Source organism: Schistocerca cancellata, chromosome 12 (assembly GCF_023864275.1).
Source record: "Schistocerca cancellata isolate TAMUIC-IGC-003103 chromosome 12, iqSchCanc2.1, whole genome shotgun sequence".
Taxonomy (NCBI): domain Eukaryota; kingdom Metazoa; phylum Arthropoda; class Insecta; order Orthoptera; family Acrididae; genus Schistocerca; species Schistocerca cancellata.
In genome coordinates, this window is record NC_064637.1 from 108,819,597 (window position 1) to 108,963,775 (window position 144,179).

The 144,179-nt window shown below is 43.7% G+C and overlaps 1 pseudogene; it reads left to right on the plus strand.

Annotated features, from left to right (window-relative positions):
• Positions 1–39,225: 39,225 nt before the first annotated feature.
• On the plus strand, positions 39,226–102,746 carry LOC126109496 (uncharacterized; annotated as a pseudogene).
• Positions 102,747–144,179: the final 41,433 nt, after the last annotated feature.

Below are 144,179 nucleotides of genomic sequence, written 5' to 3' on the forward strand. Positions count from 1 at the left end.
CATGTCTCCCACCCATTCTGATCTAGAACTCCTTGTACAGCTCGTCTTGGTATTCGACATTGGCTTCCGTCTCCGCTGTGCACACCTTGACAAAATATTTATTAACGTAATGGGTATACCAAGCTCTCTCAGGATGTTGTACATACTGACCCTAAGAATACTGTCACAACCCTGTCAGAAGTCCACGAACGTTACCAGAAACAGATTGTTGAGGCCCCCAAGCACTTTCCCCAGATCTGTCACGTTGTGAAATTTCGATTGATGGTAGATAATCCTTCCTGGAAGCCTGCCTGGTAATATCCTACAACATATTTTGCAAATGGCATGAGTTACTCAAGTATTATTAAATATAAAACTTTATAAGGCACACTTCAGAGAGAAATGCATCTGTACTTCGTACAACCTCTTACTGTTCTTTTGATGCAGTGGGATGATGGTGGCTGATTTCCGCCCCTCTGGGATTTCCGCCCCTCTGGGATTTCCGCCCCTCTGGGATTTCCGCCCCTCTGGGATTTCCGCCCCTCTGGGATTTCCGCCCCTCTGGGATTTCCGCCCCTCTGGGATTTCCGCCCCTCTGGGATTTCCGCCCCTCTGGGATTTCCGCCCCTCTGGGATTTCCGCCCCTCTGGGATTTCCGCCCCTCTGGGATTTCCGCCCCTCTGGGATTTCCGCCCCTCTGGGATTTCCGCCCCTCTGGGATTTCCGCCCCTCTGGGATTTCCGCCCCTCTGGGATTTCCGCCCCTCTGGGATTTCCGCCCCTCTGGGATTTCCGCCCCTCTGGGATTTCCGCCCCTCTGGGATTTCCGCCCCTCTGGGATTTCCGCCCCTCTGGGATTTCCGCCCCTCTGGGATTTCCGCCCCTCTGGGATTTCCGCCCCTCTGGGATTTCCGCCCCTCTGGGATTTCCGCCCCTCTGGGATTTCCGCCCCTCTGGGATTTCCGCCCCTCTGGGATTTCCGCCCCTCTGGGATTTCCGCCCCTCTGGGATTTCCGCCCCTCTGGGATTTCCGCCCCTCTGGGATTTCCGCCCCTCTGGGATTTCCGCCCCTCTGGGATTTCCGCCCCTCTGGGATTTCCGCCCCTCTGGGATTTCCGCCCCTCTGGGATTTCCGCCCCTCTGGGATTTCCGCCCCTCTGGGATTTCCGCCCCTCTGGGATTTCCGCCCCTCTGGGATTTCCGCCCCTCTGGGATTTCCGCCCCTCTGGGATTTCCGCCCCTCTGGGATTTCCGCCCCTCTGGGATTTCCGCCCCTCTGGGATTTCCGCCCCTCTGGGATTTCCGCCCCTCTGGGATTTCCGCCCCTCTGGGATTTCCGCCCCTCTGGGATTTCCGCCCCTCTGGGATTTCCGCCCCTCTGGGATTTCCGCCCCTCTGGGATTTCCGCCCCTCTGGGATTTCCGCCCCTCTGGGATTTCCGCCCCTCTGGGATTTCCGCCCCTCTGGGATTTCCGCCCCTCTGGGATTTCCGCCCCTCTGGGATTTCCGCCCCTCTGGGATTTCCGCCCCTCTGGGATTTCCGCCCCTCTGGGATTTCCGCCCCTCTGGGATTTCCGCCCCTCTGGGATTTCCGCCCCTCTGGGATTTCCGCCCCTCTGGGATTTCCGCCCCTCTGGGATTTCCGCCCCTCTGGGATTTCCGCCCCTCTGGGATTTCCGCCCCTCTGGGATTTCCGCCCCTCTGGGATTTCCGCCCCTCTGGGATTTCCGCCCCTCTGGGATTTCCGCCCCTCTGGGATTTCCGCCCCTCTGGGATTTCCGCCCCTCTGGGATTTCCGCCCCTCTGGGATTTCCGCCCCTCTGGGATTTCCGCCCCTCTGGGATTTCCGCCCCTCTGGGATTTCCGCCCCTCTGGGATTTCCGCCCCTCTGGGATTTCCGCCCCTCTGGGATTTCCGCCCCTCTGGGATTTCCGCCCCTCTGGGATTTCCGCCCCTCTGGGATTTCTTCTATGACACTGTATAGCTCTTTCTGAAGAGTTCCTTCTCCTGCCTTCAACATCTCTGCCAGTTCTGTATCTTCATCCTGGTGGCTTATTATCCTTCTGTTTCCTCATTACTCTTTCTACATGTTCAGTGACCTGTTTTCGGTTTCTCCTTCAACCTTTGTATTATTCTCATGTGGAAAGGCACTCACTGTATCTTCTGCATTTAATAACTCGCCGAAATATGCTCTCCACAAGTTCAGAATTTTTTTCTTCTATGTTACCACATTCCCATTCTTATTAGTGATAACTGAAGTTTCCTTTCTCTGACCATTCCTCTCATGTTTCAACATATTGAATATTTTCCTGCTGTCTGTTACTGTATTTGTCTTTCGGATTTAATGAGTCATATTGTTCATGAACTTTCTTTTTCTGTTCTCAGAATCCTATTCGTTTCTCTTCGTAAGGTTTTGAGTGCTTCCTGTTGTCCCACACATTCTGTCCAGGATGTGCACCTCTCTTCCTGGCCTTCACACTTTGTTCACATCTCTCATTGATCCAATTCTTCTTAGTTAGCGTTTTTGTCTCCTAGAGTTTCTTCACCTGCTTTAGTTACAGAGGTCCTTTTTTCTTCCCATCGCTTGTTAATAATTATTTCATCAGCGTTGTCTGATTTCCTGTGCAACTGCCTAAAAACAAGATGCCACAGTTAAGAATTGCAAAACGTTTTAATCTCCATTCCTATGTTGTTACTCACACTGCTAGTGTGCTCGCACTTCACATGTGGTAAACTTCCCATTAAACATTTCTTGTAGGATCAGTGTCGTACGAATTTGGCCATCAACAGTGCCATTTATTACAGTATCCACTAAAACTGTTCAGAACTTCGGTTTTTTCAAGCGGTTACATGAGATGAATAAACAGCAGCAGGCAGTAACATAAAGAAAACCCTCTACGGCTTCTGCACCATTTCTGATACAAAACAAATACGTGACATGGACTAAAAGCACGCTACGCAACGGAATAAAAGTATTACTCTGGCCATATTTTGAACTTCGATACAAAGATAGCTACGACCTTCGTCTGTAATGTCGCTGGTAATTCATCACTTCAGACGGACATAAAGTACTTGAATAGTAGAAAATCCTGCGGCTCTGTTGGAATTGATGTCATTTAATCTGGCTACCAGTTCACTGAGTATCTAGTCATACTCAGGCCCCAAGAGTAACTTGCCATTCACAACACATGAGCGGTTGTGAATGGCAGTTCACGCTTGAGGCCTGAAGACGACTCCATTTGGTGTCAAAATTGATAGCAAGAATAAACGACACGGATTCTAATTCAGCTGCTCGTTCTTAATCGTTACTGTAGTTCACCTGTAGTGGTGCTCGGCGAACTTCAATGGCAAGGTGTCGATACATGAACAAAGGCCAGGGGTCAGCAGTTTTTGATGTCACAGTGGCACCAAATTTCACCCCCGTTTCCAACGTCACACATTCATTATGAACTAATTTACACCTGAGTGCACATTTTCTTTTTTAAAAGTGACATAAAAAGTAAAATACTATAATATGAACTGAAAAGGGCACTAATACTCCTTCGCTACATTATATGGACAAAAGTAATGAACAAAAACATATTAATAATTCAATTTTATAGCAGCACAAAATGAATTTCACACCTATAATAAAGCGTAAATTCCATTAGCATAGATTATACTCATTGTCCGTATAGGAAAAATGCTCTGATTGGACTTTTTTCTTTTTAAGATAGCGGTTGCACATGGGTAGCTAATGCTTGAACCATCTCTCGTCTTAGAGAAATTATTTTCCAAATAACTAACTTTTTATAAAGGGGGAAAAGATCAATAAAATGAAATGCAAGACCTTCTTACAAGCTGTTAAAATGACAATATTTTTCTTTATCATGAACTGTATTCTCTCTAGTCTGGAGAAAGGTAATATTAGAAATGAACTTTTGGAATATTAATAGGTTTCTCAGGGTCAAAAAAATTATTAGGGGAAAGGTCGTTATTACGACAAGTTCTAGGCAAGTTTCTTAACTCAGCACAAAAACTAATAAAACAAAAATATTCGTATACCATGAAACAGATCAACAAGATACATCAGAACACCTGATGAAGTGGTCAACAAAATACATGACTGTGTGGTGGAAAACAGAGAATCTGGGACAGGGATGTCATATCGCGAAGTCGGTGTGTGATTTACGAGCACCGTGTATGTGATCCTACACAAGCAGCACAACCGATGCTATGGGTGATTCAGATGACAGCTTACCAGATCTACGTTAATGTGCCTCCAGGGCAGACTTTCAAGTTTCTTGTGGCACTTTGCAGCGCGCACGCGCGCGCACACGCGCGCGCACACGCGCGCACGCACACTCTACCTATTTGTATGGTCTGTTACTTTTCTGAGCTTTCTCATTCTTTTCCATAAAGTTCCCTAGACTGAACATAGTGCAGCATAAGATTTCAGGCATCTGCACTGCAATCTGTGAAGATCATTTCACAGCTGGAATTTAGCATCAGCCAGCTCTAATTCAGTGTGTTAACAAAACACTACAGATGTGATGAAGCGTTAACAATACAACATAAAAGTATGTGCTTATGTTACAAATTATTCCATATCTTCCAATTTTCCCTTTTTAAATTGTTTTTCTTCAGATGCACGAATGCAACATGGTAACAGAGTAGATACAGTACTATCAAAAAATTAATGAATTTCACTTCAGTCAGTGGTCGCCTTAACTCCCATATTTCTATTGTGCCACAGATAGACAAGAAATGTCCAATGCTCTTTCCCAGATACTAACAGTTCCTTCAAAGTAAGATATATAAACTTAGACATACTTACCACTGTCACTTGACATATGGCCTAGCTTACACAAGGCCCCACTTTTAGTTCGACTTAAATTTTGTTTCGGTCTCGATTTTATTTTTGTTATTGGGAATGTTCTTCCATTTTCACTGCATTGAAATCACAAAAAATATATACTTATTTATGTTCACTATATTACAGACAAATTACATGCACTAAAAGAAGATATTGAAAGAAAATTTAGGTATAAAATACCTCAGGAACTACGTAGTTACAAAACTGAAAAATTAACAGGCCAAAATATGTTATGGTTGACACCACAGTAAAATGTAGCTATTTGTCTAACCGTTTCTATATATATATATATATATATATATATATATATATATATATATATAATCTCTATGGTGATTGTTAATTAAAAGTTAGTCTTTCTCTCTTTTTCTGTACTGTTGTTTGAAAATTGTGTAATCTTCTCTGCTGCATGGTTGCAAACACCTGACAGGCCACATTCCTTAGCATCTCGCCTCCAGCCACACCTGTACAACGTGTGGCCACAGAGAAGACGTCAGATGATGATAACAATACGAGAATTGTTGGGAATGACGATAGCGCTCGTCGTCCATGATTTTAATGGTTCACATGAAATTTTTAACATCTAATAGGCAGTGCTATTTAGGTTACAGTATGGAAAGGTTGTCTGCCCAGGTGTCCTAACATCAGCTGTCAGTAGATCTGTCTCATCGACTCACCCGGCCTTGTACATTTGAACCTGCCTAACAGGGGACATGCATATGGATGTCTCGAGCCCTGTGTGTACACTTCAACACGGTGAAAAAGCTGGAAGCTTTCAAACAGCTACGAAACAAACTCGCATCACTGAAACGATACTACTAATGACACTGAATTTCGGGTCCACTGAGGCCTCGAGATTTCGCGAATTCCGATGTTAACAGCTCCATCTTGACCAAATAACCAAACGTGTCGGAAGACTACACGATCCAATGCCAAACAATTTATGGCATTTTTCGGTAAATAATCATATTAAAAAAGGAGTACCTAAAGCTGTTAAACATAGGGTAGTTCTATCTGATAGGGTTTTACTTACATTTGTTGCCATATGTTGGTGATTCGGCATCTGGTGCTGCTTTTCCATTTGCAACTGAACTGCAATTAAGGTTCCTCTTGGTAATGCCACTTGTCATCCCTGTTGTAAAAGCCAACTACTGGTTCATCATCTTCACCTGTGTGGATCAGATACTTAAATACTCACAAGAATTCAGTTATATGAATATTAAGCTTACGTCAGGAGCGTTTACAAAATTATTGTGAATGTAGTAAAATAATGAAATGATACAGGTTATTGCTGTATGTACCTTCGTTGTCTCCTAACTCCAAGTTATCTTCCACGGCGAGATTGTGAACAACACAGCACGCTCGGATGAAGTGCGCCATCTCTTTCACACTCCTCAATTTCAAGTGTTAAAATTGTCTAAAACGCTGCTTCAACAGGCCAAAGCAGTGTTCTATGACACACCTGTTACTTTTGAGTCATATTGAAGTCACATTGCACTATGGACAAACGCTCTGTATTTCTGAATGGTGTTAATAAATTTCTGGTGCATGGATAGACACTGTCACCCAAAAGATGAGTCTCCCAACTATTCTTCGAGCGTTTGGTAGTGTGGGCATCTTCTGAACAGTCATGCACAGAGCCTGGATAGGCGAAGAATAAGTCCCTAATCCGCCGGTATGATCTTAAACTATTTGCAGTTGAATGGAAAAATAATTCTTCCTATTCATATACGACTGGGCATCTTTCTGAGGACTATCAGTTCTAATGTGTGTACCGTCGATTGCCCCAATCGCACCAGGCAATTCATTTCCCCGGAAATGAGCCTCAAACTTTACTCTTTCTTCGGTGGACGTCCACTTTATAACTTCCCCTCCTAAATCATTGATGAAGTTAGTAACTATCAGAATATCACACAGCAGAGAAGAAATACAGATACTGAACCTACCTGCGACTTCCCTGAAACCTGTAGCTTCGTGGCCAGCAAACCACAAAAATATCAAGATGTGCTGCAGTGGGAGCAGTTTTCCATTTCCCCCTGCCTGATAATGAAAGATTCAGAAATTCAAGGTCCTATAAGGCCATCTGCCACGTGACGCCACACCCGAAAATGTTCTGCAAATTCCCTGTCACTGTAGTGTGGCACCACATTCTCTACATTGTTTTCGATCCTTCGTCTCTATTGCGGTTGGAACATTTCCAGCTCCTCATCGCTCCACACAAAATCTGATTCAGATTCCCTGGACATCTGGAATAAATAACATTAATAAATTTCAAGTTTCAACCACATGCAATTCCTTCGCACTCGGCCTAGTAAAGGTGACTTCATACGAGAGTAAATAAAATGCTTACCTTGCAATTCACGACGATGGTCCGTAAACAGCAAGAGAGCAGACCTCCTGCCACATCATCTTCGAAAAGAATGAAGAGTAAACACACACGTTAAGTCTGCCCCCACTCCAACTTACACAGCTCTGCGGATGCGCGAATCTGGCTGCTTGGCTGCGCCAGAAACATTATTTCAAGGTAGCGTCTGGCAGCCGGTTGCTACTGCTCATACAGCAGGCAGCCCCACTCAAAGTAGCCAGAAAGCGGCAGAAAACACTGCTCATACGCGCTTGAGCCTGCTGTTAACTGCTCAAACGAACCTGAAGGCAGCAGGGAGGGGAGACGGGATGAGGTTAAAGGACGGCAGTGTGGCAGTACTGAGTGCGTGAATCTGAGATCGGGTAGCATTCATTTCATGGTAGGTGAGGAGAGCTCTGTCAACGTGAATTAGGCATACGTCACGAGTTTCACGAGTAGTTCTATCGACTGTTGTGTGGATTCTGTATACATTGACTGTTGCGTGTCTTGAATCTGCACTGTTCTTTGTTCTTAGTTGATTTACAAGATGAAGGGAAAATTAAATGGAACGTGATGGTTGTGGTGTGCGTACTGTAAGACCTTCGGTACACACACCATCAGATTATTTGACTTGTCGCTCTAACAAAGTAGGGGAGTGTCAGCAATATGTCTCGTGGTCTTATCGTGGCGTGTTTATCTTCTGCCTTTAGGTCAGACGATAGAAATGCCACTTGCACGCTTAGAGTAGCAGATGGACGGTGACCTACTTCAAACAGAACTTGATTAATTTTCACACACATTTATTAAAACAACAAGCATAAACATTACGTGACTTGATTCTGGATGCTATTTACAATGGACAATCTGAAGTTCCTTTGGTCTTGGTGCGTTAATCTTATTCTCAGATATCTCCGATACTTGACAGTGTGTGTTCATTTATCTTCATGGCTATGTACAGGAATATGGTAATCTTATTAGGCGCAGACTGAAACTTGACTTCAGACTAATGCGGACTGACCTCTCGGAGGTCTGTACACTCATTATAATACCTCACGCATTCAGGTGTGACTGTGCGAGTGTGATCCGCGAGGAGGAAAGGTTCTACGTTAGCAGCAATCTCATTGGCTGCGTTACATATTAATACGCGGATCGGCAGAAGCATAATTTGGTCCGTCTCTAAGGCGGAACAATCTCGTAGTGAGGATACGGACGAGTGCTGCGCCTGCGCTGTTGTGCTTAGCGGGGCGCGCTCTAGTGGGAAAGTTGCGTACGCGCTGACTACACGGAACTATGTACACAACAGTGGTTTAATACTTCCAGCAATATTCGGAATTACTTCAAACTTCGGTTTCTCAGTTTAACGTTTCTGCCCACATGAATTATATAAAATTCATTGGCTTTTATAAAGATAGGAAAAACTTTAATTTCTCCCTATTTCACGTTTTTTATCCATGATTTATGAACGATTAATCGGACTAAAAAATGCCTAGGCATAGTTATAGTTATGATTCCTTCATTCAGATATTCATCATGTTCCTGAAACACACAATACCATCCGAAATTGTTGGGATTACAGCTTAATAATTAATTCAACTGGGATGAGCGTAACAGATAACTCCTGTTACTTCGTTTGTACACTCGTATTTACATTTAACTTTGACGTTATCGGTACAACTGCAAACATCGATATACGCACCCATGTAGTCGATTTAGGTTATTTACGTCACGATGACGTAGTGTTACGTCACTATGACGTCGGGTTCTCCTCACCTAGAGCGACAATACATGGAGAGACAGTGAGATGTAAAGGTACGGGAAAATATGTAATGAAAGAAAATACCGTAACAGGAAACAACCACAAAAATGATTGTGAAGTAGAGCAATAATGTAAAAGCACGATGAAGAAAACAGTATATCAAGGATTGTGTTGCTAATGAATAAAGAAGTATATTTACAGGAACTTGATCACTGGAATCAGACGTATGAGAGTAGTGAAGTAAGGGTGAAATAATGACAATACTGGACTTTGAAGAACAAAACAATTAAAAGAGAAATCATAACTAGCACTAAAATTATACCTAATTAAAAGAATGACAATAGCAGGAAAGTACAATGAAATAACATAGTTATTCACAAAATAGAGGTACAAAAATAAAAAAATGAGCTATGGGCAGCAGAGTTTACAAATTCCTAGGTGCTAAAGCACAGACTTTGGAGTTAATTTGCATTACGAACTTTCCCCCACATGTGGTCTTCACCATTACTCTGCCATCGTCTGTCCATACATTTTTCAGTCCAGAACTCGAGATCGCGTTGTTCAGAATCTCAGTTCTTGAGAGGTGAGATCTTCACGTATAGTTAGACCTGACTTTTAGAATTTCTTCTTCGCTCTGAAGGTTTCGGACCTTCTCCTGTATGGCACGAACCTGATACTGATAGGTCTAGCTTTCGTAGATCCTGGCTTCATATAGCCCGCTCTGTGGCTTCTGTCCGTCATTTAATGTCACCTCTAGGCCAAGTTTCTCACTAGCAATATTGATCACTATATCAGTGTTCACACCGCTGAATAGTGTCAGGTTATTCAGTCTCTGGTATTGTTCGACTTGGCCTGATTTCTCGATCAGCTTCCTTTCGAGCGATCGTGCCCTTCCTTTAAAGAATTGCTCACGGCTTACATCTCAGTCAGTGGGATTAATACTGCACTTCAGGTGAGCCAATTTGGAGGAATTCCTAGCTATTGATTTTATTTGTTATAATCTGTCACAAACATGCTTGCAACTAGCTTTAATCTTTTGATTTGGGATTGTCTTCGTCACTTAATACAGTGGGCCTAGTATCCAGACGATATCCTAGATTGCTAATAAATTAATGAAAGCTAAATATGTTTCCATTACCTTCATGAAGTTTGCTTGAGTATGTGATGAGGGCCCGAACTTGGCACGCACAGTTTTGTGTGAGTGAGAAAGCCAGCTTGCACTACATTCGCAAAATCTTGATTAGCAATTAGCGTTCCAGAAGCGTACAGAAAGGGACGATAAACTTACTTTGAGAACGTTGCTGCAGCGTGCCTGTAACAGTCGGTAGAGCATTTCAACACTGAAGGCAAAGGTCCTGAGTTGCCTGTTCAGTACACGCCTTTCATCTGACAGGAAGATGAAAATATTTGACTTCCTCACATGTCTTGTCAGCAGGGAATACATTCTTTCGATAACCTCAGGGTATATGCTTCTTTGGTGTTACGGAAACTGCACCAACGATGCTGTTGGAGTTATTGACAGAGGAAGTGAGTTAAGGCATACGAGATTTTACATGAAATCAGTCCAATTAGCTGTTTGTAGGTTCCTTTTGGACAGATGAATTCACACTACCAATGCAATAGTTCCACCGATTTCTAGTGCAGCAGGTAGTATTGAATATGACGGAAATGACACAATTTTTAGTTGTGATAAAACGATGGTTTTCGTCAGCAGTGACAAAAAGGAAGTTTGTGTCGTTCTCTAGATCCAAGCTGCTTAATTGAAGGTAGCGCAGTCTTCAGCATTGAATACAGAGTAGATGTTTCCTACTGGCTACTTCACGAAAGCTGCATAGCTGGCACCAATTAATTGATAACATCATTGCATGTGGTGGCGGTTGCTACGAAGACAGTATGGTGTCAGTATGTTTGAAGAGCATGTCAGCCGAGGAAAGAGATTGTAGATACTATTTAGGGTTAGTTGCCCAGTTTTGGTGGTGTAGAGAGTTAGTTAGCAGGTAAGCATTTCTATTCTAATCGTGTTGACTACTCGGTAGGCACGGTTACGTCGCACAAACAATATCGTATCACAGTATTTTCTCCTCGAGAGCTTGGGCGATCTGTTACCTGTGCGACTTCGCTGCATAAAGAGACATTTTCTTCGGAACAGAATGTTCTGGCGAAGTTCTCTAATGCTCTCGATGTTCATGTGACATAAACACCTGCTCCCTTTTTCCTAGGTATGTGCCCCTGTAAAATGAGCTCTTGATGTACTGGTGAGTCATTGTTTCTCTGTTTCATGAGGTCTTCGCATACCTTAAGGAGACCTACAGCTATTGTCTGGCGGGCAGGTGTGTTGCTTTTCTGACACCACGGGGAGGGGGAGGGGTAACACGTACAGATGTGAAGCTACATGTACCCCTGAAACAGCTGTCAATTGTGAAACTCACAAGCTTCATCTTACCTTAGGCAAGGTGTCCTTTCACATGCTGCTCAACACAGCAGAATGAGTGGTGAGACAATGGTGCACCTTACTTTTGGAGTAATATTCCACAACCTTTTGAGCTCAGTGGGAACGAGGTTACAAAGTTACAGAGCAGCGTACTCAGCAGTCACAGTTACGTAACCTGTCATTCATTTGGTGGTACACGTGTGAAATGCCGAGTTATTTGTTTTGCTATCAAAGACTCTATTGTCTGTGAAAAACTAAGATAAATGTACTGAGAACCACTTGCAAATCGTTTAGGCAGCTGGGAATACTTGAAACAAGAGGTTCTCGTGCTTAGTTTCCACAATGGTCCACTCACTTTACTAAGCAGTGAAGTCTGGGGAAGAAAACGTGTGGTCGACAAGATCGTGCTGTATGATGTCATAGTGTGTACAGGAACAAATAAGCTACTTTAGCTACCTTACTGTCTCCAACGTGAGAAAGCATTCCCAGTGTAGTTAGCAGTTCATGCAAATGCCCAGGAACGTGGTCCTACCAACTCACTCGCATGCTGCCTGTTGACTGTCATTGTTAACCTGGCTTTCTGTGACTTGTTCAAAACTGCATAACACTTAACGTGTATAGGTGTGGCCATAAAGGAGCATGCTAAGCAGTATCTGGAGCGAGGGCTTTGTGTCAAAACGAAGAGAACACCTCACAACGTTTATAAAAACTAAAAACTAAACACTAAATACGCTTCAAAATTTGTACGTCAAAAGAGACGAATTACGAACATGAAATTAAGAGAATTCATAATACATTTGACTGACACAAATCCTTAAAATTTTGGAAGTTCTTGCAACACTGAGGCAAAACCTGTTCTTTAAATCACAATATAGTCGTGTAACAGAAGTCAATGAATAAGAGACATTCAGTTCAGTAAACAATAAAGAACGAAGTAAAATATTAACACAGTTCACACAACTTGGAGTCAAGGCAATATTGAAGGATATGATACATCAAATCCAATAACAAATCTTTGAAACACAAGAAAAAACAAGGTTTAACAGAACGCTACGTAGCTCACTCTGACGAAACATTTTCCAACACAACTTGCTCCCATCCACTATGGGGCTCAATATTGCTAACAGCCGTTAAGCTCCAGTCGGTGCCCACTGACGTCAAATCATTTCAGACGCAGACATTTACTGGACCTCAAATGCCCATCCAAGCACAACATACATCACACACATTTCTTTACACAAGATAAAAAAAAAAACATAATTAGTTCTTGAAAACCAACATTGTTGAAGTCAAAATTAGACACGATTGTCTTAATGGGATTTCCGCGATCGGTTATTAAATAAAAAAAATAGCGATCGAAGACTGAAATGCCATATTTTTATTTTCAATGAGTGGTTTCAGGCGAGCGGCCCATCTCCAGATCTGTTAGACACAGTTAAAAATATAATTTACAAGAGAGATACAGTTAGTGATAGAAATATTTTAGTTTACAAAAAGAAATTTTGGAACGTATTAAATGCCAACGTACCATAACTTGTCAGTGCAGAACTATTGGTTCGCTGTCATAACTAAAGTAAATTTCAATCTGTTAGAACCTTATATCGCAGTACTACAGAAACCTGATTGGTAACAGTAAAACGTGCCCTCTACATATAAGAATTGTGCATATGTTATTATTTCACCGTACATATTAATGGCGAATATACTTTTTAATAAAAAAATTTCTAATGTAATATCATACGAATAATTTTCTTTGAGTGGACCATCAATCGAAATAATTTACACTAATTTAAAATTTCTTTACAAAGAAACTTAAAGATATAATTAAGATAGACATTCTTTAGAAAATGTGGGTTTCCTCTTTGTTTTGATTGGTGGTGGAGAGGATTTCCCTACGTCAGAAAGTATACAACGCCACGCAAAGTCCTCTTCCGCCGCGCCCAATTCACCTCGCCGCCAGTACGCTGAGGGCCGTTCCGCTGCAGCTTGTTCTTACTGGAGCGTGCTGTTGCATTCAAAAGTAAGCTTCAAACAGGTCTTAAAAATCTCATAACTCCTGTGCATAAAGTCACTTTGAAACATACGCTCAAAGAAAAACCCCAGACCTACTACTTCATGAGCAATCTCTTCGAGCACGTTGAGATAGACTTTTTGGAGCTTCATGTAGCACCTCCATTTGTTCATTTATATTATTCACTTCATGTTTACTATCTTCTACATGTGCTCCAAATGCTGTCCGATTGCTATGACTGCAATGTTCCTTGTATCGAATTTCAAAATAACATATGCACAATTCTTATAGTTAAAGGGCACTTTTTACTGTTAACAATCAGGTTTCTGTAAAACTGCGATATAAGGTTCTAACAGATTGAAATTTACTTTAGTTATGACAGCGAACTGATAGTTCTGCACTGACGAGTTACTCTGTAACTGCAATATATGGTATGTCGGCATTCAATACGTTCCAAAAATTTCTTTTTGTAAACTAAAATGTTTCTATCACCAACTGTATCTCTCTTGTAAATTATATTTTTAACTTTGTCTAAGAGATCTGAATATGGGCAGCTACCCTGAAACCGGTCATTGAAAATAAAAAAATAGCTATCAAAGACCAAAATGCCATTTTTATTCTTGAAATCGATAGCCACCGCAAGAACAGTCACACGATAACTGCTGTGACAGCATTAATGAGGATATCGTCACTTTAAAATTCACTCCTTCTATTAATCACACATCGCCACCAGTTAACCACCTTCCGCTACGACCTGTAGGTAAACTTACAATACTACACCTCATTGCATCAAACCCATCAGAGGTCAGCAGCAACGCTTCGGTAATCTCCCATTCAATGTGGCTACCGTGTACTTCGAACAGAGGTTGTGACTAATGTCCTCCGTCCGTGTGTTACTGAAGTAGTAAAAGGGTTTCAGACTGCCAATACTTCCCAGACACAATGCCATATTCCGTATCTGATCAACAAGATGTGAAGCGTGGTGTGAAACTCTAGGAGGATATTGCGACATGAGAAAAGTCGTCAGACTTAAACTGTGAGTACGTTGACACTGTCGCGACCATCGAAAGCGAGTTCACACAAGGAATAATCTGCCTCTTCTACGAGGGCAGTTCAATAAGTAATGCAACGCTTTTTTTTCTCGGCCAATTTTGGTTGAAAAAACCGGAATTTTCTTGTGGAATATTTTCAAACATTCCCGATTCGTCTCGTATAGTTTCATTGACTTCCGACAGGTGGCAGCGCTGTACGGAGCTGTTAAAATGGCGTCTGTAACGGATGTGCGTTGCAAACAACGGGCAGTGATCAGGTTTCTTTTGGTGGAAAACCAGGGCATCTCAGATATTCATAGGCGCTTGCAGAATGTCTACGGTGATCTGGCAGTGGACAAAAGCACGGTGAGTCGTTGAGCAAAGCGTGTGTCATCATCGCCGCAAGGTCAAGCAAGACTGTCTGATCTCCCGCGTGCGGGCCGGCCGTACACAGCTGTGACTCCTGCAATGGCGGAGCGTGCGAACACAATCGTTCGAGATGATCGACGGATCACCATCAAACAACTCAGTGCTCAACTTGACATCTCTGTTGGTAGTGCTGTCACAATTGTTCACCAGTTAGGATATTCAAAGGTTTGTTCCCGCTGGGTCCCTCGTTGTCTAACCAAACACCATAAAGAGCAAAGGAGAACCATCTGTGCGGAATTGCTTGCTTGTCATGTGGCTGAGGGTGACAATTTCTTGTCAAAGATTGTTACAGGCGATGAAACATGGGTTCATCACTTCGAACCTGAAACAAAACGGCAATCAATGGAGTTGGCTCCAACATCGACAAGTGGAATGGTACCGTGCAGGCATACAGGCCCTCATTTCAAGGTGGCGTAAGGCCGTAGCATTGAATGGAGATTACGTTGAAAAATAGTGTTGTGTAGCTAAAAGATTGGGGAATAACCTGGTGTATTTCAATGCTGAATAAAAAACCCCTGTTTCAGAAAAAAATGTGTTGCATTACTTATTGAACTGCCCTCGTACTACTCCAGTCTCGAGCCACCAAAATGCAAGATGGCTTTAAACGAGACGGACGTATAGAAATGTATAGGGATATGCAAACTGGTGTAAAGAACTAACCCTTCGTCAGCCACAAATAACTCCATATTAGTCCGTAGGGAAGTCCAATAAGCTTCAGTAATCTCGGCCTAAATCCACAGTTGTAACAAGTCTTGCTATGCAAGTGAGGACATCATTTTGGGTAAGTACTGGCATGTCAGCAGCATCAAGCCAGTGCCATTCACCTGTCAATTACTTCACATGGCCCAGCTCTGCTCATATACTACAGACACCACTGTCTCGCCAGAATGGACCCGCCCACTTCGCTCCACACTGCTCTCCTTTGATTCCCATGGCGCCAACAGTGCAGGTGGAGGAGGCTACAATTCGCAGATATCACTCGTCGTCCTGACAGATCTATTGCAATGCTAGTGTCCTGTGCAGACATAGTAAATTTGCACTGTACACCATTCACAAGTGCAGGCAGATCATTAATATAAATCAGACGAGGATTGACACAGGACAGAAAGCATTTTTTCCCTAAACACTCATCCACTGATGATGCTACTAAGACTAATCAAATTCATGATATGGAGTACCAGTTCTATCTTGCCAATCTGACAGCTTGCTGGGGCAAAAGAAATGTAATTATTTAAAACGCAGTAAATAATCGCTACACTGATTTACTCGGTAAGTGGTAAGATCTTGCATCGAAGGTTCAACAAAGCAAAAAATTTGACTGGGTGTGTGTGCATGTCTTCCGGCAGTGCAGATCAGGATGCACATAGACTTCATTTATCTAGTGATTCATAATCAGGGCACTTACCTGCTTCCAACAAACACGACGACAAACCTTTCCTACATGCTTGATGGCAGACATCTAAAACATCATTCGCAAAGTATCAGAAGTTAAAAGAAACTGCAGTGTATAAAACAGCTTCAAATTATTGGAAGTTCAGTCAACAGAAACAATGAGTAGAAACCCGCCAGCAAGTGTTTTTTCTCCTAGTTTGAATGTTATGGAGGAAGGCCAATTACAGTGTTCCCTCTAGCTCCAATAAATGTTGCCTTATGAAAACTGTATTATCAGTGTGAGAATTTAGCACACTTTCTCTTTGAATTCCATCATTTGCATTTGAAATAAAAGACTTAGAACAACAAATGTATTGCATTCCTGCTTTGTGTTCTTTAGTCTTTTCATTATCCATGTTCTTTACTGCATACTGTTGATACATTAAGAACATACAAATAATCGTAATATGAAACGATGTCGTATTTTTAATACGCTATAGTCAAGTACATGAAATGATATTAATAATCGTAATGTCTACAGTGTTAATTGAACTGTGTGTGCAGCTACACAAGAATGTATTGTTACTCTTGCACTTTTGAACCTATGTAACAACGCTTATATTACAAATTCGTGGTATTTATGTTACAGATTTTCGTGTAAATTTATTCTTGTCCACACTTAAGTGATTCAGATAAAAATAGTTTACTTAGCAGTGAATAGTTTCTTTTGGTATTTCTATACATTCACTATTAATATGACCTGTAATACTGGTTGCCTGTTAACACTCTCTGTACCAGGCCTATTTTATGCACCCGTCCCTAGAAACCGGGCAATTTTACCAATATTAAAAAAATTACTGCATCAAATCTACTGTTTGGATTGTGGCAAATTTGGTACCATCTTGAAGCTGCACATTTCTACTTTAATTCTGAGTGAAAGAAACTACTTTACAATGCACAGCTTTAAGGTACAGTTATAGAAATCACTTAGATGTTTTAAGAATTTAGAAAAAGTCATACGAATAAGGGAATACAATTGTGATTTATTTTTAACCAAAATTGTGGCACTACATTACATGTTTCTGATAGTATACAGTATTACATATAAATTTCACACAGAATCATATTGTTTTTTAGTGTGGAAAATTTTAAAGCAAGGTTCCAGGCAGAGTGCAACGCCACACTGTTCACATTCGTATCGTGTCTCTTTGCGAGAAGCCTTGCCACTCTGTTTCTTGCTCCTGGAACTGCACACGTGACACACACGAGCAGCATACTTCTTAGTAGTTGCAGGTATGTGCTGCAAAAAATGTCTCTTTGTTAGCCGACCTACAGTTCCTTCATTTCTTGGAATGAATTCAAGTGTGTCGTCTTCAACAAGCTGAACTGCAAGCACTGTTATAAAGTCTGTTATTGTAATTTTCTTCCTGTGCACTGCATTGTACAGCCAAAATGCATTTGATACTCCCATAAGCAGCAAATGGAAATATAATTTTCGCCACCATTTCACAGTTCTGTGCTGGAACGGATTGTACTGCAGGCGTTGGTCTCCAATATCCACTCCAATTTTATTGAGGTTGTAATCAAGTACCTGAAGTGGTTTCAATACTACAGACCCATTTCTCTTAGTATGCGTACCAAATGTTGCTTGATGCCTTGTAGACAATGTATACACATCTCTCTTATCTTTCCACTTCATTGCCAATACATTATCTTTACGCCGAAAAGACATTTCGCCCTTTTTCAGCTTAGCAGATACTAAATCTTTAGGCAATCCTTTCCTGGATTTGTTCACAGTACCAACAGCTCCAGTGCCTTTCTCTGCCAGTTGCTGAAATAGCTCTGGACTGGAATAAAATCGATCTAAATACACAGTGTGGCCTTTGTTCAGCAAGCTGCTGTCAGACAACAATCGCAAAATAACCGCAGACGAAGAATTGTCAACAATATGCTTACCAGCATAAACTTCAAAATTTACAACATAGCCACTACTGGCTTCAGCAACAGCATATACTTTCAGTCCATACTTATGAGGCTTATTTTGCATGTAAACACGGAAACTCACACGACCTCGAAATGGGCAAATTCCTTCATCAATTGTCACTTTTTCTGAGGGACGATATGCCTGGATACATCGCTCCTTCAAATTATTATAATATGGCAAAACTTTGTAAAGTGGATGAAATCCATCTTCGCCTGGTTTTTTCTGATTTGAATTGTCAACAAGATGCAAGCATGACAGTATCTGAGTGAAACGCAAACGGCTCATGACATGGGGACAAAAGTTACAACTAAGAACAGGATTAGTGCTCCAATGGTCCGCAATTTTGGGCTTTTTCGAAACACACATGTGGAAAATAATACCCAAGAAACGCCTCATCTCACTTATAGTCACTGGCTTCCACGAACTCAAAACTGAATGGGGCTTCAGATTATTTCCTCTTCTTTTCTTCTGTATTGTCTGTGATGCATACAAATTTGTCTGTCTCTTGAGTTCATTTACGTCACTGTCAGTAAGGAACACTTTACTGCAATCCAGTACAGAACTCGACTCATCAATATCCACTAGTATCTGCCTGGGTGTCGTGTTGACAGGCAGAGGTCGGTAGGTGTCAACTGCAGTCCACTCACTGTCTTTCGGATACGGCACAGCTGCTGGATTTGAAGCAACACCTTCAACATCATTCTCGTCTTCATCTGAAGACAAACTGTCATCAATCTCGTCTTCTAAAAAGAATATCACATTATGTGTAACTACATACATCGTTTACACATGTTCAACAGATATGTGCGTACTGCACAATTACGTGGAAAATTCGGAAATACGTACCTTCAAACACACCATTGCATTCAGAATCGTCTGAATCACTCTCTACATTATCCAGAGTGTCGCTATGATTGATCAAATCCGCAATTTCTGCGTCTGATAAACCGCGCCGAAACATGATGACAAACAACTGAATGATATACAGACTGAGAACGCAAAGATAAGTTTTAACATGAATTACAGCGCTGCCGTGACATCTATGGACGCATTTTGTTAATAAACATCTGAAAAACGTATAGCGCTGGCCAAACCCGTAGAAATAACGTTGCAGTGTTTTGAATGAAATTAAATGTAGCGGCCCGTAAATTTTACGGGCTTGGTGATTTTCGCGCGATCCCAGGCCCGTAAATTTTACGGGCTTGGCGCTTAGAGTGTTAAAATTCACCTTCCGCCCCCCCCCCTGTCTTCATTACATATTACAAATATGAATGGTGTATTGTTAAGTCTTAAAGCCCTTCCTGTTATTTTGCTGTGTTGTCTGGCAATGTGATGTGATCATACATAAACTTATGGAGGACTAGTTGCTTGATATGAATGGTTTATTGACACATACATTGTTGTCTCGTCATATTATTATACTTCATAAATAATATACATAGTAATACATGTATGTTCCTTGATACATGATATCGAACTTCAGTACGTTAGTGATTAAGCTGCTTATGACATTGCAGTTTCGTGCCTTTTACGTAAGTTCGGGTTTATACACTGTCCATTTTATTACGTTGGTATGGCATACATGCATCAACAGTATGAGCACTCTCTACATGTCACTTGGGTGGTTTTTTAATGAAAAATGAGTTTGTTGAATGCAGCTGTGTTAGTTACATGTTAAATTCCTACAAATGTGTGACAGTGTTTTTACATTATGTATTATGTACATTCATGCTCTTTGTTTGCATGATGTTCAATCTGTTACCTTTAACACTTCTCATGTGTCACCTGTGTACCTCACAGCCAATGTTCTGCTTAAGAATTGGAAAATTACACTCACTGTTTCATACGTTTTGATTACGAAAATCGCTCTTCGTGTATGACGAAACGTGTGAATTGTGATGTGATCGTAATTTTCTTGGAAATAGTCGATTTAGTAGTCTTTCAAGATCTCCTGTTTCGATGTTTCTTTCGAGATTGTTCTGTTTTAACGTTTATAAAAACGGTAAACGCCAAAAACCAGTTGTAATACAAAAGTAACTCGGTACTCTCACCTGTCTGAGAAAGGAATTCTTAGTTTAAGAAGCCATGGTTTTCTCAGTTAAATTTTTTGTCATTACTGTCTATATGACTTAAATACGCACTCACACAATATGTATTCAACAGTTAGTGTAAAATTCGATAAATCTTCATGTTATTTTACTTTCTGATAACTTGAATTACTACTGTACATGATCAGTTTCAAAAGTGATTATTGAAATTGGAATTTTTCTGGATAAGGAAACATGTCAAAGCACAAATTCCATTTGCACTATCAGTCATTTGAATTTGCTAACTTTGAAAAGAAACATCATTATTTCTCATTACCATATCTGAAGATCTTGGATGAGTGTTGGTTCTTCCAAGCACTGTAAAACATTACTTGTGATTGGTACAAACATTTGCAATTAAATACAGTTCTGTTAGATGACAGTGTCGTATTTTGTAATTCTAGTATACATGTAACGAAACTTGCAGAGTAATGCACTACACGAAATCATAGATCAATGATGTAGATGTTTATTATCCTTCATGTAAAATACAGCTGGTATGTACGTTGCATGTTCCATAATTTGAAAATATTCACGTTACTCCTCAGTCGTGTAAAATTTTTGCCAGTTAGATGTAAGACATCCTTTTTTTCCTGCATATTATACCTTCGGCTATAGTTTCTTACATCAGTTGACTATAATATTGCCCTTGGTGTATCTTTGGCAAGAGTTAGAACCGCTAACTAGAACTTAACAATGTATGTTGATGGTGCTAGTAGATTAGTTGTGGTTTACATGTAATACAACGTGATTATGAAGTGAAAAGAGAGAATCATAATATTTTGTCTGCATATTATGTATATATGGCTTCAAATGTGGATTGATAAATTGTGTGCCACATCTTGTGCGACGTTGAGCATATCGTTAATAGCCTATATGTCTAATAATGGCTGATAGTGCAAATTGAAATAGCATTGTCATAATATTTTTGAGTGCTCTAAACAGTACAGAAGTTACCTACTACCCTGATGGGAGGGGGATATAAATTTGTCAAAGAATAGAAGTGTACAGACAGCACTGCACATCCTTCACAGTTCTGCCCGTCTATCTGAACTCTGTAACATTGACTCCAACAACAGCCTGCCAGTCTTCAGTAATGAGGGCACCCTACTTCCGGATAACGGCAGCAGTAATGAATTCCAAACTTTGCATCATAAGCCGAGGGCTACCAGTCTCCCCACCCTGCTCGTGCTACACCTCCACTATCCTGCAGATTTCTGTTGACACATAAACTGTGACAAATTTCCACACCCTACACTCCTCCTGCCATCAGGAAAAGCACTACACCACATTATCTTTTCAGCTTGAGCGAGTGTGATGGATCGTAAACAAATGCATGTGCTTCCTTTTATTCCAGTCACATATGCTGTGCTCATTTTCTGTTTTTTAAATAAAACACATTGTGGAAAAACTGATACAAAAAATATCTCATGCAGATTGAGTCCCCCAAAAAAACTATCTGACCACATATAAACAAGAGTACCGCACAGTGGTTTCTGTCTGTAGCTGAAGGCTAACTACAGGAATTTATTGTACAGCCTTCAACAAATATTTGACAAATCGAGAAACCATTTCACAAGGGCACGGGAGATAGGCGTAAGACATCTGCAGCACCAAGCAGGCACAACCTACTGCTACTGGGAGACTAGCTACTGTCGACCTTGTGATGTGGCACATACCACCTGTTAGGGTAGTATCAGACTAGTTGGTATAGAGGTAATGCATAAGGCGTGTTGACAGAAATGCAAAAAAGAATGTCACACAGAAACTGTATCTCATGCCTAACTGGCATACCAGAAATGACAACTGCTCAAAGAGGTGTCAGACATGGCAGTCATTTGTACCTGTGGTTTCCAGTATTTATGATAAGAAAGGATAAAGGTAGTGAAATAAGCAGGCAGTCAAGGGAGAGTGCCAATTCGGAATGAACAACTACAAGCGTTGAAAATATTAACATTACAATGATATTGAAATAGTATTTCTTTCGTTCATTCAACTTGGGGGCATGAATAACAGCAGCCATGCCCTTCCAAAAATGAGTTCAAAAGCGGAATGCCACGGTTCAACCTACGCTAAAATGACGGTATTCAATCATCGCTAGAGTTCCAAAAGGAGGATTATAACAGTGTGACTAGTGTTGCTCGAGGATAAATGCAGGGAATACCCCACGGCCCGGCAGACTAACTCACCTGGCGGATGAAGTGGATTACTCCCTGCACACATTGGTTGTCAGGCCAGGGCTCACCCACATGGCAGCCCAAACCTGTCTGGCTTCTTAAACTAGTAATTCCATTCTCATAGTTTTGTCAGTTAAATTTTTGTTGATCTCATTACTGTCCATGTGAGACTTAAATACAGTCTCACAATAAGTATTAAACATTTAGTGTAAAATTCGATAGTTTTTCAAGTTACTTTACTTTCTGATGACTTGAATTACTAGTATAAATGTGCAGTTTTCAAAGTAATTATTGAAATTGAAATTTCTGTGATTTGAGATGGTTTCCTTATCCAGAAATACTCTACAGAATATTTGTATTCCACAAATTTATCTTAATTTACATTTGTACTATGTCATTTACGTTTGTTAACTTTGAAAAGAAACACCAGTATTTTGCATACCATTTCTGAAGATACTAAATTAGTGTTGGTTCTTCTAAGCATTGTAAAACGTTTTTTGTAAATGTTTCTACCGATCACAAGTTAATACAGTTCTGTTAGATGACAGTGTCGTATTTTGTACTTCTAGTATACATGTAACCATACTTAGTGTCACTCACAACACAAAATTGTAGATCATTGACATAGATGAGGATCGTTACCCTTCATCTAAAATACAGCCAGTGTGTACGTTGCATGTTCCATAATACGAAAATATTTAAAATGTTACTCCTCAGTGGTGTGAAATTTTTGTCCAGCTAGATGTAAGACATTTCTTACCTGTATATTATACCTTAAAATACAGGTTCTTCCATCACAAGTTCACTTCTATGTTGTCTTAGATGTATCTTTGGCAGACGTCAGAACCGCTAACTAGAACCTGACGATGTATCTTGATGCTGCTAGTAGATAAGTTGTGATTTACATATAATGCAATGTGGTTATGAAGTAACAAGACAATCTTCATCATAAAATTATATTGTCTACAGATATTCACATACTTCAGTGCACCTCAGTTGGTATTTGGTGCAAAGCATGCTATTATGTATATACAGCTTCATATGTGGATTGATAAATTGTGTGCCACGTCTTGTGAGACGTGGAGCATATCGGTAACATATTTTTAATAATGGCCAATAGTGCAAATTGAAATAGCATTGTCATATTTTTTAGTACTCCAAACAGTACAAAAGTTACATGCTACTCTGGTGTTGGTATGCTCTTCATATTGCTTGATAAAAGCATGGTAGTCTAAAATGGCCAATAGCACACTTAGTCAATGATAAATGTATAGCCTACAACATTGTTTACTTGTATGGAGTATTTTAAGATTGTTGAATCATATGTAACAAGTGACAATTAAACTGAATAAGCGATAGATAAAAAAATTTAGCCCAGATGAACCAATCGCAGTGGAGGGTGTGTTAACGAGATTGTAAATGTCATTATTTATACTTTTCTGTTTTGAGAAAACATCACTTCCTCTGTAATATGGAAACACATCGGAACTTTGGAATAAAGTTAACTGTTCTATACCCTATGTATTACAAAGTTCATATATTCTGCCTTGTTTGCATGTTTAGAACAAAGTTGACGTTTTGGAGCTGATGTTTCTCCATCAGTTGAAATATTATGTACGAAGACATATTGTCATCGTGGCAGCCCATCCATGTTTCGATAACAACTGACGTAAGAGTCTTAGTGCTATATGATGGTTTTGTATACTTACACATTCTCTAAAGTAGACATTTGGTATTCAAAGATTGTAAAATGTCAACGGAACGATTGTAATTTGGTTCTGAGGAATATTATCACTTGTATTATGACGAGATCAAACATCATGCATAATTATTTCAACTACTATTAAAATGAGGAAAATACTTCAAGTAGTTCCAATTTTTAGCTAACAATAGCCTTTGTGTAGCAGGTGTTTATACACAACTTCCAATGTCTAATTGAATGATACATGTAACAAGTGTCTGTTAATGTCTCCATGTTGTAAACATTACAGTTATTGAATAACAATGTTGTTTCTGTTAAAATAATTTGTTATGCACGGACAGAAAACGCTGTTACTACACTAAAAAACCCATGTAAGCAAGCTGTAAGTGATACTTGTAGTCTCACTCAATACAAGACTGTTTCTTCTCTCTGTGTCATAGACGAGCTTTCAAAAGATAAACACACGTATGACTGCTCTGAAGCTACTTCCGCTTACTTGCACACTTCTGTGTTTGTTTCCTATCGGCCTCTCTTGGCCAACTCTTGATTTCTTCGACCCCGACGGTATTAGGTTGCGAGGCCCGAGGGTGTCGTTAATTTCCTTTCTCTAACCTTACAGACCATGTGGGAGGAGGGCCTCCATAGATGTGGCGAAGCTAGCCTTCCTAGGGGTGCAAAACGGAAGACAAAATGTGGTCCTCCAATCTGTGGGTTATATGACAAGGCTGCTAATTTACCTGTGCAAGAATCTTGGTCTTCTGCTGAAACTTGTGAATACCAAGATATGAAGGCTGACGAAGAGATGGTGACAACAGATGAGGCAATAATAAATGTGTAGACAGCAGTGTTCCTCCGACATTCACCCACGACTACTCTCACTTGGGAACAATGCGACCTGCAGTTGGGACGTCCTCTGCAACAAAAGTGATTTAGGTGAGAAACGGAAAGAACATAAAATGGTAACTGTTGTTGCTCTTGGAAGTATCATCACCAGAAGACGTAACAGCGAATAACGGAAAATTGTAACTGCATGTTGGAGCCATTACTACAGAGAGAATCCTGGAGAGAAGCACAGCACATTCGCACTGCTCTGAGACACGTGGACAAATGAGATGGAGGTGGGTATTCAACAATCCCTGTGACGTTACGCACTGGGTTGGATCTTCCTGAGGGACAGAATGAAAGTAATGCGGTTGGCACCAAATGTGAAGAGAAGATTGAAGTGAAAGTGACGAAACACTGGGGGACTGTTGCCGAAATCGAGGCACCAGTGTACTTTGTTCCAAAACACACTTTGACAACTCCAGTTCACTGCCTCTCAGAAGATGCAGTGTCTCGGTCATCCCAGACCACACGGACATCTGCACTAATGGTCGTCATTTGTATTTTGGTGATGACTACGAGGAGAAATAGGACTGTTACTGAAGATGGTTCGGCACCTTCGTTAATAGAAAGACATGATGTCCAGTCAGCTCGACAAAAGGCCTAAAATATCTCCATCTGCTGTGTTCCATTGTGAAGGTACACAAGTTGCCTGTAGGCCAACATCGTTCCACAAAAGTGTTGAAACTGTGACAAATAAGCTCTACCTGCCAACCAGCCAGGACACTACTTCCTGTCGTGTACTTGATTCACCTTTGCTGAATTGTCCAGCATAAGAGCCAAGAAACAAAGGTACGAAGAGTAACTGAGGACTGCCTGTGACTGCATGCTGGGGATTCCCTGATACGCTTCTGCATAAGTCAATCGTAACACATCGTTGCCCCAAAGAATATTCCGCTGGATGCAGTCTTCAAGAGTTGTTTAGTGGTACTTCAGAAAGGTAAAAAAATTAGTGAAATCAATGTGAAGTAGAAATTAGAAAATAAATGAAAAACTTAGTTTAGTTTAGAAGAGTTACACACTGGCAAACAGCGGGCAGAGCAGAAGAGGCAATGACTGAAGTCAGCACGTTGAGGAGAAGCCATCGCCCTCCCCACATACGCTGAAGCTGTCAGTTCAGCCGTCAGGGCATCGCCCGACCGGCTCACGTGTTTCTCAATTGTCACATGTGATCAAACGCCCTCGCCTACTTTCCACGAGCCAATGACCGACGTTAAGAAGATGCTTCGAGAACCTTTTCAACGTGACAGAAGAGGCAATGACAGCGAGGTCGTTCACCTCCAGTGTACGAAGTAAACAAATACGCGAGGCGCAGGGGGCCCGACAGTAGTTTCCGGTTCCAGTACAGTTCAGTCGTTCCTGAAGACTGTCATGCAGAAAGAGACTACATCGTACACAGAAGCACCAAGTCCGCCACTGTAATGGAATAGAAAGCAGCATCCTCGCCGCCAGAAGCTAGAAGGTATTTGAAGACAGATGTTTACGTACCTGGGTGACACGTGAGGACGGGAAGGAGACGGCCTCACATCAGCAGTCACCTGTGAGCTGCTGGTGATCTGACAGCCGAAGACTGGCAAGCTGGAGTCCGTTGTTCGAGTCCGGGACACTGGCCTTGCCCCGCCACGCCACTCTGCTGGCCGACGCACAACACTGATACAAGCGGCCGCATAGAGAAACACTGGGACGCCACATCAAAGGTATCACCATCTGGTTCACAACTTCATTCTCAATAATGAAACGGGCCACCTCATGATGCGCGTCTCCAGTCAACTGGGCGAAACAGCGACACGAGATACACGCCGCCGCTCACGCAGCAGAAGGCTTTGCAAACGACACAGCTGCCACTCTCCCAGCCGAAACAATCCAGTAAGGAAACCATTGTAAAAGTCTTTCAATAAGTTACCTTGCATAAAAATGCTGTTCCATTCTACCTCATACCTGAGCCAAGGAAGAACTCTCCCTGCCAACATGTTGTTAAAAGAGAAAAAGTAATTTATTTAGTGTTCTTCACCCTGACATAATGCTCTATAATCAAATGACCGTTTCAGTAATGCTCATCCTGACAACTGACTACCATCAAGAGGTTACCCAGTTACACAGTGGACGACTATTTCTATGTGGCTTGGAAGCGGGCAGCGTAGAACGAATACAGAGTGGGATGCCAGCCTTAGTGAGAGTCCTATCCCGATGTTTCCAGGACGAACCAGCGATATAAGGAAGAACTAGGTGTTCTATAAAAAGTTCAAAGAACAGTGTTAGCTCTATGGGCGGCCGTCCCTAAATTGTCTTGACTCTGGATTTATATCAGAATATTGCTAGAGGGAGACAGGATAACCAGAAGAGTGCAGTGTGTAGTGTGGCACAAGAAACCACCACCTGCCTTCCAGTGTGTGTAGACCCCCCACTTGAACTACATTAATTCTGGAGAGTCTTCGTTAATGATACGACGTAGCAAGGAATGAAGAAACGTAAATTCTGTGTCTCAATCACTTACATTCATCTGTCGTCACTGTTATATCAGCCAAAGTTGCCACTGGTGTAATGTACTGCTATGACATCAGTTGTGACCAGGACGACGACACAAAATCTCAAGGGCAAAAGCAGTACTACTGGGAAAAATAACTATGGGTTTGGTTCCACTTCATACATTCTTCACAAGCTATGTATGTATGTGCCTTTCCTGCAATTATGCTATTTCGTTTTTGCTCATTGATTGTATTTAACTATAGAATATTGTGTATGTTAATGTTACCTCAGCATTGGTCTCTGCCTCTGTTCTGCAACAATATTGCAGCAGAGAATGTGTGGAAGACGGAGCTGCCACAGGCGACTAACATGGAGGCAATAGTTTTACCATCTCAAGTAACATAACTTTTGTTGTATTAATGTACATATTGAAATGAATGCACTGAACAAGTGAGCCAGGTGTAACAAAATTTATAAATACGTTGCAGACAATAGATAGGTACTATACCATGTTTTTCGAATTAAATGTACTGAAAGAAATCAGTCACTAAATTTGACTTTTTAGTCAAAAACGCTGAAGCAGTTTATAGCTCAGGTCATTTTCAGCTATGACAAATACATTAAATATAGATATATTTTGTAGTGAAAGAACCACACCAAGCTATTAAATGTAGTTTTATTACTGTGCAGCTTTATTACTTTTATGTGGTTATTTCACACTATTCCACTTGCATTGACTTCATTTTAAAGTGGAACTAGTGGACTAAAGAATTTTTTTGACAGTAAGTTGTGCAAGATGATCATATGAATGTAGAGCCGCTATGTAGTTCCTCTTCTTAACGTGTAAATTAAGAGACTTCGATAAACATTGTAAACTGCAGTGCCGCACTCCATTCGTTTCATTATATAAATATTATCCCGGAATTTCAATATTACCTGCGGTAATGCACTCATTCGTTGCGGCACTACAGTCATGTGACTCGCTGTAATGCTGCTAAACAGTACAAGAATTGAAGAAATTGTAATTTTGTGTTAATATACGTTACATTCAAGTATACTGAGAAAAACTTCTCTAAAATTCCAAAAATCCAATTTGGCAGTTGAATATGTTCATTAAGGATGTGTTACTGGTTTCTGTTCCGATGCACTGAAGGTGATATGAATGAACTTTGTGTCCTCGCCACCCCAAACAAGACACACAATCTACAGTTTGCTCTCGCTGTTGTCCCCCATGTGCAGGGTGTTCCAAAATTCCTAACACGGGCTTTTACGACTTGGTAAGGGACTGTACATTTCTGGACATGAGCTCCTTACCAAAACTGTCTACTAAGCTTGCTGTCAAAGCCTGTGACAGGAATCGTGAAGTACCCTGTATTTATTAGTGATCAAATTGATCGCAAATGGGTTGCACAGATTGTATTCCTCAGGCTCAGTAGTCTTGTACATCTAGTTCTGAAATGTCTACTACGTAGCAAGTAGAAATACGTGCAATTATTACATGTAAAATTACTCACAAAGTTAGCAATTGTTTTATCCAAAGTTAATTGGCTTCTTTGGAAGTTCGTTAGCTTTTCAACGAACAACAAACTTCTGTAGATCATAGTTGCTAACGTAATGAAGCAAGTTTGGACAATTGTATATTATGGAAACTCTGTTGGTGAGAAATTTATTTGGCAGTGAAAAATGTGCTTGCACTTCACAAGCTTTCCTTCAGTCTTCCTTAATGAGCATCAGTATGCAGTAATAGAAATAACTTGTTATTCTGTGATGCCCATACAATTGTCTGTCCAGGTTTCATTGTAGTAATATTATCCAAGTCTGATTTAATTCATATGGGCAACTTCGCTATAAATTTTGCAGTGACACTACTGCTTATGTGAACGAAACACTCGATTTCTTCTTGGTGGTATTCACACTCAGATATTTTCATGAACAAAGTAACGTATTATTTAAATATTGGTTTGCAAAATACTTTCGGTGTCTTAATAAGAAGAAACAAGTTTCCTACAAGTTACTACTAAGTGGGTTATGTTATTTTAAATGCAAACGTATTACAGCACTGTTATTACCATGTTTGTGTTGCATATCTGAAAATCTGTGCCTTATACAGGTCTTTAAAATGTAAAAATAAATCCTGAATGTCTAAAAAAAATCCCATGGATAGGGGCTGCAGACTCTTCGCTCTGTAAATTAATCTGTTACATGATTTGAAGCATGTACCCGGGAAAATGTTCAGGAAAGGTTTGAAGTTGAGCATAAAGTTTTGCTGGAAGTCGGTAAGTGCTATCATTCACTAACACTGGATGGATGAATTAGAGATACACGCACGGAATCAAAGCTGAGTCGACAAGTACTCAGTTCCCAACTGTTCTGTTATTCGTTTTCCGTCGAGCTTTTACTATATTATACGGCTAAATGAGTAAATTATTGCACTCAAAATTTCTGAATTTGGTCAATAATGACGCGAAACACAGGTTTTAAAATGTTTGTTGCCCATCGAAGCTGTGCTGAGGCAAACTGATACTCGTATCAGGCTCTGGGATGTTTACTTAGTGAGACAGTCTTACAGTCACGTACAGGGACATAGAGGACTGAATTTAATACCAGTTACTAGAACAGTTATTGTAGAGATCGTTGTAGGCAAAGTACTACTATAGCAAGAATGCAAAGTTAGACGTTAGCACATTGAATCACGAGTTACTAACGTCACTGCACTTTCATCTGCATTGCTTCCATGTTTTCATTACACCAGCTATTGGCTACAGATTTGCGTATTTCAGATGTAGGTATTCATGTAAGAGGGTTTATCACATCTGGACATTGTGTAGAACAGGTACGCTTTACCTTATCTGTAAATTTCCCAGTTTGTATGAGAATACATCGTGATATTAAATACTGTACTGATTTGGAACATACTGTCCACTAGTTCTAAATCATTCATATTGTAGGTCTGAAGACGGTTATCACTGACTGATCACAACATAGTCCTTCGAAAACTGGTTTGAAAGAGGGGAATAAACATTTGACAGTACCTGAATCACTGTACCGATTCACGAGCTGCGAAAGTTACTAACAGAAAGTTACTGGTACGTGTTAGGGGTACTTCATGGTATGACACAAATTGTGGATAGTTACTGTAACAGCATATTTTATGATACGTAATTTTGACTGCTACTCCTGATGAAACCTTCTGTGCAGTGCTATTATCTAATGTTCATTCTGTCCTGAAGAAGCTACAGTCGTCTGGTCATAACTGTGGTTACTGCCTCTGGGAAATAGCTGATCAGAACTGAAACATGTGGCACGTCAGTTCACTTCATCACAAGAATAATAATCACGTAACCTCATAAAATCCATTGCCACAGGAGCGTGCTTGAAACAGTAAATCATCACCTGATACGGGATCACGGAGTCTAGGGTTCAATTCTTGGCCGGGTTGGGTATTTTCTCTGCCCAGAGACTCAGTATGTTACCATTCGTGACAGTGGCTACATTGGACTGGGTAAAAAATTCGGACTTGGTATTGGCGCTGATGACAGCGCAGTTGAGCCCCCCACAAACCAAACACCAACACCACCTCTACCTCCACCATCTCCTGATACACACTCTCTCCTCTTCAAGTAAAAGTTCAACTTCCACAAAAGTACAGTTCCATCCGAGACTTCAACGGCACTGGTGTCCGAGCTTGATCACGTTGCCTGCTTCATGGGAGGTCATGGTCTAGGGTGGAAGGAGTCAATGCCTCGCTCTATACCGACCTCTGTGCTGATGTGGGGGTGGGGGGTCTCCAGGAGCTCCTCCCGTTCACTGTTGCGGACTGCTGCGAGACGTCGCCGTTATTTGTGGTATCGATGCATGTTGCCGACGTGTGTTCAGCACTAAGACCTTCAGACTATACCACATTTACCTTGTAAGACAGCCTTGTTTGCTGCTCATAGCGTGCAAACGTTTATGCTGTAGTCATTACATGTGTGTAATTAGAGCTGATGCATCTGTACATAGAAGCCTTCTTGGACTCAGATATAACCCGTAAGTGTCAGTATTCCTTAACGCAGTTAACGGTATGAGTGTTCGCCGTATTCAGAGTACTAGTGGTTCCAGACAGCACTTTCCGTCGGGCATGTGGACCTGTTAGTAGCTATCTGGCCTCAAGTGGTAGGCACCTACTACGGTTAGAAGCTCAGACACTCACCTGCTAATACCTTCTGTAGACTCCAATTTTGCCTCTCTCAGTGCAATCAATTAATCTTGGCCCAGCATCCGTTCATATACACTGCACAATGAACAGACCGCTACTGTATTTCGTGTGGGACGAGTTTCCTGAAAGTGGTCAATCCATGGCATTCAACAGATAAGTGGACACGCTCTTCCGCCACTCCAGCCTTTCTCGCAACTCACCATGGACTGTTACTGTTCAGGCTTCTGGGGATTGCAACAGCTGTCGAACCTAACGTGGTTTCCCAGCTTTAATTTGCAACTACACAGCTCCAAGGATTTGTCGACGATAGCCCGAGGCGGCTTCCTCTCCAGCGTTGTCACGTTACACACGTCGAAAGATTCATTTATGGGGATAACATTTTCGCCCCTTTAATAACCACCATCGACCTACAAATCTGCATTTGTTACACAGTTACGGGAAATATACAGGGTGATTCAAAAAGAATACCACAACTTTAGGAATTTAAAACTCTGCAACGACAAAAGGCAGAGCTAAGCACTATCTGTCGGCGAACTAAGGGAGCTATAAAGTTTCATTTAGTTGTACATTTGTTCGCTTGAAGCGCTGTTGACTAGGCGTCAGCGTCAGTTGATGCTAAGATGGCGACCGCTCAACAGAAAGCTTTTTGTGTTATTGAGTACGGCAGAAGTGAATCGACGACAATTGTTCAGCGTGCATTTCGAACGAAGTATGGTGTTATACCTCCTGATAGGTGGTGTATTAAACGTTGGTATAAACAGTTTACAGAGAATGGGTGTTTGTGCAAAGGGAAAAGTTCTGGATGGCCGAGAACGAGTGATGAAAATGTAGCACGCATCCAGCAAGCATTTGTTCGCAGCCCAGGAAAAGCACAATAATTCATATTTCAGCAGGATGGAGCGCCACCACATTGGCACTTGTCTGTCCGTAACTACCTGAACGTCAACTACCCGAGGCGATGGATCGGCCGCCAGGCAGCCCGTGACAGAGCACTTCATCACTGGCCTCCAAGAAGCCCTGATCTTACCCCCCTGCGATTTTTTCTTATGGGGGTATGTTAAGGATATGATGTTTCGGCCACCTCTCCCAGCCACCATTGGTGATTTGAAACGAGAAATAACAGCAGCTATCCAAACTGTTACGCCTGATATGCTACAGAGAGTGTGGAACGAGTTGGAGTATCGGTTTGATATTGCTCGAGTGTCTGGAGGGGGCCACATTGAACATCTCCAAACTTGTTTTTGAGCGAAAAAAACTTTTTAAATACTCTCTGTAATGATGTATAACAGAAGGTTATATTACGTTTCTTTCATTAAATACACATTTTTAAAGCTGTGGTATTCTTTTTGAATCATCCTGTATAATAAAGTGTAACGGCTTATCAGAGAATTGGTTTCGTGTGCTTACTAAGAGCTACATTCCTTCACTGCTTGGGCGGAAATGATAGAGCACATTGGCTTCAGGATTCATGAACACCGAAAGCACAATGGTAATTAAACAGATAACGTATGTATATGAAGATGTGATGTACTAAGAGGCTGCTGTCAGGCATACCACGCAATAGAACGACGAGAAATTCATGAGAGATACACTGGTGATACTAAATTACTGAGCTTATAGTATCCATACGACCTTGCCCAACTCACCTTGTACACACCTGCTCCCTGTAGCGTGTTGACAATCTGAGGATGATTGGAAAGGCATCGACATTCCCAGGAACACTACCGGAAATAGTCTTTCTCTTCCAAACTGACAGGTCCTATGTCCAGTTGCATGGGCTTGGTTGAGTATAACGTCCACAAATCAAAACTGCCATCGGTACACCTCACTAGAATACACTGGCACACTGCTATTTACTACTTTCTGAGGCGTCAACGGACACTGTAATTCATAACACAGCCAACAGGTAGTGAACGATTTGAATTTTTGGTTACATCAAAAGCGAAGAGCATAAGTACCGCCTGTATCAAAACAGGGGAAAATGTTCATCAACGTAAGGTATATTAAACCTAATTCTTTTACCAAGTGCACTTACTGTATACCGTATTTATGTATTTTAGAATGAAACGTCTGTCGTGGTGCACTATGATTCATAACAATATTCCGTGAACAAGCACGAACATTGAGTTTTTCCTTCTGAACTTCATAGCGACATCTAACCTAGTGGGTATACAATATATCAGTTTCTTCTGTGTAGTGTAGTTAATTACCTTCATGGCTGTTGATATACTTTCCGGGATGTGAGGTCGTGGTCAAAGAACTTTTCTGCTCCTTACGTTTCGTCCAGGACTGCGCTGGACTTCCTCAGAGGCGCTGCTCCGTTGAGTCTTGCCGACTGACTGGTCGGGTGTCTGAGAGCGACTTACATATTGTGAGAAAGGGGGGCGTGGTTCAGGTGACACGTGATGAGCAGTGATAATCCATAGCAAAGATAAGGTTCACTATCGATTACCACCTTGTCAAAGATAAAAATTGTTAGCGATATATGGACAGTGGCTCTACAAAATTGCTGAGTTTCATAGCCTCCTCTTTACTATTAAAATTATCGTGATGTTTATAAATTTCGATAGCTTATCTATAAAGCCGTGGATAGTAATTTAACGTTGTAGATAAAACTTCGGTATCCGAAAACTTCACTTGGTGGTTGCCTGGTTGAAGAGCATGTTCCGCTACAGCTGACTTTTCCATTTTTCAAGTCGACAAAGACTTTTATGTTCTTTCAGTCGCGTGTTTACGCTTCTTTTGGCAGTACCAATGTAAACTTTACCACAGGTACATGGAATTTTATACACACCACATGTCGACAGGGGAGGGCGTTTATCCTTCAGAGATCGTAGTACTTGACTTATTTGCTTTGTTGGTTTAAAGATCGGTTTTATGTCATGTTTTCGTAAAATCTTACCGATCCGATCTGTCCCTTTTTTAATAAAAGGGAGAACTACTGTATTTTTCTGTCGTTGTGGTTCATTCTTATCTTTTGGGTTTCTGTTCCTTGGACGCAAAATTCTATCTCTCTTTTCTTGAGTAGCCGTTTTTTTTTTTTTCGAAAGCCTGCTTCAGATGTTTCACTTCAGCATCCAAATGTTCAGGTGTACATATCCGTTCCGCTCGATCGACAAGACCTTTTATAACACCTCTTTTTTGTTGAGGATGGTCATTAGAATTTTTATGTAAATATCGGTCCGTATGTGTTGCCTCCCGAAAAACTTTATATTCCAAGCTTCTATCGGGCCGTCTCATAACTAAGACATCCAAGAAAGATATTCTGTTTTCCTTTTCTATTTCCATGGTAAACTGTATTTTTGGGTGAATTTTATTTAGATAATCAAAGAAATCGTCCAAGGCCTTTCTGCCATGGGACCAAATCACAAATGTCATCTACATATCGATACCAACGAGATGGTTTGTTATTAGCTTTGTCTAGGGCTGATTGTTCAAATTTCTCCATATAAAGATTGGCAATTGCAGGGCCTAATGGATTACCCATTGCTACTCCATCAAGTTGTTCATAAAATTCATTATCCCACTGGAACTGACTTGATGTAAGACAATGTCTGAAAAGAACGGTCAAATCTTCTGATATTAAGGATATAGTATTTTCCAGCTTTCATACGATTCTTCCTCCACTCAAGGACATCGCTATAACTGCTGCACTTCTTCTTGTAATTTGTGGTCACTAACAGTTCTTACTGCTTCCAATGATCTGAAGGTCTCGATGTCTGGTCAGCTGTGAGGCGGGTATGAAGCAATTAGTTGATCACATTTAAAGCACTGATTATTGGTTTGATACGTCATTCGAGGTATTTTTCCAGCACGGTAAGTTATGAAGTGGGGACCGGGCCAAGCCCTCATGGTCTGGCATAATGTGCGTCAGTCGAGCTAGTGAGAGGCAGTCAGCTCCCACAAGCATTCAGATGCTCAGTAAAATTTTAGGCAACGAATTTTGATGAATGCTGTTGAGACAGACGTCTGGTCCAAGAACTGAATCCTGAGTATTGACAGTTCAGTAGGTCAAATTTGGTGATGTTGCTTGCCAAGCAGGTAGCGTCAGTAATAGTAAACGTCCCAATGTTAGTAATTCAACACCACATAGCAATGGGTTGATAAGAGCAATTACACCGAGAAGGAAAGTTGGATAACAGCAATCACACCGAAAAGGGAAATAGTCTGCAACTATGCCTCTCCGTCCAGTTATTGGTGAGCGTAAGTGAATTTAGTAAGATATGAAAACTTCATTCCTTGATAACCAGCTAATACCGCCAGACATTTCGAGAGCAACTGTTACGTGTTGACAAGGAGACTGCAGGTGGTACAGACGGATACCACCGGGACTCGTCTGCCAATTCAAGCTGTGTCAGAAAAGAATGTCACAACGCGGTATCCACCGGAAAGCAGATCACTGTCATTTCTTCTATGTCCTGAAATGTACTCCTCCATCTCTGCCCCACAGAGTAGTCCGTATCGTGTTCCTGCGTCTGCATGCGCTGAGTTCCCGTATAAAAATCCCACCTAAAACTTTTAAAAATCGTTACTGTAGGTCAGCCCTTCGCATGCACTGCTCGGAGAACTAGACTTCGGGGACCACGTCCGCATCTCCCTTATTTTCTCCACCTATGTACAGTATTTTGGCGTACTAAAATTAAGAACACGGCTTCTTACCCTCCGCGTTAGCTATTCTTACTTCGTGTGTTGGTGGATGCAATCCCCCAGATAAGTGTTCACGTTAGTCTACCCCTTGGTAATAGTGCATTGCGACAATCTGAATTTTGGTTTCTTTTGAATACATTGTGGGAGCAAACAGTGATCAATAGCATTACTAATAGTTCCTATTAAGGGGCTCCGGAAAGGCTCAAAATCATGAAAAGTTCAATTTTTACTTTTTTGCGTTTTCTGAATCTGCAGACTATTACCTTTTGATAGATATATAATTTATTCAATTCCGAAGACTACAACTATTTTTAAATTTTTTTTGAAATGTGTTCTACATGGGCGTGACCCACTGTGGCGCTGTTAAACTGCTGTCAAATTGTGTTATTATTAACGTCCGTGTTCATCAGGTACATTTTAGTGATGTGAGATAAAGTATGTGTTGTGGCTAACCTGTGATGGTTCAATATATATCGCTGGTGTGATTGTCGATTGTTTCATGTTTATTTACGCTGTCGTTATCTCGAAAATATTCGTAATTAATTCTGTTTCTTGAGTCTCTGTTTTGTTGAAGTATAATAATGAGTAAAAGTAAAGTTGCTGTTGCGATTTTCAATGATGGCAACATTGTAAGGTGCAATGTATTTAGAAATATGGGAATGAAGATGGGTTCTAACATGGTACGACCGATGCTTGCTTTAGACAAGGAACGCCTTCGGGCTGCAGACAGGGCTGTAAAGAGTCTAGAAATACAAGCAAGAGTAAACAGGAGGAGGAACAAGAGGAAGATGGAGGAGTAGTTTGCAGAGGATGAAGATAATCCATCCTATGGACCTGGAATGCACTAAAAAGTTAATCCAATCTTTGTCGCTCGATTCCCAACACTTTTAATTTCTCATACTAATTACATGTTCTATAAGGATTTTCCAAACATATTTCTTTCAAACTTTCAGTAAATGTTACACAGTACCTTCTGCATAACTTAACACAGCCTTCTTCCAAAAAACTGTATACTTTTGAATATATAAATAAAAATTGCAAAAAAATGTTGTGAATTTTCATTACAATTGAAAAAAATCATCTTTAATAACTGAGCTAAAATTTTGTAAAATCCCTGTGTTAAGTTGTAGCCCATATTCCAATAAATAATCTGTAAAAAGTTAAACTTCCTACCTCAAATACTTTGTGAGGAAAGATGTAATTTATAAGCGTTATTTTAACATTGCAAGTATAGGGCGTTCCGGAGCCCCTTAAACTCATCTTGATCACAAATTTATTTACTTTGCTAACCGGTTTCGACCACGCCTGTGGTCATCTTCATACCAAAATGCTGTATGAGCAGGCGCCTCCATCTGGTGGTAAATTTTGGTTGCTTACGGGAGAGATATGGCAAACGGTTTCAAATGGATACCCTTTCCACCTGCGTTCAGAGAACTTAGAGCAAAGTACAGTGCACTCAGCAGAAAGTGCTTTGTCAGTACTGCTTGGGAGTAAATTGGCCACGAGTCAGTTTCTTATGTTCTGCTGGACTCCTCCATTGGAAAGTTCTATTCAGGTGCCAGGGTATTACTTCAGTCCAAACAATACGGGCCGGCAGGATACGCGCCACGTCCTGCCAACATATCCTTCAAACTGTCGGTGAGGTCGTCATAAGTCGCCGCCTTGGTATACAGAGTCCAACACAGTTCGGCATTTCTACATGCCTCCTTTTCAAAACGTCGGCCGACAGGTAGAAATCTGCCATTAGATTCGCAGAACCCAATCACAGTATAGAGAACTTCGGTAGGTCGCTTGATCCTTGAAGTCGCTGTCGTTATCCTCGTAACTTGGATGCAGAAACAGCTCGGTAAGTTCAAACTTGACTTTAGTAAATGATTAATTCCATTTTCGCGTTAGAAGCGAGAAGCATCACGCTGCGAATGGCTTGATGCTTCTCATACGTCGTTGTTAATAAAGGTTAGGTTCACGGAAGTGACTACTTTATCAAAACATTCAAATTTTGACAGGGTATCTTATTGTCACTGTTTTTTACCTTCGAGCCTATCAAACGTTCGTGTATGCCTTTTTGAAATCACTCACTTCGTTCATAAAATAATTAATAGCATGAAGAGCATCCTCAAATACATTTTCTAACACCTGTCGAGGAGTCGCACTTCGTTTAGATTAAACTTGTCAGTAAACGATTTTCTCCACTCTCCTGGAGACTCCACCCACTACTTTCTCAGATCTGCAAACTTAGGAATAGCTTGAAGCCACGAACTGCGTTACGAAAGTGTCTCTTGCAGATATTTAGACAATTTCCGCCCCGTTCATTTGTCATCGCTTTTACTGCTATTTGTCACAAGCCTCACACTTTTTCAGATAAAATGTCCAATAGCTTCCAGGTTTTTTTTGGAAAATCATAGTTTCTTAATAAAAAATACATTATTGTGCAACATGTTACTGCACCGTTGTTGCTTACCTCGCATCATCATCAATTCGGCGATCGAGAACCCTGTAGATCATGTGCCGACCTCAGTGTTCCTCCATAGACGTCGTCCTTGGGCACTTTGGATCCATTTATTACGGACTCATAGGTGGCAAAGGTCTCCATGTAGCTCATCCATCGCTTTGAGTTCCGATCGGACGAGTTACCACTAGGTCTTCCCATATGTACGGCTTTTGCCCTGGAGGTGCCTTGTCTCCTAGCAATGTTGCCTGCCAATCTTACTCTTCGCGCTTTCAGTTTTTGAACAATCTTCGGTTGCATCAGCTCATAAAATTCTTGCATTTGTCCACGTTTCCACGATCTCCGTTCGTGGACAGGCTCAAAAATCGTCTTCGTAATTTTTCCTTCGAAGACGAACACGCAATTAGCGTCCGGATGTGAAGGGCGAATGGAACAAAAGTTCCAAGACAGAACCCAGCAGTTCAAGCAGCAACTGGACGACTGGGTAATGGATAAGGAGCTGCAGGGACAGTCGGCGTCGTCAGCCATTACAAATGCCGTAATTCGCGAAGCAAACTACTACTTCTGCTACAGCAATAAAGAAATTGTTTTAAGCTGGTAATATTAATCTCGATGTCATTGAACTAGTGCGTGCAGTGGCCCTGTTAGTGTGTCTGTGAGGGACATCCTTATGATCGGTGTCGACTGTTCCCACAGCATGCGTCATTTCGTATACGTTGAAAAGTTACTCTTCTGGTGTAATGTAAGATAGAACTTCTATATGATCTTCTCGAATTGGAACACAACCATTCCCATTTCGTTATTCGATGATCGTCTGCGAGTGAAACGCATCTTCTAGCAGGGAAAACTTTCTCTGTGCTTTTGACCATTTATTGAAGCAGGTACTACAGAAAACATCGACCACGAAATGTTCGAAGTCCTATACTAGTTTGTAGTACATAATAGTCCATCACAGAATCTTTCGATGAATATTAAATACGACGGATTACTTACGAAATGAAATGCAACGGACTGTATTCCGGCCGTTACTGGACTCCACATAAAGGCTGGGTAGCATAGGCCGCCTTGTCACGGTCCTAACGCTCCCCCACGTCCGAGGTTCGAGTCCTCCCTCGGGTGTGTGGGTTGGTGTGAGTCCTCTCACATTCCGATTTTCTTACTTTCTTTCGCTCGCCATGGTGCAATTTGGAGTAAAGGAATAACAATGTCGCTCAGGCAGACGAAACGCACCACCTCGCGATATATACTGACATTAAACCAATAACAATAGCAAGGTTGTTGAACCGATCCGTTCACATCCAGTAGCTAGCAGGGCGAAGGGATATTACACTCCATTCATGGACTGGCCTAAAGCCCGTCGTCATTATTATTCTTTCAAAGACCCAAGTTTCCTTCATCCTTCCTTGTTGGGCTTCAGGCTTCGGTCCCCCTACAATAATACCGGCACTTTAATGCATAGTAGGTCTTCAGTTCGGTCTTGAGTGACATTCTTGGATGATATTTTCTGCTTTATACTGAAATCAGTTTTAGACCCATTCACAATACGTTGGTTTTTTCCCCGTTTCAAATTATTTCGCCTGTTGAACCGTGTGCCGAGGTATTAAAGATTCTCCACTTCAGCAAATATCGATATCCCTGCCTGTAATGGGATGTCATTAGGGGCTTCTATTTATACCTCCATGACCTCAATCATTCCCGTATTAATCCGTACCCCGAACTTTCTTGTACCTTGCGCTAGGTCCACTACTGTTTCTGCTGTCTCTCCCATTGATTCTGCTAGAACTGCGCTGTCGTCTGCATAACCCAATAAATCCGTCCTACCATTTAGCGTCACCCCTTTGTTCCCTCTTTTCATTTCTCGGATTACTTTCTTTGCGACCAGGTCGAATAATAGTAGTGAAATATCACCTTGTCTCTCACCCGTTCTGATCTGGAACTCCATGGACAGCTCCCCTTGGTATTTGACTTTGGCTTTCATCTCTGCTGTGCACACCTTGACCACACTTATTAACATGATGGGTATACCAAGCTCTCTCAGGATGTTGTACATACTGAACCTAAGGATACTGTCACAATCCTTCGTTTCTGGTAACGTTCATGGATTTCTCAGATTGTTGAGGCCCCAAGCACTTTCCCCAGATCTGTCACGTTGTAAAATTTCGATTGATGGTCGATACTCTTTCCTGGAAGCCTGTCTCGTAATATCCTACAACATATTTTGCAAATGGCATGAGTTTCTCAAATATTATTAAATATAAAACTTTGTAAGGTACACTTCAGAGAGAAATGCATCTGTATTTCGTACAATCTCTTACTGTTCTTTTGATGCAGTGGGATGATGATGGTGGCTGGTTTCCGCCCCGTCTGGGGTTTCCGCCCCGTCTGGGGTTTCCGCCCCGTCTGGGGTTTCCGCCCCGTCTGGGGTTTCCGCCCCGTCTGGGGTTTCCGCCCCGTCTGGGGTTTCCGCCCCGTCTGGGGTTTCCGCCCCGTCTGGGGTTTCCGCCCCGTCTGGGGTTTCCGCCCCGTCTGGGGTTTCCGCCCCGTCTGGGGTTTCCGCCCCGTCTGGGGTTTCCGCCCCGTCTGGGGTTTCCGCCCCGTCTGGGGTTTCCGCCCCGTCTGGGGTTTCCGCCCCGTCTGGGGTTTCCGCCCCGTCTGGGGTTTCCGCCCCGTCTGGGGTTTCCGCCCCGTCTGGGGTTTCCGCCCCGTCTGGGGTTTCCGCCCCGTCTGGGGTTTCCGCCCCGTCTGGGGTTTCCGCCCCGTCTGGGGTTTCCGCCCCGTCTGGGGTTTCCGCCCCGTCTGGGGTTTCCGCCCCGTCTGGGGTTTCCGCCCCGTCTGGGGTTTCCGCCCCGTCTGGGGTTTCCGCCCCGTCTGGGGTTTCCGCCCCGTCTGGGGTTTCCGCCCCGTCTGGGGTTTCCGCCCCGTCTGGGGTTTCCGCCCCGTCTGGGGTTTCCGCCCCCTTGATGAGATTGTATAGCTCTTTCTGAAGAGTTCCTTCTCCTGCCTTCAACATCTTGAGTTACGGTCGCGGTTTCTCGTTGAACCATTGTATTGTTCTCATGTGGAAAGGCACTCCCTGTATCTTCAGCATTTAATAACGCTCCAAAATATTCTCTACACCTATTAAGAATTTTTTCTTGTATGTTAGCATATTTCCATTCTTATCAATAACTGAAGTTTCGTTTCTCTGACCATTCCTCGCATGTTTCAACACCTGGAACATTTTCCTGCTGTCTGTATTTGGCTTTTCGATTTCATCAGTTTCAGTCACATTGTTCATGAAATTTCTTTTTTCTGTTCTTAGAATCCTATTCGTTTCTCTTCTTAAGGTTTTGAGTGCTTCCTGTTTTTTCACATTCTGTCCAGGATGTGTACCGCCCTTTCTCTATTCCTGGCCTTCATAGCTTGTTCACATGTCTCATTGATCCAATTTTTCTAAGTTAGCTTTTTGTCTCCTATAATTTCTTCACCTGCTTTAAAGAGTTCCTTATTTCTTCCCATCGCTTGTTAACAGCACTGTCTGATAATTTCCTGTGCAACTGGATAAAAACAATATGACACAGTTAATTACAAAACGTTTTACTCTCCATTCCTGACCTGTTACTTGCTCATACTTCTCGTGTGCTTGCACTTCACAGGTGGTAAACTTCCCATGGCTTGTGCAAAATTTTTCATACAACATAAATACGTGACTGATGGACTAAAACCACACTAAGCAACGGAATAAGTATTACTCCGGCCATAATTTTGAACTTCGATACAAAGATACCTACGAACTTAGTCTGTAATGTCGCTGGTAATCCATCACGTCAGACGGACAGGAAGTACTTGAATAGTAGAAAAGCCTGCGGCTGTGTTGGAATCGATATCCTTTATTCTTGCTACCAGTTCACTTCGTATCTGGTCATCCTCAGGCCCCAAGAGTAACTTGCCATTCACAACACATGAACGGTTATGGATGGCAGTTCACGCTTGAGGCCTGAAGATGACTCCATTTGGTGTCAAAACTGGTAGCAAGAATAAGACATGGATTCCAATTCAGCCGCTCGTTCTTCATCGTTACTGAAGTTCACTGTAGTGGTGTAAGGGCGAACTTCAATGGCAGGGTTCGATACATGAAGAAAGGCCAGGGGTCAGCAGTTTTTGATGTCACGGTGGCACCAAATTTCACCCCAGTTTCCAACGTCACACATTCATTATGAACTAATTTACACCTGAGTGCACATTTTCATTTTTAACAAGTGACATAAAAAGTAAAATATGATTATATGAACTGAAAAGGGCACTAATACTCTTTCGCTACATTATATGGACAAAAGTAATGAACAAAAACATTAACAATTTAATTTTATACCAGCACAAAATGAATGTCACATAATAAAGCATAATTCCATCAACATAGATTACTATACTCATTGTCGGTAGAGGAAAAATGCTCTGACTGGACTTCTTCCTTTTTAAGATAGTAGTTGCACATGGGTAGCTGATAATTGAACCATCCGTCTTAGAGAATTTATAAAAAGTTAGTGATTTTTATGTTTATGGAAAATAACGGGGGAAAAGAGCAATGAAAAAGCAAATTCATAAGACTAGAGAGAAAGGTAATATTACAAATGAAATTATAGAATGTTAATAGGTTTCTCAGGTTCAAAAAATCTAAATTATGAGGGCAAAGGTCATTATTAAGATTAGTTCTAGGCAAGTTTATTTCAGCACAAAAACTAATCAAACAAAAATATTCATATACCGTGAAATAGATAAAAAAGATATGAGAACAGCCGATGGCCCCCCTGCGGGTCCGGGAATTAGAATAGGCCTGAGGTATTCCTGCCTGTCGTAAGAGGCGACTAAAAGGAGTCCATCCCCCTCACGGGGGTAGTTAGCGCCTGCGTCCGGAGACGGACGGTTCCACGACCTATAATTGTGGTCTTTTTGGTTTTTCACTTCTCGTTTCTTCCTTCCTTTGGTTGGTTCCTTTCTTTGCTCTTCTCCACCTCACTGTCTTCCTTACTCTTTCCCTTGACTTCTCCTTGCCTCATCATTGCCTTCTTCTCCTTGCCTTCTTCTCCTTGCCTTCTTCTCCTTGCCTTCTTCTCCTTGCCTTCTTCTCCTTGCCTTCTTCTCCTTGCCTTCTTCTCCTTGCCTTCTTCTCCTTGCCTTCTTCTCCTTGCCTTCTTCTCCTTGCCTTCTTCTCCTTGCCTTCTTCTCCTTGCCTTCTTCTCCTTGCCTTCTTCTCCTTGCCTTCTTCTCCTTGCCTTCTTCTCCTTGCCTTCTTCTCCTTGCCTTCTTCTCCTTGCCTTCTTCTCCTTGCCTTCTTCTCCTTGCCTTCTTCTCCTTGCCTTCTTCTCCTTGCCTTCTTCTCCTTGCCTTCTTCTCCTTGCCTTCTTCTCCTTGCCTTCTTCTCCTTGCCTTCTTCTCCTTGCCTTCTTCTCCTTGCCTTCTTCTCCTTGCCTTCTTCTCCTTGCCTTCTTCTCCTTGCCTTCTTCTCCTTGCCTTCTTCTCCTTGCCTTCTTCTCCTTGCCTTCTCTGGTCTCCGCCTCGGCGTTTGAGACAGTCTGTCCTCTTTCTCCCTCTCTCTCTTCTTTTTCCTCTTCTTCCTTCCTCCCTGTGCGTGTCTGAAGGCCGACCCACGCGTTCGCACGCGTAGCCGGTGACGGGGTAACGCGTAAGTCCCCGCCCTGGGTAGACATGTAAGGCACGCGCGTACCGCCTGGTAAAGGCCAGGCCCGGGGAGGGGTGATTGCCTGAGCTGATACCTTCTGACCATGCCGATTGGTCCCTCCGTCTGTTTCTCGGGAGGTGTGACCTGAGGTGTAAACATTCACCTAAGGCGGGAGTGCCCTCTGAGAGGGTCCCCACAAGGAAGGAGCGCGCCATCGGAGACGCTGGCAGTCATGGGGGATTCCTCCGCAATGGATTCTACTCCATCGCTTTCGACTTCTGCCCAAAAACGGAAACGTGACCAACCACCAGTGACAAAAGTACTACCGCCTGCCCCACTGTTCCTCGTCGTTTCTCGATCTGAGGACGGAAAGGATTTTTTTCTGTCAACCCTTTCGTTATCCAGAAGGGCGTAGATGCCATAGCCGGATCTGTCAAATCTTGTACCAGGTTGCGTAACGGTACCTTATTACTAGAAACTGAGAGTGCCTTTCAGGCACAAAAACTGCTTCGGGCCACACTCCTGTACACATTTCCTGTCCGGGTGGAGGTCCACCGAACATTGAATTCGTCTCGTGGTGTAGTCTATACTAGCTCCCTCGACGGATTGACGGACGAGGAGATTCAATCTTTCCTCGCTGAGCAGGGCGTGACGGCTGTCCATAGGGTCATGAAAAAGGTCAACAATGACCTTGTACCGACCCGGACACTTTTCTTGACCTTCGATAGTGTTAACCTCGTAGCCCGCCTTGATGCGCGATGGCAGCTTGTTTCTGTTCGCTCCTATGTCCCGACACCTACGCGCTTCTACCAGTGTCAGCGTTTCAATCACACTCGACAGTCTTGTTCCAATGCGGCTAAATGTGTCACTTGTGGCAGGGATGCCCATGAGGGTGACTGTCCACCTCCGTCTCGGGTCAAAGAAAAAGTGTCCACCTCGGCTGCTCGCAAGCTATTGGCTAGTAGGAAGCCCACGCTGCTCCCAGCGGGGAAATACAGTACTGTCCTCGCCTCTCCTCGGACTACCGGGGAGGTAGCAACCCAGACATGCGATCTGACCTTCAGCACTACGGTCGTCCGTTCGGCCAGTGCTAAGATCGCGCGGTCGACGTCTCCTCTTCCTCCCATCACCCCACAGACACCAGCCCCTTCATCAGCTTCTGCTAAGACGAAGACCCCGAAGTCAGATGCACGGGCCTTCAAGAAGGAACCATCCTGTGCAGACTTCCTACGTACCTCGACCTCCCAGCCTTCGACCGGTACTTCCACCAAACGTCCTTCCAAAAAGGCGCATAGGAAGCACAGTTCTCCTTCTCCGCCACGGCGCATTTCTTCTCCTGCGCCACCCAGCGGTTGCCGCCCCAGGCCGTCATCCGTTTCGCCTGGCCGCACCGCTGGTAGCCGTACATCTGGCCGTTCACCGGCGGAGGAAGCTCCCCCTCCCGGCCATCCTCCCGAGATGGCCGATGAACCTATAGACCCAATGGACGATGACTGTTCGCCTACTGCTAGCGGCGGCAGTGCTCGTTCGAAGCCAGGCCCTCAGCGGCCTTCGAGGTGACCCCTTCTTTCATCTTCCTTTTCTTACGATGGCACTTATTCACTGGAATATTCGCAGCATTCGCTCCAACCGAGAGGACTTGAAGTTGCTGCTCCGCTTGCACCGTCCGCTCGTCGTAGCCCTCCAGGAAACGAAGCTACACCCATGCGATCACATTGCCTTGGCACACTAAACATCTGTGCGTTTTGACCTACCCCCTGTGGTAGGTATCCCAGCTCATGGAGGGGTTATGTTGCTGGTCCAGGATGATATTTACTACGATCCCATCACGTTGCACACCGGCCTGCAGGCAGTAGCCATCCGCATTACTCTCCCTACTTTTACGTTTTCCTTTTGTACCGTTTACACTCCATCGTCATCTGCCATTACCAGGGCAGACATGATGCACCTTATTGCTCAGCTACCTGCACCATTTTTGTTAACTGGAGACTTCAATGCCCACCATCCCCTTTGGGGCTCTCCAGCATCCTGCCCGAGGGGCTCCTTGTTAGCAGACCTTTTCAACCAGCTCAATCTTGTCTGCCTCAATACTGGCGCCCCTACTTTTCTTTCGGACACATCTCACACCTATTCCCATTTAGACCTCTCTATATGTACTCCCAACTTGCACGCCGGTTTGAGTGGTATGCACTTGCTGATACATATTCGAGCGACCACTTCCCGTGTGTTATCAATCTCCTGCAGCATACTCACTCTCCGTGCTCCTCTAGTTGGACCATCTCCAAGGCAGACTGGGGGCTCGTCTCTTCCAGGGCGACCTTTCAGGATCAAACCTTCACAAGCTGCGATCGTCAGGTCGCACACCTCACGGAAGTCATTCTCGCTGCTGCTGAATATTCCATCCCTCACCCTACTTCTTCTCCACGTCGCGTACCGGTCCCCTGGTGGACCGCGGCATGTAGAGACGCTTTACGTGCTCGTCGACGTGCTTTACGCACCTTTAAACGCCACCCTACAGTGGCGAATTGTATTAATTATAGATTACGTGCTCAGTGTCGTCGTATTATTAAAGAAAGCAAGAAAGCCAGCTGGGCTGCTTTCACAAGCACCTTCAACAGTTTTACTCCTTCTGTTGTCTGGGGTAGCCTGCGCCGGCGATCTGGCACTAAGGTCCACTCACCAGTTTCTGGCTTGAAGGTCGCGAATGACGTCCTTGTGGCCCCTGAGGCTGTCTCCAATGCCTTCGGCCGCTTTTTCGCAGAGGTTTCGTGCTCCGCTCTTTACCACCCTGCCTTCCTCCCCCGCAAACAGGCAGAGGAGGCTAGGCCACCTGACTTCCGCTCCTCGAATTGTGAAAGTTATAATGCCCCATTCACCATGCGGGAACTCGAAAACGCACTTGGCCGATCACGGTCCTCCGCTCCAGGGCCTGATTCTATTCATATTCAGATGCTGAAGAACCTTTCTCCTGCGGGTAAAAGTTTTCTTCTTCGTACATACAATCGCATCTGGATTGAGGGACATGTTCCCGCATGCTGGCGCGAGTCTATTGTTGTCTCGATTCCTAAGCCGGGGAAGGACGAGCACTTGACTTCCAGTTATCGACCTATCTCGCTTACCAGCTGTGTCTGTAAAGTGATGGAGCGAATGGTTAACTCTCGATTGGTTTGGCTGCTCGAGTCTCGACGCCTACTTACCAATGTACAATGTGGATTTCGTAGGCGCCGCTCTGCTGTTGACCATCTGGTTACCTTGTCGACCTTCATTATGAATAACTTCTTGCGGAAGCGCCCGACCGCGGCTGTGTTCTTTGATTTGGAGAAGGCTTACGACACCTGTTGGAGGGCGGGCATTCTCCGCACCATGCATACATGGGGCCTTCGCGGTCGCCTCCCTCTTTTTATTCGTTCCTTTTTAATGGATCGACAGTTCAGGGTACGTGTGGGTTCTGCCCTGTCCGACACCTTTCGCCAGGAGAATGGGGTGCCACAGGGCTCAGTTTTGAGCGTCGCTCTCTTCGCCATTGCGATCAATCCAATAATGGATTGCCTCCCAGCTGATCTATCAGGCTCTCTTTTCGTGGACGATTTTACCATCTATTGCAGCGCGCAGCGTACACGTGTGCTGGAGCGCTGTCTTCAGCGTTCTCTTGACCGTCTTTACTCCTGGAGTGTCGCCAATGGCTTCCGTTTTTCTGCCGAGAAGACGGTCTGTATTAACTTCTGGCGCTACAAAGAGTTTCTCCCACCGTCCTTACGACTCGGTCCCGTTGCTCTCCCAATCGTGGAGACAACCAAATTTTTAGGCCTTACATTTGACAGGAAACTAAGCTGGTCTCCACATGTCATATTTGGCCGCCCGTTGTACCCGTTCTTTAAATGTCCTCCGTGTTCTCAGTGGTATGTCGTGGGGAGCGGATCGAACTGTCCTACTTCGTCTATATCGGTCGATCGTCCGCTCCAAGCTGGATTATGGGAGCTTCGTATACTCCTCTGCACGGCCATCCATCTTACGCCGCCTCAACTCCATACAACATCGCGGTTTACGACTTGCGATCGGAGCATTTTATACTAGTCCCGTAGAGAGTCTTCATGCTGACGCTGGCGAATTGCCACTCACCTACCGGCGCGATATACTGCTTTGTCGGTATGCCTGTCGGTTACTGTCAATGCCCGACCATCCGTCTTATCGTTCCTTTTTTGACGACTCTCTCGACCGTCAATACGGGTTGTATGTCTCTGCCCTGCTACCCCCTGGAGTTCGCTTTCGTCGCCTCCTTCAACACCTTAATTTTTCACTCCCTGCAACCTTTAGAGTGGGCGAGAGCCACACGCCACCTTGGCTCCAGGCTCAGGTCCGCGTTCACCTTGACCTCAGCTCGCTCCCAAAAGAGGTTACCCCCGGTTTGGTCTACCACTCCCGTTTTTTGGAACTTCGTTCGAAGTTCATCAACATGACTTTCATTTATGCAGATGGCTCTAAGACCAATGACGGGGTTGGGTGTTCCTTTATTGTCGGGGCACAAAGTTTCAAATACCGGTTCAATGGCCATTGTTCGGTCTTCACAGCTGAGCTCTTTGCCCTCTACCAGGCTGTTCTTTACATCTGCCGCCACCGACATTCTGCTTATGTCATCTGCTCAGATTCCCTGAGCGCCATCCAGAGCCTCAGTGATCCGTACCCGGTTCACCCTTTCGTACACCGGATCCAACGCTCTCTTCAGCAGCTGGTGGACGTTGGTTCTCCGGTTAGCTTTATGTGGGTTCCTGGCCATGTCGGTATCCCTGGGAACGAAGCTGCAGATGCCGCGGCCAAGGCTGCGGTCCTCCAGCCTCGGACAGCTTCTTGTTGTGTCCCTTCGTCCGATTTTAGCAAGGTCATTTGTCGGCGCATTGTGTCGCTGTGGCATGCCGATTGGGCTGCACTTACAGACAAGAAGCTTCGGGCGTTAAAACCTCTTCCCGTGGCTTGGACGTCCTCCTCACGCCCTTCTCGGCGGGAGGAGGTAGTTTTGGCCCGGTTAAGAATTGGACACTGCCGGTTCAGCCATCGCCATCTGCTGGCGGCTGCGCCAGCGCCGTTCTGCCCATGTGGGCACTTGCTGACGGTTCGACACATTTTAATGTCCTGTCCATATTTTAACACACTGCGCCTCGATCTTAACCTGCCAAGTACTTTCGATGCCATTTTAGCGGATGACCCACGAGCAGCTGCTCGTGTCCTTGGTTTTATCAATTTGATAAACCTCGCTAAGGACATTTGATGATGCTGTTTTTTAATCCTATGCCTGTCAGTCTGTCTTTTATCGTGTTTTCCCTTTTAGTTATTGTTGTCCACTTGTGCCTTGCGGTGCATTCTTAGAGTAGTCAGGGCGCTAATGACCATTGAAGTTGTGCGCCCTAAAACCACAAAAAAAAATCTTTTACTATATTACACTGCTAAATGAGTAAATTACGGCATTTAAAATTTCTGAATTTGGTTAACAGCCGCGCGAAATACTGACTAAAATTTTTGTTGCCCATCGAAGCTGTGACTGAGGCAAACAATACTGCTATCAGGCTCTGGGATGGTTACTTGCTGACACAATCTTAGTCATGTACAGGGACTTCGAAGATTGTTACAATAACTGTTCCAGTTACTGGTATGCAATTCAATCGCAGTAGGCGAAGTACTTCCATAGCAAGAATGCAAAGATAGATGTTAACATATTGAGTCTTGAGTTACTAATGCCGCTGCACTTTCATCTGCATTGCTTACATGTTTTTTATTACACCAGCTATTGGCTACAGATTTTCGCCTTTCATATGTATGTATCCATATGAGAGGATTAATCACATTAGGACATTGTGTAGAACAGGTATGGTTTACCTTATTTGTACATTTCCTAGTTTGTATGAGAATACATCATGATACGAAATACTGTATTGTATTTTTGAAGATAGACTGTCCACTAGTTGTACATCTTTCATATTGTAGATCTAAAGATGGTTGTCACTGACTGATCACAATATAAAGTCCTTCAAAGACCCATTTGGAAGAGCGGAATAAACATTTGACAGTACCTGGATCACTGCTTCTATTGGCGACTGTCGCAGCTCGTGAATCGGTACATAGTTACTGATATGTGTGTGGGGGGGTACCTCATGATAAGACACAAATTGTAGATTGTTACTGTAACAGCATATTTTATGATAAGCAATTTTGATTGCTACTCCTGATAAAGCCCACTGAGCAGTGCCATTATGTAATGTTCATTCTGACCTGAAGAAAAGATAGTCGTCTGGTCATAACTGTGGTTACTGCCTCTGGGAGATGGCTGATCAGAACTGCAACATGCGGCTTGTCAGTTCACTTCATCACAAGAATAATAATCATGTACCATCATAAAATACATTGCCACAGGAGCATGCTTCAAACTGTAAATCACCACCTTATATGGGATCATGGGGACCAGGATTCAATCCCTGCCCAGGTTGGGTATTTTCACTGCCCAGGGACTGTGTGTGTTTCCATCATTCGTGACAGTACATTGGACTGCGTCAAAAATTGGGACTTGGTATGGGTGCTGATGACCGCGCAGTTAAACGCCCGACAAACCAATCACCACCACCACCTGGTACACACTCTCCTCTTGAAGTAAAAGTTCAACATTTACAAAAGTACAGTTCCATCTGAGACTTGAGTGGCATTGGTGTCCCAGCTTGATCACGTTGCCTGCTTGATGAGAGGTCACGATCTGGGTGGAAGGAGTCAATGCCTCGCTCTATATCGACCTCTGTGCGATGGCTTCACGGTGCTGATGGGCGGGGAGGGGGGTCTCCAGCAGCTCCTCCCATTCATTGTTGTGGACTGCTGCGAGACATCGCCACTGTCCGTGGTATCAATGCATGTTGCCGACGTGGGTTCGGCACTGCGTCCTTAAGAAACTTTGGACTGGGACTTGACGGTGTATTTGAATGAGGTTTCCAGCTAGTGAGGTGAAGTATTCATTGAATTTTTCCACAACTGAATTTTGGTCTGTGACTTTTGAGCCTTCTAGAGTTAATGATACATTCTTTTTCTTTGGTGCTGAACTACAAGCGTCTTTCTTTATAACTCTCCATGTGGATCTCATTTTGTTAGATGAGTTCCTTATCAAATTGTCATTCCACATAATTTTTGCCTCTTTGACTACTCTACCATAGATTCTTTCGTAGGCTTTTGAATAATCGGCTAATTCTTCGGTTAATCTATATTTCTTAGAACAGTACTGCAGAAATGTTTCTCTCACTGGAAATTATGCCTTCAGTTACCCATTGCTTATCATTGTTAGGTTGTACTGTTTTTACTACTTCCGGAAAAGCTACATTAAAATAGTGAAGAAAGATCCTCTGAAAACTCATGTACATGCCATCAACATTGTTCTGAGTGGCAATGCTTTCCCAGTTTTCCTTCGCCAATAATAGATTAAAAATTCTCATTTTATCTTCAGAAAAGGTTCTTTTTTCAACTACTTTTTCAGAACTGCTGCTACTACTTGTTGGCATTTCTATACATAGCAGCTGTGCCTCATGATCACCATAACCCATGCTCAGTACTCTGCTTGTGAATCTATAATTTGTTTCTGAGATGAATATTTGGTCAATAATGGAATTTATGCATTCTGGGAGTCTTGTTGGGCAGTGTATTGTGGGGATCATATTAAATGTGGGGTGTTGGTCATATTTATCAAAGAATCTCTGGTGCTGCTGTCTTTTGAAAAATCATATTTAGCGTACTGATCCTGTTCAGCACAACCTCTAGTTTATTTATGAAGACCGGCAGGTTTCCACTTGGTGCTCTCTATATGTTAATAACTATGAAGTTAAGCTTTGGCAGTTTAGTAATGGAAAGTTCAGTCTCTTTAAATTGAGTCAATATAGATAGCTTTTACTGACATCACCCAACATTATGTTATTTCACAAAGATAGGGAACTACCATGATTGGAAAACGCTTGCCTAAAATGACTTGCTTATCTATATCCTGAGACTGGCTACAAAATGAAGAAATAAAATTAACCTCAATGTTACATAATGCAAATTATGTGTATATTTAGTGCATACTGGAGTAGTGCTTCGAACATGGAAACTTCATTTGTGAGTGACCGAAGGTTATGGTGTAGCACAGCAAGATCTGGGTATTTAGTAACTTCAGTTGAAACGGTTTCTGATTCTTTATCTAATGGCAGTTGTAATACATGATTTACCCTAAAAATTTTCGGTATCTTCCATGTGTGTGGCTTCTGTTTGCTGGTGGCAATTAGCAGGTGAGTCAACTTCTGAAGCTTGTATAAGTTTTGCTTCATCCACATCTGTCCTCTTCAGTTTAAACCATTTCCGTTTAGACGAGTTACAAGCTGTGCCATCGGTCAAAGCACTTCTTAATCTGTCACTTGCCCTCTGACGCCATGGTCTTCAGTTGGGTTCAGTTCTGTTGAGTTGTGAGCCCAGCGCATCAGTTTGGATTCGCCACTGTGTTCCTCTAGTCATTCCATCACACTCCTGCCGTTGTGACATGGCACATTATCTTACTGGAAAATACCACTCCCATTGGCAAACTTGACTGTCATGGAGGTGTGTACATGGTCTGCAATCAGTGTATGCTTCATGCAAGGCATCATGGCAGCCAAGGAGCATCAGAGGCAAAACAGAAGCTTGAATGAGTCCCTTAAAGAAGGAAGAAAACTGTCAAGACTAGTTTTATAAACAGCTTCCTAACTGACAAAAGGTGTGCTGCTTTTGGTTAGCATACAGTAAATAAAAAATTTTGTAAAAATAAAAAATGCTTTGTTTTGTATACCATGCAAATTATTTAACAATAACTTTCACTACATCCTTAACCATAAGAGTTTGCTCGAATAAGTTGAACAAAAAAATTCCAGCATACAAAAACGCATTGAGACACAAAAAATAGTTTTGCTGTTGGTGAACACTAGAGGCACCTCTATGTTAAGGTGGTATTGACAAAGAGCTGCAGCAACAAATGTCAGATTAGGAGGATTGTAGGTCCCTTTAGTTGTCACTGTCGATATGGCTAAGCATTTGGCATAACAGGGCACCTATTTTAAAGCTTTAGATGAAGGATTACCAGAGTCAAGATCTAAGATAAGGAAAGTTCTTAAGCACCATCAACATTCTCATTGTCACGCCATACTGAAGGAGCAGAAAGGTCACAAAAAAGGTCAACTACTTCTCATATGGCAACCACGATGAGTTTTTGGAAACAATTGATGTAAGATAAGGAATACATAGTACATAATATGAACAAAGTAAAAGACTTTCCCATCATGTTTGTTTGGGCCCCTGATGAAAGTAATGTTGAGCAGATGTCGCAAATTATCGGATGTGACTGATTCAATGGAACAGGTGCAGAGATTTGGGGAAGTGTCAGAAATTGTTAAAAGAAATTCAATGACAATTTCTGAAGTAATATTGTAGAAAATCGGGAGTGATGGGCCAGGATTAAAAACTATCAATGCCAAATATTACAACAAGGGCACTAATATTACTGGAAAGTGCAAAGGTATCAAGGTATGGACAAGAACACACAACACATTCATTAAATTTGGTAAGAATAAATGCTGCAAGTGCATTGTGTGAGGCAGAAACTTATTTTGGAATGCTAAACAACTTCCAGTTACTCTTTGTATCAACTACTAACTATTGGGAGAGGGTCTTGTTGAATGTGCAATCATCGCCGAAGATACAATACATAGAAAGAAGTTTAAAAAAATGACAATACATATCATGCAATCATCTTTCTTTCAACTATTTCTTTGTTGTAGTGTACACGTATTTTTGTTTATCACTAGCTGAATGATCTACCCAAAGGCAAGTTCACACCATTTATTTTTAGGAATTAAATTTACCTAAGGCTTCAAGCATTACTTCTTTCTTTAAATAATGGAATGCTTATGCAGAGAAATTATTGGTATTTGAAAATTAGATTTTACTTCATTACTCAGTGTTTATTCTGTTATGTTACATCAAATATTTTGCATTGTTTACAAATCAACTTTCTGAATCTGCATTTTTAAATTAAGCCTAGGTCTGTTTTATTTATTTACTTTATAGTAATTTACTTTTTATTTATTTACATATATGTATTTGTGGCTATTCCTGATACACGGAGCTGCGGCGATCGTTAAAAACACACCAAACTACATGAAGACAACTTTATTATGTGTGAATATTTACAAAGTCGTACACAGTCAGCGGCACAAAACAATCTTTGCCATAGCAGGCTCTCTGACCCATGTGGACCTATTGTGTGCCGCCATATTGCTTTTCATTCTCACTCATAGTCAATAGTTGCCACAGAGCCCCCCCCCCCCTCCCCTCCCCCCTTGCAGTGCGGAGCACAGTGGTGTGTCAAGTCCTGTGCCAGCCCCGTGGGGGTGGAAACCTAATGATCACAAAAGCACTTGTCCATGGTGAAGCCATACGCACAACACTAGGGAGTAGGTGTAGCAAGCTCGACTGAAGCTAGGGCATAATCACTGTGCCAACGGGGTGGAACCACCGGTCGTCTGGCCCGTGATGTAGGATGCAAGGGGGGAAGAAGGCGGGGGAGGGGTGGTAGACCCATCCAAATCATGATAGGATTCCTGGGAAGGAGAGCAGGTGTTGTGTACATCGGGGTCACTTGCAGAGTGCTCCTGCAAGGTCCACGCAGGTTTCACCCTGTGGAGTGAAACAGTTACTGGTTTGCTGTTGTTAAGTATTGACAATGTGGACGGGCCTCGGGACAGGACTTCAAATGGACTGGTGTAGGGAGGCTGCAGGGTCATCCGTACTGTGTCGTCATTGAACATAAATTCGCATGTGGCCAGTTGCTTATGCATGAACACACGAGGCCTACAGTGGGCAGAAGGCAGGGGAGGTTTGATGAGCGCGATGTGCCCTCAGACGCTCTCGATGAGTGCCAGGAGCTCGGAAGAGCTTGGTAGCGCCATATTCTCGACAAATTCGGCTGGTAAAACCACGGGCTGCCCGTAAAGGGTCTCGGCGAGGGAGGCTTGCAAGTCCTCTTTGTATGCGGTGCGGACACCTGGCAAAACCCAGGGGAGAGCGTCAGACCACTGGAAACCGTGGCACATAAGTGCAGCTTTAAGCGTGTTGTGCCAGCGCTCCACAAGTCCATTGGCCTGGGGGTGATAAGCAGTTGCGTGAAACTTCGCGACGCCACAGTACGAACAGAGGGAGGCGAACAGCTGTGATTCAAACTGCCTATCTTGGTTGGTGGTCAGTGAGTTAGGACTTCCAAATTGGGAAATCCAAGTGGCAACGAAGGCCTGAACCACAGACTCAGCCGAAATGTCTTCCAAAGGGACTGCCTCGACCCATCTAGTGACCCTATCAATAACAGAGAGGTCATATCGAAAGCCCTTTGAGGGAGGGAGGGGACCTACGATATCAATATGGGCATGTCTTAGACATCCTTTAGGTATGTCGAAAGTGTCTGGCGGAGGAAGTGCATGATGGCCCACTTTAGCTCCCTGACACGGTACGCAGGTGCGAGCCCACATCCTGCAATCATATTTAACACTGGGAAACACGTACCTTCCCGTGACCAATCTGGTGGAGGCTTTGATGCCTGGGTGAGCTAGGTTGTAGAGTGCTTTAAAAACAGAGCGACAGAGAGCTGCGGGTACGAGGGGGGGGGGGGGGGGGCTACCAGTGGAAACATACCACCAGACCGGTTCTGTGGTGCCGGGGAATGCACATTGTTCCAGTTGGAGGGAAGAGGTTGCCTTGTTGCAAGGCACGGATATCGAGGTCTTCGGTTTGCCAGCGGGCCAGGTCGGTAAGGTTAAGTGGGGTAGTGATGATGTTGACGTGAGACAGTTGGTCAGCGCCTACATTGTCAGCGCCTCGGATATATTGTGCATCAGTGAAATATTGGGATATGAAATCCATATGGCGGAAGTGTCATCGGGGGGAGATGGCGTGAGGGGTTACGGATTGTATCTACCAAGGGTTTGTGATCTGTATTAATCATTAACGGGCGACCCTCGACATCGGCTGTGAAATATTTGAGCGCCTCGTACAGGGCGAGGAGTTCACGGTCGAAGGCGGACCATTTGGACTGGGATTTGGTTAATTTCTTGGAGAAGAAATGGAGGGGTTGGGGGGTATCCAATAGATGTTGCTGAAGGACCGTGCCAATTGCAGTGTTGCTTGCATCAGCTGTAATAGAAATGAGTGCGTCAGGAGCAGGGTGAGAGAGTGTGACAGCTTTAGAGAGGGCGGTTTTGAGTTTTTTGAATGAATCGGCCATCTCCAGTGTCCAAACAAGTTAGCGTTTGCCTTTAGTATCCTTACCTGCCAGAATGTCGGTCAGAGGGATCTGGAGAGACGCAGCATGGGGCAGGTGGCGCCTGTAGAGGTTCACCAGGCCTAGAAAACGGTGAAGATCAGTGAAGTTCTTTGTGTGACGTATTTCCTCTCGGGTTTAACTCATACTTAGCCTCCCTCCCCCAGTCACAGCCGAGGGCGTCCACCCTAAGGAGCCGACCTCAGGACTGCTAAGCTGAGACTTCCGTGGTTGATCTCCACTCCATTAACAGCGAGCAGTGCAAGCACTCTGGAAATATGGAGAGCGTGTTCCTCAGGTGAGGGAGAGAAAATCAGTAAATCGCCTAAGTAGGCATAGGCGAAAAGGTCAGTGAGTCGATGAAGCGTTACCATGTCTGTGCGGCATTTTTGTGACCATACAGCATGGAACAGTACTCAGAGAGACCAAATGGAGTGATTATGGCTGTCTTGGGGATATCGTTGGGAACGTGGGAATCTGATGATATGCTTTGCTACAATTGAGAATGAAGAAGATCTGGGAACCCTGCAACATCTGAGTGAAGCCTTGAATAAGGGGGATAGGGTAGTTATCGATGGTAGTGCGTGTGTTAAGAGCACGGTAGTCACCAGAGATGGAAAGTACCGTCCTCCTTCGGCACGAGATGGATTGGCGATGGCCAGTTACTATCAGACTGACAACAGAATGTTGGAGTCCAAAACATCTTTAACAATGTCTTTAGCATGGTGAAGTTTCTGTGCGTTTAGGCAGTGCACCTTATGCTACACAGGGGTCCTTCAGTCATGTTTATTCTGTGTCTCATGCCACTGGCAATTTCACGCAAGGATGTGGGAGAAGCAGGTGGGGTAGGGGCAGAGGCTGGCTGAACCGTTAATGGGGTCGCAGCTGCAGAACAATGTCCAGGCTGAGGAGGCGTGTCCACGATTGCAAGAGTGGGTGTGCGGAGTTGCAGAAGCTGCTGTTGTGCCTTGAACAGTTGTGTATAGACTTCGTCAATGCAAACACGCAGGTCGACATTAGACATTGAGTGCGCGACGCATCGACGTCTGAACGCTCGCGCAAGAAAGCTAAGAGAGCAGAGGAAAGGTTTGCAGCAAGTGACATACACTCCGAAAGGGCAGAGTGTGAACAGTAAGTAGAAACTTCGGCGGCATGGTGTGACGCACCAGGAACACTCGAACCAGATACTTGAGTCAGCCGGCTTGCAGATTAGGGGAGAGGGCATAGTGATGAAGAAAACTTAGGCCCAGTACAGGTGCATCAACTTCCGCGACGTAAAATGTCCAGGGGAAAACCTGATCCAGGGCATATTTGAGCAGGAGATGAGAGCTGCTAACAATTCCTCGATTCTGGTGCTTGGTTTCTATCAGTGGAGGTGCAAATAAGGGATCTATGTTAGGGGCGAGGGAGGGCGGGATAATATTGTTGGCTCCAGTGTCTACTAGAAAACGAAGTTCGGTGTTGGTGTCCTCGACGAAGAGATGCGAAGCAGACGACAGTGCAGCTGGTGTCAGAGGAGATAGGCCGGTAGGCGGCGCGAGGCAGCGTGGTGGGACGTGGCGCCTAGACGTGCCCGTTATAAGCGTTTGGAAAAGCAAATGGGGGTTTGCAGTTGAGAGCCGCGCCACCAAAGTTAGCGTGGAACCAGCAGTAAGGAAAGCCAGCTTGCGGTGCAAGAGCATGGCTGGGCAGTGAGGTGGCCAGCTGTGCGGCCGGAGTTTACTCAGGTGCTCGCTCGGCCGTCTCCGGTGACCTTTGGAGCGGCAACGTAAAAGTAGGTAGTGCAGTCGGGCGACCACGGGGTGGCAGGGCCGTTGCTCGCACTGAAAGCGAGGCGTGTCTCTTGCCGCGGCTGCGGGTAGGCGTGGCTTCTGTTACTGCATAATGCGCGGGGGTGGCAGATGACGGACTCGAATGCTGGAGGTGATGGTGTTGAATGATGCTATAGGCACAGTTGGCGATGCTTCGAGGGGGCTCATAGACATGGGACAGTAGCTGCAGTTGTAGCTCAGAAGGAAGTTTAAGTAGCCAAATTATCCAAAGTGCAATATTCGGTAGAAAGTCTGTGTCCACAAGGGCGCATAAGTAGCGCCATAGCTGTGACAGGGTACAGTCATCGATGTGTTCCTCATGGATAATGCGTTGGATCAACTCAGCAGGTCAGGATAGGCGTTCAACGATACAAGCTTTACCAAATTCGTACTTATTCTGAAGGGAGGCGAAAGCAGCAAGTCATTAATAAGATCCATGTGATTGTGCAGGTGACTGACAAGGCACACGAATCAGGCTCCGTCGTCTAGGACGCCATGAATGTCCAACATTTTATACACTAACGTCTTAGGGTTCTCGGTTTGTAGGGCTCACAGTTTTCGGAATCTGCTAGGCGCGAGGTACTGAGGAACGGTCGGTGCAGTGAACACACTACTCGGAGGTGCAGGTGGTCTAGCAGTGTAGAGAGGTGCTAAATCAGGATTGTAGGCACCAGGAGACTGGCACACAGTAGCTGTACTAATCTGGTTAATAGGGTCAAAACCACATGATTCACAAGCAGCAGGAGTGCAAGAAGAGAGTTCAGTCTTGACATGTGAGTTCAGTTGCATAGTGTAGGCAGGTACAGTTGCTGGGGCCCCAGCTGGTGGGGGCACGGTTGGGTGCGAAAGACTCTAGAGTACAGGTGCAGTTCGGACTGGTGAGCACATGACCGGTGTTTGCCAAGCGAAAGAACCCGGTGCGGAAGTCGATGAAACGTTCTGGACTGGCGCGGGTGGGGCGGCCGGTGCCGCTGCGGGAGCGGGCAGTAGGCATGCAAGAGCTGGTAACATTGGGTATGGGAGTGTAGCAGGTACAGTTGAAACCAACGGGGCAGAGATGGACAAAACCGTTGGGAAAACGTGCGGAAGACTAACAGGAGCCGGGATGTGGCGCGGTGCGGGAGGTGCAGCTGCATCATACCTGAGCGGTTGTAAGATGTCCGTGGAGAGTTGTGTAGTCTGCGGCTGTAGAGTAGGTGTCATGGGAGGGTGCAGCAGATGAGCAGGAATGGCAGGCGCTGGCAGTGCTGGGGCGTTGATAAGCAGAATGCAGTCACAGTCGTGGGGGAGCCGAGGGAACGTGCTGCGGCAGCCAAGCGGGAACCGTTGAGGTTATCTCAGGGCCACGTAGGTTAGAATCCGGTTGACAGCGAAGTTCACTTTGGCACTGAAACTGCGGTGTGATTTCCGGTATGGGTTCATTTTCCACTTCGAAAAAATGAGCTGTAAAGTCGGATCGCAGGGACTGAACGGTTGTTGAAACATTGTTCGTAGCACAATACAAATCACTGTTTTCGTTCCATTTGCGAGTGCTATTAACAGGTTGCCACCACTCTGCGTATCAGGAATAGCCACACTGGTGACCCCAATCATTAAACAACACACCAAAATACATGAAGACAACTTTATTATGCGTGAATATTTACAAAGTCATACACAGTCAGCGACACAAAACAGAATGAAAAGCAATATGGCAGCTCACAACAGCTCCGCATGGTTCAGAGAGCCTGCTATGGCAAAGATATATCACTCCTAGAGTCGATAGTTGCCACATATTAATTTACAAATTCATACCCTATCTGTTCTGTTCCTCAATAGAAGAACTTCTTACAACCACAGTTGTTTTCCTTCATATCACGTCTCATACTTAATCATTGCAGATATAAGGCAGAAGTGTCCCTGGGCACTCAAGATGCTACATCTACCACTGCCTGGTGCTGCAGTTCCACCGACAACATACAGTTTGCTAAAGGTGCATAAAGAATGGGTTCCAGTATGTCGCATTTTGAGTAATTTGGGTGTGCCCATTTACAACATGGCCAAGTATTTAGCCTCTGTTCTTTGTCGCCCTGTCAGGAAATGTGAACGTCATATTTGAATTCCATGATTTTTATCCCCTGTCTGTAGTCCGTGTGTCTGTTTTTCAGACTCGCTTGTGATTTCTGATCTAGTGCCTATGTTTATCTAGGTTATTCTCTAAGAATCCTCAGTATTAATCAGTAAAGTGCTGGACATGGAAATGACAAAGCTTTGCCACCATGTGTTGACACGAACAATATTTTTTATTCCACAACAAACATTTTTAACAAACTTGAAGAATGCTTGTGGAAGGTCCATTATCCTTATACTTGCAAACCTATTTAGAGAAGACTACAAAGATAATAGACTGAGCAGTGAGCTGAGTTTCTAAAAGCTTACTTATTTTGGAGTAAGGTCAGCGATACATTTATGGTCCGGCAACACAAAAGACACACACTCAGCTGTTTCCTGCATCATTTTAACTGCAACCATCCCAGCATCAAATTCATGACAGAGGTTGAAACGGATAGAAAGGTTCTGTTTCTGGATGTATTGCTCAACAGAGGGGGCATTGTTTATCATAAACAAATGTACCAAGATACTGGTCCGTGTTAATTCGTGTGTTGATACAGTGGATGGCAACTCTTAGGACAAAGTTCACATTTCAGAAGAATGGCAAGGCAGACAAAAAGATACATTGTGCTTTGGATTTTGAAGCTTCACTGGAGCCAGTAAAAGATTCATGTATTTCAGTGATCATCTTTCTATATGTTTGGGTATACCTTCAGATAGGTAGAATTTTGAGAATTTATAGTGGAAGGGATAGGCAAAAGATCACAAACTGCTACCTGTACCATTTATTGAATCAACAACGGATATGGATACAGCTACAATGTAAGACAAATAAATAATGTATATGTGCAATTGACCAATACCTAATGTAAACAAGATATACTTTGTTTTTGTAAATTCAGTGCCTACAGAACATGTGAAATTACTGTGAACTCAAATTTTCTTATAAAAATGTCAACTGTGAACCACCTTTTACTCTTCTATTTTCAAAATTGTTTTTGTAGCACAACAACGACAATACATTTGTCAAGGTAGTATTGTGTTACACAGAAAATAATGTAATGCACATCTACTTTATTAGCAGTACCACAGAAACTAACAGTTTAGGCATGCTAGTGAGAGGTAGCCAGCTGGCATTATCGTGTCAGTGTGCCTAAGTATCAACTGTGTCATATAGAATTGGCTGACATCAGCAATTGTATAATATATTTAAGATAGAACATTTACTGTTTGTCATGTCTTACTGATGTATACTGTGGGTGTAACACTTTGTAAGGATATGAAGTAGAATTGTCTCAGAGGCTATGTTGTGGGTAAAGTAAGTGTCAGACTTCAGTTTATTGGTAGATTACTGGTTAAGTGCTATATGTCTACAAAGGATATGGCTTAGAAATAACTCATGTGATCACTTCTAGAATACTGCTCACACGTGTGGGACCCATTCCAAATAGGAGTAACGAGGGATATTGGATGTATACAGAGAAGGGCAGCACGAGAGGCCACAGGTTTGTCTGACCTGCGGGAGAATTAAGAGATACTGAAGGAACTGAACTGGAAGGCCCTTGAAAATAGATGTAAACTATCCTGTGAAAGTCTATATAAGTTTCAGACCAGCTTTAAATGACTAGTAATATATTACAACCCCCTATGTCTCACTCACATACGGATCATAAGGATTAGAATAGTTACTGGATGTGCAGGGGCATTCAAACCATCATTCTTCCTGCACTCCATACACAAATGGAATAGGAGGAAACACTGTCTGTTACAATGGAATGTACCCTCTGCCATGTGCCTCAGTGGTTTGCACAGTATAGATGTAGATGTCTATTAGAGCGATTGATTAGATTTACTTTCATTCCAATTTATTCGTAGTGAAGAGGTCTTCCAGAATGTGGAACATGTCAGAAAAACAACAATACATGACAAATATTCGCAACTAAAATAAATAAGCTATTGTACCATTCCACCGTTCCCAAGTGGAATGATCGTCCATGGTTTTAATGAAAACTACATGAAAAAAATCATTTTACAAACACTAATGCACTGAATTATAAATAAAAGTGTTTTTATTTATAAGGTAATAAACATCTAGTAGAACTACTATAATACTTATTTACAGTGAACACATTACTGCACCGAAATGGTGCAGAAGTTTTGTACATTACAAATCAGTTGGTTTTACTGAGAAATTCATCAATGGAGTAGAAAGAGTTAGTCACCAATAAATCCTTTAGGCTTCTCTTAAACTGAATTTCATTGGTTGTTAAGCTTTTTATGGCTGCTGGCAAGTTATTGAAAATGTGTGTTCCTGAATAATGCACACCTTTTTGTACAAGACTAAGTGACTTTAAATCCTTGTGCAGATTATTCATATTTCTAGTATTGATTCCATTAATTGAGCTGTTGGTTTGAAAAAGTGATAGATTTTTAATGACAAATTTCGTTAAGGAATAAATATATTGGGAAGCAGTAGTTAGTATCCCTAGTTCCCTAAACAGGCTTCTGCAGGATGTTCTTGAGTTCACACCACATATAACTATTACTGCACGTTTTTGTGCCTGGTAAACTTTAGCTTGGCTTGATGAATTACCCCAAAAATTAATCCCATATGACATTATGGAATGAAAGTAAGGATAGTATGCCAGCTTTTTCATTTCTATATCCTCTGTCTGACAAAATTCGCATTGCAAACAGGGATTTGTGAAGACGCTTCAGCAGTTCTGTGGTGTGCTCCTCCCAGTTGAATTTATTATCAAGCTGTAATCCCAAGAATTCAACACTGTCCAATTCTTCTATCTTCTTGTCATCGTATGTTAGACATACACTCATGGGACACCCTTTACAAGTTATGAACTGCATGTAGTGTGTTTTTTCAAAGTTTAGTGACAAAGAATTGGCTAGGAACCAGTGATTAATGTCCACAAATATTTTATTGGCTGATCTTTCTAAGACTACACTTGATTTGCTATTTATTGCAATGTTTGTATCATTGGCAAACAAAACAAACTTGGCATCTGGTAATGTTTCTTGTGTATATCAATGACCTTTCATCAGTAAAAGTAAGGGCCCCAAAATGGAACCTTGTGGGACCCCACATGTAATTAGTTCCCAGTTGGATGATGCCTGATAGCTTGATACATGTCTCTTTCCTAATAACGCCCTTTGTTTCCTGCCAGAGATATAAGATTTGAACCATTTTGCAGCATTTCCTGTTACACTATAATACTCTAATTTACTTAAAAGGATATTGTGATTTACACAGTCAAATGCCTTTGAAAGATCACAAAATATACCAGTTGTCTGTGCTTAATTCATTAGACAAAAAATTGCATTTTCACTAAGTGTAGATAGCCTTCCCAATATCAGAACCTTTTAGAAATCCAAACTGTGACTTTGACAGTATGTTATTTGATATAAGATGGTTATAAAGACGACTGTACATTACTTTTTCGAAAATTTTTGAGAATGCTGGCAACAGTGAAACTGGACGGAAATTTGATGCTATTTCTTTATCTCCCTTCTTATACAGTGGCTTAACTTCAGCATATTTCAGCCATTCAGGACATATTCCACTGATAAATGACTGGTTACACAGATAGCTTAATATGTTACTTAGCTCAGAATCACATTCTTTAATTAACTTCGTTGATATTTCATCATACCCACTAGATGTTTTTGATTTTAAAGATTTTATGATGGACATTATTTTTGTTGGGGTAGTGAGGGTCAAATTCATATTATGGAAGTTGCTTGAAATTTCTGGTCTGAGGTATTCCTTAGCAGCATCTACCGAACCTGACAACCCCATCTTTTCGGTAACAGTTATAAAATGTTTATTAAAAAGTTCTGAAACACTATACACATCTGTCACCAATGTATCATTTACTCTTAATGCTATTTGTTCCTCTTAATGCTATTTGTTCCTCTTAATGCTATTTGTTCCTCTTAATGCTATTTGTTCCTCTTAATGCTATTTGTTCCTCTTAATGCTATTTGTTCCTCTTAATGCTATTTGTTCCTCTTAATGCTATTTGTTCCTCTTAATGCTATTTGTTCCTCTTAATGCTATTTGTTCCTCTTAATGCTATTTGTTCCTCTTAATGCTATTTGTTCCTCTTAATGCTATTTGTTCCTCTTAATGCTATTTGTTCCTCTTAATGCTATTTGTTCCTCTTAATGCTATTTGTTCCTCTTAATGCTATTTGTTCCTCTTAATGCTATTTGTTCCTCTTAATGCTATTTGTTCCTCTTAATGCTATTTGTTCCTCTTAATGCTATTTGTTCCTCTTAATGCTATTTGTTCCTCTTAATGCTATTTGTTCCTCTTAATGCTATTTGTTCCTCTTAATGCTATTTGTTCCTCTTAATGCTATTTGTTCCTCTTAATGCTATTTGTTCCTCTTAATGCTATTTGTTCCTCTTAATGCTATTTGTTCCTCTTAATGCTATTTGTTCCTCTTAATGCTATTTGTTCCTCTTAATGCTATTTGTTCCTCTTAATGCTATTTGTTCCTCTTAATGCTATTTGTTCCTCTTAATGCTATTTGTTCCTCTTAATGCTATTTGTTCCTCTTAATGCTATTTGTTCCTCTTAATGCTATTTGTTCCTCTTAATGCTATTTGTTCCTCTTAATGCTATTTGTTCCTCTTAATGCTATTTGTTCCTCTTAATGCTATTTGTTCCTCTTAATGCTATTTGTTCCTCTTAATGCTATTTGTTCCTCTTAATGCTATTTGTTCCTCTTAATGCTATTTGTTCCTCTTAATGCTATTTGTTCCTCTTAATGCTATTTGTTCCTCTTAATGCTATTTGTTCCTCTTAATGCTATTTGTTCCTCTTAATGCTATTTGTTCCTCTTAATGCTATTTGTTCCTCTTAATGCTATTTGTTCCTCTTAATGCTATTTGTTCCTCTTAATGCTATTTGTTCCTCTTCATGTCTGGTTGTACTGGTCTCCTCCTTCACTATATCCCATATTGTCTTTATTTTGTTATCTGATACGACTATCTTTTCCTTGTAATATATTTACTTTGACATCCATATTACAGTCTTTAAAATTTTCAGTACTTCTTGTAATGTGCTATAGCATCAACATCGGAACTGTTTCGGATTGACAGATACAGTTTCCTTTTTGTTTTACAAGATACCCCTATTCCTCGAGTAATCCATGGCTTTTTTTGTAGACTTTGTTTTCCCCCAAAACTTACCAAGGTTAGAGCAGTGTTCGAATAAGGTAAGCACTTTATTAGCAAAAGTGTTATATTTTTCATTCATGCCATGAGCACTGTAAACATCAGTCCAGTGAATGTCTCTGAGGAGTGTCCTAAAATAATCAATTTTTGGCTTATTGATTACCCTCTTGAGCTCAGATTTAACAGATTTTACATCCTGTTCAGTATTAACATTTAACAGAAGGAACTGCATGTCATTGTCTGAGAGGCTATTGACTATTGGTTTTGTACTATAATTTTGTTCATTGGACTTTTCTATAAAGATACTGTCAATGGCTGTTTGTGAGTAAGTGGCTACCCTAGTGGGGAGAGTCTTTAAGGAAATCTACATTGAAATCACCAGCAACCACTATTTATTTGTTTTTGGTTGTTAAATGGGCCAGTACAGCTTCAAGGTGGTTTACAAACAGATTAAAGTTACCTGCAGGTGCTCTATATACAATATTATGAAGGATTTTTTGTGAAATTCTAATTCTGTTGCACATGCTTCCATATGCTGTTCTAGGCAAAATTTATGAATGTCTATGTTCTTAAATCTGACAGTTCCTAATGAATGTGGCAACTCCTCCTTTCTCCATTTCTGATCTACAAAAGTGAGATGCTAACCTAAACCCTGTAACACTTAAAAGTTCTAGACCAGTGTTCACATTATGTTCAGAGAGGCAGATTGTCAGCTGGGTTTGAAGACTCTAATTCATCTATGCAGATAGTTAACTCGTTAATTTTATTTCTCAGTCCTCGAATATTTTGATGCAATAAATATAGCTGACATTTCACATTAAAATTTGATAGAGTTATAGTATCTGCTGACATTTCAGCAGCATGCTACTGTCATCATGTATGTTAGTTACATGCCAATCACATTAATATAAAGTGTGACAAAGTTTATTTGCTGGCTGTGCCAGTTGGGTTATGTTCCAAACCACTGCATTCATTGCCCTCTCCCTCCACTCAACTCCAACTCCAACTACTACTGCTTATCATTAGAGCCTGCTCTCGTGGAAGCATTCATTTTGGGCTGCTACACATTTTTTGAGGGCTGCAGAGAAATAAGAAATACGCTTAATAATTTCTGTCTCTGGGATGACTGCAGTTGGTAAGTACACATCCTCACAGCAAAGAAATCTGTTTTATGCATTAAAATAAGTTTTCAGGGACTGGGAATATAGCTGAAAAAACAGTAATAAATACTTTAACACACAACAAAATTGTAGGCATTTTGTTTCCACAGTGATACCAAGAGAACAAAGACGTAATCTGTCTTTAAAAACGAATCGCTTTTTGGGATGACATAAAAAGAGAAAAATTATGTGCCAGTAAGTTGAAAAACCTGTTCTCCATGTAGATTACTTTTACCCTCACCAAATGAAATAAAACTTCTAAAATTTGTAGTTAAAGGAAAGTAGGTCAGTGAATTGCATTGTTTTCTTCAGATATTTAAATCACACCTTGAGAACACCATATTACTGATACATTGGCCACAGCTTTATAAAAATTAAAGGCTGTAAAAAGTTAATGAAAACTTCTCAACTAAGCAGACTCTGTTGTAAAACCATCTTTCTAAATGCATGTTTGCATCCTTTACTGGGGCAGAGTTGCACATCTGAAACCTCTGTAATCAGAAACATTTCTACTCCATACACCAATAATACTGCTTCTGCTTTGTTTTATTTTAACATGTAGATGATAAATAAAAGCATTTCTATGGCCAACAAAATTCCTTGCAAAATGAGAAAACATACCTTGAGACCCTGACCCACAAGACAGTGTTCCTGTGTTATGAGCTACACTTCTGGCACAGCCACATTTCCGGCAAACAAGTACACTCCAAAGCCTGAAACACCCTCTGATAGAAGGCCCAGTCACATACTCAGACCTGGAATCTGTCAACATTACTATGCAGAAGCAGTGAGTAAATAGGATTTTCTATTCACCTTTTGTATAATCTATATTGTGAATTAGCTATAAACTAAGGACTAATTTGAGGATTTGAATTTTGGTTAGCCTTTTGGAATCCTCACGTGAACAGTTGAACTAAGCAAAACTAGGAGGATGCTGAGCATTCTGAGGAGTTCCAAGAAATACATTTGGATGCATGAGGAATATAATATGATGCAGATACAAATTTTTCTAAACTTCTTTGCGAGGGTACAACACATTTCATTAAACAAGTTCCTTCTCTAGACCAGCCTAATAAGAAAGTAATTAATATGTTTCATATTTAACAGTGCACCTAGCACTGGCTTTTTCAATGACATAGTCACTACCAATGCCAAATTGAGTTCACTGATATTTGATGAAAGACTATTGGTTTGTAAAATAGTACTCGTGCAGTAAAATTAAGTGGAGTATATAATGTTCTGTTTCCTACTATGCGATAACCACAATATTATTCAGCCTGAATGCTCTTAAGTGAACTACATTGCAGGACAGTTTGTCAGTTTGAAAAGAAAATCGATGATTATGTATTGTATAATAAATTGTTAATATATTGTATAAATTGGATTGCAAGCTGCAAAATGACCATGAGTGTTACATACGTTCTTGTTAAATTGTTCATGTGTAAAAATATAGAAATGCCTGCTGAAATGTGTTAAATTACTTGAAAAAAGTTATAATAGTTGACATGTCTCCCATACAAAAATCTTTGATTTATAACTGTATGTTATGAGACGAATAAGCTACATTCTGCATTCACAATAACTGCTTTCATGGAAACTCTATATATCAAACAACATTATTACAGTAATCAAATTCACAATACTTAACTTTAACTTTGCCTTTTTCACAATGAAGTGTGGCAAGCAACTGGCCATACGCTAATAATCAAACTCCATTAATATGATTTTTGCATGTATGTTGTCTAGCTATCAAAGAAAACAGTTTCCTGGGCATACTGTGTGTGTTATACAGATGGGCAGGATCCTACATAGGCCAGGGGAGGGGGGGGGGGCACTGGTAGCCCAAGTACTTTTCAAAGGGTGGCAATCCCAAACTCCAGACCTGGACTCACCTCATCTGATGACTGTCACTCACCTCCAGTGTTCTCTTGCTCCATGTCAAGGCAGATACCACCTGGGTTGTCATCCCCCATACCCAGCCAGCATCCTTCTGTTTTGCAGCTCTTCTGCAATGGCCATTGGGGTATATCATACATGAAAGCCCCCAGCAGGAAACATACATACTGGTTGATTCTGTACAACAATGTAGAGGTCACAGCACACGGCTGTTCTCTTACTCTAACTTCCCCTACACTGTCAGTACAAGTTCTGATATCACCAGTTAGCTTGGGGTGGAATTACCTGGGGGAGGTTCGAACACAGCTCATGTGCATGGCAGTCCAACACTGTAACCATTTGATGACAATGTTGCTGTTACACCCTGCTCTACATTGCTCTTCTTGTTCTTGTTCTTTGACTGTACACTGTTTCTATTTTACTATATGTTTTTCACATTTCAGTACACTTTCATGTTTTCATGCTCAATCTGTGTAGAGGTTCTGACAGGCTATCCACTAATCCATCTTACCACTAAATCTGATGGTTTGCGATGGCAGGTTTCCTTTGTTAGTATTTTGATCAATATAATATTGGGAGATTATTCTACTCGAGGGGAACCATATTGGACTTGGACTCAATGTTAAATCCACTGTTGTTCATCATATGTGTAGACATTCTTCCATTCAACACACAACAAGCTGAATTAATGGTAAACACCATTGTCAAAAGTATGATTCACTGGTCTTCATTTTCAGTTTTAAAAAGACACAACGTGATCAGTTCCGCAGTTTTAAAGTGTCTGTGTTCATGAGAATTTCAAAATGAGCTTTGTCTGGTTTAAAGTCCTAAAACAACTTAGATCAGCCACACTTTGCAAAAGTGGTAGCTTCCCACACACCACAATGCTGCAATCAAAATTTTTGACCGCTTACGCAGTGATAGAAAAGTAAAAGTTTAAAGCAAACTGATTGAAAAGGTTTCTCCTTGACCTCTCCTAAGTTTCTCCTAGATGAATGTTTCTATTCTGTAGAAAATTTCTAATATTCTAATGTGTGAAAGGTATTACATCGAAATAACTCTCCCATATATCTAAATAAATAAAACATAAATCTTGAGCATGTAACGATATTTACAAATTAATCTGAGATGTGACTTACATCACCTCCTCCACATCATTTCGATTTATCATGCAAATACATGGCTCTTATGTGGCCAAATAGGGAACTAAGTCATTTTGAAGGAGTGATAAAATTAAGAGGGTATTTACAGTTAAGCATGTGAACCTTGCTTGGTCACTTCCTCTTTTGCATTGTTACTCACAGAACAAGAATGGCTGCAGTCCAAAAGTATGTATTTTATTGGCTTCTCCCCCTCCCCCTCCCTCCCCCCCCCCCTCCCGGTACAAAAAGTATTTGTGTGTCTGTTCTTCCACACAATGTAGTAACAAAATGAACAGAAACATATGGAAAACTTTTTAAAGACATTTTTATTTCAACACTATCATTGTTTGTGTGTACTGGCAGAAATAAAACTGAAGAAAACTTGAGTTGCACTTTAATAGCTCATTTGGTCCACAAATTCAAAATTTCTGTGTTTTAGTCCCAGTAAATACAGTTTTAATCTGCCAGCAACCTTCATCTAAGTACACACTGAAGACAGAGTGAAAAATTAATTGAGGTCACTTAGCATTGCTTCTCTTACTTCAAATATGTGGCACTTTTCCACAAAAGTTTGAACTGGGAGGCTCATTTTGATCAAGAAAGTGCATCATGAAATTGCTTGGAAAGAACATAGATGTATAAGAGAGAATTCATTACCTTTCTAGTGCTGGAGACACGGAAGCAGCACCTGGCCCCTGGTACTACATTTCAGCCCGCCTGACACACCAGGTCCTCATCGAGGAGGGGTTCGGCAATTGAAAAGCAGCAGTTCACACGATTTTTCTGTCATATAGCATTCATGCTTCACTAGTGTTTCACTAATTAAGAGTTTAGTTGTCCTAAAAATAAAACTCATAAAACATTTCAGATGTGCGCCCTTAATATGTCAACAGATTACACATTTATTTGTTTAAATTTAGTCACTAGTTTCAATATAAATAAAAAAGCTTATTTGTTTGGAGAAAAGGGACAGTACGAACTAATAATATGTTTGATTAATGATCTTAATGGTGTATGAAGTGTCGTTGGTATACACTGTGCAAAACAGGTCCTGCAGGAATTCTACCACAGGGGAGCATGACCAAGTGCTGTCACAGAAAAGGTAGGATAGAACACTGAAAGGGATATCAGTAATTGCTAAATTCTTGTTTATTTCTATATTACAAACATCAGATGCATAGATATGAAATCTGGAAGGTGGTGGTGTTTAACTCTGTGAACATTCATATGACCCACTAAGTGCATACGACACTTGCAGGGTTGATCCTAATAAACATCTTAGTGGTGGTCATGCTGACATAGACTGAGAATTTCTTAGTAGGGAGTGTGCAGCATGTTTTCTCAGATGGAGACTTCCCCCTGCGGGTCCGGGGATTAGAATAGGCCCGAGGTATTCCTGCCTGTCGTAAGAGGCGACTAAAAGGAGTCCATCCCCCTCACGGGGGTAGTTAGCGCCTGCGTCCTGAGACGGATGGTTTCACGACCTATAATCGTGGTCTTTTTGGTTTTTCACTTCTCGTTTCTTCCTTCCTTTTGTTGGTTCCTTTCTTTGCTCTTCTCCACCTCACTGTCTTCCTTACTCTTTCCCTTGACTTCTCCTTGCCTTCTCATTGCCTTCTTCTCCTTGCCTTCTCATTGCCTTCTTCTCCTTGCCTTCTCATTGCCTTCTTCTCCTTGCCTTCTCTGGTCTCCGCCTCGGCGTTTGAGACAGTCTGTCCTCTTTCTCCCTCTCTCTCTTTCCTCTTCTTCCTTCCTCCCTGTGCGTGCCTGAAGGCCGACCCACGCGTTCGCACGCGTAGCCGGTGACGGGGTAACGCGTAATTCCCTGCCCTGGGTAGACATGTAAGGCACGCGTGTACCCCCTGGTAAAGGCCAGGCCCGGGGAGGGGTGATTGCCTGAGCTGATACCTTCTGACCATGCCGATTGGTCCCTCCGTCTGTTTCTCGGGAGGTGTGACCTGAGGTGTAAACATTCACCTAAGGCGGGAGTGCCCTCTGAGAGGGTCCCCACAAGGAAGGAGCGCGCCATCGGAGACGCTGGCAATCATGGGGGATTCCTCCGCAATGGATTCTACGCCATCGCTTTCGACTTCGACCCAAAAACGGAAACGTGACCAGCCAACAGTGACAAAAGTACTACCGCCTGCCCCACAGTTCCTCGTAGTTTCTCGATCTGAGGACGGAAAGGATTTTTCCTCTGTCAACCCTTTCGTTATTCAGAAGGGCGTAGATGCCATAGCCGGATCTGTCAAATCTTGTACCAGGTTACGTAACGGTACCTTATTACTAGAAACTGAGACTGCCTTTCAGGCACAAAAACTGCTTCGGGCCACACTCTTGTACACGTTCCCTGTCCGGGTGGAGGCCCACCGAACTTTGAATTCGTCTCGTGGTGTAGTCTATACTAGCTCCCTCGACGGATTGACTGACGAGGAGCTTCAATCTTTCCTCGCTGAGCAGGGCGTGACGGCTGTCCATAGGGTCATGAAAAAGGTCAACAATAACCTTGTACCGACCCGGACACTTTTCTTGACCTTCGATAGTGTTAAGCTGCCATCGCGCATCAAGGCGGGCTACGAGGTTATTTCTGTTCGCCCCTATGTCCCGACACCTACGCGCTGCTACCAGTGTCAGCGTTTCAATCACACTCGACAGTCTTGCTCCAATGCGGCTAAATGTGTCACTTGTGGCAGGGATGCCCATGAGGGTGACTGTCCACCTCCGTCTCCTCGTTGTGTGAACTGTCAGGGTGACCATGCCGCATCCTCCCGCGACTGTCCTGTCTATAAGGAAGAACGCTGTATCCAAGAAATTCGGGTCAAAGAGAAAGTGTCCACCTCGGCTGCTCGCAAGCTATTGGCTAGTAGGAAGCCCACGCTGCTCCCAGCGGGGAAATACAGCACTGTCCTCGCCTCTCCTCGGACTACCCGGGAGGTAGCAACCCAGACATGTGATCTGACCTTCAGCACCACGGTCGTCCGTTCGGCCAGTGCTAAGATCGCGCGGTCGACGTCTCCTCTTCCTCCCATCACCCCACAGACACCAGCCACTTCCTCAGCTTCTGCTAAGTCGAAGACCCCGAAGTCAGATGCACGGGCCTTCAAGAAGGAACCATCCCGTGCAGACTTCCTCCGTCCCTCGACCTCCCAGCCTTCGACCGGTACTTCCACCAAACGTCCTTCCAAAAAGGCGCATAGGAAGCACAGTTCTCCTTCTCCGCCACGGCGCCTTTCTTCTCCTGCGCCACCCAGCGGTTGCCGCCCCAGGCCGTCATCCGTTTCGCCTGTCCGCACCGCTGGTAGCCGAACATCTGGCCGTTCACCGGCGGAGGAAGCTCCCCCTCCCGGCCATCCTCCCGAGATGGCCGATGACCCTATAGACCCCATGGACGATGACTGTCCGCCTACTGATAGCGGCGGCAGTGCTCGCTCGAAGCCAGGCCCTAAGCGGCCTTCGAGGTGACCCCTTCTCTCATCTTCCTTTTCTTACGATGGCACTTATTAACTGGAATATTCGCAGCATTCGCTCCAACCGAGAGGACTTGAAGTTGCTGCTCCGCTTGCATCGTCCCCTCGTCGTAGCCCTCCAGGAAACGAAGCTACGCCCATGCGATCAAATTGCCTTGGCACACTACACCTCTGTGCGTTTTGACCTACCCCCTGTGGTAAGTATCCCAGCTCATGGAGGGGTTATGTTGCTGGTCCGGGATGATATTTACTACGATCCCATCACGTTGCACACCGGCCTGCAGGCAGTTGCCATCCGCATTACTCTCCCCACTTTTACGTTTTCCTTTTGTACCGTTTACACTCCATCGTCATCTGCCGTTACCAGGGCAGACATGATGCAACTTATTGCTCAGCTCCCTGCACCATTTTTGTTAACTGGAGACTTCAATGCCCACCATCCCCTTTGGGGCTCTCCAGCATCCTGCCCGAGGGGCTCCCTGTTAGCAGACCTTTTCAACCAGCTCAATCTTGTCTGCCTCAATACTGGCGCCCCTACTTTTCTTTCGGACACATCTCATACCTATTCCCATTTAGACCTCTCTATCTGTACTCCCCAACTTGCACGCCGGTTTGAGTGGTATGCACTTGCTGATACATATTCGAGCGACCACTTCCCGTGTGTTATCCATCTCCTGCAGCATACTCCCACTCCGTGCACCTCTAGTTGGACCATCTCCAAGGCAGACTGGGGGCTCTTCTCTTCCAGGGCGACCTTTCAGGATCAAACCTTCACAAGCTGCGATCGTCAGGTCGCACACCTCACGGAAGTCATTCTCGCTGCTGCTGAATATTCCATCCCTCACCCTACTTCTTCTCCACGTCGCGTACCGGTCCCCTGGTGGACCGCAGCATGTAGAGACGCTTTACGTGCTCGTCGACGTGCTTTACGCACCTTTAAACGCCACCCTACAGTGGCGAATTGTATTAATTATAAACGATTACGTGCTCAGTGTCGTCGTATTATTAAAGAAAGCAAGAAAGCCAGCTGGGCTGCTTTCACAAGCACCTTCAACAGTTTTACTCCTTCTTCTGTTGTCTGGGGTAGCCTGCGCCGGCTATCTGGCACTAAGGTCCACTCCCCAGTTTCTGGCTTGAAGGTCGCGAATGAAGTCCTTGTGGCCCCTGAGGCTGTCTCCAATGCCTTCGGCCGCTTTTTCGCCGAGGTTTCGAGCTCCGCTCATTACCACCCTGCCTTCCTCCCCCGCAAACAGGCAGAGGAGGCTAGGCCACCTGACTTCCGCTCCTCGAATTGTGAAAGTTATAATGCACCATTCACCATGCGGGAACTCGAAACCGCACTTGGACGATCACGGTCCTCCGCTCTAGGGCCTGATTCTATTCATATTCAGATGCTGAAGAACCTTTCTCCTGCGGGTAAAGGTTTTCTTCTTCGTACATACAATCGCATCTGGATTGAGGGACATGTTCCCGCATGCTGGCGCGAGTCTATTGTTGTCCCGATTCCTAAGCCGGGGAAGGACAAGCACTTGCCTTCCAGTTATCGACCTATCTCACTTACCAGCTGTGTCTGTAAAGTGATGGAGCGAATGGTTAACTCTCGATTGGTTTGGCTGCTCGAGTCTCGACGCCTACTTACCAATGTACAATGTGGATTTCGAAGGCGCCGCTCTGCTGTTGACCATCTGGTTACCTTGTCGACCTTCATTATGAATAACTTCTTGCGGAAGCGCCCGACCGCGGCTGTGTTCTTTGATTTGGAGAAGGCTTACGACACCTGTTGGAGGGCGGGCATTCTCCGCACCATGCATACATGGGGCTTTCGCGGTCGCCTCCCTCTTTTTATTTGTTCCTTTTTATTGGATCGACAGTTCAGGGTACGTGTGGGTTCTGTCCTGTCTGACACCTTTCGCCAGGAGAATGGGGTGCCACAGGGCTCAGTTTTGAGCGTCGCTCTCTTCGCCATCGCGATCAATCCAATAATGGATTGCCTCCCAGCTGATGTATCAGGCTCCCTTTTCGTGGACGATTTTACCATCTATTGCAGCGTGCAGTGTACACGTGTCCTGGAGCGCTGTCTTCAGCGTTCTCTTGACCGTGTTTACTCCTGGAGTGTCGCCAATGGCTTCCGTTTTTCTGCCGAGAAGACGGTCTGTATTAACTTCTGGCGCTACAAAGAGTTTCTCCCACCGTCATTACGACTCTGTCCCGTTGCTCTCCCAATCGTGGAGACAACCAAATTTTTAGGCCTTACCTTTGACAGGAAACTTAGCTGGTCTCCACATGTGTCAAATATGGCCGCCCGTTGTACCCGTTCTTTAAATGTCCTCCGTGTTCTCAGTGGTATGTCGTGGGGAGCGGATCGAACCGTCCTACTTCGTCTATATCGGTCGATCGTCCGCTCCAAGCTGGATTATGGGAGCTTCGTATACTCCTCTGCACGGCCATCCATCTTACGCCGCCTCAACTCCATACAACATCGCGGTTTACGACTTGCATTCGGAGCATTTTATACCAGTCCCGTAGAGAGTCTTCATGCTGACGCTGGCGAATTGCCACTCACCTACCGGCGCGATATACTGCTTTGTCGGTATGCCTGTCGGCTACTGTCAATGCCCGACCATCCGTCTTATCGTTCCTTTTTTGATGACTCTCTTGACCTTCAATACGGGTTGTATGTCTCTGCCTTGCTACCCCCTGGAGTTCGCTTTCGTCGCCTCCTTCAACACCTTAATTTTTCACTCCCTGCAACCTTTCGAGTGGGCGAGAGCCGCACGCCACCTTGGCTCCAGGCTCAGGTCCGCGTTCACCTCGACCTCAGCTCGCTCCCAAAAGAGGTCACCCCCGGTTCGGTCTACCACTCCCGTTTTTTGGAACTTCGTTCGAAGTTCATCAACATGACTTTCATTTATACAGATGGCTCTAAGACCAATGACGGGGTCGGGTGTTCCTTTATTGTCGGGGCACAAAGTTTCAAATACCGGCTCCATGGCCATTGTTCGGTCTTCACAGCTGAGCTCTTTGCCCTCTACCAGGCTGTTCTTTACATCTGCCGCCACCGACATTCTGCTTATGTCATATGCTCAGATTCCCTGAGCGCCATCCAGAGCCTCAGTGATCCGTACCCGGTTCACCCTTTCGTACACCGGATCCAACGCTCTCTCCAGCAGCTGGTGGACGTCGGTACGCCGGTTAGCTTTCTGTGGGTTCCTGGCCATGTCGGTATCCCTGGGAACGAAGCTGCAGATGCCGCGGCCAAGGCTGCGGTCCTCCAGCCTCGGACAGCTTCTTGTTGTGTCCCTTCGTCCGATTTTAGCAGGGTCATTTGTCGGCGCGTCGTGTCGCTGTGGCATGCCGATTGGGCTGCACTTACCGACAACAAGCTTCGGGCCTTAAAACCTCTTCCCGTGGCTTGGACGTCCTCCTCACGCCCTTCTCGGCGGGAGGAGGTCGTTTTAGCAAGGTTAAGAATTGGACACTGCCGGTTCAGCCATCGCCATCTGCTGATGGCTGCGCCGGCGCCGTTCTGCCCATGTGGGCACTTGCTGACGGTTAGGCACATTTTAATGTCCTGTCCAGATCTTACCACACTGCGCCTCGATCTTAACCTGCCTAATACGTTCGATGCCATTTTAGCGGATGACCCACGAGCAGCTGCTCGTGTTCTTTGTTTTATCAATTTGACAAACCTCGCTAAGGACATTTGATGATGTTTTTTAATCCTCTGCCTGTCCGTCTGTCTTTTATTGTGTTTTTCCTTTTAGTTGTTGTTGTCAACTTGTGCCTCGCGGTGCATTTTTAGAGTAGTCAGGGCGCTAATGACCATTGAAGTTGTGCGCCCTAAAACCACAAAAAAAAAATCAGATGGAGACTAAACAGATGAAAAACTAAGAAGTGGCTGAAGGTGTACCCCAGGGAAGTGTGTTGGAACTTTACTGTCCATGTTGTATATTGATCATCTTACAGGCAGTAATAACTGCTCAAAGTGTGCTTGTTTCTAAGTAACTGAATATTTGTGCAACTTTACTTCAGACTTCACACAGATGATGCAGTCACACCTTCATAAACTTTCAAATAAAGTACGGAAGGAAGGAAGGGACTGACTGACTGACTGACTGACTGACTGACTGACTGACTGACTGACTGACTGACTGACTGACTGACTGACTGACTGACTGACTGACTGACTGACTGACTGACTGACTGACTGACTGACTGACTGACTGACTGACTCATCATCGGTCCCTCAATCTTTTTTGTATCAAGCTGGGAATAGCCTCAGATAGGAAGGACTCAAAAGACAAATCGCAATGGACTTGCTTTCTTGTTTCTTTGGTAGCTCTCGCTCTTGCTTTACACATTGTAAAGCACAGCATCACTACGAAAAAAGAAAAAGTGGGGCAAAATATTAAAGAATTCTTAAATCTCAGTAAGTACAAATTAGGTGCCATGAAGACCTCCTCTTGAGGTAAATGTTCCTAAACCTTAAAATCCAAGGGCTTTTATTTAGTTAACTGGAGGCACTGAGTTCAGTATGAAGCTCTCCTTCGAAACAATGACTGTGCACAAATTCAACTTAATTTATCTGACAGACAATTTTGCTGCTTCTCTTACACTCCTGTGAAAATATGATTTGGAATTTTTGTATCTAATGTTCTTTTGCTGATAATGAAATGTATTACCAAACACTTTGCAATACGAATCACAGTTTCTCAGGGACATCTTTCAGTTCTTCCGTAAGGACAAACTATGCTACATCTCAGTCAATATTTATGGGTCGACTTCATAACCACCCATTTGTAATGTGCTTCAATATTCAATGAGTCACTATGTGAACACAAAACCAACAGAAGAATGAAATCAATAGTAGGTAAGACATGTCTAATTGGATGATGGCGAAGCACTTCTGGCTGCAACTGTTTTCTCTGAGACGTCAAGCTGTGAAAGAGTGAGGATCCCTTGCTGCTGGGGAAAAGCCCACCAAGTGGGGAAAAAAACTACATGGAAACAGAAACAGTGAAACACAGTTCTCTTTCTTTACCCTGTTTCGAACAGCATGATAATCCAATAAATAAATCAGTCAATGGGCTGATAGTGAGAAGACTGCATTCATCATCCCTGAGGGCCTGTATGAGTTGAAGGTTTTTGTAATGCACCAGCAACTATTGAACAGATGGATAATCTTCAAAGGCACCTAAAGTGGACAATGTGTGTTATTTAGATGACAATGTTCTCAGACATTTTATGAACACGTAAAAAGTCTGAGCGCCATTCCTAAGTGTCTCAAACAAGGCGGACTGAAATTTAATCCAAGAAAGTGTCGCTTTGGAGCAAAAGAAATCAAAGTACTTGACACCTTGTGTCAAAGGGAGGTGTGTGGCCAGACCCAGAAAAGGTGAGATCAGTAACGGAATTTCCTATTCCTAAAAGTATTAGAGATGTGAGAAGCCTCTTCACATTATGTTCTTATTACTGTCGTTTTATCATAGACTTTTGTATCAAAGCCAGGCCACTCCAAGAGTTGTTAAAAGCTGATGCTAAATTTATCTGGGGTGGTGCTCAACAAGATTCTTCAGATGTGCTGCAGCCCAGGTTTTGTTTTTTGATTTGTGGATATATTCATTTCCCCTTTGCTTTGCCTCCTTCATAACTTTTTGGTAGATCTTACTTTATTCTTTTATATAATTTTGCATCTCTAATGATACATTATTTTGCTTCTTATACAAATGTAGAAATCTTTTCCTTGCACTGGAGATTTTTATACCCTTAGTAATCCAACTTTGGTTTCTGGCTGGTTTTAATTTACGTCGCGTTAGTGGGAAGACTATGTCAAAATAGTACTTACATGACCCATGAAAGTTATCAAACATTCTATTTATGTCTGTTTCATTGAAAACTTCATCCCATGTTTCTCGGCTTAATATGTTGCAAAAGTTAGCTATACTGCCATCACTGAAATCCCTGTCCTCAATTATTTTAATAGAAGATATTTTCTCTGAACATAATTCCAGTGATAACAACACAGCCTCATTATCACTGTATCCCATCTTAACTGCTTCACTACTTTATGGAGAAAAAGTTTCTTGAATAAAAAAATTATCCTTGAGGTTAACGATAAAATCATGAAGTGAAGCAAAGAAATTAGTTGCAAGTACAGTGTTATTGTTCCTTTCTGAAGATAATTACTTGTTTTATGTTTTTTCAAATATAGAGCTGCAAATTTCAATTAGTGTAATAAATTCTAGCTTTCCCATTTTTCTGGGTAAACTAAGGGCTTTGTCTCCAGTTTCTCTTGCCTGTTCTGTATCTTCTGTGATGGACATCAAAGTTTCTATGATTGGTTTATGATCTTCTTTAAAGGTGCTTACTGCATCACCTCAGGCTGATCATCTGGTTTGTGAGAGCATTATCAACTTTTTTTGAACCTAAATGTTCTGTCAATATATTACATCAGTGTATAAACCTCAACAAAAAGTTGTATACTTTCTGAACAATTCCAAGAAACTTGTTGCCTGTGATACACATCCAGCAGCTTGGACACCTACCAAGTTTAGTGAATGTCCCACTATGGTACAAAGGTGGCAAATTTACATTTCTCCTTGATTCTTGCTTGTAGACCAATATACTTTGCTGACCTACTTGAAGCATTGTCGTAGCTTTGTCCTCCTCGATCTTTTATGAGAGTAACAAGATTTTCTAAAAAATTCAAGGTAGTTTCTACTAAATACTCAGATTTATTGCCTGTAATAGGTATAAATTTACAGAACCTTTAACAGGAACACTGTCTTTTACATATCAAATTACAAAAGTTAGCTGGTCAACACGAGACAGATCGGGCATACTGTCAATGCTAATGGAAAAATATTTTGCTAATTTAACTTCATTTGAAATTTTTTAGGACCTGTTTGACAGAACAGGAAAACTCATTACAGGTATTGGCTGATCAATAAAGTGATAACTTTTACAGGATTCCCCAGTTTTTGTAAGTGATATGCAAGAAGTGGATTGAATTTGCTCAATAATTCCACACATCCTGAATAATTTCCATTGTTGGAAGATCCTAGAATTTTATTGTCAATGTGGAATGGAAGCCCTCTCGATGTCAAAAGTTCTGCAACAGTACAATCCATTTCAATAAATTTCTCCAGACATAGACATAGACATAGACAAGAGACATAGATGTACTATTTCAACACCAACTGTTTTACTATGTGCCAGATACGTCATCATAGATAACATATGTATTGGGCTATTTTCATGTGTTAAAATAATGTGATTCATGTGCTTCCAATCATTACATCCACTTGGAGACCATAGATTTACATCAAAAGGGTTAAATGTGCAGCAGCATGAAAAACAAGAGTTACTGGAAGGTGAGTACAACAACCATTTCCTTTCGGCACTTTCATTGTTATTCGATTTTTGAATAACTAACGCTGCCAGGAACTAGAGTGCCCCAAGCACTCACAGGGTCCTGGGCATGTACCAAGGGTGCCCAGTGGGTAAGGGGGACCTGGACCTTACGCAAAAACGTTATGAAACATAATATCTAGAGGATACAACACACTGTCCCATTTCTGTGTTAATTAGCTCTCTAAAAGTTAGTAACAGTTGCATTTTTCTTACGTCAATTTCAGGGAGGATCACTAATGACAATAAAACCTCTGTAAATTTCTGAGTAAAATAAGTATAGTGGAAAAAAGGGAAAAAGTCAAGTTTATATTTTCTAACAGAAATACTTCATTAAGGGAACATTTGTATATATGGACCACAGCTTTAGTACTTGCACATTTTTTATTGTATTTTATTTTTCAAGTCAAGTAAGCAATGCTAATTATTTATGTACCTCATAGGTACACATTACTGAATATACTAACAAAATAGTGTAAATAATGTACAGGAAAAAATATAAACCTATTTTCTTTAAAGCAGACATTTGAAAAGATGGTGCTGTAATAAATTGCAGCATAGAACAATTTTAAGTATTATCAAAAATTTTGGAAATGAATTAAGTGTTTTTCTTCAAAAAGCATTTACTTTTGAAACTTAAGTCACAACAGTAGTCTACTTTTTAGTTAAGCATGTCTCAAGACAGATCTAGATGCTGTCCTGTGTTTTCAAAGTATTTAGTCCTATTAGAATAGTTTTCAGTATCTGCTCCCAATACAATTCTTGAAACTTTCATGTGGACTAAGAGTCCCACCATGTACATATTGCTCTATTAATCTTGTCACTAAGATCCCTATGTATATGTCTCGTAACTTCCATTATAGCAAATTGCAAAGAATGTTTATGGTTGTAGGTATCACCTTGATTAACAGCCCTCTGCCCACCTGGCATTGATTTAGTGTGTGGCTATCAGAGTGCGCGACATGAGTTGTCATCTGTGGAGGATTTATGAAAGAAAGCAGTCCATACTGCCTTTTTTGTTTCCTCAAGGTCATTTCTATTCGGTCTTATGGCTTGTCCATAATAATACTGGAACCTATCTATATCTTGGTCTGCAAGCTGACCATGACCACGACCACGACTACTAATACCCTTACTATCAGCTAATTTCTTTCCTTTAAGAGGAATTTAAAATTTCCTCAATCCTGAACCTAACCTTTTCAGGACATATCCAACACATTCAATTTTTTTCAAATTGTGTGTCATCATCAAGGCTTGGAGACTCAAAAGGGTACCAAAACGTTTGTGACACCATCTCCTAGGTAAGATGTAAACATCACACAGTATTATCCACTGACCTGTGAAAAATCTTCACACCACCTTCAGATTTCATCCACCCACTATAACCACTAATATTAATAACATTTACGATTTTCAGTTGTGCTAGTGTAGATAATAACAGTACTTGGTAATACATTCAACATAAATGTAAACTAAAGACCGTTTATTATGCTGCGCAACAATTAAAATGTAAATCGAATTAAAATAGCCATTACCTATCGGTTCCAATGTGCTGATTGCAAATATCACAAAGACAACTCAAAATTAGCTCTAGTTTTCGTTTTACACTGTTTTAAGTTTAAAATCAAATATTGTAATGGCTTGTCGAAGTCGTAACTAGTGACAATGAAGCATGTTATTGTCCATGGTCTTACTTGTGTGCAATATTTTGGATATAAACATTTTGATACCAATTTTAGTGATCTTTTTGTCTCCCTCCTCTTAAACTTCAGTGACTTTATTAATGCATGTAATATTTTTTGCACATTTGTTTCCAGATTAAGTACCAGTTGTTGAAGTTGACTGCTATTTAAGTGAACAAAAATGCCAAGAGTTTGTGTTATCAGTGCTGAGACATTTTGCTATGTGTGTGGAGATGTGACATTTGCTTCACAAAAACTGCAAATAACTCCATTGATTAAAATCTGCAACACTTGTGCCAGCAACCTTAGGAATTGGATACATGGGAAAGGATGTTCAATGCCCTTTGGAGTGCCCATGATTTGGCATGAGCCAACTAACCATGTCAGTGACTGCTACTTTTGTATGGTTCCTCCTATCAAGAAGGGAATCTAAGAAGAAAAGAAAGAACAACACAGCAATCTATCCTAACATTCCATCTGCCGTACGCCCAGTTCTACATGCAGAAGGATTTCCAGTACTTGAACCATTGACAGAGTAAGAGATTACTTCCGATGGGGATTCTGAATGAATGTCCTGAACCATGCAAATCACAAGATGCAGAATTTCTTCCATGTTAAATGATGATCCACAAAAATGAGTTATTTGATCTCATTAGAGATTTGGAGCTCTCTGTGCTGCTGCAATCTTCATGCTAAAATCTCAGTCTTAGCTTCAATTTTCTGGAAAGCAATGTAAAGGTTTCATTCTACCGCACAAGAGAGCAACAATTCATTCCCTTTTTTAACATGCAAGATAGTCTTGTTGCAAGTGTAGACATAAATGGTCTAATGAAGGCTCTCAGAATTAATTACAACCCTGATGAGTGGAGACTCTTTGTAAAAGCACTGCTTTTAAGCTCAACTGTATTGATTCATCATATTGGTAATGAGCTTCCTTCAACTTGAGTTGGGCGTGGTGTTAATATGTAAGTTGCACCAAAACATGAAGCAATCAAGTATGACTCTTAATGGCAGATTTGTTGAGACTTGAAAGTGGTTGCACTGCTATTATGTATGCTGTTATGGTATACTAAATATTGCTGCTTTCTCTGTGAATGGGATAGCCGAGCTCATGCATCTCATTACAGTAAACATGAATGGCCCACCAGAGAATCTCTTCAACCAGGTATAAAGAACATTAAGAGTGAACCTCTAGTAGACCCTAAAAAGATTCAACTCTTGCCCTTGCACATAAAGTCTGGTCTCATGAAAAACTTTCTTAAGGGAATGAATAAACATGGTGACGCATTTAAATACTTCAGGCAAAAATTCCCTTACTTAAGTGATGCCAAAGTCAAGGAGGACGTCTTTGTAGGCCCTCAGATTAGAGAGCTTTCTGGAGACCATACTTTCGATGGAATCAAACAAGGTGATGAGAAGCATGCATGGGAGTGTTTCAAGACAGTCCGTTTACAGTTCTTAGGGAACAAACAAGCAATAAATTATACGGAGACTGCAGATAACATGTTGTCATCTTATGAAAAACTTGGTTGCAACAGATCATTGAAAATGCATTTATTACATAGTCATCTTGACTTCTTCACAAAGATTGTTGTGCTGTAAGTGATAAACATGGGGAGCGATTTCAAGATATTGCCACATTTGAGATGAGGTATGCCAGAAAGTGGAACCCTACTATTTTAGCAGATTACTGCTGGACTGTCATTAGCCCTTTGACTGATGGGGACGTGATACCTAGCCATTCCCCTGGTGCGCCTGATGTGTATAAGCACAGCCCTTGGATCTTCCCTACAGCGCTACCGCACCATTGCCATTTCCACCGCTCGGGTAGCTGCGATTCGGCGGGCCTAGACATGTAATCACGCAGAGCTGTCTTTCCGCCCTGCTCTTCCAGTAGCTGTTCAGTAGTCTACTGTAGTTCAAGAGTGTATATATTTTTGTTGCTGTGTTCCCTCTTTGCAGAATTGGACTTCGATTCCTGTGTTTTCGTCAGTTTTCTTGTTTTCTAGGTGAGAAATGTCACGTTGGCATGGTTGCACAGATAAAGAAATCCTGGATATGCTCCCTAAGAACGACAGTGATTGTGAATTATCTGACGTTGCTAGCAGTGATGAGTCTTCAACAGACTCTCGAAGCTGTAGTCCTCAGCCCTTTACATCAGAGGGGAAAGCAAGAATTACAGTCAGCGGTTCCTCTGAATCTGAGGAACAGTGAAACGGTTCGGAAAAGGGCACTCTTAAATGACACATTTGACAGGAAAGAAACAAATTTTCAGCTGTTAAACCATTACTTTGACGACACAAATGTTAATTAGAAGAAATGAAAGAATGCTTGGGTCGGTATCTAATATTTATGTCTAAAGAACTGTTGCAGTTTATTGCAGATGAAACAAATTGGTTTCACCTTTACACCAGAGAAAACACTCGAGTCTGTGAATTCTCGACTGTCAAAATGGAAAGACATTGGATTTGAACAAATGTGTTGTTGTGTTGCTGTTTGCCTTACAATTGCGCAAGTTAAGAAGTTAAAATTAAGTGATTATTGGTCCAGAGATACACTTTTGAAGACACCAGTTTTCAGCGAAATTATGTTCCAAGACCGTTTTTATCTACTCCTGAGAATGTTGCACTTCAGTGATAACTCTGCGAGTACTGGAGGTGACAGTCTGTCAACAATCATTCTAATTTTAAATAAAGTTCGTAAGATGTTTCGCAATTCATTTCGCCCGTATCACAAGCTTTGTATAGATGAGTCTCCTGCTGATCAAAGGACAATTATCTTTTAAGCAATTTATTCCAACCAAGCAAAGTAGATTCAGAATAAAGACATTTGTACTGTGTGACTGTCAGAGTGAGTATATTTTGGATTGTATTGTATACAGGGTGTTACAAAAAGGTACAGCCAAACTTTACGGACACATGTCCACATAACATCTTTCCTTTATTTGTGTGTGAGGAATGTTCCCTGAAACACTTGATTTCCATGTTGGAGCTCATTTTACTTCCATCAATATGTACTGTACTTCTTCGATTCACCGCCAGTTGGCCGAATTGAAGGAAGGTAATGTTGACTTTGGTGCTTGTGTTGACATGCGACTCATTCCTCTACAGTACTTGCATCAAGCACATCAGTGTGTAGCATCAACAGGTTAGTGTTTATCACGAGCGTGGTTTTGCAGTCAGTGCAATGTTTACAAATGCGGAGTTGGCAGATGCCCTTTCGGTATATGGGTTAGCACGGGGCAGTAGCCGTGGCGCAGTACGTTTGTATCGAGACAGATTTCCAGAATGAAGGTGTCCCAATAGGAAGACGTTCGAAGCAATTGATCGGCATCATAGGGAGCACGGAACATTCCAGCCTATGACTCGCGACTGGGGAAGACCTAGAACGATGGGGACACCTGCAATGGACGAGGCAATTCTTCGTGCAGTTGACAATAACCCTAATGTCAGCGTCAGAAGTTGCTGCTGTACAAGGTAACGTTGATCACGTCACTGTAGGGAGAGTGCTATGGGAGAACCAGTTGTTTCCGTACCGTGTACAGCGTGTGCAGGCACTATCAGCAGCTGATTGGCCTCGGCGGATGCACTTCTGCGAATGGTTCATCCAACAATGTATCAATCCTCATTTCAGTGCAAATGTTCCCTTTACGGATGAGGCTTCATTCCAACGTGATCAAATTGTAAATTTTCACAATCAACATGTGTGGGCTGACGAGAATCCGCACGCAATTGTGCAATCACGTCAACACACATTTTCTGTGAACGTCTGGGCAGGCATTGTTGGTGATGTCTCGATTGGACCCCCATGTTCTTCCAGCTGTGCTCAATGGAGTACGTTATCATGATTTCATACGAGATACTCTACCTGTGCTGCTAGAACATGTGCCTTTACAAGTACGACACAACATGTGGTTCATGCATGACGGAGCTCCTGCACATTTCAGTCGAAGTGTTCGTACGCTTCTCAACAACAGATTCGGTGACCGATGGATTGATAGAAGCGGACCAATTCCATGGCCTCTACACTCTCCTGACCTCAATCCTCTTGACTTTAATTTATGATCTTTATTTTATGATCTTTATTTTTAACTAAACAAGCTAGAATAAAGTCAGAATTTTTGAATGGGCGAAATTTCAAACAAGGTAGTGGACACATGAAAACTTCTTGTGAATAACAGTTAAGAACTTCAGCACATCTTGATAAACCACTCGATGAAATGATCCAGATAGATGCTCTAAAATGTAGGTTGCCAAATAGGGTACAGTGGATGATACAATTGATCAATTTCTTAGATATATAGATAAATTGGATTTAGCATGTGAGAGAAATGACAGACCTGATGATAGCAGGAATAACAATGACAGAGCTTTCAATGAACATTTCAATACAGATTTAGAAATGAGGAGAAGAATGATAGGCAGATACTTGAGAATAGGAATTTCGAACTGAGAAGTGGGAAGTGGGGGGCACAAATCAAGTAAACAATACTAACAATTTTGAAAACAGAAGAAATGGTCCAGTAAACTAAGACCAGCCTCTTTCGGAGCCTGGCGAAATGGGGCAAATAGACATGGGAATTACAATTGGGCATGTTGTAGTAGTATCAGAAGGGGAAGGGGCAGAACAAATAGAACGTACCAAAACTTTGTACCCAGAATACAACATGAAGTGAGTAGAATGTTTTCAGATAAAAAAAATGCCCAAAATTCCCTATCAAACTGCAAAGATGAACAAAAAGTAAAATATCTGAATTTGAATTAGAAGAAAACAATTTGACAAATTTCTTTAACAGTATTAATGCAGTAGTAGCTGTTGATAGTGATGAGACATATGAGTATCCCCCCTGCGGGTCCGGGGGTTAGAATAGGCCCGAAGTATTCCTGCCTGTCATAAGAGGCGACTAAAAGGTGTCCATCCCCCTCAAGGGGGTAGTTAGCACCTGCGTCCAGAGACAGACGGTTCCACGACCTATATTTGTGGTCTTTTTGGTTTTTCACTTCTCGTTTCTTTCTTCCTTTGGTTGGTTCCATTCTTTGTTCTTCTCCATCTCACTGCCTTCCTTACTCTTTCCCTTGCCTCCTTCCCCCCTTGCCTCCTTCCCCCCTTGCCTCCTTCCCCCCTTGCCTCCTTCCCCCCTTGCCTCCTTCCCCCCTTGCCTCCTTCCCCCCCCCTTGCCTCCTTCCCCCCCCTTGCCTCCTTCCCCCCCTTGCCTCCTTCCCCCCCCCCCCTTGCCTCCTTCCCCCCCCTTGCCTCCTTACCCCCCCTTGCCTCCTTACCCCCCCTTGCCTCCTTCCCCCCCCCCCTTGCCTCCTTCCCCCCCCTTGCCTCCTTCCCCCCCTTGCCTCCTTCCCCCCCCTTGCCTCCTTCCCCCCCCTTTGCCTCCTTCCCCCCCTTTGCCTCCTTCCCCCCCTTTGCCTCCTTCCCCCCTTTGCCTCCTTCCCCCCCTTTGCCTCCTTCCCCCCCTTTGCCTCCTTCCCCCCCCCTTTGCCTCCTTCCCCCCCCCTTTGCCTCCTTCCCCCCCCCTTTGCCTCCTTCCCCCCCTTTGCCTCCTTCCCCCCCTTTGCCTCCTTCCCCCCCCTTTGCCTCCTTCCCCCCCCTTTGCCTCCTTCCCCCCCCTTTGCCTCCTTCCCCCCCCTTTGCCTCCTTCCCCCCCCTTTGCCTCCTTCCCCCCCCTTTGCCTCCTTCCCCCCCAGTTTGCCTCCTTCCCCCCAGTTTGCCTCCTTCCCCCCAGTTTGCCTCCTTCCCCCCAGTTTGCCTCCTTCCCCCCAGTTTGCCTCCTTCCCCCCCAGTTTGCCTCCTCCCCGCCCCCCCTTTGCCTCCTTCCCCGCCCCCCCTTTGCCTCCTTCCCCCCCCCCTTTGCCTCCTTCCCCCCCCCTTTGCCTCCTTCCCCCCCCTTTGCCTCCTTCCCCCCCCTTTGCCTCCTTCCCGCCGCCACCGCCTCGTTCCCCCCCCCACCACCGCCGCCTCGTTCCCCCCCCCCACCACCGCCGCCTCGTTCCCCCCCCACCACCGCCGCCTCGTTCCCCCCACCACCACCGCCGCCTCGTTCCCCCACCACCACCGCCGCCGCCTCGTTCCCCCACCACCACCGCCGCCGCCTCGTTCCCCCACCACCACCGCCGCCGCCTCGTTCCCCCCCACCACCGCCGCCTCGTTCCCCCCCACCACCGCCGCCTCGTTCCCCCCCACCACCGCCGCCTCGTTCCCCCCCACCACCGCCGCCTCGTCCCCCCCCCACCACCGCCGCCTCGTTCCCCCCCCCCCACCACCGCCGCCTCGTTCCCCCCCCCACCACCGCTGCCTCGTTCCCCCCCCACCACCGCCGCCTCGTTCCCCCCCCCACCACCGCCGCCTCGTTCCCCCCCCACCACCGCCGCCTCGTTCCCCCCCCCCACCACCGCCGCCTCGTTCCCCCCCCCACCACCGCCGCCTCGTTCCCCCCCCCACCACCGCCGCCTCGTTCCCCCCCCCCACCACCGCCGCCTCGTTCCCCCCCCCCCCCACCACCGCCGCCTCGTTCCCCCCCCACCACCGCCGCCTCGTTCCCCCCCCCACCACCGCCGCCTCGTTCCCCCCCCCCACCACCGCCGCCTCGTTCCCCCCCACCACCGCCGCCTCGTTCCCCCCCACCACCGCCGCCTCGTTCCCCCCCCCACCACCGCCGCCTCGTTCCCCCCCCCCGCCTCGTTCCGCCCCCCCCCGCCTCGTTCCGCCCCCCCCGCCTCGTTCCGCCCCCCCCGCCTCGTTCCGCCCCCCCCGCCTCGTTCCGCCCCCCCCGCCTCGTTCCGCCCCCCCCGCCTCGTTCCGCCCCCCCCGCCTCGTTCCGCCCCCCCCGCCTCGTTCCGCCCCCCCCGCCTCGTTCCGCCCCCCCCGCCTCGTTCCGCCCCCCCCGCCTCGTTCCGCCCCCCCCGCCTCGTTCCGCCCCCCCCGCCTCGTTCCGCCCCCCCCCGCCTCGTTCCGCCCCCCCCCGCCTCGTTCCGCCCCCCCCCCGCCTCGTTCCGCCCCCCCCCGCCTCGTTCCGCCCCCCCCCGCCTCGTTCCGCCCCCCCCCGCCTCGTTCCGCCCCCCCCCGCCTCGTTCCGCCCCCCCCCGCCTCGTTCCGCCTCGTGGAGGGGTTATGTTGCTGGTCGGGGATGATATTTACTACGATCCCATCACATTGCACACCGGCCTGCAGGCAGTTGCCATACGAATTATTCTCCCCACTTTTACATTTTCCATTTGTACCGTTCACACTCCGTCGTCTGCCGTTACCAGGGCAGACATGCCAATTATTGCTCAGCTACCTGCACCATTTTTGTTAACTGGAGACTTCAATGCCCACCATCCCCTTTGGGGCTCTCCAGCATCCTGCCCGAGGGGCTCCTTGTTAGCAGCCCTTTTCAACCACCTCAATCTTGTCTGCCTCGATACTGGCGAACCTACTTTTCTTTCGGACACATCTCATACCTATTCCCATTTAGACCTCTCTATATGTACTACCAAACTTGCACGCCAGTTTATGTATTCGAGCGACCACTTCCCGTGTGTTATCCATCTCCTGCAGCACACCCCCTCTCCATGCTCATCTAGTTGGACCATCTCCAAAGCAGCATGGGGGCTCTTCTCTTCCAGGGCGACCTTTCTGGATCAAACCTTCACAAGCTGCGATCGTCAGGTCGCACACCTCACGGAAGTCATTTTCACTGCTGCTGAATATTCCATCCCTCACCCTACTTTTTCTCCACGTCGCGTACCGGTCCCCTGGTGGACCGCAGCATGTAGAGACGCTTTACGTGCTCGTCGACGTGCTTTACGCACCTTTAAACGCCACCCTACAGTGGCGAATTGTATCAATTATAAACGATTATGTGCACAGTGTCGTCGTATTATTAAAGAAAGCAAGAAAGCCAGCTGGGCTGCTTTCACAAGCACCTTCAACAGTTTTACTCCTTCTTCTGTTGTCTGGGGTAGCCTGCGCCGGCTATCTGGCACTAAGGCCCACTCACCAGTTTCTGGCTTGAAGGTCGCGAATGACGTCCTTGTGGCCCCTGAGGCTGTCTCCAATGCCTTCGGCCGCTTTTTCGCAGAGGTTTCGAGCTCCGCTCATTACCACCCTGCCTTCCTCCCCCGCAAACAGGCAGAGGAGGCTAGGCCACCTGACTTCCGCTCCTCGAATTGTGAAAGTTATAATGTCCCATTCACCATGTGGGAACTCGAAAACGTACTTGCCCGGTCATGGTCCTCCGCTCCAGGGCCTGATTCTATTCATATTCAGATGCTGAAGGACCTTTCTCCTGCGGGTAAAGGTTTCCTTCTTTGTACTTAGCAGCGCAGCAGCAATCAACTTCCCCTGCTGCCGTCGGCCCAACGGACCGACCGACCAACCTGCACGCCACCATACAGAGCCTTCAATCAAGAGGAAGAAACTTGGCAAGAGTATATGATACTCGGATCACACATGGCAGCACACGAACACCCAGGTCAGCTAAAACTTCCTTTTCTCTTGGCCTCCACCGGTGTTAAAGTGTACCATTTATTGGCAAAACTTTTCCCGGCCTCCCGACCTGAACTTTTGCAATATGATCAGTGCATCCAGGCCTTATCGCAGTACTTTGACTCTCAAACTCTAGTTGCTGCAGCCAGATTCGGATTTTTTTCCTATCGCAAACAGCTGGGTCAAACTTACAAATAGTGGATCACTGACCTTAAGCCCTTAACTTCTGTCATTTTGCGTGTGACTGTGGGAAACCTTTTGCAGATAGTGATTCATGACGCAATAACTCAGAATGTGCAAGACATTAAAGTAAGGGAACAGATTCGGCAGACCCCCCCCCGGGGGTACATAACTCTTTTGTGGATACGTGCGTAGCGAGCACGGGACCCCGAGCTAATGTGGCCCTCCTTCCTTTCCGGGCTGCATGCCTTCCCTTTCCTCATCCTTCCCCCTCCCCCATCTTCGCCTCCCCACCCCCTCACCTCTGGCTCTTTCCTTTCCTTTCTCCCCCTCTGGGAGTATGGTTTGTGCCTACGTCCGGAGACGGACGCTCGTAAATGTACTGCATTCTTCGCCTTCCTTGCATTTATGTCTTCTCCCTTCCTTTGTCCTTCTCTTTTCCTTACCTCTTCTCTTTCCCTTTTCTCCGCTGCGGCGTTTGAGACCTCTCTTATTTCCTTTCCCTTTCCCTTTCTCTTTCTTCCTCCCTGTGCGTGTCTGAAGGCCGACCCACGTCCTTTGTGCGTAGCCGGTGACGGGGTAACGCGTAATTCCCTGCCCCGGGTAGACAGGTAGGACACGTACGTACCCCCTGGTAACAGCCAGGCCCAGGGAGGGGTGATTACCCGAGCTGATACCTTCCGAAAGTGCCGATTGGTCCCTCCGTCCGTTTGTCGGGAGGTGTGACCTGAGGTGTGAACAATCACCTAAGGTGGGAGTGCCCCCAGAGGGCCCCCACAAGGGAGGAGCGCGCCATCGGAGACGCCGGTAATCATGGGGGATTCTTCCGTAATGGTTTCCTCACCTTCCACTATGTCCGCTCACAAACGTAAGTATACTGAGTCTCAGCCACAGACAGTTATTCCATCGTTGCCACAGTTCCTTGTTGTTTCTCGGTCTGACGAAGGTCACGACTTCTCCACGGTCAACCCTTTCATTATTCAGAAAGGTGTCGATGCAATTGCAGGTCCTGTAAAGTCTTGTTCCAGATTACAGAATGGCACCCTGTTGTTAGAAACAGTCAGTGCCCTCCAGGCACAAAAATTGCTGCGTACTTCTCTGCTCCACACCTTTCCTGTCCGAGTGGAACCGTACCGTACCTTAAATTCCTCGTGTGGAGTCCTTTATACACGCTCCCTCGATGGTTTGTCTGACGAAGAAATTCAGCACTACCTGTCTGACCAGGGCGTAACGGCTGTTCATAATGAAAAGGGTTGACACAAACATCATTCCAACCCGCACTGTCTTCTTGACATTTGACAAAGTTCAACTCCCATCGAAAATCAAAGCAGGCTATGAGATAATTTCCGTTCGCCCTTATGTCCCAAACCCTACGCGTTGCTATCGGTGTCAGCGGTTCAATCACACCAGCCAGTCCTGTTCCAATCCGGCCAAATGTGTTACGTGTGGCAAGGATGCCCATGAGGGTGCTTGTCCACCTCCATCCCCACGCTGCATCAACTGTATGGGTGACCACGCTGCTTCCTCTCGAGATTGCCCCGTTTTCGACCTTTGCTGCTCGAAAATTATTCGCCAGTCGACAGCCCACCGTGTCTCAGACAGGAAAACACAGCACTGTCCTTGCTTCTCCTCGGCCAACAAAGGAGGCGGCCACGCAGACTTGCGACCTCACCTTTAGTGCCACGGTCGTCAGATCGGCCAGCGCAAAGATCGCTCGTTCAACCTCACCACTTTCGCCTGCCCACTCTATGGCTCACCCTTCGTCGGGTTCTGCTAAATCTCGAGCCCAAAAGTCAGACGCCAAGTCTTCGAAAAAAGAGCATACTCGTGAAGAGTTTTTACGTACCGCAACTTCACAACCATCGGTTCCTCCTTCATCTAAACATCATACTTCTAAGAAGGCTACAAAGAAACCCAGTTCCTCTCCTTCTCCGCCAAGGCGTGTCCCATCTACAGCACCACCTGGCAGAAATCGCCCTCGGCCGTCTTCCGTGTCGTCGAGGCGCACTGCTGGTGGCCGGTCAACCGGCCGATCGCTGGTGGCAGGGGCTGCTCCTGACCACCCTATGGATCAGGATCTTCTGCCTTCGGCTGAATGCCATTCCATGCTGTCGGTCACAAGCTCTGAGCAGTCGTTGAGTTGACAGCTACTTTGGTCACATTCCTCCATTTTCTGTTCACCCCATGTCCATTATCCACTGGAATATCCGCGGCATTCGAGCCAATAGGGATGAATTGTCGATCCTCTTACGATCCTACTCGCCGGTCATCTTCTGTCTTCAGGAAACAAAGCTGCGTCCCCATGACCGCTTTGTTCTCCCTCATTTTCAGTCTGTCCGATATGACCTCCCCTCTGTTGAAGGCACTCCAGCCCATGGAGGTCTCATGATTCTTCTCCATGATACTCTCCATTATCACCCAATCCCCTTAAACAGTTCCTTCCAAGCTGTCGCCGTCCGTCTTTCCCTTTCTGGATACACGTTCTCTCTTTGTACTGTATACATTCCATCATCCACACCAATGGCACGAGCTGATCTCCATCTTCTTGGTCAGCTTCCACCCCCCTATTTGCTGGTTGGGGACTTCAATGCCCACCACCCGCTTTGGGGATCTCCACATCCTTGTCCATGTGGCTCCCTATTGCTAGACGTCTTCCACCAAGCGGATCTAGTTTGCCTCAACACTGGGGTCCCCACATTTTTGTTTGCCTCCACGACAAATTTATCTCATTTGTCCTTGCGGTCGGTACTGTTCCGCTAGCTCGGCGCTTCGAATGGTTCGCCCTTGATGATACACACTCGAGTGACCACTTTCCATGTGTCCTTAGACTGCAGCCTCCACTGCCATATATGCGCTCGCGACGCTGGAAATTTGCCCAAGCCGATTGGACACTTTTTTCGTCTCTAGCGACATTCGATGACCGTCGCTTTCCCAGCGTCGACGATGAGGTCACACATATTACCGACGTTATTCTTACAGCTGCGGAACGTTCAATACCACGCACCTCCGAATTGCCCCGGCGCCTCCCAGTTCCTTGGTGGAACGAGGCATGCCGTGACGCAATACGTGAGCGGCGACGTGCTCTTCGCATTTTCCGTCACCATCCTACTTTGGCCAACTGTATCCGCTATAAGCAGCTCCGTGCGCGATGCCGTCGCGTCATCCGCGATAGCAAGAAGACAAGCTGGAAATTCTTTATTAGCTCATTTAACACCTTCACTCCCTCCTCGGAAGTTTGGAGTCGGCTTCGACGGTTCTCAGGCGCGCCTAGTTTCTCCCCGGTCTCTGGGCTCACTGTCGCGCATGATACCTTAGTGGACCCCGTCGCAATTTCTAACTCATTGGGTCAGCACTTTGCTGCGATTTCGAGCTCTTCCAATTACCCGCCAGCGTTTCTCCCGAAGAAACGTGCAGCGGAAGTACGACATCTTGCTTTCTCCTCTCAAAATCACGAAAGCTACAATACTGTTTTCTCCATGCGGGAACTCCAACATGCCCTCTCTTCTTCTCGCCCCTCCGCCCCAGGACCGGATGGTATCTATGGGTTGATAAATGCAGCAACATTTGGACATGGTCTGCGTTACCTCCTTCGCCTTTATAATCGAATTTGGACCGACAGTACTTTTCCCAGACGGTGGCGGGAAGCTATGTCGTTCCCGTTCCGAAACCTGGAAAGGACAAACATCTCCCCTCTAGCTATCGCCCCATTTCTCTCACGAGTAGTGTCTGTAAGGTTTTGGAGCGTATGGTGAATTACCGTTTAGCTTGGTGGCTGGAATCCCGCAGTCTTTTAACACCAGCCCAATGCGGATCTCGGAAGCATCGTTCTGCAGTTGACCATCTTGTTGCTCTCTCCACTTATATCATGAACAATTTTCTCCGGAAACGCCAAACGGTAGCAATATTTTTTGATCTGGAGAGAGCATACGGTACCTGTTGGAGAACAGGCATCCTCCGCACACTGTTCTCTTGGGGCTTTCGAGGTCGGCTGCCCCTTTTTCTTCGCGAATTTATGGCAGAGCACACTTTTAGGGTGCGGGTGAACACTACTCTCTCCCGTACTTTCTCCCAAGAAAACGGGGTACCCCAGGGCTCCGTGCTGAGTGTTGTACTGTTTGCCATCGCCATAAATCCAATTACGGATTGTCTCCTTCCTGATGTCTCGGGCTCCCTCTTTGTGGACGATTTTGCGATCTACTACAGCTCTCAACGGACCAGCCTTCTCGAACGACGTCTTCAAGGATGTCTCGATCGCCTCCACTCGTGGAGCATCGAAACCGGCTTCCGTTTCTCACCCAGTAAGACCGTTTGTGTCAATTTTTGGCGACGTAAGGAGTTTCTTCCGCCCTCCTTACATCTAGGTCCTGTCAACCTTCCGTTTTCAGACGTCGCTAAATTCTTGGGTCTTATGTTTGACAGAAAACTGTGCTGGTCCTCCCACGTCTCCTATCTTTCGGCTCGCTGTCTGCGATCGCTTAACACCCTCCGTGTCCTGAATGGTACCTCCTGGGGAGCGGACCGAGTGGTCCTTCTCCGCCTCTATCGCGCCTTAGTGCGCTCGAAATTGGACTATGGAAGCATAGTCTACTCCTCTGCTCGGCCGTCTATTCTTCGGCGTCTCGACTCTATCCACCACCGTGGATTACGTTTAGTGTCTGGAGCTTTTTACACTAGCCCTGTGGAAAGCCTTTATGCTGAGACTGCTGAACCTCCGCTGTCCAATCGGCGAGCAGTCCTCCTGAGTCGTTATGCTAGCCATCTGTCTTCCATGCCTGCTAATCCAGCCCATGACCTTTTTTTCGACGCCTTCTTTGATGTAGGGTATGCAGGCCGCTCCTCCTCCCTCCTACCCCCGGGAGTCCGCTTCCGTCAACTGCTCCATTCTCTTTCCTTCCGCTTTCCTACAACCTTCTTGACAACTTGGGGTACAGCACCGCCTTGGCTCCGTTCCCGGATCTGCCTGCTCCGTGACCTTTGTCAATTTCCCAAGGATGGTACCCCTACACTTGTTTATCGTCGGGCACCTGCTGCTCTATGTGCACAAATGACGGACGCCACATTTATTTACACCGACGGCTCGAAAACATCGTTAGGTGTAGGGAGTGCCTATATTGTTGGCGACACCCCAAATCGCTTTCGACTTCCCGACCAGTGTTCGGTTTATACTGCGGAGCTTTACGCTGTTCTCCAGGCTGTCCACTACATCCGCCGCCATCAGCGGATACAGTACGTTATCTGCTCAGATTCTCTCAGCTCTCTCCTCAGTCTCCAAGCTCTTTACCCTGTGCACCCTCTGGTCCACCGGATTCAGGACTGTCTGCGCTTGCTCCACCTGGGAGGCGTCTCGGTGGCGTTCCTCTGGCTCCCGGGACACGCTGGTATCTGTGGGAATGAGGCGGCCGATATAGCGGCCAAGGCTGCAGTCTCTCTTCCTCGGCCAGCTATTCAGTCGCTTCCCTTCACCGATCTACGGAGCGGTTTATGTCGCAAAGTTGCTCATTTATGGCATGCGCATTGGTCAACACTTCCCCGTAATAAATTGCGGGAAGTGAAAGCCCTTCCTTGCGCTTGGACCTCTTCCTCCCGAACGCGTCGTCGGGAGGAGGTAATTTTAGCTAGACTCCGGATAGGGCACTGTCTTTTTAGCCATCGACATCTTTTAAGCGGTGATCCTCCCCCACTCTGTCCCCACTGCTCTCAGCTGTGGACGGTAAGACACCTTTTAATTGAGTGCCCCTATTTTAATCCGTTACGCTCCCGTCTACAGCTATCGCCTGATCTATCGTCGATTTTAGCAGATGACGCGCTCAGCCGACCGCGTTCTCCAGTTTATTAGTGACAGTGAAATGACGTCAGTCATTTGAAGCTTTTTTTGGGGACAACCACCCCCTTTCTGTAGTGGATTTTTAAGCATTCCTTCTACTTTTAGTTTCTCCAATTTTATGACTTTGTTCCCATTGCTGCTGGTTTTCAATTTCGATTTTTTACTGTCTTAAGTCACGGGCTGGGCGCTAATGACCATAGAAGTTTTGTGCCCTAAAACCACAAAAAAAAAAAAGATTCGGCAGATCCCCAATCCCTCTCTAGACCAAGTCGTAGCTATCTTGGAAAGCAGAGATGCATGTGAAAGTGCTCAAAATAGTTTTGACTTGCCTACAGTTTGTCGTGTGTCGGACGGACATTGTGTACAACAGACCAACCGTCGTCAGGCGCCGCGTGCTCCCAATCAGCACCTGTGAAATCATGCCCAATGCGTCATGTGCATCACAAACGCGAAAATTGCCCGTCGTGTAATTATTCTTGCTACAATTGTGGACGGGTGCCAACAGTGTAAACAGAACTCAATTTCTTCTCGTGCTTCTGGACACAGACATTCTGTTCCTGCTACTAGTTCTAAAGACAACAGTGTTGAAGATGGTGTTCTAGCAAATGGTTTGCATAGTAGTGTCAATGTAGTTAATAGTGCTTTGCCGCCCTCTGTGCAATGCCGGGCGAACAAATTGTACATAGAGTTGCACATTGCTTCATATTGTGTGAAATTTCAGTTGGGTACAGGCTCTTCCGTTACACTGATAAATAGCCGGTGTATAAATTGCTAGGAAAGCCTAAACTTGCTCAACCTTCTGCTCCGCTTATGGCATATAGTGGCGAACGTATTATAGTACTGTGTACATGTAGCATGCCAGCGCAATTCCATAATGTGACCAGGACAATTCAATTGCATGTTGTAGCCGCACGTTCGTGCGAAAACATTTTTGGACTGGACTGCTTTGATTTGTTTGGCCTCGGCATCCAAGACCATGTTTCAGCTGTTGGTGAATGCCCTATTCCACGTGCTGTTGTTCCTCTTTGAGAAGAGTTCCCCGATTTGTTTGGCAGTGGTTTCGGCTGCGTACGTGATTATGTTTCACACGTCACGCTGAAGGATAACGCCCGCCCACATTTTTGCAAAGCAAGACCAGTGCCTCACGCATTGCACGAGCAAGTCGCAGAAGAACTCCGTTCTTTGCAAAATGAGGGAGTCATTGCACCCATTAGTGCCAGTCTGTGGGCCTCCCCTTTAGTTGTACTAAAGAAACCCAATGGTTCCTTGCGTTTGTGTGTGGAGTTCAAGAATACAGTGAATCCACAGACAATTGTCGATAGCTATCCTCTCCCTCGCCCTGAGGACTTAATGGACAAACTAGACATGGGCCGATACTATTCCAAGATTGCAAATACACGTCCCACAAATCAAATTCCTTTAGATGAACCATCCCAGGACATTTTTGTGATGAAACACTCCCCTGGGTCTCTCTAAATATTTGCGCCTCCCATTCGGCAGCTCCTCCGCTCCTGTAATTTTTCAGCGCTACTTGTCCCAATTGACTGCCAAAGTACCTTTATGCTCAAATTATCTGGACAACATTGTGGTTGCTGGTCGTACTCCAGAGGAACACTTGCAGAATTTGTGTCGCTTGTTTACAGTGTTGTCGGAAGCAGGGCTCAAACTGAACAAGGAAAAGTGCGTATTTTTTCGTATGGAAATAGAATATCTTGGACATGTTACCAACGCCCAAGGTGTACATCCCTTGCAGTCACACCTTCGTGCCATTGCCGGCCTTCCTTCGCCTAAGAACTTACCTGAGTTGCAGTTTGTGTTAGGTGAGATTACCTATTATCATAGGTTCATACCCATGTTAGGCAAACAGCTGCCCCCCTTGCACCGATTACGTCGGCGCAACATTCCGTTTGTGTGGTCAGCTGAACGCCAAGTGGCATTCCAAAAACTGAAAACAGCACTGTTGAGTGGTCGTTTCGTTGTACATTTCGACCCTTCTAAACCAATTGTTCTTGCTGTGGATGCTTCATCCTATGGGTTAGGTGCACTGTCGGATCAGCTGATCGCCCAATAGCTTTTGCTTCCAAATTGATCACCACCACACAACAGAACTATTCCCAACTTGAGAAGGAAGCCTTAGCCATCATAAATGGAGTAACGAAGTTCCATGAATACTTGTATGGCAGGAAATTTTTGCTCATGACTGACCATAAGCCGTTACAGTCGTTGTTCCATCCTGCAAAGCCGCCCCCCCCCCCCCCCCCCCGAACTGCTCAGAAATTCAAAATTGTTAAGGCTTTCGTGGCCACTTGTTGACAAACTGCCTATTGGCTTCTGTCTCGGGTTCTTCGGCCGACGTTCATCTAATGATTTTTCTGACGTTTCGCCAGCACGAGTGGCTGGCATTGTCAAAGCTTCACCCTCCATTGCCGGTGGTGAACTGGAGGCGAGCTCGCGGCCACAGACTATATGTACCTGTCGCGCCAACGTCCGAGGGCTTCTCCGCGGTCATTTCCGGTGCGGTTCTCCTCTTGCTACCTGCGACGGTCGTTCGCTGCAGTACGGGAAGCCAGGATCCGTTTACCTTAAGGCTTTCCTCTTTCTTGTTCAAACTGTTCGCGTGTTTTTGGATTCCTACAGCTTCTCTGAACAAGCGCGTTTGATAGTGCTTCTCTACAGCCAGAACTTCCGTGTCGGCGAATTTTATTACGTGGTCGGTCTCATTCAGTGCGTGCTCTGCCACGGCCGATTTCTCCACCTGCCCCAACCTGCAATGTCGCTTATGCTCTTTGATCCTGGTGTTAATGGATCGTCCAGTCATTCCGACATAAACTTTTCCGCGGTTCCATGTTCCCGCAAGACATCAAAAAGCTCTTCCATGCATGTCTCACCACGAGCTATTTCACGTGGAATGGCGATTTCTACGAACAGCTGGAAGGCGTTGCCACGGGTAGTCCTCTCAGTCCAGTGGTGGACAACTTCTTCATGGAACAATTCGAAGCACAGGCACTGGACTCGGTGACTTGCAAACCTAAGGTGTGGTACAGGTACGTCGATGATACTTTCGTGGTGTGGAGCCATGGTGAAGAACAGCTCGGTGAATTCCTGAGACACTTGAACAGCCTCCATGCCAACATAACATTTACCATGGAAGTAGAAAAGGACAAGAAACTGCCATTTCTAGATGTGCTGGTCACAAGGGACGGCGAAAACCTGGGACACAGCGTGTATCGAAAACCGACACACACGGACCGATACCTGCACAAACTGTCAAACCACCACCCGAGCCAGAATAGAGGCATGATTAGTACGCTCGTAACGAGAGCAGGACGAATATGTGAGCCTCAACACCTCAAACGAGAAATGCAACACCTGGAAACTGTTCTGAGGAGCAATGGGTACTCCACAAATTACATTAGAAGTGTAACAGAGCCAAACACTCGGCGAAGTAAGGAACCAGAAAAAGAAATGTCGGGTACGGCCTTTCTGCCATACATTCCCAGAGTGACGGACAGAATCGGCCGTATATTGCGCAAACACGGCGTAAAGACGATTTTCAAACCGACAAGGAAGATCAAAGAGTGTCTTAGATCGGCGAAGGAGAAAAGAGACCCACTTGCAATGTCGGGAATATACCGTATACCTTACACATGCGGAAAAGTTTGTCGGAATGACTGGACGATCCATTAACACCAGGATCAAAGAGCATAAGCGACATTGCAGGTTGGGGCAGGTGGAGAAATCGGCCGTGGCAGAGCACGCACTGAATGAGACCGACCACGTAATAAAATTCGCCGACACGGAAGTTCTGGCTGTAGAGAAGCACTATCACACGCGCTTGTTCAGAGAAGCTGTAGAAATCCAAAAACACGCGAACAGTTTGAACAAGAAAGAGGAAAGCCTTAAGGTAAACGGATCCTGGCTTCCCGTACTGCAGCGAACGACCGTCGCAGGTAGCAAGAGGAGAACCGCACCGGAAATGACCGCGGAGAAGCCCTCGGACGTTCGCGCGCCAGGTACATATAGTCTGCGGCCGCGAGCTCGCCTCCAGTTCACCATCGGCAATGGAGGGTGAAGCTTTGACAATGCCAGCCACTCGTGCTGGCGAAACGTCAGAAAAATCATTAGATGAACGTCGGCCGAAGAACCCGAGACAGAAGCCAATAGGCAGTTTGTGCTCAGAAATTGCAACGGTGGGCCTTGTTATTGTCAAATTACCAGTATGAAATTTTATATCAGCCCACATCTCACCATTGCAATGCGGATGTGTTGTCTCATTTGCCAATCGCCCAGGACACAGCTTTTGATTAATCAGACATTGCTTGTTGTCACATCGACTCTCAAGACCGTGACGTCGTACTTAGTTTTCCTCTGGACTTTCGCAAGATTGCACGGGCCACAGCTTCAGACACTGATTTGAGTGAACTTTTGCGTCTTGTTCGCACGGCATGGCCACGATCGCCGAAGAACATTGCAAATCGCAACGTGATGTTTTGCTCCTTCGCTCTCCGTCGGGACCAGCTCGTGTGGTGATTCCCACATCTTCGCGATGCGAAGTTTTGCAATTGCTACATCAGGGCCACTAGGAAATGGTACGCACTAAGCAACTTGCACGCCAGCATTGCACATGCCCAGGAGTGGACAGAGATATAGAACAGTTAACCACTCAGTGCCATTCGTGCATCAAACACGTCAGCCCCATCTCAGAAGTTTCATGGCCCACACCCTCTGCGCCTTGGCAGCGCATTCACCTCGACTTTGCGGGCCCATTCTGGGGTACTTTATGGCTTATTGTTTTGGATGCCTGTAGCAAGTTTCTTTTTGTCATGGCAATTAACTATATTACTACTCAGAGTACCGTCCGTGCACTTTTGTCGCTCTTTTGCATTGAAGGTTTGTCTGAACTGATTGTCACAGACAATGGACCCTCTTTTGTTTTGCAGGATTTTGAACAGTTTTGTGTTGATAATGGAATCGCTCATCTCACACGTGCTCCTTTTCACCCTCAGTCCAGTGGCGAGGCTGAGCGGTTTTTTCGTACTTTCAAACAACAGCTGAGCAAACTTCACGCCAACCACACAAGAGACCAAGCTTTGTTACTCTTCCTATCATCATATCATTTACTGGCGATGGGCCATCGCGAGCCAGTAGAGTTGTTCCATGGATGTCGTCAACAAACTCTGCCCACCCTGCTGCACCCGCCCCCGTGCACGCCAACGCTGCTGCGGCCGCATGATCGCTTTGCGCCTAACACTCCAGTGTGTTTCAACTTGTTTTCAGGCCGCCGCCGCTGGGTCCAGGGTACCATCGTATGGCGCTTAGGGTCCCATATGTATCTTTTGTCCACCCCATTTGGCTTGCAGCGCCGCAACTGCAATCAGCTGCAGCTTTGAAGTCCGCGGCAGTATCGCGAGTGTGGCAATGTTGCAGATCCACATGCAGCCTCACCCCGGTTCTTGGATGGCGGGCGTCCCTCGCTGACCCCACCCCCGCAGCCGTCGCCGTCGCCGCTGCAGGTGCTAACCCCGATGGAAGTCAACGCCGTTGCCCAGGCTGCTCCAGCCCGCCCTTCAGCTCTTTCGGACCGGGCCTCCATCGCCTCTGCTTTGCATGGGTCATAGTCGCCGTCGCCGGAGGCTACATCATAGTCGTCTTCGAGAGTTGGAGTGCGTTAGTTGGGTCTGTCATGGCTGCTGTGAGTTGCGTCCTTGGGGCTGTTTCGGCTGGTTCCGGCTCCTGCAGGGCAAATGCCGGGACGCGGGACTCAACGACCGACAGCCTCGCTACGTTGGCTCCCCACCGCCTCACAGCAGCCACACCCCCCTTCGTCGTCAGGCCCTTGCAGCACCTGATGTCTTGGTGGCCTTTCAAGGGGGGAGGAATGTTGTATCCATGGACTCAACCAACTCGCGCACGCGCGCCCTGACCGTGACATCGCTGGCCACAGTTCCTGTCGCAGCCGTCGGCGTCTCAGGGCGTTACCGCCAATGGAACAGGTCGCGCCATGGCTGAACTCGGGTCTGCAGCACCCTCTGCCTTTTGCATACAAGGAGGAGTGCTGGCCCTGAGACGGACAGTCTATTGTCGATTGTCTATTGATAGCCTTTCGTGGAGTTTATAGAGGAGCCATTGCAGTGTGATATTTGCTATCGTATTCGACTAGGCTCAGTACATGGATTACTCTTGGGTATTACTTGTATTGCTGGTGCACGTTTCGTCAGAAATAAAGATAAGTTATCTTTTCATTCTATCTGGCACAATTCTTGTCATTAATTATTTTTCGGCCAACAGACATAGCTACATCCTGGTCACTATCCAGCTGCTGGTGGCTGCCCCAAAAGTAGCACAGAGTACCTTGGGTTTGGGAGCCGTCACAAAATGTGTGGCACAAAGTATTTTGGCAGTGCAACTTGTGTGAACAGAATGGTTCACGGAATCCCATAGGACACAAGAAGATGGGTCTGATTGCACTATTCAGACCACACCCCCGGAAGATTGACACCTCATCCAAATTGCATTGCAGGACAAATCAGCATCCTCCTCATCTTGCACCATCTGGGATGACAGTCCAGTGCCATTTATTAAGGTATCTGTTGCATGTGCATCATCAACTGCTCTGCCTACCTTTGGCAAATGTGCAGAAACAGGTTAGATGGCAACGGCATTGGAACAGTGTCACTGGGGACGTGAATGGCATCAGATGATGATTTCTGATAAATCCAGGGTCTGGGTTTGCAGCAAACCAAAACGTGGCCACCATTTTCAGACAGGGGAGCCGCATCACAGTAACCGCATTCGCACAAGGCACACACAGTGCCTGTCCGAGGCCTTATGGTATGGTGTGCTATTGGGTACAACACTCAAATCGCAGTTGGTGTGTATTGAGCACATTGTGACCAGTGTTCCACGCAAGTGACATCCTGTGACCTGTAGCCGTACCCTATCCGCACAACACCCCAGATGCCACTTTTCAGCAAGACAATGCATGACCACATGCAGCAGAAGTGTGTGCATTCTTCGTGTCACAGAACGTCAGCATTTCACCGTGACCTGCCAGATCACCGGACTTGTTGCTAATGATGAACCCTCTGCCACAGGCACTTAAGTGTCAATGGCATAGTAATGATGTAGATGTAGAAAAATGTGTGGGATGTAGTGGAATGATGGGTGCAGTACTGTGACTCATTGCCAACCACACAGGTGAACTTTGGAACAAGGCGAATGCAGCACGGATGGCTATACCACAGGACACCATTCAAACCTTATACATGTTGATTCCTTCATGTATGGTGGAACTTGTTATGAAGGCCCATGGGTAACCTTGTGCCTACTAGGCAGCAGGACACATGCTGAACCAAGGTGACTGAAGTGCCAATCATTTCTGCAGAAAATATTAATGTACATGTCCTGTGAATATGAACATCCTATCCAGTCATTCAAGATGGTCTGGTTCTTCTGAACTTTAGTGCAAATCACCCATGAAAGTAAATATTTTAAACAAATAAACCTCATTTTGAATGCATATCCAAAGCTTGTATTAATAATTAATGACCCACCTCATTACTACTTCTCTGTAAGTCACGCCAATGCCTTTGAGATACTGAACAGTCCTACCTATCTTAATATAATATACTTAGTGTAGTGGCCTTTTTGAAGTAATAGACTGTGTCATTCCTGAATTTGTAATTCACACTGTACAAAATGTAAAACACACAATACTGCTGGCTGCTATTTTTGTGTCAAAAGTACCTGACTGCACAGTTCAGTTTCCTAGAGAAGCACAGGTATTAGAGTATCCGAAATCTTGATAGAAACTGGCTTTGATCCTACCTAATGGAAAGCACGCAGAAAGTTGCATTAAGGAACTCGGGGAGCAAAATAATCTAAACAGCATCTTCAGAATGAGGAATTATTCCTTATTGGTATACCTGTAGAGATTATCACAACAAGTATACCATACATATCAGTATTGATCCTGCTCCTGTGTATACATTATCTAAATTATCTTCCATTAGTTGTCTTTGTTGCTGATATGTGGAACTTCAACACTTAAGAATGCGAGTACTATTTTCTAATATGGACTGTCACTGAATAAAGGTGAAAAATAATACATTGACATAACGTATGTTTCATTGGCCTGTGTTCAGTTCAGGTAAAAATTCTGGGCTAACAGGTCATGGTCAGTACAAAAAATTATTTTGTAGCATTTCTACTCAGACTGTAGGAGACATTCTCAGGGATAAAACAGCATCTACATTGAGGGCTCCAGACTGAATTTATACAGCTCCACAGAGGGCACACCACACACAAAATGATAGCGACTGCAAGATTACCTCTGGTTGACTGTCATTCTGTTGGCACAAAGATGACATTCATAGACTACTGGCCATTAAAATTGCTACACCACGAAGATGACATGCTCCAGGTGCAAAATTTAACCGACAGGAAGAAGATGCTGTGATATACAAATGATTAGCTTTTCAGAGCATTCACACAAGGTTGGTGCCGGTGGCATCACCTACAAGATGCTGACATGAGGAAAGTTTCCAACCGATTTCTCATACACAAACAGCAGTTGACCGGCGTTGCCTGGGGAAACATTGTTGTGATGCCTCATGTAAGGAGGAGAAATGCGTACCATCACATATCCGGTTTTGATAAAGGTCAGAATGTAGCCTATCGCGATTGCCGTTTATCGTATCGCGAAATTGAGGGAACGGATACAATGAGCAGCCAAATAAGACACATGTGGAGACCAGCAATGTCCTCCGTGCTCTCAGCACTACGTCATGGGGAGCAGATGAAATGGTCCTGCTTCACTTATATCGGTCCATTGTCCGATCAAAGCTGGATTATGGGAGCTTTGTGTACTCTTCTGCCCAGGCGTCCATCTTACGCCGACTAAACTCTATCCACCATCGGGGGTTACGTCTGGCGACTGGAGCATTCTATACCAGCCCTGTTAAGAGTCAGTATGCCAAAGCTGCCGCATTACCACTAAACTACCAGCGCAATATGTTGCTTTGTCGGTACGCCTGCTGACTGATGTCAATGCCTGACCACCAGTCATGTTTGACGACTCTCTCAACCACCGGTACGGGCTGTATGTCTCTGCCCTGTTACCTCCTGGAGTTCGCTTTCATCGCCTGCTTCAGCAACTTGATTTTACCCTCCCTTTGACTTTTCGAGTGGATGAGAGCCCGACGCCACCTTGGCTCCAGGCTCAGGCTCAGGTTCACATTCACCTTGAACTCGGCTCGCTCCCAAAGGAGGGGACCACGGATTCGATATACCGCTCGAGGTTTGTCGAACTTCATTTGAGGCTCGCTAATAACGTCTTTATTTACACAGATGGCTCCAAGACTACTGCTGGCGTCAGATGTGCCTTTGTGGTTGGGGATGATGCCTTTCAGTACCGGCTCCTTGACCAGTGTTCAAGCTTTACAGCTGAGCTTTCTCCTCTCTACCAGGCTGTTCAATATATCCACCACCACCATCATCATCCCGATGTCATCTGCTCTGATTCTTTGAGCGCCATTCAGTCTCTCACGTTGATGTGCCTGGGAACGAAGCTGCTGATGCTGCAGCCAAGGCTGCTGTCGTCCTGCCTCGGACAGCTTCCTTCGGTGATGTTAGTGGGGTTCTTTGTCGGCGCATTTCACCATTGTGGCATGCGGCTTGGTCCTCTCTCTATGAAAATAAGCTTAGGGCCATGAAACCGATCCCAACGGCTCAGACGACCTCCTCATGCCCTTCCCGGCGAGAGGTCATTTTGGCCAGGTTGCGAATTGGGCATTGCCGATTTAGCCACGTTTTATTCTCCTGTCCCCATTTTACTCACTCTCGTGTTTTCCTGTGTCTGCCGTGTACCTTACAGGAGCTTTTAGCTGATGACGCTCGAGCAGCTGCTCATGTCCTTAGTTGCCGGCCGCAGTGGCCGTGCGGTTCTGGCGCTGCAGTTCAGAACCACGGGGCTGCTACTGTCGCAGGTTCGAATCCTGCCTTGGGCATGGGTGTGTGTGATGTCCTTAGAACTACTTAAACCTAACTAACCTAAGTTCTAGGGGACTTACGACCTAAGTTGTTGAATCCCATAGTGCTCAGAGCCATTTTTTCGTCCTTAGTTTTATTACATTGACGGATTTGTCCAAGGAGATCTAACTCTTCTATTTTGTTTATCTGTATCTTTGTAAGTACTTTCTGGTGTTGCCACCTTGTGTTTTCTACGCTATTAGTGCACTAATGTTTGTGACTGGGCGCTAATGACCTTAGTAGCTGAGTGCCCTAAACAAAACAAAAAAGATTAATCTTACATTCTATTTGTGTGTGTAATGAAAAGCACAAGTTTGTAAAGAGCACTTTCATCATTTCACAGTTAAAAACATTGTGGTTTTAGATGTAGTTTCATATGAAACATTTTTCCTAAAATCAGGTAGAAATTTGTTGTTTTTTTTTAGAAGTAGCTCAAAAAAGCATGATTATGATGGTGAAAGTCCTGGAACGTATATTTCTGAGTGAATATTTGTCAGAATATGTAAGACTGTGGGGAAGTTCTTCCAAAAATTTTCACACAACGTAATTTCCGATTTCTTCTGAAAGGTTACTTTTTGTTTACTAAAATTTTGGGAAACTACAGCTACCATTCACCATTCAACCATGAGGAGACAATGACAAAATTGTATTTACATGCTCTCATTTTTTTTTACTTTGGTCAATGGTTTTCTCACATTCTGATCCGTTTTTAAAAAATACTGATAATTGTAACTACAAATTACAACCTCAGTAATTTGTTCAGAATGCATTGCTTCTGACACACGCTAGGCATGGATTTGTTTTCTGCTCACCTTTCTAAATAAATGTGAAGCCATTTAACTCACTTAGGAGATGGAATTGGTGTTGACCTGAAAATGTAGCGTACGTTTTTGGCCAAATTCAGGAAAATTCACCTATTTTTAGCAAAATATACACACAATTTTATTTGTCTGAATGGTTAACTGTACTAGTTTGAAAGGTTGTCAAGCTGTTCGTCTGAAGACAAAGCCTTAGTAGATTGGAATTGACCATTAAAATAAGTGGTGATTAGAGAACTCTGACTCGAGTGTTTACTTCAGCATAAATTTCTAAAGGTTCTTTCTGAAATGGTATTTAGTTTTCTTCTTTTGGCTTTCTTTAAACTTTCAACAAATGATTGTTTCTATTGGGAAGCAGTGATATTTTCCTACTGGAAATCAGACTGCTTCTACGATTTAGTGTGTTTCTCTGTGTCATTACTCCTTCGGAATTTAAGAATTTGCATAATATTGACTTCCAACTTCCATGGGCATTCATAACCATGGGATCCATACCTCACAATGCTACATTCAGAACTGACAATGTACTTTGTGTAGCAGTAGAACCAGAAATAACTATCCACATGTTAGGTGAAGATGTTTGGTGGGTTCAAAATATGTCGTCAAGTTTTGTTTTCAGGTCATTATAGTGCAGATTGTGGTCACTATTAATTGGAAGTTGCCCATGAACATAAATAAATTAGTATTGTGACCTCCAGAGGGAAGAGAAGTCGTGTGGGGAAGCGAACCCCCACCTCCCTCTCACCGGACAGCAGTCCTATAACCGTGTTTTGTGTTTCTGTGGAAACACCACTGACAGTCATTGGGATCCCTGATGCCTTTGGGTGGACTTAGGTTTGTTACTGAACTGGGAGATTGACTAGGATAAAATCTCTTCACTCATTTTGAAAGAACAAATGACGAGCAACACATGACTGTCTCTCAATTGTTTTCTGAGGCTGACATTGTTATAAGTGGATTAGTTCAGGCACATTCTATACCTGTGTCTGGTGCAAGTACAATTCAGAAACCTGTGACCTATTGAGTCATGTTAAACTGTCGAATATTACAACATAAGCTAATAGACAAACATTAACGTCTGCATTTTTGAGCTGCCCCTCAGCAGAATCCCCCATCGGATTATCTGGCTTGTATCTCGTGCAGACCATTAAACTGCACAGAACTGGTGCAGCAACAGAGCATCAAGTTCACCAATATGTGGTTGCTTTCCTGCACTTTTAATTTGGAAATACATTTTGCCCACGTTATCTTTTTAAATCAAGATTTGCCATATGAAATGCAATAACAGTAACCTGAAAAAGGTTACTTTTTTATATTTATACGCAAGGAATCAAGATATTTCTAACAAACACTGATAATAGTTCTGTTCATCTGGATAGATTTCACTACAAAATAACTTTAGTCAGTTAATTTCACATTTCATGACAGAATTTGCATCTGTATTCGCACATATCGCAAATGAGAATTTTTCAGAGCCCCACGAATTAGTCATTACTGCTTTGATGTTTATGGTATTTGTACGACAAACAGATAATGCCCAGTGTCCACTACTGATGATAGATGTTTATTATTCACACTTAACGGTTGTAGCTTCAATGTTGCAGTTAGTATTGGCTAATTTAAACAAAAGCATTCACAATTTTTATCACAACTTTTAAAACTTTGAAATTGCATTATTCAAATCATATTTACACAGGAGATAGGCTACAGGGTTGGTAACACAGATTCAAAATTAATATGTAACGTTAGAACCTCTAAGAGGTAAAAGTGGCAAATGGAGCAGAATCGATATGGACATGTCACATCACATTAAATACTTGTTCTGTGTGGCTCCCCAGGTGTGCATAAGATCCAACTCCAGAAGTTTTCAAGTAGCACCATATGAGGTGGGAATGGGATGCTGGTGTCAAAGCTACAATGGAGACAGGCAGATAGTGTACAATGTGAGTTGCCGATCCTGGCATTGTGTGCCTGTATTGTGCACTTGTGATTAGGAAAGCTCTGTGGTGTGACAAGTAAGAATCCTGCAGTGTGCAAACAGAAATTTCGCCAATCTGTATCAGGATTGTGATAGCCACATCATACACAACATTTGGCTGGCCTTACCTACTGATAGACTTCTGATGAGCTAGCTCTTTGCTGTTTAATGTTAAGAGTGAGGAGTGCTTATTTTTACTCCTGCCGGTCATTCCCAAGTACAATCTGGAACTAGTAGTACAAATGTCATGCTCCAGATTAGAACTGTGTTTAATGACATAAACATGTGAATTAAACTGTCAAGACACAAAGAGAAGTTATATATAAAGCTTTGTAAAACTTGTCAATTTAAAGAAATTATGAGACCGCTGTGCCACGATGTGTGCTGCTAAGCGATTTGTTAAATAATACTCTATGCATTAAAACCGCACCTTTTTCCTGTTTTAGAACTATGTCAACTAAGATTTAAATCTGTTGTATCAGGTATGCCTAAGGCATCATTTTTTAGTACACAGCAGTGAGTACTGTCAGCTCTGACAGACCAAAACAGGAGCCCAGGTCAGATACATAAATTAGTATTCTTGTAATAGTGTTTTCCTGTAAATTCACTTACTTTGATGCTCAGCAGTGTAAACCTTACTATTATTTTGAATGCATATAACAGTCAATTGTTGCTTTGTGTGAATAATTCTAATTAACTGTCTGTCCTTGTTGCCTGCCTCCCTATGGTTTATCTGACAGTTAAAATTCAATGTTTTGTATATGAAGATGGTATCTGTTCCTGAAAGAACAGATACCATTGATGACTGTGCAGCTTCTCTAGAATGAACTGATAAATAAATCAAAACCCTTAGCTGCTGACAGTTGTTGACCTGCATCAATGGGGACAGCTGAAAATGTGTGCCCCAACTGGGCCTCGAACCCGGGATCTCCTGCTTACATGGCAGATGCTCTATCCATCTGAGCCACCAAGGGCACAGTCACAGAGCATCTGCCATGTAAGCAGGAGATGCCAGATTCGAGTCGCGGTCGGGGCACACATTTTCAGCTGTCCCCATTGATGTAGGTCAAAAACACCTGTCAGCAGCTAAGGATTTCAATTTATCATTTCAATATTTTGTGTACTTCTCTTTAATTTTCATTGGATCTGAATGCAGACAGTTGCATCTGTTCTGTCTTTATTGTTTAATATTAAAATCAACTAGTTGCTTTTGGCCAAGAGTCAACATTTGTGTAAGTTCCTTCCTTCAAATTTTAGTTCATTTCAATTCACAGAATTGAACTGTTTGTTTTTTAATATATTTGCTGTTTAATTATGTACAATATTATTTTCCTTATCTCAATTTTTTCAACTAATAAACCTGAGCTTTTATTTTCAGAACTAGACTAGAATAGTTTCTTGCTATGTAATAAAACTAATGATTTCTTAAAACTTTTGTTTAGTTGAACTCCTGGTGTTAGGAGCATCATTTATTAGTAAATAAATGGTATTTACTGAGGCAGTGATAAGATTGTTTGCTCCTGTCAGTGGGTGCCACTTGGGAGTAATTCTGTATACAGGGTCTGCACCTGTGGATTGTTTATGGTATACTTGCATTTAAAAAATCATTTTTTAACTGTGGTTTACCTCCTTGCATCTTGTAACATATTTTGTGTCAGCTTTTGTTAACCGTTAAAGTACCAATGTTGAAATTATCCTCATTGTTTAATAGATTGTTTATCTTTGCTCAGTAACTTACCAAACAAAGGTCAAATACACAAGTCTAATCTGCTCAAATGTTTTCCCATTCTCTATCCTCAAATTCCATACCACAATGTAGCACGCAGTGATTCCGGCAAAAGTTTTGGAAGACAGATTCATAGTTCAGTACCTTTGTCAGTCATATACGAATATAATACTTGGATAATTTCAACAAATGAGTTATATCAATAAGACTGAATAGTGGGAATATATTAAATACAAGATTTTAGCATCCCACGCATGATCCACACAGTGTAATTTATTTAAAACTCAAATACGGGAAAATCTTTGCGGCTCAGAATAGGCAATGTTAGCCCTATATGTATACCAGTAGAAGTAACAATTCTGCGTCTATAGATATGTTTACATTACAAAACCACTGCTGGCTCTACCAAACATGTAAGATGATTAGTACATAGCAACTCAAGTACAACTGAACAGGCAAGGAGGGTCTCTCACCATATAAACATACCTATGCCCTATATAGGGATGCCAACTTCTACAACAGCTCATTACAGGACACAACCTTCTGCTTCTCTCCTTCAAGTCTGATCAGCCAGTTTGTTCATGGCAGTCCAGCCCACTATTTATAGTTGTACCATTATTTTATCTAGCAGCAAATGGTTTTATTCCACATTTTGTGCTTTTTCTCCTTGATGCTGTACTCATCCTCACTGAGTGTCAGGTACACTCTTCTGTTCACATTAATCCTACTAACAAAGAACAGCACTCACATTTTGATAGTTGCCTCCTTTTTATTTCAAGTATTCCCTTCCATACAGCCTCATCATTCGAGGTAAACTTATTTGTTTTCAGGTGCAGATAATTCACAGCAATACATCATTTTCAACTCAGCCTTCACTAAACACAATCATCACAGCAGTCTAGTTCACATTCCAATTTCCTGCATCATACCCAATCCTGTTAATGCTGGCTTCTTCTAGAAATAATTAGACACATTTCCTAAAATCATGCACTGTAATGAGATCCATTCTGTCTACTATTTTGTCCAACCCACCTACACTAATTTTTTTTGTCAGACACCATGCTCCTTCTGCACCAATGTCCCTAGCCTATGGCTCCTACCCCTGTGACAGTCCCACTGCAACCTTCTACAAAACCTGTGCCAGCCTTTAACTGGCAAAATACACACTAACAGAGAGAGCCACCTGTGGAACAACACATCATGTGGAGATTGCTCAGCTTACTACACTGGTATGATTACAACCTAATCATCAGTTAGGATGAATAAGCATAGACAGTTGTGTATCAGCAACATCCAACATTCTGTTGCAAATCTTACTCTACAATGTGACAGTTGAGAGCTCAGAGCCTGTTTCACCACATGTCTGCCATCTGGATTCTCACTCCAGAAACCAGTTTCTCAAAATTCAACAGGTGAGAACAACCTTCATAGCATGTACTCTAGTCTCCGCCCACCTGGCCTAAAATTTGCACTATTTCCACTGTCTCAGCATTGCATTTTAGTAACTATCCCTTTTTTTCACTCTATTTTCTGACCTGTCAGTTTCCTCCCACACCCATCACCACACATAATGTGCTTACATTTCCACTCTTCTTAATTTCATCACAATCTTTGTCTCATTTATCACCATAAATTCCATCTTTTAAGTTATGAAGTTTTTGAATTTCATCCAGTGGAAGTGCCAACAGCAATTCTTTCCTTCTCATCCCACCCTGTCTCCCCTGACCCAGCATACTGGACTACGTTTGCATAGCTCTTCCCATTTCCCACACCTCACCTGCTCTTTCCCTTCATCCCTCTTTCTTTCCCTTCATCCCTCTTTCTTTCCCTTCATCCCTCCTGTAAGAAGAATGAGCCACCCACTCCTGAAATTCACACATATCCACCTTTAGTGCATTTCCTCCTGCCGCCACCTGGCGAGTAAAATTTTTTTCTCTTCACATCAGACTATTTTACTTGGGTCTCTTTCAGGTGCTGTACTACCTACATTGCACTCTTTTATTATTTTATGGAAAATATTTCCCTACCAAATTTAATCCCTAACATCATAACTCCCAGGTGAGTACGGGCTTTTTAAAAAAACCTCGCTATCCCTACCTTTTAGCTTTCATCTGACAAACCTGCCTAATGACATTAAGTGTTGAACACTGACCACTTGTCTTTCCAAATACCACAGTTCCATGTAACTGAACCATTCACTACTGATGTGTCAACATTACCATGCAATAATTATACATTTGTTTTGGATACCTGCTGTTACCGTTTCTACACAAGTTGCATCAAAAATAGTGCCAACACTGTCACTTCATTTGTACAAATTTTAACAATTTCAGAGACTTTCATAGTCTCCTGCCAGTATGAGTTAATTTATATGGACCAAAGCAGCAAGTGACAGTTCGTACCAAGGCCAGGAATCTAACCCAGGTCTCCTACTTACGAGGGAGGTGCATTAGCCACTAAGTCACTTTGTCACAGCAGTTAGCACAACTGCACAGATTATCCTGGCATGTCCCCTCCTCTATCCAAATTTTCAGTGCTGCCCCTGTCTACTTTAAATGCCCCTTACGCACAAACAGTTGTGCCAACCACTGTGGCAAGGTGGCGTAGTGGCTAATACACCTGCCTAGTAATCCAAGAGACCCAGGTTTTATTGCTGGCCTTGGTACAAATTGTCACTTGCTACTTCAGTGTATATAAATAAAACTATTGTAATTAATACCAGACTTTGACAGATGTTCACTGTGTAACATTTCCTCAGTATAATCGAGGTGCCGAAGTTGTCCACCTTAGGCAGTTATACAGAGCCTCTCAATTTTATTTCATTTCTGTTTCTTCATTTATAGGTTACAGACAAATGTCCAGTTTTGAAATTCATATCATCTCAATAATTAACACTTTTCATCCGTCATTGGTGCTCTAATGGCTAATGATGTCAGTAGAGTAGTCACCCCCCCCCCCCCTCTCAGAGTTCTCTAGTCTCCAGTTACATGCTTCCCTGTCTCTGCAGCACATCTCTTTACAACATCTCCCCCCATCCCCAACTCCAGTCTGTGTGTTTCCCTGTCCCACCTTTTTATGGGAATCAGCAGAGAACTCTCTTGGCCCATCTCCCACACTTTCTCCAGGCTTCATATCCTGCCCTCCTAATTCCCTTTAAGAATCCCACTCCAATCTCCTCCCTGACCCATTTGCATATTTCCCTCTCTCTCCTGGTAATTTCCTGTACACATTTATGCTACTAGCCAAGTAACCATCAGCCTTTTTAATGGCTTATGCATTATAGTCCAGTCTCCATCTGCTGCGAGTCTAAACTCACATTATTGGAGAATATATACAAGGGTAGTTTGAAAAGTTCTTGGAATCACCACGAGAGGTCAGCCGTGTTGGCCAGCAGCCTCGCCGGTGGCTAAGTCCGGTTCAAGGTCACCCGCCTAGCGAGCAACCAAGAATGGCACGGCCACCAAAACAAAATGTGAATAGTTTTTTTTAATTAAAAAAAAATCTCACGGGAGATAAGGAATAGAGATAAGGAAAGGACAAATTTTATTGTCTATAATACAACATACAATCACCGTTGATCTTTATTTTACAATTGCCATTGCCGACTTTAGCCCATATAAAAAGGTACTCATCAGCATTTAATTTCTTCTCCTTTCTTGTACTCAAAACAAATGGCATGCTTGGAACAAGTGTACCATAAGGCTGTTTAGCCAAGAGTCCTGTAGTCTCAGCTATACTCCATGTCTTCCAAGCCAAAATGTTGGCATCTGGAAATGCTTCAAGGCCACCATAGTTTGCATGATTGCCCCACACAACAGCAAGTGTCAGCCAGGTACATCACACGTAAAGTTCAGATGGAGTCCACGAAAAACATTTGGACCTCCTATCAATTGCTGTTTATTAAACTGCCCAGCCAAGTCAATATCAATAGCCTTCAAACTGCGATACACAGCAACGCTGCACCGCCAGCGACGTCGGTAACCACGTCGCAAAGGCATTGCTGTGGAACGTTAACACAAGTGAACGTAGCAAGCCAACGCCCAGCGAGACACCCAGAACATTGCCCTAGTGCAATGAGTCGTTCATGTGATACTCATTGGACTGTTGCCTGTAAACATGTGCCACGCCAGTGTTATTGGAAGGGAGCTGTGGTGGTGGTGGTGTGGCTCTCTTGCCATTCCCACATAGTGATTTGCAAAGATCGAAAACAAATGAGATTCGAGCAGTGATTAAGAAAAAAAAAAAGGACATTCATGCCGATTTCCAGAATACACTGGGGTACTCTAACCCTTCATATTCAACTGTTGCCAAGTGGACAAATGAATTTAAATTTTGGTCTAGAGAGAGAGATTAGATGGTCTGCACAGTGGTTGGCCAAGATGGGTCACTACTCCAGAAATCATTGCAAAAGTGCACAAAGTGGTGACAGAGGATTGCCAGTTTAAAGTGTGTGAAACTGGCCACTCTTGCCAAATGTCATCTGAAAGGGTATATCAAATTTTAACTGAAGAATTAGAAATGGAAAAATTGTCTGCAAGATGGGTGCCCCGACTATTGATGCTGGATCAAAAATGCACGAGAACGGACATATCGGAACAATGTTTGGCCCATTTTTTGGAGAAACTAGTAAGATTTTTTGCACCAGTTTGTGACAACAGATTAAAAATTGGGTGCACAACTATAACCCAGATACAAAACAACCTCTAGGCAGCGGAAACATGCTTGTTCTCCACCACCAAAGAAAGCAATGACAATTCCTTCAGTGGTAAACACACAGCGTCAGTGTTTTGGGATGCAAAGGGGGTTCTGTTTGTAGATTATCTCCACACTGGACAAACAATTACTGGAGAATACTATACTAAACTGGACAAACTGCAACAAAAGATACGTGAAAAAAGACCAGGATTAGTAAGGAAGAAAGTCATCTTCCATCAAGACAATGTGAGCCCGTGCACATCTGCATCACCATGGCCAAATTACACCTCCCCCCTTATTCACCTGATATGGCTCCATTACACTTCTATCTCTGCCCAAAACTGAAAATTTTTCTTGGTGGACAAAGATTCACTTCAAACAAAGAATTGATAGCTGGAGTGGACGATCATTTTGCAGGCCTGGAGGAAACTCATTTTCAAAGTGGGATCAAGGCACTGGAACATCCTTGGACCAAGAGCATTAATCTACAAGGAGACTACATTGAAAATTAAAAAAAGTTTCAATGATGTAAGTACTTTTTTTATTCCACTATGAGAACTTTTCAAACAACCCTTGTATGATAAATTGCATCACAATTTGTGGAGTAATTCATTCTAATCTGGGAGAATGACTATGGGATCACAGTAATTGTGTAAGTACCTGAGGAAAAAGATCTGGAGACCCACCCTCAAGGAATATGGAATTGACCACTAGACCTCAAGAGAAGTGGGCGCACCAGCATAAAAGGAGGTGGGTCATGTTGTGTTATCAGGAGAGAAGCATTAACAGCAGAACGTGTCAACCAGTGAGCTCTGTGACATCGAGTGTGGACTAATCACTTGACATGACACGAGTAGCAAATATATCAGGCACATTTCAACCTTTCTAAAGCTATCATAGTCAGCTGTTGGAGATGTGGCAGGGAAATGGAATTACGAAGGAACAACCACAGCTATATGAAGAAGAGACAGATCGGAATAAAATATAAATTAAATATTTCCAAGGCTGTTCTCCTTCCAAAGCAAAACTGACTATAATATTTGTGTTTCTCTCAGAAATCTACACAGAGAACACACAGAAGGATTTTTGTACAAGGCCCAGAAGCTGAGGTGTCCGAGGCTATGCAAACGTGCTGTTTAGAATAAAGTTTTCAGAATGAGCATATGGTGGTCCGTCTTGAACCCCACCCACTCACTCACCCACCTGCCCACCTACCTGCTCCACCTGTTACTTTCCATACTTGCACGCTTCACTTTCACAGTTACTGATACTAAACTTAAATAAAACATTCCAGTATTTTGCCTTCAACATTCAAAGCAGTCTTTATTCCAACACAATAACACAAATACATGTACATATGGTAAATTGGTACAATGGTGTCAATTACCGAGCCGTATCCTCCACCGAAGTGGGGACTTACTTAGGGCAAAACACCAAATGCATATACTATGTGAAAGGAAGAGACATGGAAGCTTAAAGAAGAAGAGAAAGACAGGGAACAAAGGCAGATATTCCTCTTGTTACAGCCCCCAGGAGTCAGGGAATCACATATCCAGCACTGCTACCCAACGCCGACACGTGGCATCAGCCTTTGCACCGTCATATGTTCAAAAATCCTGCAACTGAAGCAGCAGCTCTGCAGTATCCAGGCGCTCAAGACCGCAAGCTCTCTGTGTCGGAACCCCAAGTCAAGGAGGTCCCATGCCTATGTGGGAGACCATGGCCCCTGCCAGTTCTAAGCTGCGGCGGACACCGTCATCTCCTGAACATCCTATTGCAGGCCGGAGACAGCACGCCAGATGGAGGGCGTGTCGTAACAGGTCACCTTCTGGGTTTTTTTTTTTTTTTTGTTATGGCTTTAGGGCGCATGATATAAGTGGAGAGAGCAACAAGATGGTCAACGGCAGAACAATGCTTTCGGAATCCGCATTGGGCAGGTGTTAAGACTGCGAAACTCCAGCCACCGCGCTAGACGGTAATTCACCATACGCTCCAAAACCTTAGACACACTACTCGTGAGAGAAATGGGGCGATAGCTAGAGGGGAGATGTTTGTCCTTTCCAGGTTTAGGAACGGGAACGACGATAGCTTCCCGCCATTGTCTGGGAAAAGTACTGTCGGTCCAAATTCGATTATAAAGGCGAAGGAGGTAATGCAGACTATGGGTTGATAAATGCAGCAACATTTGGACATGGATACCATCCGGTCCTGGGGCGGAGGAGCGAGAAGAAGAGAGGGCATGTTGGAGTTCCCGCATGGAGAAAACAGTATTGTAGCTTTCCTGATTTTGAGAAGAGAAAGCAAGATGTCGCACTTCTGCTGCACGTTTCTTCGGGAGAAACGCTGGCGGGTAATTTGAAGAGCTCGAAATCTCAGCAAAGTGCTGAGCCAACGAGTTAGAAATTGCGACGGGGTCCACGAATGTATCATGCGCGACAGTGAGCCCAAAGACCGGGGAGAAACTAGGCGCGCCTGAGAACCGTCGAAGCCGACTCCAAACTTCCGAGGAGGGAGTGAAGGTGTTAAATGAGCTAATAAAGAATTTCCAGCTTGCCTTCTTGCTATAGCGGATGACGCGACGGCATCGCGCACGGAGCTGCTTATAGCGGATACAGTTGGCCAAAGTAGGATGGTGACGTAAAATACGAAGAGCACGTCGCCGCTCACGTATTGCGTCACGGCATGCCTCGTTCCACCAAGGAACTGGGAGGTGCCGGGGCAATTCGGAGGTGCGTGGTATTGAACGTTCCGCAGCTGTAAGAATAACGTCGATAACGTGTGTGACCTCATCGTCAACGCTGGGAAAGTGACGGGCATCGAATGTCGCTAGAGACGAAAAAAGTGTCCAGTCGGCCTGGGCAAACTTCCAGCGTCTCGGACGCATATATGGCAGTTGAGGCTGCAGTCTAAGGACACATGGAAAGTGGTCACTCGAGTGTGTATCATCAAGGGCGAACCATTCGAAGCGCCGAGCCAACGGAACAGTACCGTCCGCAAGGTCCAAATGAGATAAATTTGTCGTGGAGGCAGACAAAAATGTGGGGACCCCAGTGTTGAGGCAAACTAGATCCGCTTGGTGGAAGACGTCTAGCAATATGGAGCCACGTGGACAAGGATGTGGAGATCCCCAAAGCGGGTGGTGGGCATTGAAGTCCCCAACCAGCAAATAGGGGGGTGGAAGCTGACCAAGAAGATGAAGGAGATCAGCTCGTGCCATTGGTGTGGACGATGGAATGTATACAGTACAAAGAGAGAACGTGTATCCGAAAAGGGAAAGACGGACGGCGACAGCTTGGAAGGAAGTGTTTAAGGGGATTGGGTGATAATGGAAAGTATCATGGAGAAGAATCATGAGTCCTCCATGGGCTGGAGAGCCTTCAACAGAGGGGAGATCATATCGGACCGACTGAAAATGTGGGAGAACAAAGCGGTCATGGGGACGCAGCTTTGTTTCCTGAAGACAGAAGATGACCGGCGAGTAGGATCGTAAGAGGATCGACAATTCATCCCTATTGGCTCGAATGCCGCGGATATTCCAGTGGATAATGGACATGGGGTGAACAGAAAATGGAGGAATGTGACCAAAGTTGCTGTCAACTCAACGACTGCTCAGAGCTTGTGACCGACAGCATGGAATGGCATTCAGCCGAAGGCAGAAGATCCTGATCCATAGGGTGGTCAGGAGCAGCCCCTGCCACCAGCGATCGGCCGGTTGACCGGCCACCAGCAGTGCGCCTCGGCGACACGGAAGACGGCCGAGGGCGATTTCTGCCAGGTGGTGCTGTAGATGGGACACGCCTTGGCGGAGGAGGAGAGGAACTGGGTTTCTTTGTAGCCTTCTTAGAAGTATGATGTTTAGATGAAGGAGGAACCGATGGTTGGGAAGTTGCGGTACTTAAAAACTCTTCACGAGTATGCTCTTTTTTGGAAGGCTTGGTGTCTGACTTTTGGGCTCGAGATTTAGCAGAACCCGATGAAGGGTGAGCCATAGAGTGGGCAGGCGAAAGTGGTGAGGTTGAACGGGCGATCTTTGCGCTGGCCGATCTGATGACCGTGGCACTAAAGGTGAGGTCGCAAGTCTGCATGGCCGCCTCCTTTGTTGGCCGAGGAGAAGCAAGGACAGTGCTGTATTTTCCTGTCTGAGGCACGGTGGGCTGGCGACTGGCGAATAATTTTCGAGCAGCAAAGGTCGACACCTTTTCCTTCACTCTTATTTCCTGGATGAGCTTTTCGTCCTTAAAACCGGGGCAATCTCAAGAGGAAGCAGCGTGGTCACCCATACAGTTCATGCAGCAAGGTGATGGAGGTGGACAAGCACCCTCATGGGCATCCTTGCCACACGTAACACATTTGGCCGGATTGGAACAGGACTGGCTGGTGTGATTGAACCGCTGACACCGATAGCAACGCGTAGGGTTTGGGACATAAGGGCGAACGGAAATTATCTCATAGCCTGCTTTGATTTTCGATGGGAGTTGAACTTTGTCAAATGTCAAGAAGACAGTGCGGGTTGAAATGATGTTTGTGTCAACCCTTTTCATAACTCTATGAACAGCCGTTACGCCCTGGTCAGACAGGTAGTGCTGAATTTCTTCGTAAGACAATCCATCAAGGGAGCATGTATAAACAACTCCGCGCGAGGAATTTAAGGTACGGTGCGGTTCCACCCGGACAGGGAAGGTGTGGAGCAGAGAAGTACGCAGCAATTTTTGTGCCTGGAGGGCACTGACTGTTTCTAACAACAGGGTGCCATTCCGTAATCTGGAACAAGACTTTACAGGACCTGCAACTGCGTCGACACCTTTCTGAATAATGAAAGGGTTGACCGTGGAGAAGTCGTGACCTTCGTCAGACTGAGAAACAACAAGGAACTGTGGCAACGATGGAAGAACTGTCTGTGGCTGAGACTCAGTATATTTACGTTTGTGAGCGGACATAGTGGAAGGTGAGGAAACCATTGCGGAAGAATCCCCCATGATTACCAGGGTCTCCGATGGCGCGCTCCTCCCTTGTGAGGGCCCTCACTGAGGGCACTCCCGCCTTAGGTGATTGTTCACACCTCGGGTCACACCACCCGACAAACGGACGGAGGGACCAATCGGCACTTTCGGAAGGTATCAGCTCAGGTAATCACCCCTCCCTGGGCCTGGCCGTTACCAGGGGGTACGTACGTCTCCTACCTGTCTACCCGGGGCGGGGAATTACGCGTTACCCCGTCACCGGCTACGCATGGAAGTGCGTGGGTCGGCCTTCAGACACGCACAGGGAGGAAAAAAGAGAAAGGGAAAGGAAAGAAGAGGGGTCTCAAACGCCGCAGCGGAGAAAAGTGCAGTGAGAAGCGGGAAGGAAAAGAGAAGGACAGAGGAAGGACGAAGACTTACAAATTCCTTGCGTTCTATACTTGCAACAGTTTAGAGCGTCCGTCTCCGGACGTAGGCACAAACCATACTCCCAGAGGGGGAGAAAGGAAAGGAAAGAGCCAGAGGTGAGGGGGGGGGGCGAAGATGGGGGAGGGGGAAGGATGAGGAAAGGGAAGGTATGCAGCCCGGAAAGGAAGGATGGCCACATTAGCTCGGGGTCCTGTGCTCGCTACGCACGTGTCCACAAAAGAGGTGTGAATCCCCTGGGGGGGGCCCTTCTGGGTGTGACACCAGTCGAGCCAGAGATGGTCCCAGACTACCTGGGTGTCAATCGCACGGGCGATGCTGTCCTTCACCGCCACCACGTCAGGCTTGTGTAGACCTTCAGTTGTTTGTAGGTAGGGCGCCACAGAGACGTTGAAGCCACTCTGCACGAGCGACATATTTGATTATGGCATCATGCTGCTTGACCCAGGATGAGTGCGTTCAGTAGCAAGCATGAAGGACGTGGTTGCAGTCTTAACGATGTGGCAGCCCACGCAACATCTGGCATCTGAGTCCTGCCCCCGACTGCGCCATGCGTTTATTGAGATGCGACCCACTGATTCTTCCCACAGACGGCGGTCCACGAAGAAAGGGCCGCTCTGCCGATGGCGACGTGTAGGTGCACGGCTCGCATTTCTCCAACCTGTGTCAACGTTTTTAGGAGGTGACCCTCCCACATGAAGTGCCACTCCAGCACCGCAATCTTCTGCTGCACCTCGTCCAGGCCTGCACCGTCGATAGCTGACCCCATCTTCCGTAGCACCAGAGGGTTGGCCCCATCCAGTGGCAAGATGGAATGCTGAGACCCCCACTGGCCAACAGGAGCGTGGAAGTAGCCCAAGGTGGGAGTCTGCCGGCGGCCCCCATGGTGCCTGTCGTTGACTTCAGGGCATCCACGTGGGTGTGGCTAGGGGCCAGCTCATGGTACAGGCCAGGGAGAAGCACACTTAGGAGGGCGCAGAGATGCTATTGCGGCTTGAGTGGAGCTCAGGAGATGACATCCAACTGCCCCTCCAGGTGGCGTCGAGGGTTGAAGATGGAGCGACCCGAGGTGGAGAACTGCAGCCCCAGGTACTGGAAGGTCTCACCCATGTGTAGGGCTGGCACGGTGGTGTTTCTATTGCCATCACTAAGCCAAACACTGGGTTGTGGAAACGGTGGCACCAATGGACACTGGACAACTGGGACGAAGTGTTCCACAGTGAGCAGTTCTGCCATACGTTTTGGCCTTGTGACGGAGGTGTTTCGTCTTTGGCGAATGTCTGCCTTCTTGGTATTTAACTGTTGACACTAGATGTGACAACACATAATTATCCCCAGTGTTGAAGGTATGCAGTTGTTATTCACTGTTAGGGAATGGTCCCCTCAGTGCACTTTAGAAAACACTAAATGTGGAAGTATAGAAATGTATCTGATACAATCGTGTACTGCATACGGCAGTGAAACAGTTCAGACGAAACAGGTTTTACCAGCATTACAAAGCACCCTTTCATACAGCAGCTTTAGTGAGGCAATCGTTTGCAGACAATAAAATACCTGAAGTTAATTCGCCTGCCCTGAATGTAATGTAACATCTTTAGGACGAGTTACAAAGGAGACTTCACTCAAGACCTGATATCAGACATCACCACTTTCTTTGGTTTCAGCTCTTGAGAAAGAATAGGCTTCCATTCCTCAGACAGACACCTTACTTAGTGTCCCTAATGTGGTTGAAGCCATCATAAAGGTGACGGGTGAAAATGCCCCATGTAACGTCCACAAATAAGTGTCCAGGTACATGTGATCCTGTAATATACACTATTGGATCAAAAGGCTCATGCTTCAGGTTTTCACTGCTACTCGTGTGACAGCCCTGAGACATGTCCACGCCCAGTATGACGTCATCCTTCTGCCTTATGATTACGTCAAAAGGGCCGACCACGCCATTTCCCGCCATTGCCATTTGTGCCTGTGGACAAACAGAATGGGAAAGGATTTAGAACTTTCGTAGCAAAATAGAAACATAAAATGATTTGTTTTGTAAAAATGTACATGATGAAGGAATAACAACACAGCTGCATTAGGGCACTGAAATAATTTGATGTTGACAAGTGAAGAATTGGTCAAACCAGGACTAATACAGGTTTCCCATTTTACACAAGTGGTTATCTTAACTGCTTTGGCTTTTTATGCACACTTCACATCCAACCCAACTTGTTGCACACTACTTACATAGTGTCCTCCCATCCACCATGTTCAACACTCGCAAAATTTAGCATGATTCCGTCGAGAGAGCAAGTCCACACTGAAGAAACAGGGTGACATTTAACTACGCGAAAAAAAAAGTTACGAACTATGGTGTGCACGCACTTTATTCAACATGCAAATATCACTACAGATCTTCAGATGTAGGTTATGACATGTTTGATATGCCTGCCATCATTGGAAATAATGTCGGGCAGATGAATAGCAAAATTCTGCATGACCAGTTGAAGTGTCTGAACATTGATGCTGTTGGTGACCTCCTGAATGACTGTTTTCAGCTCAGCAATGGTTTTGAGGTTATTGCTGTTTACTTTGTCTAAAATGTAGCCCCACAAAAAGGAGTTGCATGTATTCAGATCCGTAGAATATGGCAGCCAATTGAGGCTTGTGCCAGTGGCGTCTGGGTACCCGAGAGCTAGAATGTGGTCCCCAAAGTGCTCCTGCAGGACATTAAACCCACTGAAGCAGGAGAGTGTTTAAACTCCATCTTTCATGTATCGCATGTCATCAAAATTTGTGTCACTTTGGATTATGAAGATAAAATCATCTTCCAAAACCTTAACATACCACTTGGTAGCCACCGTGCCATCCAGGCATATTGCACCGATTATTCTGTGGCCGGACATTGCACACAACACAGCAACCTATTGATGGTGAAGAGACTTGTCGATCATGAAATGCAGATTCTCAGACCCCCAAATGCACCAATTTTGCTTATTGATTAACTCGAGCAAATGAAAGTGGGCTCTCTCACTAAACCAAATTGTACTAATTCCTACCATGCCCTGCAGCCAACCGTGCAGTTTGAATGTCGTAATGCAATTTATGATTATTTAATTTCGTATAGTTCAATAATTGTACCCTGTATATCGTGAAATGCCATCGAGATGTGCAGGTATTACTACCACATGTGCAACAGTAAAAATGTGAAGACATTTTTCATCAGTTTTATTATTATTTTGCACATGGTATTGAGGGTTGACAAATGCCTTTGGCACACGAGGGCAAGTGCAGCAGTCTCTTGAGAGAAAGCACCTGCTCGGATGTGTAAGTAAGTAATCCATATATCGTCTGTTTGGAAGCAGGTGTGGTGAGGTGGCAGATAAGAGCCTCAATTGCCCGGGCCTAGGTCAGGATGGCAGCAGGTGTGGGGAGGGGCAGCGGTGGCCAATGTCAGCGTCCATTGCCAGGACCTGCGCCAGGATAGCAGAAGGTGCAAGGCAGTGGAGCATTCTGGAGGTGTTGGCTTTCAAGGAACAGTTATTGTGACACCAGATGCATGTTCTGAGACACAGGAGATGTGCTTCAGACATCATGATTACTGTGTGTCTCTTGGATGCTGGACAAATGTAGGTGTTCATTTACAGTAACAATAGAGAGAATAAACAATCTGTTGAGACAAAACTTGCACAGAAAGTTAATTACAAAAATGAGGTGTAAATAAAATGTCAGTTCTGAATTTTACAGTACTCACTAAAGTTTTGGAGAAGCATTCATACAAAGGTAATACCACACTGGAAGAATTGTGTGTTTGCAGTAGATTGTATATACACAAATTGGTCTCTTGTCAATGAAATTTTACCAACTAAATTCCAGTATGTGAAGAAGACATGGGTAAATATTTTGAAGATAAATGGGAGAGAGAATGGTTGTTTCCAACATGTTGTTCAAGATATTTGTATCTGACCAGAGTACCGAAATTATAAAATCTTGAGAAAATGACGAAAGGCTTCCCAGTGATCACTGTATTAACGCAAACCTTAATCACACTTTTCATGAAGGCAACTTTTCATTAAATCAAGCCTTAAACTCTGCAGCAACAATAAGTAATGCAAAATGCATCGTACAGAATAAAAAGAAAAGAGGTGTCTGGTCATCTTAGACATTATCTCTAAAATAAGAGGCCAGCACATTCTGGAATAGATCATATGCAATTTTATGCATGTTACTTTAAGACACACAAATCTGAAATGCCTCCTAAAATCTAAATCGACAGACTGTCAATGCTTGTGACAAACTTCCTGACAAATATGTTGTGGATGTATGATGTTATTCTTTCAACATGCAGCACTTCATGAAAATGTGAAAGGTGAAGAAACAAGAAACTGAATTTAAAGACCATCTCGCAAAGGAAAAAAGGATTCCATGCAATAAATAACTTAAACAGTTTTTTCAGTATAGAACATGGTTACAGCATTATCTGTAACAATCATTTTATACAAATTTTATATACAGTTTTATTTTATTTGGGTAAATAAAATAGATATTTTAACTTATCCTAATGTCACATTCATTTAATTTTCTGTCAAAAATAATTAAATACTTAAAGTGAGAAAGTAAGTGTGTGTTGAAGAAACCAGCAGCAAGTATAACTGAAGTACCATTAATTAAGCAAAACACTTGAGGTATTACAGTGAAAACTCTTTATAATGTTCCTCTATATAATGTTTTCCTCTGTTACATCCGTTTTTTTCAGTCCCGACTAAAAGCCCATATAAACAATGTTAAATTTTCCTCTTTACTGTGTTTCCTCTATATTACAATTTCCTCCATGTAATGCTCATTTTTGGAACCCTGGTCAATTATTTACCTCTTTATAATGTTTAAGTGACTGGATGTAGACACATCTTTTCCATTCTGTGGATTCACCATTTGCACCGGCTCGGAAAAGCCACGATCAGTGTGTTTCATATGTCAGCAGCAGAACCCGGTCACGTGACATGTGACGCATATTCTGCTTGTGATCTTTTTGGCGCCATTTCAGTCAATGCTTTGTATTCGTAACGTGTTGTGTGAGCTGAGCAGCAAACAGATAATGTGTCTAGTGAGAGTGTGTCTTTGATATAACTTTTTTTTAAGCCGTTATCAATGGACATGAGTGAAAAGCGGAAGAATTTTCTCTGGAAGAGAAGGTTTCTGTTATTAAAAAAGTGCAGGCATCTCGTGGTGTGTGTCGCGTGGAGCTAGCGAACCAATTTGAACTGGCCCCCTCAACACTATTATGAAAAACAGATTGTCGATAATGGAAGGGTTTGAGAATTGTGGTAATTCGAAACGTATGCATTTGAAACAATTGACTTACGACGAAATGGAGGAAGTCTGAGAAGGCGCTTAAAATATCACTGCAGTTAGGAATGAAAAATTTTAAGGCGTCCAATGGATGTATTGATAAAGTTTGACATTGTCATGGTGTTTCCACAACCTAGTGTTTGGCTTAATGATGGCAATAGAAACACCACTGTGCCGCCCCTACACATGGGCGAGACCTTCCAGTACCTGGGGCTGCGGTTCTTCAAAGCGGAATGTGGAATGTGGAGAAAGTAAAAAAAGTTTATGAACTGACTGTTGTTCAGTGGATGCAGACACTCCCTAATCTGATACGTGGCTACAAACTGCGCGACATTTATAACGCTGACGAAACTGGCATGTTTTTCAATTTAATGCAGGATAAGACACTTACTTTTTGTGGGGAAAATTGCCCTGGTGGTAAGAAAAGCAAGGAACGTATTACCGTTTTGTTGTGTACAAACGCCGAAGGCAGTGAAAAACTGAAACCTTTGGTTATCGGGAAACCAAAAAATCCAAGGTGCTTCAAAAACATGTCCACGTTTCCATGCAAATATACAAACAATGCCAAGACATAGATGACGAGTGATATATTTTTACGTTTTCTCAGAGAATTTGTCGCCAAAATGGGGAGTGCTGCAAGGAAAGTGCTGCTGTTTGTGGATAGGTGTGCAGCACATCCACCAGAAGAATCCTTTCTGAGAAATGTGAAAGTAATTTTCCTGCCACCCAACTGCACCAGCGATCAGCAACCTTTGGGCTTGGGACTAATACACACCCTTAAGGGTAAATATAGGACAGCCCTTGTAAAAAAGGCCTTGAATTTGATGGAGCAAAGAAAACTGGGAAGCCAGCAGATCTCACAACTGAAGCTGAATATTTTACGGGCAATGAATTTAATTATGTACTCGTGGACGGAAGTCAGTGCTGGAACTATTAAAAACTGTTTCACAAAAGCAGGATTCTGTAAGAATGAGATGGCAGCTCCTGTGGAAAATGTTGCAAGTGATTTGAAAGAGTTTCAGGAATTAATAGGCAGTGATTTTGTCACTTCTGAGGACTTTGTGGCTGTGGATGACAACGTGGCAACCACAGGAGTACGAAGTATTGAGGAGCTGACTGCAGAGAGAAGCTTGGAGAATAATAGTGGTAGTGAAAGTGACAGTGAGAAGGAAGATGACCCTGTGCTCTCATATACTACGCCAGCTGAAGCCTAAGACACATTCAGGAGATATATGATGGCCCACAGACTTGAGGACAGAGCAGTAGTTAAACTTGCTCATTTGGAGCAAGAAATGATTGTTTTCTATTTCTCCAGGTCTCTATGGCAAACAGGCTTGCTTGAATATCTTAAAAACTCGTAGGTATGTGATTTTCAGATTGCATAGGTTCCTAGATTTTTGTGCAAATTTAAGTTCCATTTCATTATTAACTTAATTTTTTTGTAACTAATTCTTTTTTAATCTGTACCATTTACTGTGTTTTTATGCAATATGTTCAGTATATCATAAATAAAATTTGGCTCGTATTCTATAATTGGGTCAACTGAAGAGTGGGATACCACCTGTCAGCTTTGGACAATTATGTCATATCTTAAGAATCTGTCATAACTTTTTACAGTACAAACTGATCCATTTACTTTCACCCATCCACCTACTGGGCCCCAAGTTTTAATTACAAAAAAATAATCATTTGATACATTGATAATTTGCAATGAATATCATATTACAGTGTTGTGGTTAGTGGTATCCTGTTCTTCAGTAATCCCCGATAATTATTATTTGGAAGTCTTCCTCTTCACAGTGTTTACCTCTATACAGTGTTCAGAATCTGTGGCCCCCTTGAAAAATGTTATATAGAGGTTTCACTGTACATGAAAAATACTGTTGTAACAGTATAAAATTATTAAATTGACAATAAATGTAAGCACAATACAAATAAAATATTTCTGGTGCTGTTTTCCTTCCAAAGCAAAACTGACTTATCTCATCACTCTACCACAGAGAACATAATAAAGGATTTTTATATGACCCAGAAGCTGAAGTGTCTAAGGTTATGCAAGCATGGGCTGTTCAGAATTAATTTTTCAGAATAAGTGCATCATATAGTTTGAATGAGGTTATGTAATAGAACTACATGAAGATGGATGTTCCTTCTGCAATACTGTAGGAAGAGTTGATAGGACTCTAGCCACTGTACACGACTGCTGACAGCGGTGATCATGAGAATGTGCAGTCACAAGAAGACTGGGCTGTGGACAGCCACATGGCACTACCGTGAGCAATAACCACTGTGATCACGGTGGGGCTCTAGACATTGTACTGCTATAGTGACACAATGAACTGTTACATATCTGTCAGTTCAAGGGCAGCTCTGAGCCAGATGTGTTACAGCGTGCATTCCACTGACCCCTAACCACCACCATAAGTGACATCATTGAAGTCAAGCAAGAGCTCATTGTGTGACAAAGCAAGCTGGGTTATTTCTATTTCCCTGCTTGTTTTGCCATATGCCTCTTTATAATTCATTTTTTCACCTTGAACTAATTACTTGACATGAATATATTCTGCGTTTTCGTAAAAGAGAAAGGTTGGCCCTAAAGAATGTAACACCAGATCAAATTTTGTGTTTAGTTTTAAGTATGTAATTGATTTTATAATTTATTTTGACTATTCCTAGTTACAATATACGTTATGAAACAACCCTATAACAAAACATACTATTGTTGATGAGTAAACAAATATAAATTATATACTAATTATAAAATAGTATTCTTCAACGATCTATTGGATCTATTAGTTGTTCCTCCAAATGTTTACAACATGTTAGTAAAGCCAGCCCTTAATTAATTCCAAAGTAATTACCAGCTTTGTCAAAATACGGTTTGTATAACTATATCTGTTAATTATATTAGGGTAGGAAAGTTGCTACTCACAATATAGCGAGGATGCTGAGTTGTGATAGGCACAAGAAAAAGATTAACACAATTATAGTTTTTGGCCATTAAGGCCTTTGTGTCTCTCTCTCTCTCTCTCTCTCTCTCTCTCTCTCTCTCTCTCTCTCTCTCTCTCACACACACACACACACACACACACACACACACACACACACACACACACACACACACACCTACCTGCAGTTCCGGACAACTGAAACCACAGTGCGAGCACCAGCACCAGTGCATGATGGAAGTGGTAACTGGGTGGCGGTAAGGAGGAGGCTGGGGGGGGAGGGATATTATGGTGGGGGTGGTGGAAAGTGTAGTACTGTAGTTTACACGGAGGGCAGGAGAGAAGGTGGGGAGGGGTCTGGGGGTTAAGTAGCGGAAAGGAGACAAATAAAAAGAAATTAAAAGACTGAGTGCGGCAGTGAAATGACTGCTGTGTAGTGCTGCAATGGGAACAGGGAGGGGGCTGGACGGGTGAGGACAGTAACTAACGAAGATTGACACCAGGAGAGTTACGGGAACATAGGATGCATTGCAGGGGAAGTTCCCACCTGCACAATTCAGAAATGCTGGTGTTGGTGGGAAGGATACATATGGCACAGGCTGTGAAGCAGTAGTCACTGAGATGAGGGATATTTTTTGGCCACAGTTTGTTGGTGGCCATTCATGCGGACAGACAGATTGTTGGTTGTCATGACTGCATAAAATGCAGCACAGTGGTTGCAACTTAGCTTGTAAATCACTGGTGCTAGCCCTACCCTTGATGGGATAGGTGGTGACAGTGACCAGACTGGAGTAGGTGGTGGTAGGAGGATGTATGGGATACGTCTTGCATCTAGGTCTATTACAGGGGTATGAGCCATGAGGTAAGGGATTGGGAGCAGGGGTTGAGTAAGGATTGATGAGTATACTGTGTAGGTTCGGTGAACGGCGGAATACCACTGTAGGAGGGGTGGGAAGCATAGTGGGCAGGCCATTTCCCATTTCAGGGCACAACGAGAGGTAAGCTAACCCCTGGCATAGAATTTAATTCAGTTGCTCCAGTCCCAGATGGTACTGAGTTACGAGGGGAATGCTACTCTGTGGCCAAACTATGGGGCTTTGGGAGGTGGTGGGAGACTGTAATTATCCTCCCATCCTTGTACAAAAACAAATCTCCCGTCCCTTATCTATCCAGTCAGTGAAGGCTTCAGTGAGACCCTCAGTAGATTTCGAGAGGGACCGCTCGTCACTGCAGATGCGACAACCACAGGTGGCTAGGCTGTACAGAAAGGACTTCTTGGTATGGAATAGGTGGCAACTGTCTAAGTGAGGGTATTGCTGGTGGTTAGTAGGTTTGATAAGGGCGGAGGTACTGATGTAGTCATCTCTGAGGTGGAGGTCAACATCTAGGAAGGTCTGTCTGACAGCAGGCGCGTGTGCACGTGCACGTCCCTGTCCATTCCTGAGAAAGGTCTTAATGGCCGAAAGCTGTAATTGTGTGAATCTTTCTGTTGTGCTTATCGTGACTCAGCATCTCCGCTATATGGTGAGTATCAACTTTGCTTCCCTAATACTGTTACGTTCCAACCTGGATTTTCCGTTGTTTGATATATTTGTTAATTTCACGATTTAAACAAATAATTCGGCCTAACTCTTGTAGACAAAAATGTTAAAAATAACTCATTAAAGTAACTAAATATATCAGAAGTTAAATTTAAAGAAATTACACTTAAAAAGAAACAACTTTTCAACAATGTGTAGTTTCAGTACCTATTGTGAGGATATAAAAGGACCTGATTTTTGGGCCCGAGACAGTCAGGTTTCTCATCTGGAACTCTGCCGTGGACTGTGTTCGTTAGAGCAGCAGCAGCAGCAGCAACACATCTGTGAAATAAGAGTAACACAATTAGGCTGTGTGTTAAAACAATGACAGTGTCTGCTCCATACATACCATTCCATTCGTCAAGAACTGTGTACTTTGTCGTAACGTTTTTACTGCTCATGGATGTTTGCCTGCAAACTATTAATGAGGCTTATTGAAAGTTAAAACAATAGTGCACTGGCCATATATAACAGGGTGGCGCACGAAATGTGTTACCATTTTATTTTTGAATATAAACTTTGTCAACGCAATCTGAAAGGAACATATACTACAATGAAGAGTCGTCCATGGAGATTTGTTCTAAATCAGCACATGCTCAATATGTCCACCATTTCGTTTCCTAACTTCCTTCAAACGAACACTGAAGTTAGTGATTACCCTACGGCACATGTCTTCCGTATTTTCACGACAAGCTTGAAGAATAAGTCTTCTGAGCTCCATTAAATCACGTGGACGTTTTGGGAAAATTTTTTCCTTTAGGTACCCCCAAAAGAAAAAAGTCACATGGATTGAGGTATGGACTATTGGGGGGGGGGGGGGGGGGGGGGCAATTTTGTCCGTCATTAAAGCGACCTGGAAACCTGAGTGAAATGATCCGCATGTCGAAATGCTCATGTAAAAACTCCAACACAGTGTTTGCAGTATGTGGCCTTGCTCCATCATGCACAAACCACTGCGTGTTGAAGGGCAAGGCAGTAGCAAGAAGCTGTGGAATGAAGATATTGCGAAGCATGCTCCAATAATGCTCGCTGTTCAGTTTCTTCAAAGAAAAAGGATACAATAAGTCTGTGACTGGAAATTGCTGCCCACCCTGTAATCCTCGGAGCGTAATGTTGTCATTCATGAAGCACTTGTGGGTTTTCAGTGGCCCAATAGCGTACATTTTGTTTGTTAACCACACCGTCTAAATGAAAAAGTGCCTTGTCTGAAAACCAAACATTGTTGAGAGTTTCTTCCCTATCCTCTGCCCACTGAGCAAACAATAGTGTCGGCTGCTTGTGTTCTTCAGTGAGCTTCTGTGCACAGGTCATCTTGGTATGGGTACATATGGAGGTCACTTTTGAGAATGCGTTGAACGGAGCGTCTGGATATTCCTAGTTGCACTGCTGCCTTTCTACACGATTTCCCGGGACTTCTCTGTACAGCAACTCTCACCGTTTCAATATTCCCCGGCGAACAAACAGGCTTTTCCATTACTGTTCCTTCCTGTACAAATTTATCGTACAACCTGTGGATGGTCTTCCTGCAAGGGACCCATCGTGTATTAAACTGTTGTTGAAAACGCCTCCAAGTCACAACAAGGCTTTTAGTTTCGTGAAAAAGTAACACAATTGCCGATCGTTGCTGTGTCGTCAGTCTTCCATTGTCAGCCATTGCTGCTTACTAGTCTCCTAGCGGCAGTATCGTGAATTACACGTCATTTCGTAACTCATTTGTTTTTCTAAGCTCTGCTGGTACTGGTGTAGAGATCCCAGCGGGATATCTAATGTGCATCGTAAATTGTGAAAGAAACAATTGGTAACACATTTCGTGCGCCAACCTGTATTTATTAATGGGGGTTTTGAACAGTGAAGGTGAACTACTATGAAATGCAACTGCGCACTTGTCAACTACATTATTTAAAGTAGTCCGCGTTGTACTTCCACACCCCATTTTTCAGCCAGTATCACAAAGCAGTACGTCGACAACGAAGATAACAGACGAAGATGGCACACCATCAGATATGGTGTCCTGGGTGAGGACTATTGTACGTGGGCACAATAAACTAAAATGCATGAACTTTGAACAGTGGACTCTAGAGGTTTACAATACAGTATTAACGAAGGAGGTGCAGCAGCCAATCAGCACATGGGTTTCATGGCAACAGTATAACAGCAACCAATAATGGAGTTGGTTTTATGGAAGCAGCCACTGAATACAGGAGCAGCAAATCAGCATGTGCTGGACACAGCTGACTGGAAATAAACAAGACACCTTGCCAAGAGAATCACATCTTGCCACAGCCGTGCAGATCCAAATGACAACCGCAGCAGCAGCAGCAGAAGAAGAAGAAGAAGAAGAAGAAGAATAAGGTAATTTTGTAGCAAAAGCTGTTTGTATTAAGGAATACATAATGAGTGGCCTTAATGAACAAGACAGTGTGACTGACGACACAGCTGTAGAGTTTAAGATGCTAAATGAACAGGAGGACGTAAGTGGGACTGGTTCAGCAGACGATAGTGCCTATAAATCAGACATGAATGTAACTTTGAATGATGGGGACGAAAGTCCTATTGCAGATGAAATGATGAAAGCATCATCTACATTGTATGGTGATGTGAGTGAAATGGAGAAAACAGTACTGAAGTGGATGAGATCATTAAGGTTGAGGGGGAAGAATCTAGTAGCGAAAGTCAGCAAGAGCAAAAGTTTGTGGCAGACATAAAAGTGGAAGTGATATTAAGGCAAATTATGAGTAGTTTGAGTAATATGTGTACAAAAGAAGACATTATCAAGGTGGAAAAGAAAACTGATAGCATTAGGACTGACATGGTTAACTTAAAGAATGAAGTGAAGAAATAAATTAAAAAGGAGATTAAGATAGTTAGCTCTAATCTTTCAGAATTAAATAAGAAGGTTGAGGCAGTACTGAAAGATTACGATGAAAAGATAAAGGAAATAGAGCACAATACTAATGAGAAATTAACCTTAATGATTAGTAAATTTGTTGAAGAGAGAGAAGCTTTGTGATTACTCTAGTATGAGGGTGGAGGCTTCTGAAAAACAGTGTAAAGATGAAGTCAAATAAGCCAGGAAATTTTCTGCTGAAAACAGGATTAAACTTGAGAACCAAATCGATCAGATTAAAAACAATTTTGAAAGGGAGGTAGAAACCACGTGTGCAGTAGTTATAGAGGAAAAACTGGTAAACGTAAATAAAAATGTAGATTCAAAATTGGCTGAAATAGATAAAAAGGCGGAAGAGGTACAAAATCTAAAGCATAAAGTATGTAGTGTTCCAAGCAGTCCTTTATTTCTTAGTTGTAAGGAATTTAATAATTTTGAATCGTGCGAGGAAGTGCATCCACTGGATTTCATTAGGGAATTTTCCGGTTCTTGAAATACAACTTCACTACGTAGTGGTCACTTAGCTTCAACGTCCGCAGCTTAGCCTAGTACTACACTGCCGCAACCTGCCGGCTGTCGTCACTGTCCCATTTGACGATTGCAGGCGAGCAGCACACGTGCAGCTCCGTGTGCTCATGAGCCACGTGCAACGTTTGCCCGCCCCTGGACTAAGCAGTGCTTTGGAAGCCAATACCAAACTTCTTCAGTGCCAATGACGATGGCACACCTGAACCACAGTCAGTCTGAGAGCCGTCAGTGTTCACAAAGGTACTTTCACTAAGTTCCGAGTGAAGGTCAACAAACTTACATCAATAGATGGAATTCATTCACTTCCTAAGGAAAGTAATCCAAATTCTAAGATGAACATGGGCCGCCACACGAAGCGATGGTGGTGAAGTGTTCACATCCATCAGGAAAGTGGAAGGTAGCATGAAGATAAGCTGCTGGAGCAACAGTCGAAAGTGAACTCCAGGAGGTAACAGAACAGACAAACTCCCCAAACTGGCAGTCAAAGGAGCCAATGAAGGAAGCACAAGAAGCGTGGCCCGAGCACAGCAGACAAATGGCATCTGTATCTGCTGACTGGAACATCACACCAGAATGACAGTAGTAGTTCGGCAGCTTCTGCATAGATACTTTCAACCAGGCTAGTTCAACACGCACCATTGATCAAACAGATTCCATGATAGTGGATTGTATTTAGACAGCGTAAGGCCCCAAGTCCGCATGGCGATGTCCTTCGTGGTGCGAGGCGTGGCAAGAATGGTACTGTAAGTGCTGGATAGTAAAACACAGGCCTTTCGACTAGCCATCAACCTGTGAGCAACAGGGTAAGAGACTTTTTCCTTCACCTGGATTTCCTGGACAGCCCGCTCATTAAGAGGCACGGGACATTCTCGTGATAAGGTGGCATGGACTCCATTATAATTGATACAGTGGGGAGGAGGAGGTGGGGGATCGTCCTCATGAGCATCCCTACAAGTAACGCATTTCACAGTATTTTTACAGGACATTTGAGTGTGGTTGTAATGTTGACATTTGTAGCAAAGCACCTCAGCTGTGGTAACTTAATAACCTGCTTGATGCTTTGATGAAAGCACTACCTGATCAAGTCAGAAAGGTATTGTGCATATGAGTAAGGTGGCATTAACCTTTTTCATTACCTGATGCACTGCAGTGATGCCGTGATCAGAGTATATGGATTTCTCTGTCTGAGAGACCATCAAGCATTCGAGTGTAAATAACAATATAAGAAGAATGTTGCGTTCAATGGTCCTCAGCATGCACACTATAGTCGTGGAGGAGAGAAGTTTTAAGCAGTTTTTGGGCTTTAAAATCATTATTGGTTTCAAACACCAAAATCCCATTATGTAGACGAAATAAAGATTTCACCGGGCCAGCAATTACATCAACACCTTTCTGAATAATAAACGGATTAACTGTAGGAAAAGAATGAGCATCTTCAGTACATGGTATCACAAGAAATGAAGATGTGAGTGGGAGTGCCTGATTCTTTAGCCTCATACCATTTTATGTTTCATAAATGGTATGAGACTGAGATGAAGGTAAGTGGCTCATTGCGAAAAAATTGCCAATGACTGCCAGCGTCGCTGCCCAATCACGCGTTATTCATCAAACGCTTGGGCTGGCCTTCAGGAGCGCATAGGGTGAATGAAAAGACAAAGGACACCAAAATGGAGGAAAGGTATTAGATGGAGAATGAAAAAAAAAAGGAAGGGAAGACAGATGAGGGGCTATTCTGATGTCAGGCTATTAAAACCTCAGAACACAGTCTGAAAAATATCCTGGACAAGCTCCCCAAGGGAGGGCAAAAAGAATAGCAGAAGGGTAGACATGGAGCTCCAGAAGGGAAGAGGTGCTGCACAAGCTGGTGCCCCACTGTAGCCATGCACGAACTCACCAATGAGTTGTGAGCCCTCTGGAGGGTAATAAATATTTACATTACGAGCAATAAGCTGTTGGGTGGCTGCAGACATAAAAACAAAGAGCATTATGTATTTTAGATAAATATTACACTGTTCACAACGAGATCTAAGAATAACGTACAAATGTAATTTTACCAAAATGATTCCAGAAGGAATAGGATTAGACTAGTCTGATGAGGACACAGACAGGAATATTAAATGAAGTGACGAGCATGTAGTTTTTAGCGACAGAGCTACTGCTTCGTTCTGAGAAATGTGTTTCTCAGCAGTTTCCACGAGTTGTTTTCATACCCTGAAGCTCTCTCAGCTCATTTTCCTTTGATGACTTCTCAGTTATCCTTTTTTCTGTTATTGTTTCACTCCATCTACCACGTGCATTTCAAAAGCTGTGTAGTAACTGCTTTATGATAGTAACAAATACAACACCCCTGTGAGCTTCACTGCAGCACAAACAGCTATGAGAGGCTTCAGTCAAATTTTTGACTAAAACAGTGTTGTCACAGAAACCTCTTTTAAGGCTGGCACTGCATGGGAGAGACTGCTAGCATCCTTGATAAATCTTTTCACTTGTTTGTGTCCACTTTTGGTCCGAATGACCATAATCCAAAACTGATTAATGCAAACACAATCCCCATCAAATTCTTTGAGGATTTGCTTTACTCCCATGATCTCTGCTAGATTTTGGAACTTGGAGGCAGTAGCATCAGCCTCATGACCAACAAAGCAATATAAGGTGGTGAAATAGGACAATGCCACGCTTCACTGTCTTCTCTGTCACTGTCAACTGCCACTTCTGGGTCTAAAAGCAGATAGCTCTTTGTAAAAGAATATGCCAGGGCCATTTATCCAGAATTCTGGATGCTATACTCTCCACAAGCATAAGGCACTCAAGTGAGATCATTATGTCTTTCTCTGATATGCCACTGACCCAGACCTTTCTTGGTTCTGTGAATGATGTCCACTTTCGGGGAGGTTGCAACTGACCCAGACCTTTTTTGGTTCTGTGAATGATGTCCACTTTCGGGGAGGTTGCAACTAATTAATCTTATCATTCAGATCTATTTTGAAGGTAGTCTTCTTCTTTGACAAATTTTCACATTAACAGTCATATCTGAAATTGAGTTAAGAGAGTTTAACTGAAATTTACTCAGAAATGACTACTCTAGCATTTGTCAGCACAAGGTAGCTAGGACTTTTAGGAATTTCAATAGTTACCTCAATTCTGGTTTTATTTACTTGTGTCCCTACTTCCTTCACAGCAAATATTAACGGCTGTTTAATAATGTGAGCCCAGACTCTCTCCATTTTGTTTTCCACCCACCAAACTGTGCTAAACATCAGTGGGAGAACATATGTGATTGTAATACTGTTGAAGTCAACAAGGCAGGACAGAATGTTTTCAAATAAATTACATAAAGTTCTTAAACGCTAGTACAACCTGTCGAAGACAGCATCCACTATATGTATGCCCCGTGTCCAGAAGTCCACAAATGCAGGACCCTCTGGATTACCCTGTACTTTGAGCTTGCTCTTTAGCTCTCTTAGGAATACCATTAGTGCCGTCCATGGACACCTAACAACTCGTCTTTTCAGTTTTACCTTAGACTAGTATGCACCTGCCTCAAATCCAACATTTTTACTGCACTTTTTTCAAAAACACTGAAGTGAGGTAACTGCTCTAAACCTGGCCCAATCCTAATCCAAAAATGTAGAAATAGATCAAACTGAGTCACTACTATGTCACAGGTGGCAATAATATCCTACAATTGCTTTGTGAACAATGGCTCCAGTCTGAACACTTGACTTAAAGCTGCATTTTGGAAGTAATGATATTATCTGGTAACACACTTGGTAAGAGAGAAACAAGCTGCCAATGTTTCAAGAAGATACATTTGTGTCTAGCTGCTGTGAATCATGTATCTCTGCCTCCATCACAGCACCCCCTGCAGGTAATCTAGCATTTTCGGCCATCAGCCAGAAGTTCCTGCAGTAGATGCTTGATGTGACTACCTCAGGGTAGGATCCAGTTGCTAGGACACACCACAACTGTGATACACTCCCTGCCTGCACCACAGCAGACAAATTAGAAATACTACTTTTCTTCACTGAAATTAAGTTTCTCACTACCTGCAATTCTTTCTTCCTTTTGTTTCTTATTAGCCACTCCCATCCCACCCCCTCATCTAGATCTCTCCCTGACAGGGTCCAAAGAGTAATCATAAACCACTTTCAGTTACAAGCACATACGGAAAATTTTATTGCCTAAGACCCACAGCAGCAATGGAAGTGTTAGCCCTGAGTAGAGAAATGATGCAAGGAGTTGCCACGTACTCCCACGATCCCCATTCACAATCTGGCTTCCTGCATTTCATTTCACCGGTTCTGCTACAGGCTTTAGTTCATTGTTAACTAAACTAACAACCACATGCCAAACCCCAGTAACTGCTGGTCATTATTCTAATTACGATATTTTATTCCTACCACTAAAGAACTATCACTTATTCATACACAATGCAATCACACTGAATCTTGTAAGGAAGAGCTTACAAAGAATCCCTGTCAAAGTATTTGTCTCATTTTTCTCTTATCCAGAAATGGCTTTTAAATGCCGACAGCTGGTCCTCCAACTCTTCAGTGGCTGCTTTCAGTGTTGACGTATTTTCCACCAACTTTGGCACTCCATCATAGTCCTTCCACTGCTTCCAAGACAGAATTTTATCTTAATTTTCAGCAGTCAACCACAATGACAGTTCATGTTTGCACTTTCTGCATTTTCATGTTGTACAATCCTCATTTTCTACATCACAAGTAACTTCCTGAAGTGAAAAAAAAATTCACATGCTATTTGCGTGCACACACACACACACACACACACACACACACACACACACTCTCTCTCTCTCTCTCTCTCTCTCTCTCTCTCTCTCTCTCTCTCTCTCTCTGGGATGTTTCTGAAACTGGTAGTACATGACTTGGCCTTAGTTCATAAAATGTTGACTTTCCTAATGGAGCATCAGGGTTGGAATTCTTAAATTCCTCATAGGCCTCACCAACAGTCATAATCATATACCGCTTATGAACATGTTCTCGTTTTCCACTTCTGCGGTCTTTAATAGATTTTTACATCATGAATGCCAGGTGAAGCTCGACTAACATCATCTTGACAAAAATACTCAACTACTTCATTTCTTGTTTCAATTGGCAAACTTCTTGAACCTTTTGAGGATATCTTAACATTTCTTTTAATGACAGCAAGATCCAGTTCCTTAGCCAATTTCCTGACAACAGCGGTCTGTTTCCTTGGACTGTTTGGAAGTGATTTTTTGCCTTATGTACAGCTTTGCTTCACGTCTGGGAACATTTGTAACATCTAAATTCACTGGTATGGTTTGTTTTTGCCATATTTTTGTGTTTCCTTTCTCTACACAACCTTCGTCTAGTTTTATCATTCTCTCTTTTTTAGTGGACTGCATTGGTTCATCAGCAGTTGCTCTCTGTTCTTCATTCTTCTCATTTTGTCCCTTTCTCTCTCCTGTTTTAAGTGTTCATGTTTCAGTGGATCTTCTTTCATCTTATCCTGTAGCTTTCTCATTCTTTCTGTTGAAGTAATTATCTGGGAATGCAAGATGCATTATTTACTTTTATTTTTAATGTCAGTAGACATGTATTCATTTGAAATCGCACCAGTATATAATTTTATATAGGCTACTGGTATTTCATTACGCTGCAATATCTTTAAAAATGTGTGCATATTGTCACGCCTGTGACAAATATTACTGTCACACCCATGACAACATTCCTGGATAAAATAAAGTTATTTCCAAAACTTAATAGGTTTAGAAGTTAATATATTTTCTTAACCTCATTTTCCTCTATTAAAAATTTTGAGGTATTTGTTCAAACAAGAAGCAAACTTTCTTCTTTTTTGTCATGGGTGTGACAGTAAACCCTGTCACTTTCAAAAATAGAGAAAAATTCAAAAGAAAGCTTACCAGAAAAAAATATTCAGTGGAGGATATAAAGGAAACCTATTGTGAAACAGTAAGGTGCTTATCGTTGCATCATCTGCTTCACAGACAGCATAACAGTTCAGCCAATACAATGAGGTTTTTTGGTGTTTATGGAGTATAGTCAACTACAACCTTTGGGATGACAATTCATAACTAAATATCTTGAATACAATAAACATAAGTTTCAAATCATCAAATTTGATTCATATTTCATCATTTTGTTAGTGTATTGCCATGCCTCAATCTTTACTGTACTGATTTTCAAAAAATGACAACTTGGCTCATTTCATGTGGAATGAGCCAGCTGCTTATACCCTGCTCTCCCAACGGCTGCTGGAATAGCATTTCAACATGGCGAATGATGCCCCCCAGGCATACATACCACGTACATGAAATGATCATTATACCTTACTGTTACTTCTGTAAGGGGTGCCATTACTTGCCTTACATTTGAACTGACGATTATCTTTATGTACTGCCACAAAAAATTCCTTGTTTTGGTGATCAGTTCCATGGTCTTCAAATAGCAAATAAATGTAATCTTTAATTAATCTATTACTTGCAAACAGTTCTCAGATTCAAAGACTCATTTGTGCTCTTAGCAAACATTTCTGAAAGATCTTGAGGGATTTACTTCAAATTTTTACATGATACTCCATTGAACATTGAGAGGAAAATAGACAGAGGGAGGAAAATGTTATGCTCGCACACAGAGACAGAGAGAAACTGAGTTTCATTTCTAGCCTATTCCATTTAATTTCCTGTTCTATGATGTAACATGGCTACAAGAATGACTTTTTCTGACAGTGTAAGTAATGGATAAAGTTCTTTTTGCCACGGACAGCAACATTATGGTCACTGATAAAACATGAGAACTCCTATTCAAGAATGCAAATGAAACCCTCAAGGATGTGTACAATTGGTCAATATGTAATAAATTAACACTCTACATAAAACACACTTTGCGCATCACAATAAAGAGAGGAAGTAACTTTGTGACTTTAAGTATATATGATAAATCTATAGATGGTTAGCTACACAGTGTTTCTAGTAATGGACAGGAGTTACAGAGATACTGGCAAAAAGTCAGTCTCATACTGTTTCTTACAGTGCTAGCAGCAGTTCGTAACAGCCAAACTGCTTGTGGTAACATTCACTTCTTAGTTATGGGAGTGCTTCTTTCCTGGTGATCAAAGGCATAAAAATATGGACACAGTTTTTAAACTGCAGAAAAAGGTCATAAGAAGTATAATGGAGTAGCAGTCAGGCTCACTGTAAAGAGCTAGTTATGAAATTGGGCATCATTATTGCACCAAGTGATTACAATATACGAATCAGTGTTGCTCATCTGGGAAAATATCAATAAATGCTGCACTGACAGTTGAACTCCAAACTTGCTCTTGTTCCATTAATGTGTACATTTACATAGGGAAAAAACCTCAAATCAGAATTTTATATCAGCAGATAAATTTTTACAATAAATTGCCTTATGAAGTGAAAAAGATTACTAACAGACATATGTTTAAAAAGTCAGCTAAAATGTTATTCACAACTAATATGTCTTACAAAAAGATTGCTTAGAGAACCCAGATTAGTAACAAAACGGGAGAACTGCAGCACCTTGTCACATTTCAGTTGTTAATGCTACACTGCTTTCTCAAGGATCATGTGCCAAGATGTACTATGCATGTTATGTCCATTGGTCCCCCCCCCCCCTCCCCCCACCCAAGACAGATATTAGGATACAGCTGACTGTGGAGTCCGGAACTAAGTCAAGGGTCACAGCAGTATCTTCTCTCTCCAGGAGTCATCAGCGGGCATCTCAGTATGAGCAGCAGTGAAGAGTGGAACTATGGTTTACACAGCAAGTGACAACAAATTGCCCACAAGTCAGCATATGGCCTCAGTGTGTGGGCAGTGAAGAAGAAATCTACAATTTATATTTAAATTACATGAAACAATTTCTGTGTAAATGAAGAAACACTATTCATTAGAGATTACTGAACAAGCCAGTGAAGCTGTTAGGACACTGACCTTATATTCAGCAGAATGTAGTTGCTCTATTCAGCCATCCCGATTTTCGTTTTTTCATTGGTAAGGCAAATGTTGAGATGGTTCCTTAACCGAGGCCATAACTAATTACCTGTCCTATCCATGTAGACTACTTGTCCTGTCCACAAAGCATGTTATGAATGCTGTGTATATCTTGGTCCACTGATTTGCACTGTATTACCCTGACAAAGCCTATATCATTTTCAGTGGCTACTGTCTTCAGTAAGCTAAATTCTCATTCTGAAATTTGATACTGGCAGTTTGATGCCTAATTTGTTACTAGTCATAAGGCCGTGAGCAAGTACACTACATATTGCAATGTAGATTGTTATTTATTTATTTATTGTTTGTTATTTACCTAATTGTCTACAAAGCAGGTTATAAAATATTGAATTTTCCAGTGTTTTATTCATAAGTATAGAAGTGGCATCAATTGGTAGGCAGGCTTATTTAAGATCATAACGACATACTTCGTACATTAAGCATTTATATAGTACACTGCATAAATTTAAATATCCTTCAGTGGAGTAGAAGCAATGAAGCTGTAAATGTGACTTCAAAGATTTTCCAAATATTTTGACCCAAGTAATTTTTTCTTTATTAGCAATACCACTGTCCTGGATCTGATGGGTCCTCTACACTTTCAAATGAAAAATATCATTCAAACTGCCGGATAAGCAGGGGTCGTAGGTCACACTTAGTAATTTTTGAATTGTTAGCATATTGTCAATAGCATTCACAGATAATTAAAAATTATATTATTAATTAATTATTATTATTATTTTAATGATAATAAAATAATAATTAAAATAATAATAATAATAAAAATAATAATTAAAAAATAATAATAATAAAAATAATAATTAAAAAATAATAATAATAAAAATAATAATTAAAAAATAATAATAAAAATAATAATTAAAAAAAGAGTATATACCAATCTATCAAGATTTGGTTTATTCTAATTATGTCAGTGAGAACCATCTGTTAAATCAGAATCTCTCAATTTTCACGGTGTACTTACAGAAACAGATTTCAAATGTCGTAATTTTGAAAACAGTATGTGTAGATCACAAATAAAAATCCAGTAATCTGATGCACTGGAAATGTGACAATATATACACACATCTAATATAGCTAACTTCCTATTTTGCTTACCACAC